Source organism: Camelus dromedarius, chromosome 18 (genome assembly GCF_036321535.1).
Source record: "Camelus dromedarius isolate mCamDro1 chromosome 18, mCamDro1.pat, whole genome shotgun sequence".
Lineage (NCBI taxonomy): Eukaryota > Metazoa > Chordata > Mammalia > Artiodactyla > Camelidae > Camelus > Camelus dromedarius.
This window is the reverse complement of record NC_087453.1, coordinates 11,162,653-11,306,306: the sequence shown is the minus strand read 5'-3', so window position 1 is coordinate 11,306,306 and position 143,654 is coordinate 11,162,653. Positions and strand designations below refer to the sequence as shown.

The window sequence follows — 143,654 nt, the reverse complement described above, 5'->3', positions numbered from 1 at the left end:
GACCGTGGTTCACTAAACATATGAGAAATTTGTTTTTCCCCTGTGAACAAGAGGTAGGTAGGGAGGTGGTGCAGAGCTGGGGGGGCTGCTCAGAAATGCTCTCCTCTCTTCTGTCCATTCTAGATTCCTCTCACCCTTGGCCTCTCTGCTGGAATTGGTGGCTTACTGGTGGCATGACCCCCAATCCTCATTCCTAAGGGACCCGAGGCCTTCCGGGTCACTATGCCATTGTCAGCGTGAGGCCATGATGGATGTTCATGTCCATTTGCCATCAAAATTGGGCAACTCCCCCATACACCAAGCTCAGGCTTCTTCCTCCTCTGTCATAAGGGACCCACCTCCCACCCCATTCAGCCATAGGTTTAAGCCAGGGGACAAGCAACAGGCAGCTGAAGTGAGGGTCAGGGTGGCTTACTCATGTAGCTTCCTTGTGCCTCGGGCCCTCCTCTGTTCAATCTTGTATGTACCACTTCCATCCCAGTGTGTTGCCGGGCCCACAGGATCTTACGACTTGGTTGATCGGACCGAATCCAAGTCATTTCGGGTGTTCTGGCTGCATGGACATTTGCTCTTCCGTGATCAGCTGCTCCATCCCTACTTGGGCCAAGCAGCATGCCAGGAGCTATTTATTGAAAGGTGTGTAATTCCTTGCTACAGACGGCATGGCCTGGCTCCAGAACCCCAGGGGCCTAGGCTGTGATTTCCCCACTGAAACTTGCCGTAAACTCCACTCACTGTCTTTTCCCACCACCGGTATCTGCAATCCCCAGGGCCTGATAGGTCCTATGGTTCAAGCTTTAGGGCCACCTACATTGCAGCTTGGAGCCCGTACAGAGCTCTTTCCGGCTCTGGGCCCCTCTCAAAGATGGCAGCCTTTCATTGCACCCAGTATTTGGATCAGTGTAGTATTCCCAGGTTTGGAATATTCTGCCTCCAAAACCCAAAGAAGGCTCCCAGCATGATGCCTACTTCTTTGTGGAGGGAAATGAAAGATGCAATAGTCTTTCTCATACTCTGGAGGGGTGTTCCAGCATGCTTCAGAACACTGGAACCCTAAAAATTTTACATATTTGGCAGGTCCTGCATCTTTTTCTTTTTTCAGAGTAACTTTAAAATTTTTTTATTTTATTGAGTTACAGTCAGTTTTCAATGTTGCGTCAAATTTCCAGCGCAGAGCACAATTTTTGTTATACATGAACGTACGTATATTCATTGTCACATTCTTTTTCACCGTGAGCTACCACAAGATCTTCTATCTATTTTCCTGTGCTATACAGTATAATCTTGTTTATCTATTCTATATATACCTGTCAGTATCTACAAATTTTGAACTCCCAGTCTGTCCCTTCCCACCCTCCTCCCCTTTGGTAACCACAAGTTTGTATTCTATGTCTATGAGTCTGTTTCTGTTTTGTATTTATGTTCATTTGTCTTTTTCTTTTCTTTATTTTTAGATTCCACATATGAGCGATCTCATATGGTATTTTTCTTTCTCTTTCTGCCTTACTTCACTTAGAATGACATTCTCCAGGGACATCCATGTTGCTGCAAATGGCGTTATGTTGTTTTTTATGGCTGAATAGTATTCCATTGTATAAATATACCACATCTTCTTTATCCAGTCATCTGTCAATGGACATTTAGGCTGTTTCTATGTCTTGGCTATTGTAAATAGTGCTACTATGAATACTGGGGTACAGGTGTCTTTTTGAAGTAGGGCTCCTTTTGGATATATGCCCAGCAGCGGGATTCCCGGGTCATATGGGAAGTCTACTCCTAGACTTTTGAGGAATCTCCATACTGTTAGGTCCTGCATATTTGAAGAGTTTATCTCACACTGTCTGGAGTGCTTGTGCGTTCCTAAGACCTCCACATTCTAGCCACTTCACCCAGTCCAATTAGCATATGGCATCAACTGAGGGACCAGTGTGATGTTCTGTGGATATGCAGCTGGTCCAGGACTCTTCAGGCTACATCACAAAAGACAGCTACTATTTACAACAGCCAAAACATGGAGACAACCTAAATGTCCATTGACAGATGACTGGATAAAGAAGCTGGGGTGTATTTATATAATGGAATACTACTTGGCCATAAAAAAGAATAAAACAATGCCATTTGCAGCAATGTGGATGGACCTAGAGATCATCATTCTAAATGAAGTGAGCCAGGAAAAGAAAAATACCATATGATATCACTAATATGTGGAATCTAAAAAGAAAGACACAAGTGAATTTACTTCCAAAATAGAAACAGACTCACAGACATAGAAAACAAACTTATGGTTACAGAGGGGGAAGGGAGTAGGAAGGGAAAAAAATGGGTGTTCGAGATTTGCAGTTACGAACTACCATATATAAAACAGATAAACAACAAGTTTAAACTGTATAGCACAGGCAACTACATTAAATGTCTTGTAGTAACCTATAATGAAAAAATATGAAAAGGAATATGTGTATATACATATGACAGACATTGTGCTGTACACCAGAAATTGACACAATATTGTAAACAGACGGTACTTCAATTTAAAAAAAAAACAAAAGAGCTGAAGAGCCAACATACCCAGCTCAAGACTACGTGCATACTGTTCCCCCTCCACCTGCATATGAACTGCCTCTGATCCTTTTTTTGATAGCGACAGAAAAGAACACATTCACCAGATCAGTGGCTGCAAGACACGTATGAGACTGTGCTCTGGGGAAAACCCACATCTGGCACAGCAGCTGCACGGAGGCTGCTGTTGGGCTGAGGTCGCGTAGTCCATTGTCATCCTCCAGGATATGCCTGGCTTTTGCAGCGGCCAGACTGATGAATTAAACATGACGTAATGGGACTACCGCCTCCGCATCACTTGGGTTTTTAAGGGTGGCACAAGTGTCTGCCATTCCTCCAGGGATGTGATATTGGTTTGATTTACTCTCTTGGCTGAGTGAAGGAGGGGGCTGTTTCAGAAGTTCCCACTGGCCCTCCTCACTACAAAAGCCCTTACCCCATAGGCCAGCGGGTCAGTGTGGGAGTTGGGCCAGTTACCTCTAAGTCTATTCCAGGTGGGGCTGGGGAATGACCACAGGGTTAGCCAGCGGGCTTAGTGGACTCACTGCCATCCAGACTTGGGCCAGGATTTTATTTATTTCCTGCCCCCTATATGCCCTCAGTTTAACAAGGAGGCCATGATGATGCTTCTGGTCTCTGGGTATCAGTGACAACTCAGACCCCATGCCAGTAGCTCTTATAATGTTTGCATGTCCACCTTTCCTTCTTGGCATATGGTTATCTGTCATGGCCTTGCAGAGTCCTTCAAGGGGTCCTGCCTCCCCTTCACTCAATGTGTTTGGAATCCTAAAACTGGCTCAGGTCTGGAAACTGAGTGAGGGAGTGTGATTTTTTGAGGACTGGCCTACCACCTGATCAGGAAAGCTAAATTATGAAAAATAAGTTTCTTAGCACAGAAGAGACATAGCGTCACAGATTCCTATGTGCAATAGGCATAGGAAAAGGACGAGGAGGAAACAGAGTAAACTTTTAGCCATACCTACCGCTCAGTGGTGGTACTGTGGATGGTTTTAATTTTCTTCTTTGTGCTTTTCTGTGTATTTCATATTTTTGTACCACAGCAGATGTACTCCGCCTTGCCAGAGATCACATGTGGGTATGTGTGTTTTCTCTGCTCTAGGGAGAGGCTGCAAAAAATCGTCTCGGTGTAGCTGTTAAGTGGTTGGCAGCTCTCTATTCTCCAAAGGCTGGGTGTGGGCATGTGGCATCACTGAAGAAGTCTCCCGAGGAAAGACTCCTTTTGAATCATTGAAGGTGGCCTCTCCCAGAGGAGGGGGGAAGGGGCCACACTGTCTGGGGAAAGGGGCTTTAACCAGCCTCTTTGTCCTAAAGGGGAACATAAACTTGCCATACAAGACAGTAATTTTACTCCTAGGTATTTACTCAACAGAAATGAACACCTATGTCTACATCAAGACTTGTACATGAAGCCTCATAGCAGCTTTGTTCAGTTTGTATAGCCTCAAACTGGACACAACCCAAATATCCATTAACAAGTGAATGAATCAACAAATTGTGGTATAACCTTACAATGGACTACTACTCAGCCATAAAAAAGAATGGACCATCAGTGCACCCAACATGGATGAACCTCAAAATAATGATGTTAAGTGAAAAAAGTCAGAAAAGAGAGTGCATAGTGTTTGATTCCATCTATATAAGACTCCCTAAAAATGCAAAGTAATCTGTAGTGACACAAAGCAGATCAGAGATTGCTTGGGGATGTAGGGGTGGGAAATGGGAGGGAGGGAGCATGAAGGTGTATGGGAAAGTTGTGGGGATGATTAGAAAAAAATTTAAGTTTCACGGGGGTAAGGGGACATTCTGAGCAATGACAAGACCTCCAGTGAGGAACTATTGAGGCTGGATGGCATCATGGAATTCCCCAAATTCCAGGAGAAGGAACTGTCCTACGTATCCCTAACTTCAGGTGTGGGGCAATGATGGCATCTTCTCTTGGTTCATCTCCTCTTTTTTCCAGTGTTTCTCAACCTTTATTTTTTAAGTTATAGCTCCTCCAAAGAGACTTTTTAGGTATTTTTTCCTAATTGTCCTCCCCATAAAAATTTAATACCGCAGATATATTGCATATCTGTTTATGTACTATGGTCCTCTGAGGGCCACAAATCATTGTAATATCTAAGATTTTTTCAGGCTCCAAGAACCAATTTCCACCCCTTTGGGGGCAATATTGCCCCTGTTGAGAATGTATGCCTATTCCTTTAAGAAAAAAATTAAAGCAGGCAGGGAAAAAGCAGTATTACAATTTAAATGATCTGATTTGTTTCTTTGACAGAAATGCAGCAACACACATAACTGTGAAAAATGTCTCCCCAGCACTATGCATTAATGTGGGTTAATGAAAACGGGCGGCTGAAATGAGGAGAGGGGGGTTTGGAAGGCAGCCTGCTTTCAGCCAGAGCAGAGACGTGGTGGAGTCTTTCATGTGCGACTAGAGCCCTCTGCTGGCCATTTCGGGAACATACCCCAGTAAATTAAGCGTAGCCCACTCATTTACCTGCTGTTTTCCCAGCATTCATAGGCGTGGGTTTGATAACCAAGGCTCAGCAAGGCTTAATAACCAAGTCAGAACGGCACTGCGGTGGCAAAACTGGCATTCCAAGTCACGTTTGTCCAAATCCAAAGCCCATAATTTCCTCCTTATTTGAGGTTGAGGTCACTTATTCACCTGTAGCTGTTCAATTGCTCCAGCATCAATTGTTGAAAAGTCTATCCTTCCTTCATTGCATTTCTCCCGCGTCTTTGTAAAAATCAGTTGGGCATGTTTATGTGTGTCTATTTCTGGGTTCTCCATTATATTCCATTGACATATATGCCTATCCATCCACTGATACCACAGTCTTGATTATTGTAACTATATTGTAAATCTTTACATCAGTAGACAGATCTTTCCATTTTATTCTTATTTTCAAAAATTGTTTTAGCTACTATAGTTCCTTTCTCTTTCCATTTAAAGTTTAGAATAATCTTGCTTATATCTACAAAAACATTCTTGCTGGGATTTTGATAGGAACTGCATTAAATCTTTATATCAATACAGGGAGAATTGGCATCTTCTTTACTGTGCTGGGTTTTCCAATCCATGAACAAGGTCTGTTTACCCACTTTTAAAGATCCTCTTCAATCAGCATTTTGTAGTTCTTGGCATGCAGGTTTGGACATATTTCGTTAGGTTTACACCTAACTATATAAGTTTTGAGCAATTAAAAATGATACTGTATTTTAAATTTTGGTGCCCATGTGTTCATTGCTGGCATATAGAAATACAATTGAATTTGGTATGTTTACCTTGTATCCTATGACCCTATTGAAGTTACTTATTAGTTCTAGGTTTTTCTGGTTTTGATTTTTTTTTGTTTTGCAGATTCCTTGGGATTTTCTACTTGGACAATCATGTCATTGTAAATAAGGATGCTTTTATTCTTTTCTGGTCTGTATGCTTTTTATTTCCTTTTCTTCCCCTATTGCAGTGGCTAGAACTTCCAGCACTGTTGAATAAGAGTGGTGAAAGCAGTTATCATTGTCTTGTTCCTGATTCCAGGGGGTGGAAGCGTCCAGTCTTTCACCATTAAGTATAATGCTAGCTATAGTTTTTTTTATAGATGCTCTTTATCAAATTCCCCTCTATTTCTATTTTCTGAGAGTTTTGTTGTAAATTTCAAATACATTTTTGTCAAATACTTTTTCTTCATTGGTTGATATAATGTGCTATTTCTTTTTTAGTTTGTTAATATGGTAGATTGCATCCCTGTAATAAACTCCATGGTATAAAATTCTTTTCATATATTCGTATGTCTTTTCATATAATTAATACATACTTCAGTTCGTTGATTTTTTTTTTTACAAGAGAACAAATTCACACTTTTATTTTCTTTTCAATAAGTTTAAATCCTTGAGGGGTACAGCATCACACGGATCCTGTGTCCAATGGCCTTAGCAGGAAGATTGCTTCGGAATTTGGCACGAACCATGCCACTGTTTCCATGAGCATGAGTTACCTTTCCCCAGATTACTCTGGTTTTGTTCGGTTTTCCACCAGGAGTTACTGTGTTGTTCTTTGCTTTGTACACATAAGCACATCTCTTGCCCAGATAGAATTCAGTTTCATCTCGAGCATAAACACCTTCAGTTTTAAGAAGAGCTGTGTGTTCCCTCTGGTTCCGTAGACCCCTCTTATAGCCAGCAAAAATGGCCTTGGACCACAGCCTTCCAGACATATTTATCGTTTTGGAAGTCCTGTTCCCAGCAGGCCTCCACAGTCTCCAAGATGGCTGAAAGAGAGCCAGTTCGTTGATATTTTGTTAAGGATTTGCACATCTAATTTTCATGAGGAATACTGGTCTGTATTTTTCCTTTTTTTTTTTTTTTTTTTTTTGTACCCTATTTAAAATTTTGAGGGGAGCCGGTATCAGTGAATACTAACTTCATAAGTTTAACAGGAAAGTGTTTTCTCCTCTTGATTTTCTAGAACAAAGTGTGTAGAACTGGTATTATTTCTGCTTTAAACATTTGGTAGAATTCTCTAGTGAGACCATCTGGGCCTGGAGATTTCCTTTTTAGGGATTTTAAAACTGTAAATTAAATTTCTTTAATTCTATTTCATATTGGATGAGTTGTAATGGTTTGTATTTTTGGAGGAATTGGTCCATTTAACCTAAGTTGTCAAATTTCTGCATATAAAGTTGTTCGCAGATCCTCCTATTATCATTTTGATGTCTTCAGGGTCTGTCGTGATATGCTCCATTTCATAACTGGTATTAGTAATTTATGTCTTATCTTTCTGTTAGTCTTTCTAGAGGCTTTTCCAACATGCCACACTGCCTAAACTCCAGAAGTACATTTTAGTAACCATCTTTGAATTCTTCAGAGCACTCAGCCTGATGACATGCCCTTAACTGACCTCAGGAAATCAATGTTGAATTAAAATTGATTCCTGCCTTATACTCCTGGATATCTTGGTGTTTCTTTGGAGTTTGAGGCCAAACTGCATTCCTGCGTCTTCAGAATGGCTCATGGTCTCTCTAGCCTTGTTGTTGTTGTTGTTGTTGTTGTTGTTGTTGTTGTTGTTGTTGTTGTTCTTAGTGGTGCTGGTTTGAGTTTGCCAGAAGCTAGGTTTGAGATTTCAGGGGCAGGTAGGTACCATCAAACAGATATTGGTTACTTGGGTGAAAGTTCCATCTAAAGTAAATTTGTGCTTAGACCCCAGATACTGATGCCACATGAATACACCAGATCTCGTGTGTTAGGAGACTCCAGAAATAAAAACCTAACAAGGGGACACACACTGAAATGAGACTTCTTACTAATATCTGGGAAGAGGCAGAAGGGCCTCAGACATGGAGCTGGGGCAGAAGCTTACACTTTAGTGGATTAAAAAATATATATATATATACTTTTGCCCAATCCTTATCTTTCAAATTTCCTTTGTCACCTGGTTGTAGATCCTTTTTTTTTTTTTTTGCAAACCACACATAGTTGGATTTAGTTTTTTAACCAACCATTAATCTACCTCTGCCTTTGATGTGTGAATTCAACCTGTTCACAATCTGCAATAATTTTGATTATTTTTTCATTTTTATTTATGTTTACTGTAGTTTGATTTTGTTTCTTTTTCACTTTCTTTACTTTTTATATCTTCATCAATGTTCCTTTTATTATTTCTTTCTTAAATTAGGAGACATTTTTACTAGGAAACAAAGGGAAAAATACAATCATGAAAATCAAGAAGGCTAGGCCCAAATGACTAGTGGTGTGAATACCTGAAAAAGTCATTACAGAGGTTTTGGATACAGAAGAACAGATGAAAGAAAAAAAAACTTAATTTTTACACCAAAACACTACTTTTGCTAACATTATAATGCAAGTATTTCAACTTGTTTCTTGAATATTTTGTAAACAAAATGTATGTGTATATATGCATATATATAATGCAAAAATAATAAGGAATACTTGTACACTCATGACCCATTTAAAAAACACAAGGCTTCCTCTCACTCTTTCCCTCTAAATGTAAGCCTCTTCTTCCTCCACAGATGGAATTACTATCTTAGAGTTTGTGTTAATCACCCACTGGCTTTGCTTCGTACTTTTACTGCCTATATATGTATCCTTAAACAATGTATGCCAAATTCTGTTTTTGAGCTTTACATACATGTGATAGCATGGTATTTGTATTTTTCCTTTTTCGCTCAACATTATTTAAGATGATAATCTTAATGTGCTTAACTGAGGTTCATTTTCACTGGTGTATATTATCCCCACTGTATAACCACACCAACATTTATTTATCTGGTCCACTGTCAATGGACATTTGTTACTTTCTTTTTTTATTCAACTGTCATTACAAAAACTTGCAATGTTGCAATGAACCTCCTTGTACATGTCTGTGGGTGCGGGTGTTTCTCGAGGGCGGTGTTCTTCTGTGATGGAGCGACTGGCATCCTGGAGGAGCCCCTTCCTCCTGTCCTCTCACTGACACAGTGCAGGGTACTGGGTCTCTCTGGCCATCTCACATGCTAAATGCCTCTAGCACCCTCAATCATAGTGACAAGCAAATCATCCCAGTATTTCCAAACCCCTTTAGAATGCCCAACTGGGAACTCTCATTTTAGGGTATGTATCTTGAAGTACAACTGTTGAGGTGCAGGTTATGTTACTGTTTAATTTTCACTTTGAATGTATACTGTTTGGTGCAACCACTATGGAAAACAGTATGGAGTTCCTTACAAAACTAAAAATAGGCTTACCATATGATCCAGCAATCCCACTCCTGGGCACATATCTGGAGGGCTCACTAATTTGAAAAGTTACATACACCCCAATGTTCACAGCAGCACTATTTACAAAAGCCAAGACATGGAAGCAACCTAAATTTCCATCGACAGATGACTGGATAAAGAAGATGTAGTATATATATATACACAATGGAATACTACTCAGCCATAAAAAGAGTGAAATAATGCCATTTGCAGCAACATGGATGGAGCTAGAGATCATCATACTAAGTGAAGTCGGAAAGAGAAAGACAAATACCGTAGATATCACTTATATGTGGCATCTAAAAAATGAAAAAAATGAACTTATTTACAAAACAGAAAGAGACTCACAGACATAGAAAACAAACTTACGGTTACCAAGAGGGAAAGTCGGGGGGAGGATAAATTGGGAGTTCTGGATTTGCAGATACTATTATACATAAAATAGATAAACAACAAGGTCCTACTGTAAAGCACAGGAAACTATTTTGTAATAACCCATAATGGAAAAGAATATTAAAGAAATATATTTATCTATACCTGAATCACTATGCTGTACACCAGAAATATGACGTTATCAGTTGCATATACTTCAATTAAAAGAATGTTTACTGTCTTGCTGAGATTTAGAGACAGAGTGGTTTCCCTGTGTAAATCTGACATACATGGAGTTCATGTTATACAGCACACTCATGTGCTACATGCCTCTCCATAGCCCAAACACCCCCACAAGGCTTCACATATATATTTAATGGTGGTGTGTCAATGATTCACCCTGTTTGACAAAAGATCCACATTTCACATTCTCTTCAGGACAGAATATTTTATTATCTTGTGATAAGTTTGGTATCACATCTGAAATACGGTTTCTCTTTCCACAAGAAGATTTTTATCTGCATCCTTAAAAGAATACCTTTCCCCTCCACATCTCTGAACACTTCTTGAAGGCTTTCACACGATCAAAGCATTTATAGAGTCTCACTCCGATGTTGCTTCTCTAATCGCAGTTAGCTACACCCTACTGATAAAGACTTCCCCACGTGTGTTGACACTTAGCGGCTCGGCCCTGCGATTTCGCTGCTGTTTACCGGGCGGGACTGGAGACGATGGCTTCTGCACGTGGAGCGTGCTGATGCGGGTTTTCTTCGCGTGCCTTTCCCTTTGATGTTTGGTGAGGGCTGAGCTCGGGCTGAAGGTTTTCCCACATTTGGGACATTGGTAGGGTTTCTCTCCTGTATGAGTTCTCTGATGGACGACAAGGTTGGATTTCACACAGAAACACCTCCAGCACTCATCACATTTATAGGGTTTGTCTCCTGTGTGGGTCCTTTGATGCTGAGTAAGGTTTGACTTCACACGGAAAGTCTTCCCACATTTGCTAAATTTATATGGTTTCTCTCCCGTGTGAGTTCTCTGATGTACTGTGAGGGCTGACTTTTGGCAGAAGGACTTGCCACACTCACTACATTCATAGGGCTTTCCTCCTGTGTGAGTTCTCTGATGTTCAGTGAGGATGGACTTCACAATGAAGGACCTTCCACATTCACTACCTTCGTAGGGCTTTTTCTGTGTGTGCACTCTGATGTCGAGTGAGGTCTTTTCTCATGGAAGCGTTCCGCACATTTATTACAGTTGTAGGTTTTCTTCCCATTGTGAACTCTCTGATACCAAGTGAGGTGTGACTTCTCAGTGAAGACCCTCCCACTCTCACAAGATTCATCATTTTGTTCCCCCGACTGCGTTCTCTGATGTTGAGTGAGTTTCAACTTCTCGTGGGAGGATTTCTCACCCTTACTACCTTTAAAGCTTTTCTTGCTCATGTTAATGCTCTGATTTAGAGTCGGGTGGGACTCCTTCTTTACGGCCCCCTCACTATCATTGCACTCCCTGGGGTCTTCCACTGTGTGAATTCCCTGATGTTGGGTCAGGCATGGGTTTTCAGGGAAGGATTTCCCACATTCGTTGCAGTCGTGAATTTTCTCTCCTGTGCGGGTCTGCCCACTTTGCCTGCGGGGTGACTTCTGCAAGGCTCCCTCACTTTGCTTATAGTCCTCTGGTTTCCCTCCTGTGTGCAGTCTCTGATGCTGACTATGGTTTGCCCTCTTGCTAAAGGATTTCCCCAATTTACAGCATTCACGGCGAGCTCTCTGATGTACGTGTTTTGAATTCATGCATGAGGATTTCCCATTTTTACTGGATTTGTGTGGCTTCCTTTCCCTAAGGACTCTTGGACAAGCACTGAGCTTTAACTTTTGGAGGAAGGCTCATCTACATTTGTTACTTTGAGAGGGTTCCTCTCCTGTGTGAGCTCTCTTACATATAACAAAGGCTGTCTTTCTGTGAAAGGCTTTCCTACCGTTATTATATTCAAGAAGTTGCTCCAAAGCTGAATTCTGATGTTGAATAAACTCCTCAATTTGTCTGTGGGATTTCTTCTTTTGATCACTTTCCCAGGGCTTGTTCCTCATATGCATTTTCTCATGCATAATATCAAGGAATCCAGATCCACTGAAATCATCAGTGTTCTTTCTCACATGGCTTCTATTATTAATAGTCAATTCAGAAACATTTTTCAAGTTTGTTACAGATGAGTCACATTTGTGGGATATTTTTCTTGAGGGCCCTGAGTTTGTGACCAAAATAAACGTTTCTCTGAAGGTCTTACTTCTCTCCTTAGTCAATGTTTTGTTGTTGATGAATAAAGTTTGCCTCAAATACTGGTCCTCATGTTATTGGCTTATCTGTTTCATGTTACTGGTTTCCTGGACTTCTAGAAATATGAAAAATTAACATACATGATAACTCTTGACACATTCATTAAGGAACAGGTTTGTATACAAGTGCCCCATGTTGAATTGACTCTTAGGTTTCAAATAGTCTTCTGGGATGAAAGAACTCCTAAGCAAACATTCATCCTCCTCTTCTGGTTTGATACATGAAAACCAGAACAAAAACACATATTGTGGTAGAAAAAGAGGCAGAAAGCTGAAGAATGGGGCAAAGATAAGGGACACTGAGTAGGGAGACAAGGAAGACTGAAGGGTGATCCAGGGAAGGGTCAGAGCAAAGTTTAGGTTTGGAGGCAGATCAGAGACTTAGAACTTTATCCTCCTCTACCCCCAGACCTTAATTACTGCAGTGAGATCCTGACCACACTCTATATGCTTCCAATCTCTTTGTCCTCTTTTCCATTCTGTATACAAACTCCCAATTACATTTATGAAATCACTAACTTCCTCTGATCTAAATGTCAGCCCCATAGTTCAGGCCCCATCTCTTCATATAGCTGTGATATGGGAAAACAATGTCCAAGAGAGTGTCAAAGTATAGGAGAGGATAAGCCACGCTTGCAGTAGGATCCAGAGTAGAATTCAGTCCCACTAGGGCTATAAGGCTTTGCCTCTAGTAAACTCTCTGGCATCATCTGCTCCTTTCTCCTCACTGAACTCCCTCTCATTCCACAGACTTCCCTGCTGCTCCCTGATTACACCAAGCACACTCCTGTCTCAGAGACTTGGCACCTGCTGTCCCCTGGATCTGGAATCGCTCAGGCATCCCATGGCTCACCCCATCCCTTCATTCAAGACTCCATCCCACTATTTCTGCTCAAAGAGCCCTTTCCCTGAGTATTCTTCCAAAAACAGACCTCCCTGGCAGTCTCTATTCCCTTCCTCCAACTTTAATTGTTCAGAAGGCTGATTACTACCAGAAATGTTACATATTTATTTGCTATTTGGATCTGTTAATAGGAGCAGAGACTTTGCTTTTGTATCTCCTGTGCTTAAAACGTGACTGGTGGATAGCAGGTGCTTAGAAAACATTTACTGTATAAAATAATGCATCAGTAATTGCATTTTTATAGAGGGTTCAGCACAGGAGGGAAGGTAAAGGACAGCCATTATTGAACAGAGAGAAAACTAGAGAAATAAAGGTCTAAGATGAGGAAAGCAGAAATTGGATTCTATAAAAACCAAGCAAATCTCTCTCTATAAAAGTCAAACAGAAAACATAGAACATTTGTATATGAGAGTGATATTTGGAGGTTTGATATCCTAAGGTGTGGTAGTCACCTGTCTTTGGTCACTTCTCAGAGTCCAGAGCCTCTAAAAGAGATTACTAAAACACATTTTAAAGATACCAACCCCCGAACCAGCCACTTTGGATCCACTTTGCACCGGCTGCCTTCTGTCTAACCTCATCAACTCACTTGGGTGGCTCGAACTTGGGAGTTTTCCTTCTAATGTCCACGGTTCCTCTCCTTGCTCCAACTTCAATATCAGTTCAGGTTTGGTAACACAGTGACCTGTTGTGAGACATGACATGGGACTTGACAAAGCTGCTTTGGGTTCAAGTCCTTTGAAGAATCAGAAGGGAGGTGCTTTAGAAGCTGCACAATGATGGGGCCCCCATCACCCTCATCAAAGAAGACCCTTTCATGAGGGAGGTGAGAATACAATATCCTTTCGGTTCCCTCAAAGGCCTTTGAATCCAAAATCTCAAGCCTAAAACTCACAACATGCTACAGTGGCTTGGTTCCTAAGATGCAAAAACGCATGCATGCCATTGGGAGTTGCATGGGAAGCGGTGCTTACGCAGGGACACCAGGTGCTGGCAGTTGTCCAGCATCACATCCCTGTACAGGAGCCTCTGCGCAGGGTCCAGCAGCTGCCAATCCTTCTGGGTGAAGTCCACAGATACATCCTAAAACAACACCCATCCTTGTAACAGCCCAAAGCTGCTCAGTCTGCAGTGCTCAAGACCAGACTGCGTGGGAAAAAAGAATGGGTACTGATGCTACGGTGTTCGCTGTAGAGAGTTTACCAGAAAATGTTATAAAGGTTGTCTACTGCGTATCTTTCTTCATGTTACACAGACATACCTTGGAGATATTGCAGGTCTGGTTCTAGACTATCGCAATTAAGCGAGTCACGTAAACTTTTTGGTTTCCTAGTGCATATAAAAGTTACATTTATGCTATATTGTAGTCTAGAGTGTACAATAGCATTAGGTCTAAAAAAACAATGTTACATGCCTTGATTTTAAAAATAGTTTATTGCTAAAAAAATGCTAAACTTCAGCAAGTTGTAATCTTTTTGCTGGTGGAGGGTCTTGCCTCAATGTTGATGGCTGCTAACTAATCATGGTGATGGTTGCTGAAAGCTGGGAGTACTGTGGAAATTTCTTAAAATAAGACAACAATAAATTTTACCACATTGATTGATTTTTCCTTTCATGAATGATGTCTCTGTTAGCGTGCAATGTTGTTTGATAGCATTTTACCCACAGTAGGACTTCTTTCAAAACTGGAGTGAGTCTTCTCAAATCCTACTGCTGCTTTAGCAACTAAGTTTGTGTAATATTCTAAATCCTTTGTTGTCATGTCAGCAATCTTTACAGCATCTTCACCAGGAGAAGAGTCCATATCAAGGAAACACTTTCTTTGCTCATCTGTGAGAAGCAGCTCCTCATCTGTGACAGTTTTCTCATGAGATTGCAGCAATTCAGTCACATCTTCAGGCTCCACTTCTAATTTTAGCTGTCTTGCTATTTCTACCACATCTGTACCTACTGCCTCTATGGAAGTCTTGAACCCCTCCAAGTCATCCATGAAGGTTGGACTCAACTTCTAAACTCTTGTGAATGTTGATATTTTGACTTCTTCCCATGAATCACAAATGGCCTTCATGGCATCTAGAATGGTGAATCCTTTCCAGAAGGTTTTCAGTTTACTTCGCCCAGATCCATCACAGGAATACCCATCTGTGGCAGCTGTAGCCTTATGAAAGGTGTTGCTTAAAAAATAAGACTTGAAAGTCAGAATTACTGCTTGATTCACAGGCTGCACGATGGATGTGTTAGAGGCATGAAAACGACTGGAATCTTGTCCATCTCCATCTGAGCTCCTGGGTGACCAGGTGCATTGTCAACGAGCAGCAATATTTTGAAAGGAATTTTTTTCTTTTTCTGAGCAGTGGGTCTCAACAGTCGGCTTAAAATGTTCAGGAAACCATGTGGTAAGCAGATGCGCTGTCATCCAGGTTTTATTGTTCCACTGACAGAGCACAGCCAGAGTAGACTTAGCATCATTCTTAAGGACCCTAGGATTTTTGAAACAGTAAATGAGCACTGGCTTCAACTTCAAGTCACCAGCTCCATTAGTTCCTATCAAGAGAGTCAGTCTGTCCTTTGAATCTTTGAAGCCAGGCACTGACTTCTTCCTTCTAGCTGTAAGAGTCCTGGAAGGCACCCTCTTCCAATACAAGGCTGCTTCATCTACACTAAAAATCTGCTTAGTGTGGTCACCTGCGTTAACTATCGTAGCTGGATAACCTGCTGCAGCTTCTACACGCCTTGCACTTTGATGGAATGGAGACAGCACCTTTCCTTAAACCTCATGAACCAACCTCTGCCAGCTTCAAACTTTTTTCCTGCAGCTTCCTCACCTCTCTCAGCCTTCAGAGAATTGAAGAGAGTTAGGGCCTTTCTCTGGATGAAGCTTTGGTTTGAGGGAGTGTGGTGGCTGGTTTGATCCTCTACCCAGACCACTAACGCCTTCTCTGTATCAGCAATATGGCTGTTTTTTTCTTTCTTATCATTTGTGTGCTCACTGGAGTAGCACTTCTAATTTCCTTCAAGAACTCTTCCTTTGCATTCACAACTTGGCTAATTATGTGGCGCAAGAGGCCCAGCTTTCAGCCTGTCCCAGCTTTTGCTAGATCTTCCTCACTGGGTTTCATCATTTCTAGCTTTTGATTTAAAATGAGAAATGTGCAACTTCTCTTCTCACTTGAACCCTTAGAAGCCACTGTAGTATTATTAAGTGGCTTAATTTCAATAGTGTTGTGTCTCAGGGAATGGGAGGGGGGTCCAAGGAGAGGGAGAGAGATGGGGGACCATCCAGTTGGTGGAGCAGTCAGATCACACATGACATTTATGGGTTAAGTTTGCCATCTTACATGGGTGCAGTTTGTGGCGCCCCAAAACAATTGTAACAGTAACATCAAAGCTCACCGATCGCCACAAAAAATACAATAATGAAAAAGCTTGAACTATCGTGAGAATTACCAAAGTCTGACACCGAGACACGAAGTGAGCAAACGCTGTTGGACAAATGGCACCTACAGACTTGCTGGATGCAGGGTAGCCACAAACCTTCGATTTGTTTAAAAAAAAAAAAAAAAAGCAGTATTTGCAAAACTCAATAGAGCAAAGCCCAATAAAATGAGTATGCTTGTACTCTGCTGGAGAAACAGAAATCATAACAGAAATACTCTGCCTCTATCTTTAGCTGTTAATTCATAAAACAATTAGAGTTCCCCTACATGCCTAGAGGGGTTCTAGGTGTAGAGGATGCTGACGTGAATAAGACACTGGTCCTGTTTTTAAGGAGTTTACAGAATGCTGAGACCTTCCACATGAACATACACATGCACTAATAAATTATGAGAACCAAGCAAAAATGTGTGTATAAGGTAGAGCGAGGTCACCCAGGGACAGGGGGCTAGACCTCTTTGTTTCCTCTAGTTACACTTCACTGAGGAGATGAAGATTTGACTGCACACCAACAGTGAGCTTCATGTGAACGTGGGGCAACAGTCTAAGCAAAGGCAGCGAAACATTAAGAACACACATTAAATTAAGGGAATTGCAAGTGAGACAGTATAAATGAATAAGGCTCGGGGCTCTGATAAGCCAGAACAGTAGAGGCGTTTAGCGGTCAGACCCAGAGAAATGTTGAGCTTTCTCCTATAGACCGGTGGCCTCCGAATATTGGGTCATCCCGTCAGTGAAAGTACCATGCTCTCTTCTAGGAGATTTATGAAAAACCCAAAACCCTTAAGAGAAGGCTTGAAAACAAAATGACCCAGATGACAAAAATGAGCAAACCTCTCAATGCACAGAATAAAAACTCAGGCAAATGGAAATGATGAAAGAAAAGTAACAGAGCACACACAGCCGATGGAGGAGGGGCATTGATGGTCTAATGGGATTTCTGGGTGGCAGGAACAAAGAGGGTGCAGGGAAGGAAACAATCACAGAAATAGCCACAAATGTCCCAGAGCAAGTCAGTCTCCATCTCAGCAGGATCCATCCAATATCCAGGCGGGCATTCTGAAAAAAGACAGGTAGCCAGACACGCCGCCTGGTGGAATACCTGAAACCCAAGGACAAAAAAACTTGCAAGAAGGAAAAAATAAAACCAGTTACTGCAAAGGAATGAGAATCAAGCTGCCACATGACTTCTCAGTCTCTCCAAATGCTAGGAGATAATTCATCATCTTTTCTGTGATCCTCGGAAGTAAAGAATTTCAAACCAAAATCTATAACCAGTCGGTTACTCACGGAACGGGGCAGAAAAAAGGCGCTTTCCAATATCCAGACTCAGAAGGCATATAACCACATGGTCACTCTGGAAAACACTCCAAGGTCTCTATCAAAACTCAGCAGGATCTGGGAAAGAACACATAACACACAGATCGTAGTGGACAGACAGGGAGAGCTATGGGGACCGGTTTTGAGTACAGCTAGAGAGGGTGGGTGACTTACAGGCTGGGCAAGGGAAGCATGCACGGAGGTAACCCAACAGGAAACATTTTTTAAAAGTTATTTATAAAGGGTATGTAAGTAAAGATAGTACGTTTTTGGACGAAGCTTCATGTTGTGTGTTCCCAGCCCGAGAATTCCTGAAATTTTGGAAGAGAAGCTGCTACAGTGATTAATGGTGATGCTGACGCAGGCCACACCCAGTTCAACAACTGGCCATCTGGAGTCAGGTAATGAAAACCAGCCGCTGAAGACAGGATGGCCGGTCCTCTGGGTGAGCTGGGACTGCCAGAGCTAATGGTCAGCAGAAGGCACCACAAACCCTCTTTCTCCCTAAGTGGGGTTCCCAGATTTAGTAAATAAAAATACAGAGCACCCAGTTAAATTTGAACTTCAGGTAAACACGTTTTTAGTATAGTATGTCACATGCAAGATAGACTTCATTCTATATGTCCTGTGTCTTGTCCGGCAACCCTAGGCCTAAGAGATCTCCCACTCCAAGTCCTTGGGCTGCTGGGAACACAAGCAGAGGATAATTTACTCCCAACAAAGGGTAGAAAGCTCGCAGTGGACTTGGACTCCAGGTCTTCATGTGGCCAAATTTCTAATGATGTGTCCTTAGAACTACTGCAGTTACCAGCTCTTCAGAAGTTACTTCAGTAAAAAGGGTATAATAAAAGTGCCTAGCTCGTAATGCTGTTGTCAGAATTAGACGAGCTAAGCCAGGTAAGGAAGTTAACAGTAACAGTAACAACAAGAAGCCCTAAATTATAGGTAATATTATAATTGTTATAATTTTGTCACTTTGTCTTCAAACTTGGGACAGCAAAAATAACCAGGAAATGTATATTAGAATTGAAATAATTATTGTTTCAAGTAGCTAGAAGATGTGGTGTCATTGTTAACAAAGAATTCCAAAAATTCATAATTATTATGTAAAGAGGAAAGAGAAAATTAAAAAAAATTATTTAGAGGATTTCCACAAAGCCTGAGGTAAGGGAGGTGTGTATCTTATGTGAATGACACTACAGATGAAAACAGTTCCTTAAGTTGGCAGAAAAATCTGTTGACATATGTGGTAAACATATCAAAGGAAACCAATCATACAATCAAGACAAAATGTAGACTTTCAAAAGTACTGGAAGAGGAAAGAAGAAAAGTAAAATAATAATACAGGAAAAGGTTGGGAAATGAAAAAAATGGAGAAAAACAATCGACAAGAAAGCATGGTTACCAAAAATGTAAAGTAATGCTTAGATTTTACTGAAAAAAAAAAAAAAAACCAAAACTGAGTAATAAGTAAACAACTTACCTGGGCTGCATTCATTTCCCCCTGCTCCTGGTGAAGTTTGGAGAACTGTGAAGGCAGGGCTGGAGGAAAGAGAAAGAACAAAGAAATCATGAGAAACATGATCTACCTGGAAGGACCTGGTAGCACCAGCCTAGAAATCCACACACATCAGCTGACACAGAGTCACACGTGGGAGAACGTCTCTGACCCTTCAGAAGGGGCGGGTACGCTGAGGGGACTCTTGCAACCCTGGTTTGTGGAGCTGAGAGAAGCAGGCTTTTCATTGGGGACAATAAATATTTTTTTTTCCTTATTGGTTTCTTTACAATTTATAGCCTTCTTTGATTTAATAGCAGACAAATATAAAATAAGACAAAGTCCAACTAAGGAAGACCTGGTTAAACACATTACAGCACAGCAAGGATGGCACACCATGCTTCAGGCCATTATTAGACTTGTCACATTCTGAAGTTTTTGATGCCTGGGGTTTACGATAAAATGATCCAGTAGAGGAAAGTGGAAGGGGGAAAGTGTATGCGTGTGTGCGCGCGCACATGCGCGCGTGTCGGTGGGGGGAGGAGGATATACGCTGGTAACTGCTGAAGCTCTGACAAGTATACGGAGTCATTATGTTACTTTCTTTACTACTGTATGTTTTGAATATTTCCATTTTAAAAAGGGTACAAAATGATGCAACAATCGAAGCCTGATATATAGAGATTATACTTACATTTTTAACTCTGTGAAGTTAAAAGAATTAAGAGAGGCTTCTGACAAAAGGGATATGTGTTCTTAACGAAGTCTATTTTTTAAAAAAAGGGATTTATTCTCCTTTGGTTTCAGTGTCTCCAAAGGATGTTTCATTAAGAAGTGTGTTTTAACTCTCTGAGACACGGTGGGCAGAACAGTGGCTGGGGAGTCAGGAGGCCTGGATGCTCCCTTTGGTTTTGCCACTAATGAATAATGCAAAGCTAGATTATAATAATGTAGGTGTCATAATATTAGTGATACCAACACTTACTGTGTAACAGGCCTTGTTCTAAGTACTTTACATCTATTATCTCCTTTATTCCTCAAATAGAACAAGATGTAGGTACTATTATTACTCCCATTTTATAGATGAGGAAGTTGAGGGGAAGAAAGTTAATGTGGTAGAGCTGGGCTTTGAACCCTGGCGGTCTGGCTCCAGAAACCTTGTATTTAACCCTGTGCTAATTACTTCCTCAGTCCCTAAATGAGGCAAGATCACATAACCCCTGAAAACTTCCTGTATCCTTACAAAGGCAGGAAGGGGGTAGGGGCGGGTAGCATATCCCTAAATCCCAGAAGTGATGATGGGCAAGGCTCGAGGGCTGTGCAAAATCCTGGAAGAGGGACTGGAGCATTCAGGACACATGGAGGGGCTTCCAGGAGGGGTGGAGGCAGCGTCTCCTCAGGCCTTCCTCCCAGACCTGTTCTCATCAACTGTCCTCAGGATTTCCTCTTCCCACGAAGCCTGCCTCCTGCCCACCATCCTCAGCCCAACTCCCTCTCTTTTAAAAACTGGCCCACACCTCTACAGACCAAAGGTTCCTGACAAGCTCTGGCATGGTGATGTTATAAACTCAGCTTAGAAGGTTCAGGAACTGCTTCCGAGCAAGCGAATATAGAGCCTGCTTGTTTCTGGGATCTCAGCCCTGCAGCTGCGGGGGGCTGTGTCTGGACTGTGTGGGGACCTTCCAGGTGAGGGTCCTGCTCCTGGCATCCCTCCTTTCTTCAGAAGAGCTGTGTGATTCAAGGAAATCTGTACCTGGCTGGAGCCGGGAAATTCAAACGACTGGAATCTTCAGCCCAGGTCCCAACTCTCTCTAGGAATTCACCATCCTCTACAACCAAAGGTCTCACAGAACGGTCCCCAGCCGGTAGCATCAGTCACTTGGGAACTTGATAGAAATACAAATTCTCAGGACTTTTCCCAGACCTCCTGAACCAGAAACTCTGGGGATGGGGCCCAGCAGAGCTACTGGGTTTTAACAAGCCCTCTAGATGTTTCTGATGAACTTCTGCCAGAAAATCTGGCTTGGGAGTCTGCAAACTGCTGAGGGCACAGGACAGAGGGACAATGAAGGAAGATTCTAGAAGCCTCAATTATGCATAACCTGAGGGCTCTGAACAGATACCAAGAAATCTCCAAGAGACTCTAGAGAAGATTCCGTCCTGGAACACTCTGGGTTCTTCCTTGTGGCTCTCAGGAACCTGCAACTTTGCTTAGTACTTTGAAGGATGCTGGGCAAAACCCAGCATGGGATTTGGAAATAAAACTGTTTGAGGTTTGCAATCTCACCTTCTTCAATTACCAGCCATGAGGTTTCACCTCCTGGTCTTGGTTTTCCTGTCAGTTAAAATGGGGTTGGTAATACTGCCTTTACAAGGGGTCTTTGAGAACAAATAATAATCTTACTAGAGATAACGGCAATTAACATTTCCTAGGTGCTTAGTGAATGCCAGGACCTCTGCTGAGTGCTTACAAGTTACCGTATTCAATCTCCAGAACGACCTTGAGACAGGTTTTTGGAATAATTTCGTTTGACGGGGAAACTGAGTCTCAGAGGCTTATCATTTTGTCAGTGGAGACAGTGGCAGAGGTAGAATCTGGTCTTGGTTCAAACTCAGGCTCTCAGGCTATACTCAGACTCACAACCTGCCGCTAGCCTGCAGGCATGTAATAAATGTTGTCAGGTGTCGTGGATTTGACTCGATAATGAATGGCTGGCCAGGGAACATGCCAACTCGAGGAGCTTCTGGAAACTGCTCTTTAACATTTGGATGCTTTTTCTCAGGACACTTTATTCTGCCCAAGTAACCCGCGCTTCTCTCTTACCCTCTTTGTGGAATCTGCAGGTCCCGCAGACAAGCTGCTGTCACTTGTCTTTCTTTAGGGGCAAATGCAGACCAGACTCGGGAACAAGTGCTACAGGGTCTCAGCTCGCGTGGGATTCGCCCAAGTTTTTGCTTCCACCAGGTGTGGGTACAAAATCTACCCTAAGCCCAATAAAGCATACCCTTCAAACTAGGTTCTCACCGGTAGCGCACATCCTCCGTGCAGGACCCAGTCACTGAGCAACGCGAAGACCCGAAGGCTCCAGGATTATCTGCCGCCCGAAACTGGAGACAAGGGAGCGGGCGAACAATGAGGAAGAGCTGCACATGCGCAGAAGGAGCTGCGGAGGACCGGGTTGTGGGGCTCTCCTGGTAATCCATCAAATTCAGTACTCCGTTTCCCATAAGCCTCCGCATTCGCTTTCTCAGGGAATGTCAGAAAGAGTTCTTGCCTTATTCGGTGAGTTGAATGATTTCTCCACCTCCACCCAAACCTGAATTTCAAAAGTAATACATCGAAACTGTAGATAGAAGGGCAAATAAACATATATCAAAGGGAGATTTGATCAAAGGAGAGCACTCAATCTCCTCTCCCAGGAATGACCATGTTAGGTGATATTTTTATTAAAATAGGACCTTAAAAGTTCAAGGTGTTCTTTTGATCTTGTCATTAAATATGTGGTTAATAATTTTCCTATCATTTTTACCTTTTTATTTTGAAATTTTTCAAACTTACAGAAAACTTGCAGGAATGATTCATTTAAAATATTTTTAAATTTAATTTTATTTTTATTGAAGTATAGTGGGTTTACAATGATCAAATTCAGGAAAGTGAACACTGATATAACATTATTATCAAATATGTAGACCATATTCAAATTTCATCTATTGTCCCAATAATGATCTTTATAACTTTTTTTTTCTGATCCAGCATCCAATTCAGAGTCATTTGTCACATCCAATTGTCGTATCATGTAGACCCCTTTTCCTCTTGTTCCTCAGCCTTTTTTGTCTTTTACGACATTGGTAATTTTGAAGAGAACACGACGTGTGAAGAGTGTTCCTTTGAGTTTGTCTGATTCCTTACAATTAAATTCAGGTTACACATTTCTCGGCACAACATAAGGGATGTTATATTCTTAGTAAATGATACCAGATTAGTTCCATACACGTGATGTCAGTTTGTCCCATTTTTGGCAATATTAACTTAGATTCCACGACAATGTGCGGGTCAATATGCTTTCACAGCATTTTTTTTTTCTTAGGCCAATACTAGTAATAGGAAATAAGTTCCATTCACAATAGCATTCAGTATCTAGGACTAGGTTAACAAGATGTGGGCAGAACTTACACACAAGAAACTATTACATTAAAGACAGGTGACATTAAAAATGTGGAGAGACATAACAGTCTTCCTAAATGGGGAGACCACATTCTTCAACAAAATTCCAATAAAAAAGTTCAGTAAATTGAGTGATGCAGTTTCTTCCTTTACTTTTGTTTGTCTTTGGGGGGGGTTAGGTCTATTTATTTATTTATTATTAGTATTTTTTAATGGAGGTACAGGTGATTGAACCCAGAACTCTGTGCATGCTAAGCATGTGCTCTACCACTTGAGCTATATCCTCCCCACTTCCTTTACTTTTAATATAATTATGTTTTACTTGATAGAGCACATCTAAATTTTATCTGGAAGGACAAACAAAACAAAACAAAACAAAAAAACTCCAACCCTAGGAAAATAGCCAGGACTTCAAAAAAAAAAAAAAAATCAGAGTACCTATATTTCCTATCAGTCATGAATATGTATATTAATATAATATTCACAAAGTTGCCTCTGGCTCATTAGATGAACAGGTACCCAAGAGTTCCTAAGAATTTAGAGTCTGATAAAGATGGGGGGAGGGAAGATAGTCAAGAAATCACGTTAAGAAACTACAGGCAGCATTCGGAAAGGGGGAGACTATGTCTCTCAACACTTATCCTTAATAACATAAATTTCCCATAGATTCTTGATTTAACATTTTAATAGTTAAAACACCAAGTACCTAGAGGAAAATAGAAAAGAATTTAATCTCTGGGTAGGGGTGGTGGGCTGTCAAACCAATAAAAGAAATGACTACTGAATTTTACTCTAGGAAAATTTAAAATCTTAATTTCAGAAGAAAAAAAAAAGAGGCAAAAATATATTGGAAAATATTTGTTAAGTATATGAAAGAATGGTTTACTGACTTTATTTAATTATCTTACACATTTGTAAGAAGATCACACTACAATAAAAATGATCTATGGATATGAAGGGAAAAGCAATAAAAAGGAAAATGCAAATGAAGGATAAATACGTGAAAGCAGCCCATGGACTACAAATTAAAAAATGCAAATGTTTAAATACATTTTTTGGCCTTTACTGTTGGCAAAGATTACAGAGAAATGATATCCAGGGAGGCATAAAGTCTGGGGAAATGTTTATTCTCATAAATTTCTATTTGGAATATAATTTATAAAACAATTTGGAGGCCACTCTATACCAAGATTTAAAAATAGCCTGCACTTTGATGGAGCAATTCTATTATTAGAAATATGACACAAGGAAATAAATGTCCAAAGATACATGTATAAGTATATTTCTTAAAGTTTATGTTAACAGCAACACGTTGTCAAAAATCTAAAGGTAAAAAAAAAAGAAATGAGATTGTAGGAACCAGAAGGTGGCATATTAGGTAACTATTAAAAAAGCTATAATGCAGAGTCGTATTAATTGACATGGGGGGGTTACAATATATTTTTAAATAAAATTCTCTTTACACAAGAATATAAGGCAAAGGCATTAATTTTTTTTTTTGGTAAGAATCATACATGTCTCCTAAGAGTATAAAAACAAATGTGGAAATCAAATACATTTGGAGCAAAATTGAACCAAAAAAAGAAAATTATTTTACTCGTGTATAGAATAGAGCAGTGTATGCAAGGACTCTGTGTCTATAGACCTGGAAAAATTCAAAACCTGCGTCATTCAATGCTAATATCCCCACAGGAACAGACAAAGAATAGGAAGAATGCATTCTCAGGGAGCATGAATTTACATCCATTGTGGAAGTATCGGCTCCAGTGCTGTGTTTTTAATAATGCCTCAGCATTAGCTCTGATGTTGTATTGAGTGTTCTCCAGTAAATTAACTGCACAGTGCATTATGGTGTTTGTTTAAGTGTCTTTGTAGTATATTACAACATCTAATTTCCACTTCAAAGTAATTGGTCTTCATGAATTTTTAAGCCCCTGAAGAGCCCTGTTTAATGAATATTTGGATGAAACTAGTGTAGTAATTAAAAGATTAAAAATTTTCATAATACTGAATGTTAAAATAACTGCCAAAGTTACAAAGCCATTCAAAATATTCTAAAGCATTAGTAACAGCATGCTCATTCAAGGACACTAGCAATCCTGGCTTGACTGTGAAATGGGTACATTTCAGTTTATCTGCTAAGGTGATACAGCCAAATCTCAACAACATAAACACAGCTCACAATTAGTGCTCTTTCCTGCTTATAAGTTACGTGGTTCCTTACAATTTGTAGAAACTTTGGAAGACTTGAATTATGTTGAAATTTGTATCTAATATGAGACATTACTACACTTAATGTAGGTTCCTTATAGATTTCCATTATCAATCATATTAGGAAATTCCTTCCATTCCTAGTTTGTTAAGGATTTTAAAAATTGTGAATTTTTAAAATGATGAGAAGATTTTGAACTTAACATATGCATTTTGTATATTTTTTGTATATATATATATATATATTTTTTTTATTGACGCATAGTCAGTTTACAATGTTGTGTCAATTTCTGGTGTACAGCACAGTGCTTCAGTCACACATGAACATATGCATATGTTCGTTTCATATTCTTTTTCACCGTAAGTTACTACAAGATATTTAATGTACTTCCCTTTGCTATACAGTATGAACTTGTTGTTTATCTATTTTATGTATATTAGTTAGTATCTGCAAATCTCCAACTCCTAATTTATCCCTTCCCACCCCCTTCCCCCATAAGCATAAGTCTGTTTTCTATGTCTGTGAGTCTGTTTCTGTTTCATAAATAAGTTGGTCTTTTTTTTCAGATTCCATATATAAGTGATATCATATGCCATCACATTTTGAATAGCAAAGTGTAAAGCTTTTCCTTCCTAATCTCATTTGATCCTCACACCACCACCTTCATTTTTCAAAAGAGGAAACAGAATCACACAAATTATCGTTCAAGGTCAGATAGCATCTCAGTGGCAGTTCTGGGATTTGAAGCCACGGGGCACATTTGGTTCCACAAACCACACAAGCTCTGCAGATCACCGCTTAACATGGGCCTCATCAGAGAAACAAACAAACAAAAAAGGTCAAGGATCTTTCCAGCTGCCTTCAAATACTTTACTATCAGGCACTCCGCATTTATGGAGTCAATCCTGGTACATTAATTATTTCTCTACTTTTAAAATTTATGAAATCTAACACCCTTATGGAGAAGTGTGTAAAACAAATGTGCAGCTGACCAAATTACTGTGACAGGAAAACAAGTATAACCACACCCACGTCAGGAAATATAGTTCTTGATCGTTTCCATGATCACAACCAATTTACAGCGTATACTTTCTGAGAGACAGAAAATCCTGAAATCAGCAGCAGAAATGTGAACTATCATGTACAAGGAAACAACAATGTAATTTGCAGCTGACTTTTAGAAAACAATGGAGGCCAGAGGCAGTGGGATGATACTTTCAAAGTGCTCAAAGAAACAAAAAAATCCTGTCCACCAAGATTCATATTATTTCTGGGAAGTATTCAGACATTCTAGATTATTGCTCTCCCCTGACTTATTTTTTTTTCTTTTACCCTGAGTCTTCTAGGTAATAAATAACAGTACTTTCCTTATTTTACATTTGTCTTAATTTTAATGTTCTTTTAAATCCAATCTGCATTTTTCTGAATTCTTCAGAGACTTCCCATTTTACTATATCTTTCCTTGTATTACTCTATTTATACCATCTATTGATTCTTCATTTTATCAGTATGTGTTCATAGCCAGCAGTTCTACTTTATTTTTTTATTTTTAATTTTTTAGCATTTTTTATTGAGTTATAGTCATTTAACAATGTTGTGTCAAATTCCAGTGTAGAGAACAATTTTTCAGTTATACATGAACATGCATATATTCATTGTCACTTTTCTTTTCGCTGTGCAGTTCTACTTTATTTTAAAAATTACTTCCTCATTCTATTTCACGTTAGCAATATCTTATCCATCAGCCTGAGACTAGAGTAGCATTATCCATAGTTAGTATGCAGGCAAGTAACAGGATACTATATACTAATCACGTACATTATATCCCCAGGACATGAGGGTTTTTCTCCACAGCCTCGCCAACGTTTACTTGTTGTCTTTTTTTATAATAACAATTCTAACAGGTGTGATGTGATAACTCATTGTGGTTTTGATTTGCATTTCCCTGATGATTAGTGATGTTGAGCATCTTTTCATGTACCTGTTGGCCATCTGTATGTCTTCTTTGGAAAAATGTCTATTCAGATCCTCTGCCAATTTTTAAATCAGGTTGCTTATTTTGGTGTTAACTATGAGTTCTTTCTATATTTTGGATATCAGCCCCCGTATTGGCTATATCGTTTGCAAGTAACGTCTCCCATTGCCGACAGTTTCTTTTGCCATGTGAATACTTTTAAGTTCAATGTAATTCCATTTGTTTGCTTTTGTTTCTCTTGCCTGAGAAGACATATCCAAAAAAATATTACTGAGACCAATGTCAAAGAGCTTACTGTCTGTTTTTCTTCTAGAAGTTTTATGGTTTCAGGTCTTACATTTAAGTCTTTATTCCATTTTGAATGTATTTGTGTGCATGGTGTGAGAGTACTCGTTTGATTCTTCTGTGTGTAGCTGTCCAATTTTCCCAGCATCACTTATTAAAGAGGTTATCTTTTCCCCATTCTATATTCTTGCCTCCTTTGTTGTAGATTAATTGCCCATGTAAGTGTTGGTTCACTTCTGGGCTCTCTATTCTGTTCCATTGTTTGTTTCTGCACCAGTACAATACTGTTTCAGTTACTGTAGCTTTGTAATATTAAACTCAGGGAGCGTGATAACTCCAGCTCTCCAGGATCAGTAAGTGGGTCTGACCCAGGCTCCCTTCAGATCCCTTCTTCTGCCCTGGGTCCTGGAGTGTGTGGAATTTTGTGCATGCCCTTTAAGAGTAGAGTCTCTGTTTCCCACAGCCCTCTGGCTCACCGGGAAGTAAGCCTCACTGGCCTTCAAAGCTAAACATTCTCGGGGTTCAGCTTCCCAGTGCAGGGCCCCTGGGCTGGGGAGCCTGATGTGGGGCTCAGACCTTTCACTCTGTAACTGTGATTGTCCTCCTGTTGTGGGCCATGCACCTCGGGGTACAGGTCTGGACTGTACCATGTCTCTGCCCCTCCACTCATCGTGGTTCCTTCTTAATATCTTTAGTCATAGAAGACTGTCTCTGCTAGTCTTTTTGTCTTTCTCTTCAATAGCTGCTGTTTAAATAGTCGTAATTTTTGGTGTGCCTGTGGGAGGAGGTGAGCTCAAGGTCTCCCTACTCCGCCATCTTGGCCATTCCTCAGTGGTGGAGAGTCTTATATATACTTTATATTTTTCTAATTTGTTTTATCTCACGAAGCAGAACCCAAACTTTTCTAACAACTGAATAAATCCAAATAAAAAGATCAATGATAAAAATTAAGTATCAGATTAGCCAAAGTATAAAATATTGGCAGAACCCAGGGCTGAAGAAACAGTGATAGCCATGATACATACATGTACTAGAGTTTAGAATTCAAAACGACAACTTACTTGAGTTTTATGCTTTAACATGTGCCAAATACATAATTGAGATTCCTCTTTGAAAGAGTAATTCTGAGACTTTAAGCATAGTATACTGGTGATTAAATTCACAGATCTATATACGAGTTAGGGGACCACTCTTAACATTAACAAATGGACGCAGTGCAAATTCCTTGTAATAAATCAATGGAAGAAGTCTCGTATGGCAATTTTAATATTCAGGAAGCATTAAAATCAGTGTATCATTTATAGTGAATCATGTATTAACTCATTAAAATCTGTGGCTACAAGAATAACTTGAGTGTAAAACTCTTTATTGAGTATAGTTTTTTAGTGTAAAACTTTTAACAGGTAATTCTTAGAGAAATTATTCAATTCAAAGAATGATGTTAGTGCCTTATTGATAATTTTTAAAAATACTCAGTTCCTTATTTAAAACAATGCTTTTAAAAGTGACAGCTTCTATATATATATCCAGAACTTACTGCCCCCATGTGTATTGATGGGAAGGAGTCAACAGCCAGAAAAACTAGATCGTGCTGGTTCAAGTCCACAGCTATAGGAGTTTAAAGTCATACGAAAGCCTACCTCTCTACAAGATGCTTGAAATCTTCTTGCTCAAATTCTCCACTTACGTCCTGGGGGTAGTGCATATCTAGACCAAAGCTTTGTTGTTAAGGCTAAGGGTAAAGTGTATAAAGAGTAAAGTGCTTAACAGAAGGTCTTCAATAAATTAGGTGGTTGTATAATGTACTGCTCTGGCCAGGATACCTTTGAGACCAAATGGGGGCCCAAATAAGAATGTCGCCAATCAGCATGAACTTTCATTGCCTTGGTTAAATCAGAATATATGGTAACCCTACCAATAAATGGTAGTTCAGGGAAAGAAGTTCATGAGAGACAGAAACTGGGAGGGACAGAGAGAGACTAAGCAGACCGTCACAATTTCTGCCTCTATAATTACAGTGATGGAGAATTTGGTGGCAACTGTCAAGATCTCCAGCCCTGGGTTCAAAGAACTTTTGAGATATAGCCCATCAGTACTCCAACTGTCTGGCCATGTGATCTAGGAAAAATAATGTTTGGATTTCTTACTCATTAAAATGAGATAACAATTGTATTTACACCAGTGGGATTTCAAGACACTAAAACAAAATAATTCATGCTAGTACAATGGATGGGTGGTAGGAGACTCTCAATAATGTGGGGTTTTGGGGGGCACATTAAAAGCTAGGCACTGGAACAAAAGGCTTTGTATAGAAGGATAAAAGGTACAGTCCCTCCTCCATGAACAGTCTTGGGAGAGAGAATAACATATTAAAAAAAAAAAAGAACTGTGCAGCATGAAGTGTGAAAAATAAGTGGGTGTAGGGAATTAGTGGTTGATGAGTCTGGCTAAGCAAAAATGTGAGGAAGGCAGAGGCTTAGAAATCTGAACTTTGCCCAGGATTATGCCCTTGAAGGGAGTGCCAAGGAGCCCTGTCTTCCAGAGTCAGACAGACTGGAGGGTGAAGCCCTGTGCTGCCCCCTCACTGCTATGCGACCTTGGGCAAATTACTTAATTCTTGAATTCCCCCTCTCCTCATCTCCCCCAAAATAATAATAATTTCCTTAGAGGGCGACTGTGTCAGGAAATGAGATCATGAGTATGGAAAGGCTTAGCACCTGCTGGGTTCTCAGCGTCCTCCCGCAGCGGTTAACATTGTGCAAAAATGCCGCCGTCTTTACTTTCTGTAAAACCCGACTCTATCGGCTCGACCACCAATGATGGTAGGAAACGTGTATTGATACCACTTTAAGGTAATTCCACATCTTTGCCTGTGAGACAGACTCTTCTGAAGTTATCAGTTGATTGAGAATGAGGTTCTGGTGTCAGATTTCACAGATGCTGTCAGGCACGTTCTCTCCCCTCCAGTCCTTTCCTCCCATTTTGCCTCAGAGTTAAGTGCTCCCTGCATGACGGCTAAGTGAGACGTGAAGGTGCAGGGGAACGGCTCAGGGCTGGTGCTGCCCGTTCGGGCTACTCTAACAAAGCGTCATAGACTCAGTGCCTTATAAACAACAAACACGTCTCCCAGTTGCAGAGGCTGGAAAGTCCAAGATCAAGGTGCTGGCAGATTCAGTGTCCAGGGTCCAGGTCTGGCTGGCCTCTGCCTGGGGCATCTCACCCAGTTTGGGCTTTGCTTTTGGCTTCTGTCCTGCTGTGGCATTTGGTCACTCCGGCTTTTGGGTACAAGTGCACATCTGGACCTGACATCCCCTTCCCGGCCTCTGGTCCGTGCATCTACCCTCTATGCTCATCTCACCCCAGCCCAGGCCATTTTCAGCCTCTGGTCCTCTGCGTGTTTCCCCTACTGCTATAACAAATCCCTACAAACATAGTGGTTTGAAACAACACAGATCTATTACCTTACAGTTTTGCAGGTCCCAAGTCTGAAATGGGTCTACAGGGTGAAAAACCAAGGTATTGACAAGACTGCATTCCTTCTGAAGGCTCCAGGGGGAACCTCTTTCCTTACCTTGTCCAGCTTCCAGAGGTTGCTTACCGTTCCTGGGCTCTTGGTTTCTTTTCATCACCTGACGCTCCTGCCTCCTTCTCATAAGGGCCTTTCGATTATATCAAGTCCACCTGGACAATTCAGAATACTCTCCCCATCTTAAGATCCCTAGCTTAATCATACCTGAAGAATCCCTTGTGCTACATAAGGTAACATACTCACAGGTTCTCGGACTTAGGATGTGGACATCTGGGCGGGCGGGGAGGGAGCAGTGGTCATTATCCTGTGTACCACACCCTCCCATCATTCCCAGCCCCTGTCTGGGGCAAGTAGCACATGCTGGATTCTTCCCTGTGACTGATGGGCCATGGGAAACTGGAGGTGCTATTTAACATCATCTCCCTCCCAAAAGCAGGTAACTGCCTCTCGTCCTCCATGTAGCTAGCTGCTCATGTCGGGGAGGGGCACCGGGTGAGAAGCCCTCCATCACAAGATTCAGGTGGGAAGTGTGCCAAGTGGCATGTGTATTATATAACACCACGATTGGGGTACAGAGTGGGCATGGGTAAGAGGGCTGGGGAATTTTCAGCCTAAGCTATGACCAGGCCATCCTGCATCCCTTTATCCTTCCTATTCCCACTATACCCGGGACCAGAAGGGCCGAGTCCTGCAGGCAGTGATTGGCCTTGATTGGGAAATGAGAAGATTCTGGGTTGTGGTCTGGGCGCTATAAAAGCAGGCTCAGGTGTATGCCCGCTTTGCTGGCCGTGCTGGGGCTGACCTCTCTGGGAGGGTGAGTTCATGCTCTGTTCCACTGGGAGGCAGAGGAAGTTTTGTTCAGGGTAAGTCTGGGAAATAGAGCTGCATGCTCTGGCACATGGGGAGCGGCCCCGTGTATCTGAAATCCCAGCTGCTGCAGCAGCAGCACATGTGGGCTCCTTGCAGGGTTCAGAAAAAGAGGAGAAACTTCAGGCGGAGGTTCGGAGGCTGTCATGTGTTCCTGATTTCCTCTATGTATTTGGTTGAGGTGGTCGTGATTTGGGGTGGGGATGGGGGGGTTTGGGTCCTTGGTCTCACACACTTCTGCCTTCAATTTTAAGGTGTGACGTCTCTGGAGTCTACTTTGCCCTGAGAACAGAAGGAGGAGGAGGAAAAACATGGCCCTTTCGTTCCTAAAGGTGATATCACAGGTAAGCTGCTAACTTCTGAGTTCCCTCCTAAAATACTAATTTACAGGCCTAATACCATTCGGCTGTTTGGGGCCGTCAGGGAGAATCTGTTCCGGGCCTCTCCCCGGCTCCTGGTGGTTGCAGGCAGTCTTAGGCGTTCCTTGGCTTGTCGGTGCATCACCCTGGCCTCTGCCCGTATCCTCACATTGTGTCCTCCCTGTGTCTCTTCACATAATTGTCCCTCGGTGCATGTCTGCCTCTGTGTCCAGATTGCCCCTTTATAAGTCATTAGGGCCCACCCTAATCTCATTTCAACCTGATTACTTCTGTATAAACCCTATTTTCAAGTAAGGTCACATTCTGAGGCCCTGGGGGTTAGGACTTCAACGCATCTTTTTCTGGGAACCATTATGAATCCACAACACACTGAAAAAAAATTATCAAACCTTACTTCTTCTAGGAGAGAAGTTTCCATTTCCATTGTGGTCATTGGTCATTTAATTTTCCAAGTCCAAACTGATAAGTTTGTATCTGCCTTCGTTTTTGAAGGAGATCTGCACTGCATATAGAAGAACTCCAGGTGTATGGCCTCAACCAAACGCCCAGTCACCCCATCCGCCACTCTGGCCGGAATCCCACTTTCTTACCAGCCCTGTGTGACCTCCATCACTTCTACTCGCCTCATATCCCAACAGCTGTTCTAACCAGTCTGGCCCTGTGCAGGCAGTCCCAGTGTCAGCCAGTGACCCCAGGGGAATTTTCATGCAGCTGTTTAGGATTTCCTCTTGAGCACCCTGCCCTCCAAATCCCAGCTATGTTGGAAGCTTCAAACTCTGATATGCAAGATCACTGCTGTCTACTTGGGTTCTTTGTCCTGGCCCTGTGGCTCTAGAAATACCATCAAAGAGAATGCCAGGATGACACGTGCTTTTCTTCTGTCAAGGAGTCCAACCCTGAACAGGTTGCTTTCCAGTGTGTATTAACAGCGGCTTGAAACATTTACCTAGTTTTTTTTTTTTTTTTTTGCCCTTCAACCACAGCAAGAGGGTAACGCAGAGCAACTACTCCATCATGGCTAGAACCAAAGGCATCTGTCCTTTCACTTAAAATACAGTTCAAATTGACTTCATTTTTGAAAGTCTTCCTTGACGCCTCAGCCCCTATAATCTCCATCTTTATCAATCCACGCTGTATGGCATTTAACAAGTGATTGTGTTAGAGTTCTCCAGAGAAACAGAACAGGATGCATTATCTATCTGTATACACAGATATGGTGACTTATAATAAGGAACTGAGTCACGTGATTATGAAGACCGAGAAGCCCCAAGGTCTGTAGTCAACAAGCTAGAGACCCAGAAGAGCCAAGTCTAAAAGGCTGAGAACCAGGAGAGCCGATGGAGTAAGTTCTAGTCTCAGGTCGGGCAGGCTTGAGACTCAAGAAGAGTGGTGTTTCAGTTCAAGTTCAAAGGCAGGAAAAGACCAATGTCCCAGCCCAACGTTCAGGTAGGAGGAGTGTCCTTATTACCCACCCTGGGTGGGATCTGAGTCGGAGGCCTCCAGGCATAAAGCCCACAGATGGTAGCTTCGCTCACTGACTCCTCAGCCAAACACATACACCAAATGTGTTTCTTTAGCTGTTACTTTTTCACGAAGAGAGGTAATTTTGCCTTCCCAACCAAACTCTCCAAGGACAAAATGTATTTCTTACAGTTTCCATTGTGTGTACCTGTGTGTATGTGTGTGTGTCTGCTGCACTATTTGGACCACTTGAAAGATACCTACCAAGGGCCACATGAAAGCATGTACACAAATTAAGTATAAATTGTTATTTCAGGAGTCAGTGAAATTTAGAGATGTGGCTGTGGTCTTTTCTCCAGACCAGTGGGTTCACCTGAGCCCTGAAGAGAGACAATTGTATATGGACGTGATGCTGGATAACTGTGATTACCTTGTGTCTTTGGGTAAGGAGATCCTTCCTTCTTGGTTTAAAACTGCCCATGGTGGAATTCTTCCTTCTGTGGGAATATCTGGAAAGCCCCTGAAAACGCTTGGCTGAATTTCAACCCCATATTCCTCAGTAACGTTCCAGTGCTGTGTGATGTTAGGAAAGGGCATTTTCACCTTGGGATGACTGAAGCTTCATTTTATTCCCCATCATCTTTCAAACCATCACACTTTCCTTGAAAACCATACCTCTCAGGCTACTGTATGTCTAAGTAAGAGGTGGGGACTGTTAAAAATGTAGATGGTCTCTCTTTTTTTTTTTAATGGAACAGCTCCTGAGATATTTTTGAGACCCCACACCAAAAGTGTGGGTCTAAATTCTGTAATAACCACAGCATGGTCAAGGTCATTTATTTTTCTTAGGACACTGGACTTATAAGGCAGAAGTAATATCCTCTTTGAAGCGAGGGAAGGAGCCCTGGATGGTGGGGAAAGAGATGACAAGTGCACCGTGCCCAGGTAACTGACAAGTAACAAGTCGATGGGAGCTGTCACACCCCAACTGGTCAGAGTAACGTGGACCCCTAAGGTGACAGGAGAGGAGCTCCCCCGTGGGCTTCCAAAGAAACCTGATTTTTACTCCACATTCATCTGTCTCCCTGTACTCTGTCTGCTGTACCTCCAGTCTTAGACTAAATGGCATGCTGGTAAGATTTTGAAATTTAAATGGGTATATGAAGGGATAGAAGTATGAATAGCTGAACTGGTCATATAATTTAGCAATGATTAGAATGAATGAATCAATGAATAGGTTAGCTCAGAAAAGGATCATGAAAAGCTCCCCTCCCACCCCCTTTTTTCCCACGAAAGTTGAGAGGGATTTTCTTCTCTCTAGATTAAGATAACAGGTTGATTAGACATAGAGTAACAAAGCAGAAAAACAATCAAATTTATCATCAAATCAGAGATGACATGCCCATCATTCACAGAGTAGAAATTGCCAGAATGCAAGAGTATCTAGGGACTTCAAAGAAACTGTTATGTTTCAGTGCACAACAGAGAAGGTAGCTCATTTACAGACTCCTGAAAGTCAAAGGACAAAAAGTCAAAAGTCGGCACAGATGATGATGATTTTGGCTTGAGACATCATTAGATCTGAAGAGTGGAATAAAATACCAAGTGCTTCTAAGCCACAGGCATTCTGGACAGTGGGCCTGGAACCCAGGAAGAAAGTTAAAAGGTTTCCTAAGAACTGTTCACAAGAATTCCAAGTAACTCTGGGCTTTCTTACTCTTTAGAAACTTCATAACCTGGCCAAACACCTCTCCCACCCCCAGGTCAGTTCATCTATACGAATGAGGCAACTTTTAAACTTTTTCTTTTATTCCATCAATGTATTTCTCTTTCTTCCTTAGGCTTTCAATCTTTGTGCACTTCTGCATATTCTTCTATCCAGTTGTACTCATATATATATATATATATATATATATATATATATATATAATTTTTTTTTTTTACTATTTCCTCCATTATCTTGTGAAGAAAACGAATCTGTTTGCTTTGTTTGGGTGTGTATGTGAGTGTTTACAATAATCCATATACATACTTATTTCAATGAAATCGGGGTACACATACACACCTATTTGAATAAAACTATTTAGACAGTGTGGCTGACAATTTGGTGGGAGGGCTGGAAGTCAGGTACAGAGACTGAGCTGATCCTAATCTTCAGTGTATAGTCTACCACTGTTGTTCTATTCGAGAATCCATCATTTTGTAACCCCTTCATGTGTAACTTATGATTTCATTAATTGTCCTGTCCCGTGACAGCCAGTTAATTATCTTTTCTATGATAAATACTCACACATCTGTTATAAGATACACAGTTGTTTTGTACATAGTATTGTCATTTAAATGGCATGCTGTAAAAACTCTTATCTTTCCATTTATCCCCATTTCTGAGATCTTTACATGTTATATATACATGTTTTACTTTTGAGTGCAATATAGTATTCTATAGGATGTGACCACCACGTTGAACTTAGGATTCCTTTTTCCTTAATAATGGCTACGTCGCTACAACTCTTTCTGAGCAAAATCTCACATATTCCCTTGACAATATGTGTAATGATTTCTCTGGGTCACAGGGCATAGTATAAACAGTTTCCCAAAATTCCTAGATTGTTTTCCAGATACCTGTTAATTTCACAGTCTACCAGCATTATTTGGTCCTCTTCCTGTGTCTTACTAATGCCTGGTATTATCTGCATTTTAACTGGTTCCATTTTGATAGTAAGATGTGACCTCTTTGTTTTAATTCTAATTTCTCTAAGTAGTAAGACGAAGCTCCTATGAGATTCTTGTTGTCCACTCAGTATTAAGCTTTTCTGAAGTGCCTCTTTGAATTCTTTCCCCATTTCTCTTTTCTTTCTTTGTGGAAATTGAAGAATTTTCTTTTACATTCTAGATAATAATTTTTTTTTTTTTTTGGTTTAAGATATATGAATACTTCTGCTAATCTGTCATTTGTCTGTTGATTCTGAAAGTTTCTTGGCCAAAAATCCTTAGTTTTGATGTAATCACACCTTTCACGTTTTGACATAGCTTTTACTTAGTATCTTTTTGTTGTTGTTTAAGAAGCCCTGCCATCCTAGGTAATACATATACTCTTCTACTAACTTTATAAGTTTAAGATTCATATTTATATCATTAATCTCTCTGGTTTCTACTTTTGTACCTAATGTAAGAGAGCAACCAGCCTCATTTTCCCTGGATACTGACACAGTTTTTACAATACTATCTACCAAATCACCCATCCTGTCCTCACTGATTTGTGATGACATCCTTACCCCATATAGGGCATCTATACCGGTAAGTCATCTTCTGAACTTTTTCTTTTATTCTATTAATGTATTTGTCTTTCTGTATTAGTACATATTCTTCCTATTAGTTTTCTAGGGAGCACACACACTTGGGAGGTACTCCCACTGGTTCTTTTGTTCAGAATCAGTTATCTGTCCACGGAATGGATACTACCATTGATGCTTTGCAGTGTGTCTTAATACTTTCACTTTATACTTAGTACTTTAAAATTGAGTGCCTTTAAACTCTCCCTGCCTTGGTTCTTTTAGTAAAACTCTATTTATTCAGAGTCTGTATTTTCTCATAAATTTGAGAATATTTGTTGGGTTTCAAAAAAGAAAAACACAGCTATTTCAGGATGCCACTGAATGCATAGATTAGTTTGGGAAGAACTGCCATCCTTCACCCCATTGATGAATGCTGCTACACTTCTAGTCAGATGTTGGTTTTGCATTCACTAATATATTTTTTGTTTTCTCTAATGTTTTGGCCATATTTTTAGATTATTTTATGTATAACACATAGATCTTGTCCATATTATGAAATTTCAAGTATATATTATTAATTATAATCACAATGCTGTGCATTAGGCCCCCAGAATTTATCCATGTTATAAACTAAAATTTGCACCCTTTCACCAACATCTCTCATTTCCTCCAGCCCCAGCCGCCCCTGGCAATCACCAGTCTTCTGTTTCCATGAGTTCAACCTTTTTTTTTTTTTTTGAAGACTCCACATGTAAGTGAGATGACACAGTATTTGCCTTTCTTTGGCTTATTTCACTTAGCATAATGTCCTCTAGGTTCACCCATGTTGTCACAAGTGGCAGGATATCAATTTTTATGGCTGGATAATATTCCATTGTGCATATGCACAACATTTTCTTTATTCACTCATCCATCGATGGACACTTGGGTTGTTTCCCTAACTTGGCTCTTGTGAATAATGCTGCAATGAACATGGGAGTGTTGCTATCCCTTCAAGATACTGATTTCATTTCTTTTGGAATGAAAAAGCCCAGAAGTAGGACTGAAGAATTATATGGTAGTTCTATTTAAAGTTTTTTTTTGAGGTTCCTCAGTCTTTGAAAAGTATTACTTTGAAATTATTACTCCATTGTCTTCTTGACAAAACACTACTGTTGAAGAGTTTAACATCAAATCTGATTCTTAACATTATTGGTAATCTGTACCCTTTCTTTAGGAGCTTTTAGAATTTTCATTTCTATTCTCATATTTTTACGTGGTTTGGGTTTTCCTTTTCTATTTTGTTTGGCAGTCAGTGGGGCTTTTCAATTTGCAGTCTTTTCACTTTAATTCTGGCATATTATTGGGTTATTTCTTGTTTTTAAAGTTTGATTAAAGTATAATTGACTTAAAACAAATTATGCATATTTAAAGTATACATTTGATAAAGTTTGACAAATACATATAAACCTGGGAAGCCATCCCAGAGTCGAGACATGATGATGATGTAGTAATCATCCCCAGAGGGTTCCTTGTGTCCCTTTTCAGTCCTTCCCTCCTGACCCTCCCATCCTGTCCCCTCATCCCCAAGCAACCACTGATCTGCTTTCTGTTACTCTAGATTGCATTTTCTGGGGTTTTATATAAATAGGATCACACAGTACATACTTTCTGTTTTTGTTTTGGTTTGTCTGGCTTCTTTAACTCAGCATAGTTAGTCTGAGATTTATCTGTGCTGTTGCATATATCAGTGGTTAATTCTTTTATACTGCTGAATAGTATTTCATGGTATGGACATACAAAATTTGCTTATCCATTCATCTTTTCACAGGCATTTGGGTTATTTCCAGTTTGTCTGTACTTGGAGAATGTCCTTCGTGTAGTTTTAATTATGTGTTTTCACCCTAGGTGAAAACACTGCATTACCTTTGGCAGCTTTGTCAAAAAATCAGTTGTCTATATGCGTGTTCATAACATTCCCTTACTGCTATTTTAATGGCTGTAGAATCTGTAGTTATGTCACTGCTTTCATTCCTGAGATTGGTGCTTGGTGTCTTCTGTTTTCCTGATCAGTCTGGCTAGGTTATCAATTTTAGTGGTCTTCTTAAAGAACTAGCTTTTTGTTTTATTGCTTTTTCTGTACTGATTTCTTGTTTTCTGTTTTGCTGATTTCTGTCTTGACTTTTATCACTTCCTTTCTTCTGCTCACTTTGGATTAATTTGCTCTCCTTTTGTATTTTCCTTAAGGTGGAAGCTGAGGTCACTGATTGGAGACCTTTCTTCTCTCTAACATAGGCACTTAGTGCTATGGATTTTATCCAAATACTGTTTCAGTGGCATCCCACAAATTCTTAAATATTATGTCTTCATCATCATTCAGTTCAAATACTCTTTAATTTCTCATTTGATCTGATTAATTAAAAGTATATTATTAAGGCACGTCTTCAGCACTTCTTTACCCCTGGATCTATCCTGTCTGACATTCGCTCGGCCATTGTAGCTTTCTTTTGACGGGTTGCATGGTTCTCTTTATGATGTGCGTTGGTGTGATTCTCTTCATGTTTCTTATGCTTGGCTTTGTTGGGCTTCTTGGATCTGTGAGTTTATAGTTTCCATGTGTTTGGAAATTTTCTGGCTATCATTTCTTTATTTTTCTTTCTGGTCCTTCCTTCTCCCTCTCGCCTCTCTTTCAGAGATTCTGGTGCCCGTATACTAAGCCATCTGGAGTTGGTAGACCATCTAACACGTTTCCCCTCATGGGACCTATTTTAAGGGGTGGTGATCCTTCTCTTCTACTCCTCTGACTGTTCTAATTTTTGAGCTATATTTTCCATTTCTTCAGACCTTTTCCTCTGGCTTCTTTAATCAGGTTTTCCATGTTACTCTACTACCTAATTATCTTATTTGTTGTGATGCCTGGATTTAATTTTAATTTTTCTCATATTGTTTTCCCAATAGCATGTCAACCAGCACTGGAGAATTATTATGCCCTTTCTGAGTCTGTGAATGCCTTTAGGCAAAGTTCTCACCATGAGAAACATCGAAAATTGTGTACTTTTGTTCAGCACCATGAATGTGATGACTGCAGCATGGCTTTTAGCTGCATCTCACAACTTACTAGACATCAGCGAATTCACAAGGTAGAGAAAGCCCAGAGATATGATGAAAATGCAAAGGGCTTTAGGCATCACTCCTCATTTACAACGCTCCCAAGAATTTATATTCCAGAGAAACACCTTGAATGTAACCAATGTGGCAAAACCTTCAACAGAGCTTCAAAGCTGATTCAACATCAGAGCACACACAGTGGACTAAAACCACACAAGTGTGATGTGTGTCAGAGGGCCTTCAGGTTTCTTTCATCCTTTATTATACATCAGAAATTTCATGCTGGCAAGAGACCAAATCTGACTCAGCATCAAAAAACTCATACGCAAAAGAAACTCTTTGCCTGTACATTCTGTGCAAGGGCCTTTCGCAGCTTCTCAGAAAAAATTCAACACCAAAAAACTCATACTAGAAAGAAGTATTACACGTGTAATTACTGCAAAAAGGACTTCAATCCATATTCACAGTTTCTCTTACATCAAAGAGTGCATACTGGAGAGAGGCCCTACAAATGTAATGACTGTGAAAAATCCTTTAAAAGCCAATCGAACCTTAATAAACATCAGAAGATTCATACTGGAGAGAAGCCCTTCTCATGCAATGAATGTGAAAAGACCTTTACTCAGCTCATAGATCTTAATCGTCACCAACAAATCCACGCTGGGGAGAAACTTTACATCTGTAATAACTGTAACAAGACCTTTGTCCGCTTCTCAGATCTAATTCGACACCGAAGGACTCACACCGGAGAGAGACCCTACAAATGTAATGCTTGTGACAAAACCTTTAAACATCAGTCAAATGTTATTAAACACCAGAAAACTCACTCTGAAGAGCGGCCCTATGCATGTGATGAATGTGAGAAGACCTTTCGCTATTGCTCAGACCTTAATCGACATAAAAAAATTCATACTAACGAGAAACCCTATAAATGTAACGAATGTCAAAAGCTTTTTAACAATAGTTCAAATCTTAATAAACACAAGAAAATCCATACTGGAGAGAAACCTTTCGTATGTAATCAATGTGGAAAAGCTTTCAGTCTAAACTCGAAACTTGCTCGACATCAGAAAACTCATGATAAAAAGAAACCCTGAAACTGAGGGAAAGCATTTAGAAATCACTTAGCTTTTCCTAGAAATTGAAAATCTAAGCCAAAGAGATCAATGTGGAAAGGTTTTTTTAGCCAAAGCCCAATTCTTCTCCATGAGTTCATCCTGTATGGAATATTTTGGAAATTTAAATGCATGCTGAAGAAACGGGGAGATGTGATCAGAGATGGACTTTCTGTATTATATTGACTCACTTCTTTGAGCAAAAACAGTTGAACATGTTCAAGCAAAACTTGGAACTGGGTAAGGTAGCTCCTAGGGTGGAAAGCGGGCTAAGAGACAGTCTGGAGGGTGCAGTAAAAAGAATATATTTATTTTGCTGTTTTCTTCATTATCTCTTTTCACTGGATGAATAAAATCATATTTTTAATAGAGGTAGCTCTCTAAAGGTGTAAACTTTCATACGGAGAGGATGCAACCCTAATCTAAGCATAAGTAAGGAAAACAAAAGCCATTTCTTTGGAATTAGAACCTTAGAGAAGAAGAAACTTCACCAGTGGATGATGAAAAACAAAAAGTGGACCATGATTTAAAACAAGCTAAAGGATAAAGAGTTAAGAGGGTAGATGTGAGAAATCCGAAGGCTGTGGATCAGTGGGCGAGAAGACAGTTTCTGCTCCTAGTCTACATGGACAGAACCTGGAGGTGCCCAGCCTCCCTGAGTAGTCAGCACAACTCTTGGATCTATCGAGAGACCCAAGAGGAGACGGAGAGACTGCAGCAGCTGTAGGACTTGGATTCAGGACTTGGAGAATCTACTATTTAAGTAAGTTGATTTCCTGTATGCCTTGGGGAATAGATGCTAAGTTTCCCAGTACATGCTAACACTGGTGTGTATTGCTGAATCCGTTCAGGCCTTGTGTCAGAAATCTATACTTTCCTGAATCAGTTCCCATAATCATTAGTGGCAGCTTAGCCCCGTTCAGCCAAGTGGGATGGGTGTAGTCTACCAAGTATCTTGAGAACTGGCCTCAATCCATAAAAAGTGATGGGTTTAGTTCCTTCTTTGAGGGTCATTCTCTCATCTGTTCTCTCTGCCTTCCCAGGTACTATAGTGGCTGCCACCGAGCTAAACTGTTATGTAATCCCCAGATGTGGCCCCTGGTCTTATGTTCATTCTTTACATGCTTTTTAATCACTAAGAAAAGGTGTGTACACAAGCTCATTTCTTGCAAATAACCTATAGAACTATAATGTGTTTGTTAAGTTACATGTAAGCTGAAAATGCAACTGAAATAAGTTTAAGAACGAGTACAAAATAAAAGTTATCAATACAGCTATGAAAATGCACACTGATCACTGGGATAAGGAGGAAAGCAAGTTGTGTCCTGGACCCCTTACTCCTAATTTTGGTCCTTAAAGTTCTGGTTTAGAGTAAAATTAAGCAGGAACTATTTTATGTTTCAAATATATTAAGAATTTCCAATATTTCTAAAGTCTGTATTATAAGGAGAAAAAAAGAAACTTAATAGAAAAGAACGGTTTGTTCTGAATAGCCTAGTATCCCAAATTTGCTGTCACCAGACTCAACAGAAACCTAGGTTCCAATAAGAAATTTCAAACATTCTTTTTATACCTGTTCCCATGTTTCCTGGGAACTGTCACTAATTATAAGCCATAAGTCTCTAATCAAATGAAAAAGAAAGGATAAAAGGACAGCCAATGTGCAGAAGTTAGGCTATGTAAGACATTCTCCTTGGAAAGTTTCAGCAGAAATTTTTGTTTTTATTTCCTATTGGATTTTAATATTAAAACCACATAAGAAGCAACATGGATAAACCTAGAGATGATCATACTAAGTGAAGTCTTGTGGAATCTAAAAAATGATACAAATGAAGTTATTTACAAACTAGAAAGACTCACAGAGAGCAAACTTATAGTTACCAAAGAGGAAAGGTGGGGAGGGATAAATTAGCAGTTTGGCATTAGCAGATGCAAATTACTATATATAAGACAGATAAACAAGGTCCTAATGAATAGTACAGGGAACTATTTTCAGTATCTATAATGGAGAAGAATCTGAAAAAGAATATATGTAACAATCATTTTGCTGTACGCCAGAAACTAATACAACATTGTAAATCAACTATAATTTAAAAAAAAAAACATATTTCCATTGTTTAAACATACAAGAGTTGTCGGTCTGAAAAATGGAGAGAGAAGCCTTATTTTGAAGCTTAAAATATCATCTAAACACTAACATAGTGTGCACAACTTTTTTTTTCTTTTGCTTTTAAGCATTCCTTATATATATTCACTGTTATGTTTGAGGATATAATCCAGTAGGATGTTTGTAGGTTAACTTGAGTCCCTCCTCAAAGATACATTAAAGACTTAACCCCCGTGTGTAGGAAAAACAGTTCTCCTGTATGTTTTTCCTTGACGCCGGCACCACTACCATAGTCACAACACTTCTGACACCAGATGTGTGGGGGTATTTCCCACACCAAGCAATTCTGTGACACCTGTTGGATGTCCAACCATTTATCTCAGTTCTGACTGTACCTGGGGATAGTGTCATATCCCACAGGTTAAGGGAACACTTCCACAAGACTGCCCCCCACCAACCCCCAACTTCAAATCCCAAGTCCAGGTTGTCATCTGTGCTTCTAACAGGATGGCTATAAATCAGAGGTTCCCAAGACCCCCTCCTAGAGTTTAACTTGCTACAGCAGCCCACAGAACTCAAGGGAACAGTTTACCTGCTGTTTACCAGTTTATTATAAAAGGATAAGATAAAGGATACAGATGAACATCCAGATAAGAGATGCAGAGGGCAAGGAACATGAGAAGGGGCCTGGAGCTTGCAGGCATGTCACTCTCCCAGCATCTCCACCTGGAAGCCCTCCAAATCCCATACTGTTGGGATTTTCATGGAGGCTTCATCACAGAGTATGATTGATCATTAACTCCATTTCCAGCCCCTTCTCCTCCTTTCTGGAGAATGGGAGGTGGGCTGAAAATTCCAAGCTCCTGATCATGGCCATTCCCTAACCCAAGAGTCCACCAAGAGTGGACCTTCATTAGAAGATAAGACACTGCTGTCACCCAGGAAATTCCAAGGGATTTAGTTCTGTGTCAGGAACTGGGGTCAAAAACCAAATATTAGAACAAGTTTGTGGTACTTTGAAGTGATAACCCTAGAAAATGAATACACCCTGTATATAATGTCTTAAATTTCTTTGGCTACTTTTAAGATATTCTCTTTATTAAATTGGTTTTAATTTTCATGTGTCTTGAAATTTGATTTTGATGTGCCCCGTGGTTTTGTTTTTATCCTGCTTGGGGTTCACTGAATTTCTCAGATTTACGGATTTACATTTTTCATCAGATTTGGAAAACACTCTTCCCAACCCACAGCTTTCCCATCTGTGTGATAACACACAAAAGCAGTAATTAAAAATGACACAGTCACGAGCAGGACTTTCTTTTTATACCATTCTTTTTATACCTGTTCCCATGTTTTGCCACACAGCCCCAAGCAAGTGGGCGAGCAGAAGCACACCCGGACAGAAAGCCAGTGCCCGACACAGCACACAAAGTACCCAAAAAATACAAAGCAGCCCACCAGCTTCCATTTATAATAAATGATGATTTTCACAAGAATAAGCAAAAAAGTACTAAAACTGAGGGATACATGTAGACAAAGAATACAGTTTTAATATGAAAGATAATAAAATACCATTCATAATAGCAACCAAACCTTTGAAGTGACTAAGTTTCATAGGAAAATAGTGGGACTGGTATACAAACACACACGTATATATACACACACATACACACTTATTCCCAAGGATATATTCCTATACACAATACATACACATGCATGTATTTACATATACACTTATACATATGTGTATTTATATACATATGACAATTTTACGTGTGAGATAAACACATTTCATCTTCCCTGGGGCAGAATGCATAATGTAGCAGAGAGAGCAGGGATGAGTTTGGGGGAAAAGCCCACTTATGGAAATCAGAATTTGATAGGAAAAAATGTCCTACTAACTTAATGGCAATCCTGCAGTGACACATTTTCTATGAAATGAGAATTCCTTACAAATGCCTTATTGTGGGGGACTGGACTTCAGGCCCAGCTTCTGAGGATTAGGGAACTTTCAAGTGCAAACATTTCCTACTGATTTAGGGGGAAACAACAACAACAACAACAACAACAACAACAACAACAAAAAGCAAGCACACCCACCGCAGCCTAAGCAACAGGATGGAAGGAAGAGGAAACTAGCCAAAAATATGAGTCCCTCTGACACGGGAAAAGTAAACCAGTCACAAGGAACAGGAAGCACGAGGGACCCTGCAAGTGTAGCGGACAGAGTTCTGAATAAGTCAGACGAGACTGAAAGAAGCCTCAGAGAGAGACAGTGAGACCAGGAGCAGGGCTGGGACGAGGGTGAGGTAGGCATGACCTCCAGGGCACCTGCATGACCCCAAGACTGGGGGTTTTCTTAAGTTTTGTGCCTGAGGCATCTTGTTTGTCTCACCCTAGTCCCCACCCAGTGAGACCGAGCATGGAGACTGAAACTGATTTCTCAATTAAAGGATGGAGAGAAAAGCAGAATGCAACTAGGCCGATCATGCAAATCAAACAAGACTTTTTCCCCCGACACTGATCTATGAATGTCTGATGATACAAGAAGTCTATGACGATGCGGGGTGGGGTCAGGGAGGCAAGAGTGCCATGGAAATAAAGTTCATGGTGCAGTGCAAGAGGGACTGTGGACCGGGAGCAGGCAACTTCGTGGCAAAAATCTTCATAAATTTTGATTAAAGAAGTATATTTATTCAGGGACAGCATATTAAGTATCTACAGCATGACAGTCACTTGTCCTCAATTACTTCCCAAAGTCTAGAGCCTACAGAAAGAGATTCCTGAGAAGCATTACAAAGATACCAGCTGTGACCATGAACCACCATGGTGGAGCTCTCCCTTCCACTGGCGTCTACCTGCTCAGTTATCACTCCCCTGGGGGGTTCTACCTTGAGAATTCCTCTACTGTCCAGGGCTCTTCTTGCTCCAATCTGAAGACCACACCTGGTTTCCTAACAGGATACCCTGTTAATGGGAAATGATACAGAACGTGGACCAAGCTCTTTGGACTTTAGGAAACTGAAAGATGAAGAAGGTACAGCTTCAGAAGCTGTGTGGTGAAGATACCATTAGAGCTGGAACACCTGGGGGGAGGGTGGGGGGCACTGAGCACACACAACACTTAGACTCCCGGAAAGGGTTTAATCATCTTTCTCCCCTGACACTCAAGGCTAAATAATTAAAGTCAACATGTTTTTGTGACCCAGAGCAAGTACATGCTCTTGGGAGTGATCCAGGGAAGTGGTGCTCACCTGCTGAGATGAGACGGCTGTAGTTGTCCAGCATCACATCCCTGCACAGGAGCCTCTAAGTGGGGTCCAGGCGCTGCCACTCCTCCTGGGTGAAGTCCACAGCCAGGTCCTCAAATGAAACCAATCTCTGAAACAATATGTTTAATCTGAGGTGAATGGAAGCCCAGGGGATCCCTGGGGTATTCCCTACCCTCCACTTTGGAGACCACTGTTGTAAATAACAGGGATCCATAAAGAGAGCTTTGTCAACAAGGACTGTAAGTTTTGTTATCAAATCTGCATTTCGGAAGCAAGGTTCTAGAGTATAGGGGTCAACATGCCACAGCCTGTGGGCCAAACCCAGTCCACCGACACCCAACTCCATCTGCTCACACGTTACCTATGCACTGCTTTCATACCACCGCAGCTGGGCCGGACAGATTTGACATAGAGCATACGGCCAGCAAGGCCAGAAGTAGTTACTAACTGGTCCTTTAAAGAAAATACTTATGGTCCCCAACTCTAGAAAACTGGGAAATGGCTTAAAGGCCAAATTGGAGGGGAAGAAAACTAGGTCACCACGGTGAGACACAACCACAGGCAGCTCCAGTGAGAGTGGACGGACGGAGCCCAGCCTACATGATAAGGCGGAAGAGCAGGGGGTCACTGATTCATTGTGCATGGGAGGCAGAAGGTCCAGATTACTTAGGGAGAATCACATGCTAAGATTAGGAAAACAAAACAAAAAGAGAATTGAGCAAGGGAAGCGAAGGAACTGCTGTTTAGGACACTGTGCTCCAGTGTGTGGGGGATACAAGCAGAGATGGCCAGCTGGTGGCTGGAGATACGGTTCTGAAGCTCAGAGGACAGAGAGGACAGAGTGGTGATCACATGGTTAAAACAGGAGTGTAAAAGTTGGGGCGTGTTTAGGAAACAATGGAAATTATCATTGCTCTGCCGTGGAAACCCGCTGCATTTCTTTTACAGCTGTTTTTGGCAAGATGGCCCCTGTGTTACTTATTTAAGATCATCTAAGAAAATGTTTACATATAAAAATGGAAATGGTAATAATAATAGACATGGGAAACCATACTAATAACCAATGTGAGGCTTATCTCATATTAACAATTCTGAATCTTAATTCTGAAACGATCACACAGAACTTTTTATACTGAGTGAATGTAAACAATGGAATTATTCTATGGAATAATTATCAACTCGTGACTTTGAAAATTTTTAAAGTAACCTCTGAGTCCAATAATAGGAGATTTGGGTCAACAAAATTTAGTATCTACAAAGTTTAGAACACTATTCCAGTGTCAAAATTGATGCTAGGATTAAAATATTTATTGGCCTGGGGAAATACTGACTTTATATCATTTACCTGTTTTCCTACTAATATTTTTTAGCCACTTGAGATCAAGGAATCTGAGAGAAGCTCAGAAAGAAGGAACACAAGTGCTTTAAGATGTTAATCTTTTTGTTTGGTCTCCTTTAGTTGAAGTTTCACAAGAGGATCTTTAGCTAAAAAATGTGTTTTTAACTTAAATGTGGTGGAGGACAGAGCCCTGACCTGGGAATTGAGAGACCTGAGTTCAATTCTTGGTTCTGTCACTAGCAAACTGCATGACTGGGTAAGGTATTTCCCTTGTAAGTAAATTCAGTAAACCCCATGCGAGGTGATGGACACGGTTTGAGCAAGTCAGAATGAAGAGAAAGACAGCGTGGAGATGGCAGGAGATGACACGTATGTGTTTAGGAAGTTATGAGAAATAACTTCCTTAGCTATGCCTGGTACCCCTTCCCTCCAACCCACGCCCTCATAAGCCCACCAGTGACGTGTCTTTTCCTGACAAGTCTGCACCCTGCCTGTTCCCTTCAATTGCAACTCACATCTTTCTTTCGAAAGGTGAACTGACGCTTTGCTGAGTCACAATAATCAGTGGTCTCTGGATATGGTGCAATCACCCAGATTTTGCTCACACCAGAGAGAGAAATTCTGGCCCAGTAACTTGAATACGCTCCTCTCAGGAATTCTTTTGTCTCAGCCCTAAAATCCTAGGGAGAAGTTTCAGTTCAGGAATATGGTCTTCCAGGTGAGATTTCTGTTCTTGGAGTCTTCCGCTTTTTACTTCACTGGGATGGTTTTGTTTCAGCCTGGGTGTAGCAGTCACATTTCCATTAGCTGGAATCTGCACTTGGGAGTTCCAAGGTTCAAGTGCCTTTTCTAAATTCCAATCAAGGCTACTGAGGAGTGAGACAATACTGCAGGAGGCAGAAAGAGCCTAGAAGCCTTGATTATGCCTTGGGACCTAAGGAAAATAAGTCCAATGGTTTGATTATCAAAATACAGAGTATAATTGCTTTCTAGGGCACACACAGGGCAAGTCATCATGCCAGAGAAAACCTAACAGGTGTAGGTAGAGGGGAATGTATATTACAAAGATCATGAGACTGGGAGTAAAACAGATCTCATTTCAAAACTCATTTCATTCACCAGAGAATAAATCACCTTACTCTCTGGTGAATGAGGTTTTAAAATGTGCTCCAGTACACCAGAAATTGACACAACATTGTAAACTGACTATACCTCAATTTAAAAAAAAAAGTGCTCCAATAGGGGTGGCATACCAACTTCACAGCCTGGCTGGGAGGGCTGAATGAGAGCTCTAAAAATTCTCTGTAACATTGAAAGCAAGGAATACACATCGAGGGTGTATTATACCATGGGTTTGCTCTTCACAAGTGCTATCTCCTTTCACATCAGAACAAGCCTGTAAGGGAAATATTATTCCTACCTTCATGTCACACATGAGGAAACAGGATTAGTCTAAATAACATGCCCTGGGATGCAGTGTTTTATGGCAAGACCTGACCTGAACCCAAAAATCATGCTCTTAAAACTTCAAACGTCCCCCCCACCCCACAGCCCCCTGAAATCGTTTCCAGTCAAATCTGCACCCTGGTCATTCCTTTCAACTGCAGCTCACCTCTTTCTTCTAATAAATGCTTAGTATAAAACAACTAATATGATTATAATGTAAGCTTCTATATTAAAATTTCGCCCACTTCCCTGCCGTCCTCCAGTACTCTTCAAACCAGCCGGGCAGTCTGCTATCCAAGTGCATCAGCGGAACTTTGGGGATCAGATTTTAGCCGTTTGGATGCACAAGCCTTTCACCTTCACAGAGCATCTTCTTCAGGCAAAGAAGGGCTGCAGGGAGCGCCCGCAATGAGGCCTGCAGGTCGGGAGCCCTGCCCTCGCTGCCTTTCTCCAGGACCATGGGAAACCCGCCTCGGGGCCTCCATGGAGAGGGCGGCGGGGAGAGCGCGCGTCAACGCTACGCGGACGAGCCCAGCTCCACCCAGCCCCTTCCCCTCCAGCCCCCGAGGGCCCGGAGCTCCCCGCCAGCGCTTTAACTTGGGAGTGCCCCCGCTTCGCTCCTAGTTCACCACCAGGCCCAGATGACGGCGGAACGACGGGCTCCGGAGGCCGCAGGACCCACCCCAGGAAGAGTCTGGAAACCAGGAAAGAGCTCCCAGGTAGAGAGCTAGGACGGCACATGCGCAGAAGAGGCATGCCCGGTTTCCCAATGCCCGGTTGACGCCTTTCCAGACTACATCCCCCATAAGGCACCGCGACCGCCTCCCAATGCTGAGACCTCTCTAGATAAACTTCTTGCTTTCATGACCCAGCTTGGTTGATTGCTAGGAGCCATTAATACGGAAAGAAACGTTGCAAGATTGACTTCACCGAACACTGTAGATGAGAAGCGAAGATTACAGACTATGAAATGTCCTCCAAAATGCTGATGATACCAAAATCCTTATCTTTCTCCCAAATTCCTCTTATGAACACCAGAGGTATAAGTCCTTTATTCTTTCTACTGTTTTCCCACTCAACATCATTGGAGAATATCACCAAAGAAAGAGCCTAGAAGCCTCGATTATGTCTGATTTTATTTTTGATGTATTTCCCTTCTTAAAAATCTCCTTAGTGTTTCAGTAACTTCTGCCTGTCCTACAATCATTCCTTCTGCCATCTTGGCATCTGTATTAGTTTGCTAGGGCTGCAGTTAACAAGGTATGACAGACTCGGTGGCTTGAACAATAGGAATTTATTGTCTCACAGTTCTGGAGGCTGTCTCTGTGTCCAAATTTAGTGCCCCTCTGCCTTATTTTTTTTTTTTTTTAAGTAAGGACACGGTCACATCAGATTACAGTCCATCCTAATGACCGCATCTTAACTTGATCATTTGAAAAGACCCTATTTCCAAATAAGGTCACATTGACAGAGCGGTTAAAACTTTATCTTTTAGGGGAACATAACGTCATCCTACAATCTTCTATTTAATAAAATTAAGTTCTATTAGAATAAAATTAATTAGGACTTCATGTTTACTTTGATATGTGCATGGACATCTCTCTTCAGAGTTATTTGGGCAATGGGACATAAGTGGGTCTTGCAAGGGTAGAAATCCCAGCACTGAATTTAAGGTGGAGATGGTGAATCTCAGGCTGATTCCAGCATTTAGGTGGTGCGCCAATAAACATTTGTTTAATGAATGGTTTTAAAAAATAGAGGGGAAAATACTGCCAGAATGAGGGCGGGAAACAGGGAAAAGTGATAGAGCGCAGAATGGGGTTTGAGTTCTGTAGCTTCCCAAGTCCCCATTTCCATGGCTCAATCCTGTCAGCACAGAGCTCAGGGACTGTGCTCAGAAGTGATGAATTAGTGAGAATAGTGTACGGGGAGGGGAGGGGAAAGGCGAGGAGGTGATGAGAGAAGAGCCAGGATGGCTGGAGGGAGGCTGGGTAAGAGGAAGAAAATTGTTACGTAAAAAAGGTAGACCGGCAGGCAGATACCGGATAATGCAATTTCCACTCTGGCTACTAGGTGACAGTATTAGCATGGACCGGCGCTCGTTGACTATCAAGATGAACTTTGTTGCTTTGGCAGAGGCTCCTGCTGCTGTTAAACCTGGGTCAACTCATGTGGAGGCTATGGATTGTTGTGGGCTTTTTTGTTTATGTTTGGTCCTCCTGACATCTATCCGCCTTTTTCTGATAAACAAGTACTTCAATTTTCCTTTGGGAAATTAGCCCACTGCTGTCACTGCTTTTACTGATTCCACTGCCACTGAATCACAGGTACCACTGTTGCTGTTGCTAATATACATAAAGCACTCTCCCCGTGCATTTAAATCAGTCACTGAAGATTCAAGTCCTGAGGCATCTGATTGGCTGAGCCCAGGTCACGTGGCCCATACCCCAGGGTCAAGGAACAGAGAAAATGAGTATCTGGCTCTTCAGCTTTCTTTAACAGGAGAAGGTGCCCTGCCTTCTAGCCGGATTCACAAAGTGGATAATTTCTCATATACAAAAGGGACGTTCAGAAGTCAGGTAACCAAAATGAATGAATGAGTGATAGATGTCTAATACAACTGAGGCTCTCTTATACACCCATGTCACTTTACAGATGATGCCCAAAGAAAAGCCTGGTGTGCAATGAGCAGCGTTGTCTCCCCAGACATTCTCATGGGGCTGCCTAAGTCATGGAGGGGGAAGAGCTTTCCTCTTAGCACCCGTGAGACCAGAGGTCCTTTCCTCAGCAGAAGGGACTGAACCTTCCCATGGTTCTCAATGACCCCGGGGCAGCTGGAGTTCCTAGTTAACTCCTGTGAAGCACAGGCAGCCCCCGTCCATTCTGCCTGGTGTCCAGGCAGTTTGTTGTGTCCCTTCACTGATGAGGATGCTTTGACTTGCTCCTGATAGGAAGGGAGAGCAGAAGGGGTGCAATCCCTCCACCAAAACAAAACTTACACTGTGAGTCCAGTAAGGTCCCCCAGGGCCCCTCAATCTTCTCCATGGGGTAATGGTAGGATGGCGGAGCCACTCATTTTCTTCCTCCCTGACCGTAAACTTGAAGCTTATTATTTACACAGTAAATCCTCTTACCCTAACCCATGCTGGAAGAGGTCTCTGAGTCTTTCCTGAGCCCTATTGGATGGCAAGTGGAGACCATAAAAGGACCCCCTTGCCGATAATACTTTGCTGAGGTCCTACAGCTGCCTAGACTACTGAAAACACACACACACACCCTCTGGCACATCTGACCCTAATTTCCCTTTCTGCCCCATCTTCCCACCTCAATGCTACCTTCTTTATCTTGGTTCCCTTGGTACCCAAATCCTTCCTTTTAGGGGAAATGAACAGTGACCCTCTAGGTTTGTGCAGTGCAAAACTTGTGCACCTTTACCAAACAGCCCTGGACACCACTCTCTCCTCCAACAGCCATGTTTCCCCAAATGCACAGAGAACCATTTACTCAGTAGAGTTAAGAGGATGGGCTTTACCCTGAGGTGCCAGGATCCTCTCCCTATCTGGACATCAGGCTCCCTGGTTCCTTCCAAGAACGCAGTCTGTGCTGGGAATAGTCTTTGATGACAGGGCAGTAAACAAGGGTGGCCTCCTGGGTTGGGAGCTTGGGCTGGGTCAGCCTGCACTGAAATAGCCCATGGAAGGCCTCCCGGAAGCGCTGGGACATGAGGGCTTAGACGATGGGGTTGATGGCGCTGTTCAGGTAGATGCAAAGGCAGCAGAAGAGAAGGAAGCCGAGGTTGAGGTAGGGGGTGCTCAGGAAGGAATTCACCACCACCAGGGTGCGGTAGGGCAGCCACAGCAGAGCAAAAAGGACCACCACAACCACCAGCATCTTGGTGACCTGCCAGGTAAGAGAGGAAGAAAGGAAGGCATGAGTGCCAAGGGAAAATCCTGGGTGCCCGCTCTCCCTGTGAGCTTGCAAGAGTGATCCAAAAGAGCATCCGGGCTTCACTGAGCTGTGCCCTCATGTGTGCCCTCCCTCCAACTCCATCCTCACCTGGTAAACCATTATGCACCCTTCCCTGCCCTGCTCAAGTCATTTTGACTGGGAAGCCCCCCAGCTTCTGTCCACCTCCAAAGCCTTTGGATGGGCCACTGTGTACTGGAAGCAAATTCATTCATCTGCTGAGCGTCAGTCTCTTGCTCTGTAAGATGGAGACACAGTACTGCCGCCATCATAGGTGGACATGAGGATGAAGGAGTCAATGCCATCAAGGAACGCAGAGCAGCGCCAGGCAGGTAATAGGTGCCATGTGGGTTATCACTGCTGCTGTCCTACCGCTGCTAACATAACCTCTGTGACTACCATTGCAACCACACGAGGTTCAGAGCTGGGTTAGAATCCTGGGTCCCCAAACCACAAACCAGCCGTCCTGCCTTCAACATGCCACTCTCTCTCCAGCCTCGTCCTCCTCTGCCCAGCCTTCCCAGCCGCGTGCTCACCTCCGGCTCTTTCACGCACCCCGCTCCCTCCCTCCTGACACTCCTTCCTGCCTTTGCCCTTGACCGCCTTTGCCCCACTCCCCCCTCTTCACTTCCTAACTCTTCAGATTTTGGCCAGCGATTCCCTGACAGTTTAGACTAAATAAAGCCTCCTAGAGGCGGTACACACTAGAAGGTGTTCCAAAAGATTCTAAATTCTGGTACAAAATTGTCACAGGGGCATCTGTCAACGGAGACAGGACATCCCTAACACCGGGGAGGACTGCAGCGCCCATGTGCCCTTAATCCTGGCGTCCTCAGTGGCCCTTCAGAGACCAAAATGTGGGTAGTAAAAGTTCACTTACTGGAGCTTAAATTGCTCAAATAGTCCTGGCACTGGTTCTGTCCAGAAAACCCTGGATATATTCAATCAGCTCTGGAGAATACAGGAGAGAGAACATTCTCAGTCAAGAAAGAAGCTAGCCTGGAATGTTCCAGCATATGATTACTTCTCAGGGTCCATGAGTTTGGTTCTTTTGAGCAACCAATCCTAAGAGGCTAGGCTCTGGCTAAGTCAATAAACTTCTGCGCTCTGATAGTCTCCAGGAACCATGAAATCTCAGAATCACCTCATAGGCCTTGGCTCCTGATTTTACCAAATTCAGATCCCATTTCATCCCTTTAGGTTAATTTGGGTGATAAATACTGGATAGCAGTGATAGAAGGTTGATCTACAGCCAGGTTGCTGAGGCTCAAACCTTGGTTCTGTAATCTTGGGCAGACTCTCTGTGACTCAGTTTCCATTGTTAGAGTTGTAAAAATTCAAAATGGAAACTTGTGTAAAGCACTGAGACCAGTGCCTGGCACACAGCAAATACTCAATAAATGTTAGTTGCTGCTGCTGTTATTATTATTAATCTCCACCTTACACTGGGCTTTCTGATTTCCTCTAATGCCTCTTCCCTGTTGGAACTGTACATTGCATTCTGCAAGGACTCTCTTAGGCATGAAAGGAACACTCGGTCCATAAACCCTCTCCCCAGCTATCAAAAAAGACATTAATGCCCCAACAAAACAATAATAATATGTTGTACCATATATCAAATACTCACTCTATGCCAAATTTATAATATTCACCACCAACCACTGAGGTGGATGGGCACTATAATTATTCTCATTTTACAGAGGAGGAAATCAAAGCTCAGTGAGGTGACGTGACTTACCCAAAGCCACACAGCAAGACATTAGCAATGTGAGGGACCAGAACCAGGTCTGGAATACTCTTTCCACCACCAGAAGTTTCACCTAAACCATAGGTTAGGCAGAAGGTTGATCCCTTCCAGGTTGAGCCAGAAGGTGGTAAACAGTAGTAAACAAGCCAGTGGAAGGAAAGGAGTTGCATTTTTGTCTGGACCCAAAAGTTAATATTTCAAACCTGCTCAGCCCATGTCCTGCCCTCTTGCCTCTAAAAACTGCTTTGAGCTAAGGTGCCTGCAAGCAGGATGAACCAAAGGGGCTGTTTGGGGCAGCTGGAAGAGCCCCCTACAGTGTGCCCAACAGAGAGGCAGGGAGATGCCGCAGAGAGCCCTTGCCTGACTCAGGAGTGACTCAGCCAGGACGAGGTGTCCTCCCTCCGCCCCCAAGAGCTGAGGGTGGGGGTGGAAGGCTGAACATAAAGATCAGTTGGGACCAGAAAACTCTCCTCCTGGAAAACCCTGGGGACGCCACTCTGCTGGGGCGGGGGTGGAGGATACAATGCTTGGGTTCCTGCACCCAGCTCCCTTGCTGTGTCACCTCTCTTGTTCCCTTGTCCCTTCCAAGCCTGTCTCTTTATCCATAAAAATAGATATTAAACCTCCCAAACAAGGATAATATCAGGAACCATCACAAATCAGGCACACAGTAAGTGCCCAGTAAATGCTGGATTTCTCCCCCATTTCCCCAGAACCCATCCTCCTCCCGGGCACTCAGACTGTCCCAGAGCACTGAGGCAGCTTTAGGGTCTGAGGGAGTAATATGGTCTTGAGAAAGTCACTCCCCCTCTCTGAGCCTGTTTCCCCATAGGTAGAAGACGGAGAGTAACAGGTATGGTGCAGGTAGTCTTTGAGGAAGTTTAATAATAAACCAACATGAATTTAGCGTCTAGCTTGTGACACTGACTCTAAATGGATTAGGCCATTTCTGTGGACACTCCAACGTGATCGGCACTGCCATTACCTCACACAACAGGAGAGGAAACTACGGCTCAGAAAGGCAGAAGTGATGTCTCTCAAAACCGGGATTTGAACTTGAGTTTGACTCCGGAAGAGCTCAAGCTTGCATCCACCAGTCTGCTGGCTCAGTACAGGCATCCAAATGAGGGAGGTCCCTACCTGCTTCCGGGAGTTGAGGGCACCTCTGCTGCCGCGGGAAGAGAAGCGCTCTTGGCCAGCGGGGCCACCCTGGTGCCCAGAGCCCCAGCGTTCCGGATCGCCCGGAGGCAGCGGCCCTGCGAAGAGGACGCGCGCTATGAGCGCGTAGAACACGGTGGCCAGGCCCAGGGGCAGCGCGTAGAAGAGCGCAAAGTCCAGGAAGTAGACGGGCAGGTAGAGAGAGCGCAACACGCGGTAGCCGCACTGCACCTGCACGCCGTCGGCGTACGAGGTCTCGCGCGTGTCCGCCAGGAAGACCCAGAGCACGCAGTAGGCGCCGGTGCCCAGCCACACCGACGCCGCGATGCGCTTGGCCCGTGGCACCGTGCACAGAGCCTGCGCGCGCAGAGGACGGCAGATGGCGAGGTAGCGCTCCACCGTGAACGCGGTGATGGAACCTGTGGACGCGTTGATGCCCACATACTGCAAATAAATGATGCCCAGGCAGCCTGCGTGGCCAAAGACCCAAACACGGGCAGATGCCGCCTCGGCCACGGTGGGCACTCCGGCTGCCAGGAGCACCAACAGGTCCGCGGTGGCCAGGCTCACCAGGTAACAGTTGGTGGGTGTGACCATGTGGCGGCTCCAGACCACCACCAGGACCACCATGGCGTTGCCTGCCATGCCCACGGCGCACACGAGGGGAACCAGGGTCAAGGTCACTGCCTGTATAGCCAACGGAGGCCGGGGCATGGGGCCCAGAACCGAGGCGTTCGCGCGTTCAGGGTGCTCTGTAGGTTTCTCCATTCCCAGTTGTCCGCGCTGCACCCCGAAGGCAGCAGCCAATTGGGGAATTACTCCCAGCTGCAAAGGTGTCCTCGGGAGATCAGGGGATGCTCTCCGTGCGGGAAGCTGCGAATCCGGCAGCTGTTTCCAGCTAAACTGGTCTCTCCAGCTCCGTGCAGGGTCTCACTGCCGCTATGAGGGTCGCTGGGGACTCCGGGAAATCTGGAAATAGGCGCGTGCTGCTAGGTTCCCAAGAGGACGTTAAGCTGGAGTTAGCGCAGTCTTTCCCGGGGCAGGGTTTACTGCAGGAGCGTGTTCTGGGTTGTAGGGCGCCTCTCTATCCGTGAACCTGGCGCCCGAACGCCGCTTCTACAAGGCAGACTGCGGGAGCCCTCTCAGCTCTCACCTCCCCTCTCCAGCTTCGAGGGGCTCAGGTCTCTAAACGGGGGTAGCCAGTCAATAAAGTGCGTAGTGACCAATTTTCGCCTCACTGGTCGTCTTCCCTCTGCTTTCCGTGAGCACCCCAGGCAGGCTCCTCGGCTGGAGTTAGCTTGTCCTCTCCAATGATGCCGCTTAGCTGATTCTGGTTGCCCCAGCCCAGCACCAGTTCTTTCCACCAGCTGCTGGTACGGTACCCTGGAAGCTCGGGGTCGGGTGGGGGATGCAGGGTGCAGTAGGGAGGGTTTGTTTAAAAGACGCAGTGGTGTCTGGCGCCCTGCTTTCGCGCCTTTGCCCTGCGCTTTCGCTTCCTCCCTTGTTTCTCTACAGGAGCAGCTCCGCTGGTTAAGCGGGGAGGAGACAGAGACCCGCTGGCTTCCCAACAGGATCCTGGGATTCTATTGCGTTTTCTCTGGCAGAAACCTCAGCCTTGCTGTTGGCAAATGGGGAACCGAGGCCCAGAGCTGCGGGGAAGGGAAGGTATTTGCCCACCTAGACTTGGATTGGTCCTGTCTCCTCTTAGACTTTCTCATCTTCTTGTCACCTCTTCACTTTCTCCTGCTTACTTTTCCCAGTTTTCTTTTCTTCCTCCTAAAGAGTACCTGAAATTCCTGGAGGGTGAGCCCCACCTTCCCACAAGGATATCTCCCATCTCCAGGACTGAGTCAGTCACAAGGCCCAGACCAGTTAGAAATTTTTAACTCTGTTCATGCTACAGAAAAGGTGCGGAATGGTAGTTGAATGAATGAAAAAACGTTTCTTCACTAGAGCAATCTTCCTAAAGGTGGCGCTACAATATATACATATATTTTCCCCCTCTCCTTATGTCTGAGTTTGGACCCCAAACTCTCTCTCTACAGATCTGATAAATGGGCAAGAAATGAATGAGAGTGAACTTGGCAGGGGAGTATTTTGGGGGCACCAGCCAGGGTCCAAGACAACCCCCACTGTCAGTCTTTATAACGAATGATGACTGATGTAGATGAAGCACCTAATACAGCCTGGTGATACTCTGTGTGCTTTACCAAGTATTATTTAATTCTATATTCACAACATCCTATAGGGAAGATATTATTAGATCCCCATTTTACAGACGAAGAAACTGAGCCCCAGAGCAGTTAAATAACATGCTCAAGGATTCATAGGGTAGTAAGAGGGGTGGGGTACTAGGATCTGAACCTAGTAATTTGTCCATGGAGTCCACATTCTTACTCACCATGTGTACTACCTCTCTGCAATGTTCTCTGGGGTCTTCATCAGTAATAATAGCAAAGCACCCTACTTGGAGCCAAACACCACAGCAGGTGCCTTACACTCATTATTTCCCACAGCCCTTGCTAGGCAAGTATTATTATTCTCATTTTATAGATGTGGGAATTAGGTCCAGAGAGAAATGATTTCCAGTGTCATGCAGATAATCAGGGGCCATGCAGAAGCAGAACCCCAACACTCCCAACTTTATGCACCCTGACCCCACCCCAACCCCAGCTGTCCCATACTCACTTTTTCTAAGGTAGCAAATGCCAGTTAAGTCCTGGATGCCTCCTCCCCATAGTAGGGTGTGGCAGTCTTCCCTGAGTGTGGTCCAGAGCAATCCTTTTAGCTATATTAATTGCAAGTGGTTCTTCGGGCTTCTCTCCTAAGCCTGCCAGCTCTGTCTCCTGTCTAATTGAGCTGTTCAGTTGCCAGCAGCAGGGGGCAGTACTTGGCAATGCACTGGATATGTATAAAGTGGAACTCTAGTTTCCCATAATCTACCGTATCCCTCTCTAGTCTTCCTCATCGCAGTAAGGGCACCAGTTGCTAAAACACCCACCCAGCTGCTAAAACCAAATATTCAGGAGTTATTATTTCTCCCTCGTCCTCACCACTGACATCCAATACCCCACATTGATGGGGATACGTCAGAGAAATACAGGAGCCAACCGAAAGAGCTCCCAATGGGCAAAGCTAGAACAATTGGCTAACAAAATTAAGTAGTATTAGATTATAGCCCAGAGTATAAAGTAGGTATCGCTGATTCCAAACGTATATAAATAAAGGACTTAATAAATAAATGGGGGGCGGGGATAGAGAAATCTCACATGCAGAATTTCGAGTAGTTGATGTAGCTCCTCCTCTCTCAAGGAAGTGGATCCCCACTCTCACCTCTTAGTGTGGTCTGTGTCTAGTGACTTCTTCCCAAAGAGGAAGAATGGAAAGGAGAGGAAAAAGTAACTTTAGAGTAGAGAAACTTCTGGCAGACACCACCTCAGCCTGGTGATGAAGATTGCATCAACAGTGGCAAGTCATGTTGATAGTAGGCACCCTTCATGTGATGTGATGAAAATGGCTGTTTACCGCTGTGACCTTCTTTGAAAAAACCCATAACCCCAGTCTAATCACAAGAAAAGCATCAGAAAAATCCCAATTGAGGGGAAGCCTGACCAGTAATGTCTCAAAACTGTCCAGATGATCAAAACCAAGGAAAATCTGAAACTGTCACTGCCAAGGGGAGCCTAAGGAGACATGACAACTGAATGTCATGTGACTTCCTGAATGGGATGCTGGAATAGAAAAAGAACATTAGGTAAAAACTGAAGGAAACTGAATATAGACTTTACTGAATAATAACATTAATACTGGTTCATTAATTATAACAAATGTACCATATTAATATAAAATATTAATAATAGGAGAAACAGTAGGCTAGGAGATGCCAGTAGCCTGGTGTTTGACAGTCAGGTCAGCCATCCACAAGACCACTGTTTTCTCAGCTCAGTGCCTAGTCCAGATGCCTCCAGTCCTGGGCATATGATTCCTAAGGTAAGAGTGGGGGTGATGCCTGTTTAGTGGGGAAGCAGAGGCTCACTTAGTCATTCAACAAACATTCACTGAGCACCTGCTCCATGCCAGATCCCAGAGATGCAGAAGTGAATAAGATAGTCCTTGACCTGTGCACACACATAGTCATTCATTTACTCACTCATGCAGTCATTCATTAAACAAATACTACTGTGGACCCAGACACAGTTCACTGATGGTCTCCTATTGTGTTAGGGACTCATCTGGGTCATTGTAATGAACAGTCAACTCTGAATTAGGCAAAGTGGGCATAATTGCTCCCATTTTACAGATGGGGAAACTGAGGTTTAGAGGGGTGAAGTGATCTACTTGGTGTTAATGGACAACAAGGGATAAAGTAAGCATTGTAACCAGATCTATCTAGTTCTAAACTCTCCACCAGGCCCTGTCCTTTTCACATCATTTCCATTAGGGGGACACTGTGAACACCAAAGACTTAATCCCTGGCCTCCCAGCACTTACGGTCAAGTAAGGGAGGAAGGCAGCAAACAAACAGATAATTACACTTGTCATAAGAGTTTTGAAGGTATTATGGCAGTGTGTACTGGAGAGCCATATTTAGTCTAGGGTGAGAGTCAGGTAGAGATTCAGGGACTGCATCCCCAAGTTTGACATTTAAGCAGAGTTGGTGGTCATTCTGTTAGTCCATTGTCAATTTCATCCCCCCAAATTCACTTAAGCTACCAGTTTTCTTTTTGCCCAGTACCCACAGAAAATAAATTTTATATAGCGTCTCATATACACACACACATACACAAGCACATGGGGCTGAAATAAGTTTTACAAAATTATGCCTATGTTTACCATAAGCAATGTATGCTAATATTTTCTGTTCTATTTCATGTTTTAGAAATACTGGTTGCGATCTGCTAATTTGGTTCCTGATCCAGAGTTGTGACCCATCCTTTGAAAAACATCTCAGCTGGTCTTGATAAACCCAATTCCCCTAACAGTGATCGGGCTGGGAATAAGCAAGAGACTAATTCTAGTAAATGAATCACAAAGGGCCAATCCTAGGGGGTTCTGGGAAGGTTATATTCTTACATAACCAGCTGCAGTGAGAGGGAAGGGGTGGGAGAGAGAGAGACAGTCAGGGAGAGAAGGGGAGGGGCAGAGCCCCTGCACACACACAACCTTGAGAGCGAGCGCCTCCTTTGATTTTGTGCTCCAAGTGTCTTACTGGCCTCATCTTACTCCCAACCTTGGCTGGAGGAGATGTTGCCACTCTCGGAGAAGGGTTCCCAGATGGAGTCTGTTCCAAACACTTCCAATGAAGCTACGCAGGAAGCCAGAAGCAGGCTGAGTAACTGCCCCTGGGTGCCTGGCCCCGGGTGCCTAGAAGCTGGTGCTGGATGCCCACCCCTGCTGCCAATTAAGATCAGGGATTCTGGGTTTAACTCCCGGCTCTGCCTGCAGCTTATTAGCTGTGTGACTTTTGGGAAAATAGTTAACTTCTCTGAATCTCAATTTGTTTCACCTCTAAAAGAAGGCTAACAATAATACAATTTCATCTACTTCTGTGAGGTTTAAATAAGGTGAGGTACATAAAGGTTTTCACAGATTGGGGCACAACCGATGACAGCCAGCCCACACCAGCTCATGGGAGCCAGTTGTGGGCATCTTTTTCGAATCCTGCTTCCAGTGATACCATGTGGGTCGCTTGAAATCACCTGGTGGGAGTGTTTATACCATGGATATCAGCAAACACTACAAATGAGCACTTTCTTTTTTCTTTTTAGTTTTTAGAACCAGTCATTAAGCATTTACTAGCCTACTCCCAGCACATCATAAGCACCCCACAAACACTAGCTATTATTATCTGTAATGCTCTGGTTTTTATAAGGACAGGGATTCATATATTACTTGGACAATTTTTAAAGTGCAGATGAGTCGCTGCCTAAGTGAACAACAAGGCAGCTTTGTGGGAAAGGGAGCTGTGATGGGGGGTGGGTGTCGTGGGAGGCTGATGGTGCCTCTTAGCAATGAGGACAAACACCTTTGGGGAGTGGGTGGAAAAGTGGCTGGACTGTGGCCAGGCTCACTGCAGTTGGTGACTCACAGCCTAAAAATACCCCAGAGCTGGGAGTGCTGGGGGGAAGGGGCAGGCGGTAGTATTTCTGTTTTCCATCCTTTTGCAAACCCAACCACTGATATGTGCCTTTGGATGTCAGTTCCATCAAAGGACAGATCCGATGCCCTGGCTGAAGCTCCACTTACGTGTCTTCCCCTGTGATGACATGTGACCTGCAGGGGGCTCGAGCCACTGAGTCCTGGTATTCAAATAAACACTTAGGCAGCAACATAGACCAAAAGGGAAGGTAATTTTATCTTTACTGGAGTTTCTGAAGGAAACCCTAAGGGAAGTAAAACACCACTCCCCTGTAAAATCCTCTTTCCCCAACCCGGTGTCTCAGTATTTCATACTCCCAGCAGTGGTCCTTCCAACAATCTCTCTTTCTCTTCTTAACTCTAAACTGCTTGATTCACATCTCAAAAGTATCCGCCTCTAAGGCAAGTGTGATACCCATTCACAGAGGTCAGATTCCTGGGAAAAGAGCAGGTGAGAGAGGGACAGAGGAAGACTTGGAGGGAAAAACAGGCAATACCAAGCCCACAGGGGAAGGAGCTGCGATTTTAATAATTTCGATGGGGTTGGAGTTGCCAGACAAAATACGGATTACTCATCAATTTGAATTTCAGATAAACAGATACAGGTTTCATATAAGTATCCTCAGTTCGTACTTATGCTTAACCTGTATTTGTTTTTTATCTGAAATTCAAATGGAACCAGGTGTCCTATATTTTTATTTGCTAAACCTGGCAACCCTAGATGGGAAACTCCTGAAAGAATCTGAAGCCAAGGAGGGATAATCTAATTTAGGATTTAATACATACATTTACTATATACATTTGCTTGATTTGGTTGATTTTATTTAATATATAAAATTACTCTAAGTAAGTTCAGAAGACTCACGGACATATAAATAAGTTCCAGAGGCATTTAGACACAGGATGCAAAGTCTCCATCCACCTGGTAAAGCAGTGGATACAGATTGGAGCCTGGGCAGACCCCCCACTGGCCCCAAAGAACTGTGGGTGTCTCCGCTCTTCCTGGTCTTCACTTTGCACCATTCTTTTCTGGTTATCAAGGCCTTTCACGTCCAATATTTCACTCCGTCATTACCCACATTCCCTTGTGGAAAGTTGGTCACATCAATTGTTATTATGCCATCGCTATGCAGATGTAGAAACTGAGGCTCAGAGAGGTGAAGTGACCTACTCAAGGTCACACAGGGAGGCAGCCGAAGGGCCAAGGTTATAACTCAGGTCTGGGCAACTCCAAAGCTCTTTCTCCTTGGCCCCACTGCTCTCTGTTCATCCAGATATCCATCCGGCAGGCCTGTCTAGCTGTGCTGGATGCTTGCTGCCTGGCCCAGCTGTCAGGAGCAGGATGGAGCGCCTGGGACCAGCTGCTGGCCTTGGAGCCTGTCGTGTCTTCGCTGGAGCCGGGCATGAAGGTGGCGGACCCTCCTTGCCTCCTGGCTTGTGAAGAAGGAGGCAGCGATGCTGTGCCGCAGGCGGCGGGCATAGGTCTCCAGGAGGACGGTGGAGCCAGCCACAAGCTGCAGGGCGCCCGCGGCCAGGGGCGCGGCTGTGTGCGGGCGCCGGGCGGGCAGCAGCGGGCAGCCAGCGGCGGTGAAGCGGAGCTCCCAGTGGAAGGAGTGGTGGGCGGAGAGGAAGGGGCTCTCCGGAGGTGGCTGGTTAAAGAGGAAGGGGATGAAGCCCAGGACTGTGTATGCAGCCTTCAAAAAGAAGGAAAAAGCAAAGTCAGTGGACACACACCCCAGCTGTTCCCTGCCCCCCAGCACAGACGGCCACTTGTAGGGCTGGCCGGGTCCAACTTTCCCTGCCCTCATCTGCAAAATGGGCCTGGACGTAACCCTGGCCTCCAGGGGTTTGAGGATGGCCAAATGACATCAGGTGTTTGAAATGGGCTTTCTGTTGAATAAAAAGCACTGTACAATTGCTACCTGTTTATTATTATTCTTTTGGCAGAGAATATTTCAGAGAAAACAAATTCATACTTTTTGCTGAGCCCTTAGTGAATCCCTCAGATGCTCTAGTCCATCAAATAAGCACAGTTTTATGAGGTCAAGCCCAGTGGGAGCCTCATTTAAAAGATGCCAACCTAAGGTCACACCGTGGATTACACGTGGCCCACCCAAGGGTTAGTCCCAGCCGGTGGTGGTCTCCCAATATCCTGCTAGTAAGTATTAGGCTCTCCAATTTCCATGGGGCATGTTGGAGCAAGAAGAGTGGTGTCTAGGGAGGCAGGGAGGTCAGAGCTTAACCATTTGAGCTTTAGGGCCAGACTTCGTGGGTTGGAACCTGGTTCTGCTACAGACAACTCCATTAGGTACAGTTGCTGGGGACCCACAGTACTTTGAGGGGCCTACGAAAATGTCTTATTTTCTTTTAAAATCAGAATTAAAATACAGACTGCTAAGGTGAAGAACTATATAATATTAATATATTTGTCCTTTTAGTATTAATATATTAGTCATTATACCAATGCAGTTATTCATATTTTTAATGGAGAACAGAGTCCATGAAAGTCAACCTGCCTAGGGCCCACCAGAGTCACAGACACAGGTTGGTTCTGCCACGTACAGGTAGGATGAATTTGGACAGATTCACTAACTTCCCTGAGTCTCGGTGTCTTCATCAATAAAATAGTGATGATTGTAATTTCTGTCTTCCTGGATCACAGTGGCGATTAAATGAGCTATCTTGTTTCATCAGTTCTGGGATTCATTTTTTTTTTCCCCACATCTTAACATCTTTGAGATCAAGCGCATCTTCAAATCAATATGACTCCAAACTGGGTTCGGCCATTGTGCTAATTCTTGCTTTCTGAGAGGATAAGAGGGTGCCAGCAGCAAAACCTGCAGAGTAGGTGTCCGCAGTTAGGAGGAAAATGCTGGAAACCACAGTGGAGGATCCCCAGTGCTCTCTCTCACTCGAAGGCACAGAGAACAGTGAAAAAGCCACAGACTCTTAAGAACTCAGCCTGAGTCATTCCAGAGTCAGGCTTGCACGGGAGGACGTTTTAGGAAAACCTTCACAAAATTACTATTTTTCTTGTTATCTTTCCATGAGAAAGATGATAAAGTAAATCTGTATTACATAATCAGTGAACTATTTTATACGAATACAATCAAAAATCTAAATGATAAAGCATTGTCATGGTTTAATTGGCAGCCTTTTCTCATCTAATGATGCATAAAATGATGGCGTGGTTTGCAATCAATGGCATCTTAGATTTGATGAAATACAGAAGATCAGGTAACAGTACATCGCCTAACATGTTTCTTTACTGTGACCGACAGCAAGAAATGCATTTTATGAAGAAAATTTTCGTAGAATAATACATCCCCATCACCTACAATATACTCTAATAAATTTCTAGTCTATTCTAATTCATTCAAAAAAAACAGCGAGAATAAGCCCCTACATTGATTAAATTGACTTCATGCAATTTGAAGAACACTTTCCTAGTATATAATAAATGCTCAATAAATATTAGCTATTAATATTATTAGCTCAGGGTCTGAGTTTTGATATGTTTTATGGACTTTTATGTGAGATCTCACCATTTAAAATTAAAAAAAAATAAAAAGATATGTGGCCAAGGGAAAAAAACCCACAAATCTTTATGAGATAGTAAATATAACCAATAGTAAATAGATAGTAAATATTTTATGTTATTATTAATATAGCAAATATTTTAGGTTTTGCAGAACCTACAATCTCTGTTGCATTGACTCAGCTTTGCCTTCGTGGAGCAGCCACAGCCAATCCATAAACAAATGGCACAGCTGTGTCCAATAAAACTCAATTTACAAAAACAGGAGGCTGGCAGGATTGGCCCCAGGGCTGCAGTTGGTAGACTCCTGATCTAGACCATTCCTCAGCCCTCCTCCAGTCCGTCGTATGCAGATGTGAGCGGGTCATAGTAGCCACTATCTATTAAACACGTACTGTGTGGCCTGTAGCCTACTAGGTACTTCTGGAGACTACCACATTTTAAGACTTACGGTAACGTTGTAGGGTAAGGAGGATCGACCGGTTTGTACAAGTCAGAAAAATGAGACTGGGACATGCTGCCCTGTGTGAAGACTGACCTTGGTGGGGGACAGGGGGAGCAAATTATTTCGATGTTCCCGGGTACCAGTATCCTCACTGGCAGTGAGAGCCCACTGCATCAGGCTGTCATGGGAATTAAATAGAGCATTTGCCAGTGCCCCTGGATCTCATAGCTCTTCCGAGGACTGTGACTTGAAGGCTAATAAAATTCCACTTTGAGTCAAGGGTTTAATGAGCCCTACCCTTTCCCTCCAGGAGATGACTATGCCCGCCTTCCTGCTGTTGCACTTACATCGTACTTGACCGTGAGCGTGATGGGCACAGCAGGCAGCTTCTGAGCCCAGTCCACGGCTGCCTGAGCCAGGAGAAAGGCCACATGGTCTGTGGCCACCGTCACAGCCGTGGACACAAGGAGCAGGGTGAGCAGACCCAGTCTTAGGAGACAGCTCAGCAGCTCCCCCTGGGACAGCCTCGGCCGGGCCGCCCAGAGCAGCCAGGCTGGCGGGGAGGACACCAGGTGTGTGGCCCCGACCTCTGCCAGCTGCTGAGCCAGCTGCCGTGTGGCGTAGATGTTATCAAACCGCAGGTCAGTCAGGTAGCGATGGAGGTACCAGGCTGAGTCCACCAGGAGGCCCAGCATAAGGAGCCCTGTGACCAGCCGCTGACTCCACAGGGCTGCCCCCCGGGCCAAGGACTCCAGGCCGGAGAAGTCCTCCAGGACCTGCTGAGTGACCCTGAGCATGTGGAGCTGGAAGGCAGAGCCATTGTCCTGGGCCTGGAGCATCAGGCCCTGGCCGCCCACTTGGCTGTCAGGACCCAGAGCCCGGGATGCCATGTGCAGCTGGTGAGTGGTGTTGAGCAGACTCTCCAGGGAGCCCTCAGTGACACACCTCAGCACCTGCCCAGCTGCGTGCATGTTGGCCAAGACGTTAGGCACCACGGCGACGGCCAGGGTGGCGGTACTCCAGGACAGGAGCAGGCGGCGGCCCTGCTCCGTGCCCAGGGTGGGCACGCTGAGCGCAAACAGGCAGCGGGCTGGAGGCACCAGACCCAGGCTCAGGAACACTAGGAGGCCACAGATGGTGGCCACCACAGCCGAGGGCTCCAGAGGATAGAGCAGCGAGGACACCAGCCAATGGTAGGTCAGACCTGCAGCAGCAACAGTCAGGGACCCGCACAGGAGGAGCTGGGTCAGCAGCTGGCCACAGCTGGCTGGAACAGGCCGGGAGAAGGCAATCCAGGCGGCCTGCAGCAGGGCAAGGGCCTTGCAAAGCCCCAGGTACCAGACTCTCCACCTGCACTCAAGGAAATTGGGAGAACTTCTATCAAGAGAGTTGGAGGGTTGTGTGTCTGCCCAATGCCCCTGCCCTACAAACTCTTCAACTGCTAATAGGCTCCACCCCTTTACCCACGGGGGTGGGCACTCTTCCCGGGTGGGCCAATCAGAGTAAGCCATCCTAAACCCACATAACCCAAGCTGAGCCAATCAGAACCTTCCACACGATTATTCTCACTGCGTTGTCAGGGAGGAACCCAGTTTCCAAGCAGTCCTTGAGGATGTGAGGATAACATCTGGGCTGCTTGTCTTGTGAGGACAGCTGGCCCAAGGGAATGATGGAGTCGCAAAGAGAGAAGCACGGATGAAAGAGAGGGAATGAAAGAGAGAAACAGGGAGAGACGCTATTTCATTTGCATTCTCAGCCCCATCAGGCCTGACCACTGACTGTTTTCTTGCCTATGGCCCCAGGGTCCAAGGTCCCCAGACCTACCCAGTCTGGATGAGGTGCTCTGCTGCTCCCTGGAGGGCCCTCATGCTCCCTGAACAGCTGCGGATCCCGGCAGGCGGGCTCAGGCAGCGACCACGGCAGATGAAGGGAGGGAAAATGTGTCCTCCAGGACTTGGGAAACTGTCACTTCTGCTTTTCTGCCCTTAAGTGCTCCTGGTGGCTTTGTCCCGCCCTGCCTGGGCCCACCTCCCAGGGGGTTGGGCAAGCTGCCTCATCCTCTCCCAGGCAAGATCCAGTGGAAGGGGTGGGAGGAGAGAACATGCCTTTTCCAAGCAACCTCTCTAATCCTGATAGTCAGGAGGTACAATTAGTCCCATTTCACAGAAGAGGAAACTGAGGCACAGAGAAGCCATACAGCTCATCAGTGGTAGTTCTGGGATTAGAACTCATCTGGGCTTCCCCTTTCCCTCCCCCTGCGCAGTTGCAGGCAGAGGCTGATCCGTAACTCTTAGAAGGTGGAAACCCACAGGAGACAACTATCTCTGCTGAGACTCTTTCCAGTCATCAGTGGCTCTGGTCTCCCTCTCAGCTCCCTTCCTGTCTCTAGCCCAATGCGGATCTAGCTCCAAATCACAGCTCTGTCCCTCTCTAGCTGGGTGATCTTGGGCGGGTGACCTCATCTCTCCGTCTTACTTTCCCCCTCTGAAGGAGGCATGATAATAACGGTTAACATTTACTGAGCACTTGCCAAGTATCAGGCACGCTTCTAAACAGTTTCTATCCGAATTCACTCAATCCATTCCTCACACAGCCCCTCGTGGTAGGGACTGATATTTTCACTCTTCAGTTCAGAAAACTAAGATCCAGAGAGTTAAGTCCCTTAACCCAGCCACTCAGCTAGTAACAAGTAGAGCCATGATTTATATCCAGCAACCCTGCTCCAGAGTCTTCCAGTCGGCTACTGTGCCCTACTGGAGGGGAGGGAAGAATTCACAAGATTCATGGTGACCTTGGGATGCAGCTGGCTCTGCAGGCACTCAGTAAACGTGAAGCCCCTGTTTGTGGGCTCTGCCGTCAGCACCGCCCTGCAGGTACACTTTTGGGCAGTTCTGAAAGCCAATCTCCACCTGGAAAGCAGACACTCCCCTCCCCCTCCACAGTGTTTCTGTGCCTCATCACTACCAGCAGGACCGCCTCCTCCAGGAGGCCTCTCCTGAGCCCCTGCCCCTCACCCTTCAGGATGGATCAGTGAGGGGGCACACTTACACAATATTCCAGAATCCTTGTCATTTTTCCCTTCTAAGGACATTGGGTCACTCGCTCAGGCCTAAAGGAGGCTGTCCCATGGCCCAGAAAAGGGAAGTGGCATTCTCATAGTCACACAATTGGATGAGAAACCTGTGGCCCTCAGAGGGCCTAAACTTCTTCCCAGGTCACAAGCCCCTCCAGGACGGCAGGCCAGCTGCCAAGTCTGCAAAGAGCTGAGCACACAGAGGAGACCAAGGGCAGGAAGCACACGTACCTGCAGGGGCAAAGCTGGCCAGGTGGAAACAGCGGGGAACTGCCGCATGCAGACCCTTTGCAAAGGGCGGCTTCTATTCCACTCCAGCTGAGGGTTGAAGCCCCTTGAAAATGAGGCCCAACGTTACCAGGGTGTCCAGTTTTTCCAAAGATGTCAGTCATCCCCATTTTTTCCCAGTTATTCCCATTTTTATGTAAAAGGCTCCAAGTTTTAAAAGCTGGCATTTTTTTTAAAAAATGAGAGACCATGGTGCAGGCTAACCTTGGTAGGTCTGTGGGCCGGAGCCGGTGAGGCTGCCAGTTAGTAACCTCTGCAGGGGGCCTCAGTGGGACCCATGCAGGGAGCTGCTGGCCGCTCCTCTGACCTGCGGGGGCCCTGAGCTGCAGGCAGCAGACCTGCACTCAAATGCCAGCTCTGCCACTTACTGTACCGTGTGACCTTCAGAACAACACTGTCCCTCTCTGAAGCTGTGTGTACTCTGCTTTAATGAGGAGACTACCATTTCCTACTTCTTAGGGTCCAGTAAACAATATACAAATGCTCCAGCCCTGCTCCCTCCGACCTGGGCTGACAGCTTGGCCTGAGTGAGCCCCAGGTTTCTCAGACCTAATTGCACGGGCCTCTGTGATGCCCACTGGACCGTATCCCTGGCCTGGGTCCCATCACACGAGAAACTTCAGGGCGCTGTGCTGGTCAGAGGGGAGAGTCCTGGAAGACACCAGCATTTGCCTAGTTTCTGCACCGGCACCAGGGCACTGATGGGACCATGCTGATCATTTCTCGAAGGCCTCTAGTGGATACGTAAGATTTGGGAGGATGGGAGCATAAGGAGGGAAGGGGCAGAAGATATTTTTGGTTTTTCTCAGCACATGTGGGTAGTCCTTTCTGCTCATTTCTGCCTGAGTCTAAGGCCCACAACATCCGGAAGGGGTTTTGAATCATCAAAGATAGAATGAGCTTTGTTGACGGGAATTTCTGGGTGGAGGATTCAGAGCCATAAGACAGAACAGGAAGAGGAAGTGGTAAATTTTCAGATCTAGAATCATGATCAGAGGCCCAAAGAATATTAGAGTCACGGACACAGCTCACAAGTGTAGAATGTTGCCATCCTCCAGCTGGTTTGAGGATGTGGAGGAGAGTGGGGGCTAGAATCTTATCAAACAGGCAGTGCTCTCTAATATATAGGAACAGAATGGGGGCCACAAATGTAAATTAAAAATTTCTAGTAGCCACATGAAAAAGTGAAATTAATAAAATATTTCAGTCAACCTAAGATATTCAAAATATTATCCTTTCAACATGTAATCAGTGTAAACAATGATTAAGAAGGACCTGGATGGGCTACATCAAAAGACTCCCTTGCATTCTGGCTTCTGTTGGTGTGATGGTTAATTTTATGTGTCAACTTGGTAGTACTATGGTGTCCGGCTATTTTGTCAAACATTATTCTGGATCTTTCTGTGAGGGTGTTTTCAAATGAGACTTACATTTAAATGGATGGAGTTTGAATAAGGCAGATCGCCCTCCATAATGTGGTGGTGGGCCTCATTTAATCAGGTGAAGGTCTGACTAGAACAAAAGGCTGACTTCTCCTGAGCAAGAGTGAATTCTGCCAGCAGGCTGCCTTTGGACTTGAACTGCAACTCTTTCCATATATGCACATCCTGTTGGTTCTGTTTCTCTGGAGAACCCTGACCAATACAGTTGGGTTTGACCACTGGGGAGCCCTAGCAGGAGAGCTGAGGGAGGGAAGACCCAGGGCAGTTGCATCCCTACGGAGTCATCAAGGACTGGATGCATCCTTGGACTAAAGTTGCCAGCTCCAGGTCGGCAGCTGTCCTCTGACCCTGGGGTGGGAGGTGTTTCTCCATGACTAGCCCTCTCACCCGACCCATCACCAGGGTCTACACTTCCCTTGTGCTTTCTGTATGTAACCATCTGCCCACACCTTGTCGCTAGACCCACTACTCAACTCACCTCACATGAGCTAGTGTATGTGCTTACTAACACCTTTTGAGATCCTGACTATGACTCTCATCTCTCAGATGGGGAAACCAAAGTCCAAACTGTAAAGGAGCTGCTTAAGATCATACAGATGTTATGGGTGGAGCCAGGAGTCCAACAGGCTTATTGAACTCGCTCAGTGACTTTTGTTCACCTTTTTTTTCCCATTTACCGTCACCACTTCCACTCCTCTGCCCGTGTGACTCTATGCACTTCTATTTGACGTACGTGCTGGAGTAGATACATGTCCACCCTATCACTTAATGTTTCATCGCTTCTACGTGCTGCCGTGTTGCCAAGTGTGCCTCCTCCATATTTTATGTAAATGCATCCCCTTCCCTGGTGATGGTCACCTAGGTGGCCTCCAGCTCCTTGGTATCTCAAACAACAGTAGCACAAATATCCTCCTCCACTGTATCCCCACGGACCCATGGGATAATTTTCCTTGGATTTCAGCCCAAGAATAAGATAACTGGACCATAGGGAATGCAGATAATGAATCCCCCCAATTACCACCAAACTGCTTGCCAGGATGATGGTAATAGTTTGTTATCTCTTCAGCAGAAAACGAGGGTTCCTGTTTCCTCCCATTTCACCATCACTTATTGTCTGCTTTTCTACTTTTTGGCCAGTCTGATTGGCATATTATTGAATCTTGGTTTCACTTGCATTTGTTTGATTACAACTGGTTTCAGCATCTCCTTGTAAACCTCCTGGCCACTTTAGAACAGCATATTCGTAAGTTTCACTCAGTTTTCTCTTGAGTGGTATGGTGGAAGACTTCCAAAGCTGGTGGCCAGTTGTCTACTCCCCTGTATGTGGATGCCAGTCCCCCCATCAAGGAGTAGAGTTATTTCCCTACCCTTGAACCAGGCTAACCCTGTGATCTGCTTTGACCAATCGAATGTGGCAGAATTGCTGTTCTTGGACTCCCAAGCTCAGGCCTTAAGGGCCATGGTAGCTTCTACTTTTGCCTTCTGAGAAGCCCACTGTCACATACAGAAGTCAAGGCTCGACTCCTGGACAAGCCACATGACCCTGGATGGTCCACAACCATCACGGACATCCCAGTTTCAGCTAAACCCCCAGCTGGGTGGCCCCAGACACACCATGCAGAACAGAGACAAAACCATGCCTGCAGAACTCTGACCCAAGGCAGACATGGGAGCCAATAAATTATTGTGTTTTAAGGCCCTGAGTTTTGGGGTGATTTGTCCATGCAGTCAAAGTAACTAAAACAGGTGTTCTGTTTTGTTTGTTTTTGTCTCTTTTGACTTCCAAGTGTTCTTGTATGTTTCAGATGAGTTCTTGGTAAATTTCCAATGACTGTGTACCACCCCTGTCATCCCCCTTCCTCCCACACCACCAAGAGCACATGGCTGACACCTTCTGGTCTCACTCCAGCGCCACCTCCTCAGAGAAGTCCGCCCTGACCACCCCGGCTAAAGTAGCCTTGTCACATTGACCGGTCTCATTTTATTCTTAGTCCACATTATGACCCAGAGTCATTTTATTTATTTGTTTACTGGCCTACTGCCTGTCTCCTTGGCTAAGTTTCAAGTGGGTAGGGACAGTGAACTAGCACATAACAGGTTCTGAATTGTTGAATGAATAAATGGAAGAACGAGTGAATAAAGAAATGAGCCAAATACACCCCAGATGGAAGAGTGAGACTGCTTCCTCAGAAATTCTGATATAGATTCATTTATCAAATGTTTACTGAGCACCTACTGTGTGCCAGAAACTGTTCTAGGTACTGAAGTCACAGCACTGAACAAAATAAAGTTTGTATCCTCATAAGTTCATATTCTAGAGAAAGAGAAAATTAAGAAACAAGAAAACAATACAGTGTCCTGACTAAATACTAAGAAGAAAAATATAACAAGAAAAGGGGATAAAGAGTAATGAGGGTGACATTTTAGACTCGATGGTCTGGGAAGCTTCTCAGGGGAGGTGACATCTGAGCAGATACCTGGATCAAATGAGGAAACAAGCATATATTTGGCAGCAAAGTGTTCTAGGCCAAGGGAACAGGCATGTGCAAAGGCCCTGAGGGAGATGAGTTTGAGTATGTTGCAGGAGTGGAGTAGAAAGGGGAGAGCAGTCAGGAAGTGAGGTCAGGGAAGTAAATTCTGTGAAACCCCAAGTTCCAGAATTTGAGGCTTTGAAGCTCTTTTGTGTCCACAAAGGCAAACAATCTCCAGGCCCAGTGTTCAATTAACATTATTTTATAGCATTTTTAATCAAAAGTATTTGAAATCATGATTCACCTGGTTACAAGCCCTTTGGGTTTCTCTGTGAATGAACTTCTCCCCTCCCCTGTCCTACAGGAGTGCACCCCTAACCCCAGCAGGCTGTAACTGTGACTAAATCTTGTAGTGCCCCCACAAGAAGGACTGGGAGCTCATTTTCCAACCACAGGGCCCCCTCCTCCCTCTCCCTGCCCCAAGGGAAACATCCACGACTCACTGTGCCATTCTAAAAACACGCCCAGCCCCTGGGTGCTTCCTCCCCAGCCCCAGCTGCTCGGGGAATCTCATCCCTCAGAGGCGTAGGAAGCAGGCGGTGAGTTTTCTGGGCCCCTCAGCCAGCGCCTTTTCTGATGCTGGGCTAATGCCTGGCCACTGATTCCAGACACTTCCCAAGCACCTGTTGGGTCCAAGCTGTGCTATTCACTGGGGGTGCCGAGTGAATTCCTGCCTGAAACAAGGAGGGATCAAATCCTCTAGGACAGGCTCCGCCAGCCACCAGCTCAGGGGCAGTCTTAAGCTGTCCTTGTCTGTAGAAGAGAATTATATTTCCCTGCCTGAGGCATTTGACCCTGGCCTTTTACAAGGCCCTGATTTACCTTGGCTTTTCTTTCACCCCTGAAAAATGTGGCCTTGACTAATCAAACATGCTTACTGCTCGGGGGGGTAGGAGTGGGCAGGCAAAGCCCGGCTCCTAGAAAAAGACGCCGGCAGCCACAAAGCCCCTGCGGGACCCACGCAGGAGGGGCCTGGCTGGGTGGGGCCGTTGGCCGGCCACCCATGAGAGGGCAGGGCCCAGACTTGGCCTGACTCCAGAACTGTGGCCACACTGAATCAGATTAAACAGGAAAATCCTAAAAAGCTTGGGTAGAAAGGTCTAGAACTTTCCTTGTGTGCTCGGGAGCCCAGAGAAGCAGCAAAGAGGCTCTGCACGGTCTCCATGTCCTCGGAAAGTCATCCGTCCCTCCCCTTATCTCCAGGAATTGAAAGCAACCCTGGCTGCTGGGTACCGGTAGGGGTGATACTCAAACAACCGGCACAGAATGGGCCTCCGCCCAGCAGGACACACACCGGCTCTGAACAGCGGGGACGACTAGGCGGGAACATGGCAGCCCCCAAAGCCTCTTGACTCAAGGTGGCCCCTCCAGGCAAGATGGTCTCTCCAGAGTGTAACCTAGTCAGCGAGGGATAGTAGCTGTGCCCCTCATCCCAGGTGTTGAAGCCATTCTAGATTCACTTATTGTCGCTGCGGTTGGGCTTTCTGGCTTCCTAACCACAGAACGGCTCAGAGTTAAAGGGGTTTGTTTTTCAAGTGGCAGATCTAGGAGGTATCTGGGCCCTGAACTGCATGATAGAGAAGGAAAAGATACCCTAGATAATGAACCTGTAGACCCAAGTGGACCGCTGGAGGTCACCCTTGCTTGCTGTGTACTGGATCTCAGAGAAGAATTGCTTGATCATCCTGTAGGGTCCTAGCAGCAGGTGATGGCAAAAACTGGGAGGGCCCAGCCCAAAGAGAGTCCCCAAGGGGGACTCAGAGGGTCCGAAATGTGTCATTGGCCAAGGTGGATGGCAGGGCGGTGACATTGGCTAAGTGGATGTTGGCCCACTCAGGGAAGGTGTCCAGCTGGAAGATGGTCTGTGCCCAGGTGTTCATGGCCAGGCTGAGCAGCAGGACACCCATCAGGTTCATCAGGAATCCCGTCCGCACCTGCAGAGTGAGGGAGGGCCCAGAGTGAGGGAGAGAGATGGGGAAACCCAGGCTCAGAGTCAGAAAGTCATTTGCCCAAGATTGCACAGCTGGCAAGTGAGGGAGCCAGGACAGGTGCCCAGGTTGGTCGGTGCCCAAGACACTTCCATCTTCACACACCACTAGGCTGGGCCTCAAAGAGCTGAGTGGTTTCTAGGCACCAGGTACCGTGCCAGGCAGATGTCACAGAGCTGTCCTTCACCCTGAAAGCAGCCCTCTGAGGGCTGTTGTTGTTAGTACTGTTATTCCCATTTTACAGAAGAGGAACATGAGGCTCAGAGAAGTTGGCTTACTCAAACTCACACAACTTGAAAATAATCTGGTTCCATAGTTAAACACCCTCCCCTGCTTTTTGTTTATGGTCCGTCTCCCTCATAGAAGGCAACCTCCTTGGAGGCAGCCCTGTGTCTCCCCTACACTGCACAACCCCCTTTCCTAGAACATGGGATGCGCTCGGCAAATACCTGTGCTGTGAATGAGCAAACAAGGAACATCTGTCTCCCAAGGCTCCTGCTCTCTCTCTGCTCTGTGATCTTTCTGTCTCTCTTGTTCTCTCTCTCCATTCATCCCGTTGAGGTCTCTGTGCCCGGAGGGCCTGTGTTGGTCCACAGCTAGTTACGCAGATCTCCCTTCTCTTGGGATTTGCGTCCCCGAGCCCCAACGTGTGAACACCCCGGGCCACCCGCAGAGGGGAACCGGCAGCTGGAGGCCAGCAGAGGGGGAGGCAGGTGCCGGTTCAGCGGGGGAACTTGGGGGAAGAGCCCTGCTGAAAGCTGGGGGCTCCCCTGGCCCCACTGCCACAACCCTTGGCTTCTGTCTCCCTCTCCAGCCTGCTGGGCACCGAGGTCCACCCCTGTGGGTCCTCTCCTGAAGATGCCAGGCTGGGCAGGGAGCCACTGGTCAAACAAGTCAGAAGAAAGGGCGGTGCCCAGAGCAAGGGAAGTCCCTCTTCTCTGAAGCAAACTCTGGGACATAACTGCTAAGGCACCGTTTCCTGAAATTGCCTAAGTGGAAGAATCACCCCAGAGTGTTTGCTAAAACGTGTATTTCTTGCCCCACTCAGGACTGATTCAGAAATAGGGGAAGTGGGGGCGGTGGGGAGCAGGAGTCCCGCGTAGATGCCTTGCCTACCCCTGGTGCCCACCCACCTCTCCAGGCCTCCGCTGGAAAATGCCCAGACTCACCATGTCTTTGACCAGCAAGTGCCCAGAGGCGAAGGCGATTGAGTTGGGGGGCGTCGAGACAGGGAGCATGAAGGCGTAGGAGCAGCCGACTGTGCCAGGGATCATCAAGTACAGGGGGTGCACCCTCAGGCGGATGGCCTGGGCCCAGGAGGGGCGAGGGACCGAGACAGAGAGACACAGAGAAACCGCTCAGGAGACGGAGACAGATGGAGAGGGATTGGCAGTGAGAGGGAGAAACAAAGGGAAGAGGGATTTGGAGACACACAGAGAGAAATGCATCCAGAAATACAGACACAGGCAGAAGTAGAGACAGGGGGACAAGAAGAGAACCGGACCAAGGGAGACACGGAGAGAATGTTCCTAGGTTAGTGACGTTCCGAGGCCACGTGCAGGTTCATCAGGGAGGAGGGGCTGGGGAGATGATTCTAGAACACGCCTCCAACTGGAGAGTGCATCAGAATCACCTGCAGGGCTTGTTAAAACAGATCGCTGGCCCCGCCTCTCCCTGAGTTGCTGATTCAGCAGGTCTGGGGCAGCCCCAAGAATCTGCATTTGTAACAAGTCCCCAGCTGGTGCTTATGCTGCTGGTCCAGGGACCCCATCTTGAGAACCAGGCTGTAAAACATTAAGTCTCCCGCCTGGTCCTTCTCTCAGTCAAACAGTCCGAACAGCTGGCCTCTGAGGACCTTTTGTCGGAGCCTCACTGGGTTTCAGAGACAAAGAGAACTCAAGATAGCACCTGTAGGCTTTTCCAAATTTCTAAGATTGTGTGGGTCAGAGGTGTCTGTGGGTTGGCCTCAGGCAGCAGGTCTCTGGTTCATCACCTCTCCCAAATGACACTTATTCCCCTTACAATTCATGTTGATCACTTCACCAGTATTTTATGTAAGATAACCCTTTTTTGGCCCCTCTAGGGAATTTTTGTAACCCAAAGCATATACATCTTCTCAAAAAGCACTAAGATCACCTCCTGGCTTATAAAATGTTTTGATTTTGATGATAAGCACCGTTCAAGAGAATGCATCGTTTGCTAGTATCTTCTCCAGCAAAAGCTGCCCCTGCAGACCTGGTTGGGTCTGCTCTCCCCCCGCCCCCAGACCACCCCATAGACCCCCGATCTCTCTCAATTGCCAGGTCCATCAGATCCTGGGGAAGGGTGTGATTAAATCCAGTCACACTTAGCAAGGCTATGGGGACCCCACCCCACACTGTTGGTGGGCGTGTAAATGGAGCGCCCACACCTGGGACGGCCATTTGCCCATATCTAACAAAACTGTAAATGCACATGTCTTTCATCCAGGGATCTCAGTTCTAGAAGTGAATCTAACAACAAAGCTGCACAGACAAAAAGGGGCACGGCAGCATCGTTGGGAGAATAGAGGCTGGAAACAACCCCTGTGTCCAGCAGTAAAAGATTGTGACAACCACTGAATCATAATGGAATATTCTCCAGTCATGGAGAAAGAATAAAGTGTATCTGTGTGTGCTGACACACTGTGATCTCCATTATAAGCTGCTGCATAAATAAACAAGCAAGAAACAAAAACAGAGTGGCTCTGGTAAGTGTGCCTGGTACCTCACTGTTTGCATAGAAAGCATATATTTGCAACACTGATCTAATTCTTATCGATTTTGGATTATAATGAAACAACCACAGGGTATGGTCTTCTTTAGTCTATTTAAATATAAAACCACATTGATAGTTTCTGTTAATCAGTTTTGGAATTTCTAGCAGAAATTCTCATGGATCTTGACATCCTGTTCCTTTTGCATGATCCTGGATCTGTTCTGTTATTTGCATCTTTGGTTCTATGTGAGTTTGAGTTATGACCTTCCTTTCCTTTGCTCTCCTTCTTTGGTGTTGGGGTCAGGGTTTTGTTAACCTTATACCTGGATTGAATGGCTTTCTCTATCTCTCTGTGTTCCGGAACATTCTGGGTAAGTGGAGACTATCTGTCCCTTGAAGGTTTGCCAGCTCTCACCTTAGCCAACCCTCTGGGGCTGGTGAATTTTACAGCAGTGATTCTTAACTGGGGATCTGTTTGTCTTCCCAGAGGACATATGGCAATGTCTGCAGACATTCTGAATTGTTACAATTTAGGGGGTGCTTTTGGCATCTAGGAGGTAGGGACCAGGGATGCTGCTAAACATCCTACAATGCACAGGACAGCCCCACATGGCAGAATTTTCTGGCCCAAAATGTCGATACTGCTGAGAAATCTGCTTTAGAGTGAGGATAGAGCTTTGCCAGCCATTGGAACTTCTCCTATGGTTATTTGTCTACTCGGATTTTCTGCTTCTTCTTAATCCGAATTTGGCAATTTATATTTTCCTAGAAGACTCTCCATGTCACCATGGGTTACTATTCCCAAAGGAAGGAATTTGGTGCACTTTGAAAATATTTACTCTGTTTAAACATTTCTTAAAGAAAAAAACATTTTTTAAAAATCATGGTTCTGACACTTCCATGCATTTTGGATGAGAGCAATGACAACTGTGGCCCCGATGGCGATCCCAGTAGCAGGGAAGAGAGCTCTGAAACCGTGTGTGGGAGGGGTGTTTCCCTCCTGCCCCAAGACCCTCTGAGGACCCTCACCAGCTCCGCCAGAACGGGCAGAAAGATGATGATAGTGGCCGTGTTGCTGGCAAACTCGGTGAAGAAGGCGATGACCACGGTGATGAGCATCACGGCCAGCACCGGCGGCACCTTCTCCAGGGGGTGCAGCTGCCCGCCGATCCACGCGGACAGCCCCGACTCCTGCGGAAGGCGGAAGCAAGGAGCATCTCTTCATAGCTGCCACCCCCGAGGGCTGGGCTCAGGGTGGAGGGTTAGGGTTGGTCACGATGACAACTACGCCCTTTCACATACAGGCTGACTGAGGTTCATAGAGGGGAAGTGACCTGCCCACGGTCAGGCATTCGAGCTTGGACTTCAATCCTGAGCTGCTCTCTACTCCATACTCTACAGGCCCAGCGCCCAAACCCCTGGATCTTCAAATAATCCATTTGGTTCTGGTGCCCCTAACTTGAGTGGGAGAGGGGAATTGGACCCTCCATGCTAAATCTTCTCACTCTGCCAATGATGGTTGTCAATTATAAAAATATTAACATATTCATACAAAATATCCATTATTGATTTTGTAATATTGTATATAAATATATATCAAATATATAATATATATATGATACTATATGTCATGTATAACATAAACCATGTATCAGATATATATAAAATATAACACAATGAATAGGATTATCAATAATAAAGATATTTATGATGAGTATTACCATGGTGATAACATAAATACTAACATTATTAACACTGAATTATTATTCATGATCATAAGAATCACCATTATTGAGGCTTTACCGAGTGTCGGGCACCTGCCTGCATTACCTCCCTGACTCTTCCCAACCATCCAGTAAGGTAAACATTCCTCCCTGTGTTACAGAGAAGGAACTCAACTTGGCAAAGTTTTGTGACTTGCCCAAGGTCCCCCAAAAGTAGTGACTAAGATGTATTATGCATTCAGGGCCAAGTACGTCAGCAAACTAACATTCTCCTGCAAAGTTCCCTGTCACTGGGCACCCTCCACTGTATACACCAGCCTGTCACTGTACCTCTTAATGAGAAGCAGTGCCCAGAGCTAACCACAGCCCCCCAGGACAGAGAAAAGACAAGGCAGATTGTCCCCTCCTTGGCTCCAGGCTCCCCCGGCCATCAATACTGGAAAATTGTTTCCGAGCCTCTCTCTGCTGACTTTTCCAGGAATTACCTCTGCCCTCCTGCCCTCCTGCCCTGGAGTCCAACACGCCTTCATGATGACCCCAAAGCGGAAAAGCTAAAGTAAAATCGTGCTCGATGCTACCCCCTGGTGGTGCCATGCAGCAATAGTGCATTAAAGCTACAAGGGCTCCTCCTTAAGTCATTTTCTTTTCTTTTCTTTCTTTCTTTTTTTAAATTGAAGTATAGTCAGCTTACAATGTTGTGCCAATTTCTGGTGTACAGCATAATTTTCAGTCATACATATACATACATATACTCCTTTTCATATTCTTTTTCATTATAGGTTACTACAAGATATTGAATGAAGTTCCCTGTGCTAGACAATAGAAAATTGTTGTTTTCTTAGCTAAGATAACAGAGCCCTAAGCTTACGAGTTGATCAAGGGCAGAGCTGGGTTAGACCCACAATGTTTAGAATCAAGTGTATGTCTACCACAGTCCTTTTATTAATCCAGTATCCTTTGGTACCAATATACTTCAGTTTGTCAAAGAAAATGTATGTGTTTCTTTTATGTTTAATAGAAAATGTACTGCTTATCTAGAACTTTAAAGTTCCATAGTGGATTCTAGAACACAGAATTCTGTTTTTACATAAAGAAAATAATACACTTGTCCCTACAGTTTGACTTAAAAGTTACCTTTGAGCAATAATAAATGGTAACAGTTTTCCCAAGGAGAGAGCTTGTAAAATTTAGGTGCCTCTTTCACATCTGCACTGTGTGTCTGACAGCCTAGAAGGTGTGGCACACGGCAGAGTCGAGGTCCCAGCCCCTCCTCTGACCCAGGGAACCCCGCAGGGAAAAATGGGGCCATTAATTTTTTCCAGAGGCCACAGCTCTGGCAAAGAGACCGCTGGCAGTGTGTGCAATTAAATGGAGAGGGGCTGGAGAGGAGGAATATTAATGACTTGCATGAATGAGGACCAAGAGCTTCCCCGTGGCCTGGCCTCTGGGTGCCAGGCTTCCAGCCACCATCCCAGCGGCTGCTCAGGGCCTTGGCAGGAGGCAGGTGGAAGGGAGGTCCTGCAGCTTCATGAAAGAGGAGACCCCCCCCCGCCCCCAGCTGCCTGGGGCTCTCAAGTGGACACTAATGGGTGTCACCTGCCCTTTCCCATTCTCCTAGGAATCAGAAACTCTGTTTCCTTGGAAACACACAGCCACATGGTGTTCACAGGGACTTCAGGACCAGTAATAGGCAAAGTCAGAGGCTGCGCGCCCAGAGGATGAGGAGAAAGGGCTCTGTAGTCAGACTAAGTTTGTCCCTCACTTAACCCAGTCTAGCTGTGTCATCCTGGGTGAGTAACTTAACCTCTCTGCGCCTCATTTCCTGATCTGTAAACTGGGGTGTAATAGTGCCTGTCCCAGAGGGTTACTGTGGGGAGGAAAGGAGCTAATCTGTGAAGCACTCAGAAAAGTGCTTGGGCATCGGGCAAGCGCCCAGCACATGCCACCTGCCATTAGTAGCATCAAGTCACGAGATGCCAGGGGTGGCGGAACACTCAGAAATCGCCCAGTGCTGTGGTTGTCAAACTTTACAGCCCGCAAAGATGCCAAGAGGTACCTGAGGACACAGCGTAGGTTGGGAGGGGGAGGCGGAGCTGGCAGGACAATGCCCCCTCTTGCTCCTCCTTTCCCACTTCAACCAGGGCCTCTCTTCTTGATCTCTTTGATACATAGTTGGGTCACATCTTAAAGGAGGGTGTTATGGTTTTAAGTGAGATGTTTAAAGTTGGAAATCTCAATAGAAAACTCTTGAAAATCTCTTAAAAAGCCTCATGAAACACAAGCAGCTCAGCTGTGTGTATACAACTCTGTATAAGAATTCTTAGGTAGCGAGAGCCAGTGAACTTGATTAAAGGAAGGAAGAGAAGACTTTATGCACACATGTGAACATTCAAACTACTGTACTGCTTACAAGCTGTGTGGCACTGGGCAAATGAATGAACATCTCTGTTCCCTGATTTCTTCAAGGGGCTGTGGTGAGGCTTAAATGAGTACAGGTAAAAGCAGTTCCTACATGGCTTATTGTTACTTATTTAATTTAACCAACACTTAATATTGCTCTTACTCTGTGCAGGGCACTCTTCTAAGTACTTTGCTAATGTTAAGTTATTTAATCTTTAAAACAACTCTATGAGGTAAGCAGCATAATTATTTACATTTTATGGCTGAAGAAATAGGCACATAGGTTGTGATTTGCCCAATTAAGTGAAATGAGTTTGGAATTTTGAGCTCAGAATCTGGCTCTTCATTAGGCTACCTCTAAAATAAAATAAAATAAAATAAAATAAAATAAAATAAAATAAAATAAAATAAAATAAAATGAAATGAAATAAAATAATTAATAAATAAAAAAAATAAAATAAAATAAAATCTCTCCAGAAGGAAAGTAAATGAAGGATTCAGGAGAACACACACACGCTTCTACTTGCCTATAAGGTCTGCTCCACTCTGATTTAATATCAAGCTTGCATCACCTAAATACATTTGTCGATAAGTTTATTGTGGTGAAGATTAAATGAGATATACAGGAAGGTGCCAAATAAGACCAATAAGACCAATGATTAAAAATCCATGAGACAGTAAAATTATAATACCAGTAGAAGCAGTGAGGTTGACAGTGGCGGCCGGTTTTAGCCCCAGGTACGCATCAGCCCTCTGTTGGGTGCTTTCCTTACACCATGTCATCCGTCCTCAAAACAGCCCATTTTGTAGGTCTTGTCCAACAAATATTTAGTGAGGGAGCATTTAGGTACCAGGACTTTTCTAGATGCTTAGAACAGTGATGGATAAGACAGATATGGTCCCTGACATCATGGAGCTTACATCCTAGTAAGAGTGACAGCAGTAAACAAATGACCAGGACAGCCTGGGGGTAGACATGGCATGAAGGAAATGAGCAGGGTGATAAGAGCGAGAGTGACTGTGTAGGGGGTACTCTTTAGATATGGTGGCCAGGGAGGGCCTCTCTGAGGACATGACCTTGGAGCTGAGACCTGAGGGTGAGGAGTCAGAGATCTCAGGAAAGAGCATTCCACAGAGAGAAAGCAGATGCAAAGGTCCTGGGGTGCAAATGGATCTAGTGTAGTTGAGGAACATTAAGGGGTAGTGGGACTGAAGAGGAACCCATGAGGGGCCAGAGGTAGGAGCCGGCATCAGGGAGGTAGGCAGGGGCTATTTTGGGCCTTGCATGTAGGCCAAGACAAGCCTTCAGACTAGTGTCTAAAAATATGGGGAGTCATGGGCAGCAGCAGCGGGAGAAAACTTTAGTGTGGACATCAAGCGGGTTTAAGCAAGTTACTCGAGCTCAGAGCAAGCACTGGGATCTCCTTCCAGCCCTTCAGAACCATCAGGTGGGAGTCCACACACCCAGGCTTACCCTGGGCCCAGTCCAAGGACCTCTAAGCCCCAGCAGGCCTGGCTGTGGCCTGGCGAGGGCACTGGGCAGGGGCTATGAGGCCGGACATGCCATTAGCACTCTGGTCCCTCCTGGGGCAGGCTGCCTGGGGAGGAGATGGTACGAGCAGGGGCGGGGGAGGGGGCAGCTATCATACAAAGTCCTTGCTGAACAGAAAGCCAGGCCAGCTGCCCAAGGCTGGGCCAGGAGCCAGACTGGCCTCCGGCATGCTCAGCGGTCCTGCAGCCCAGCCCCCACCGAGGGATGAGCTTTGCCCACCACTCTCTGAGCTCACAGAAGCCTCCAGGGTACAGCTTCGGCTCAGGGTCAGGTGAGGTTCATAGCATCTTGATAAATGGCATTATTTTCATCTGAGTTGCTCAGGGCCAGAACCTGTGTCATCCTTGATCCTAATCTCCCCTTTTCCCTGACATCTAATCATAATAACCAGCTGTGTCCAGTTATGTTCTAAGTTCTCCGTGTGTATCAACTCACTTAACAATTGTAACAACTCTGTGAGATGGGCGCCATTATTATTCCCATTTTACAGATTAGGAAACAGAGGCACACAGCTCAGAGGTGAAAGATCGACTCCAACCCTGATGGTCTGCTTCCACTGGTTCTACCACCCATGCCATTTCTACATTGTATTGCATGGCCTCCTCAAGACCTGGATAACATGTCACTTCCTCCAGGAAGCCTTCCCTGATACATCCCCAGTAGGAGGCAGTAGTGAGAAAAGCCAGACAGACACGAGTTCAATCCCAGCTCTGCTACCTGTGAGCTGTGTTCCCTAGCATCAGTCACTTAACCTCTCTGGTCCTTGGGATTCCCAAAATGGAGACAAAAACAGTATTTTTGCTCATCCATCCTTTTGTTCCTTTTACCTTTGTACATGTTATTTATTGGGAAAAAATGAATAAACTAAAAACACATTTCACAAAAAAAGAGTAGCTGTGTAGAGAAGCTGAAGTCCCCCTTCCATGCGGCCTTGGTGTGGGGTCCATAGTGTGATGGTTCAGCCCTCTGGACTCTGAAGGCCTTTTGCCCCAGCAAAAATACAAGTATTACCTAGCCCCGGGGGTCAGCGTGAAGAGTCAGTGAGACAAACCGTTATGATGTATGTTGGACCTGAGGCTGCACTTCCTCTGGGCAGGGCAGGCTGACTGCCCGCGTTCACAACCCTGAGAGCGAGGGTTTCCCGAAATTCTGCTTTCTCAGTGCCTCACTTGCCTGACTCTAGTCCCGCCTCTGCCTCTGAGCTCACAGAGCCTTCAATTAATAGTAACATCACATAATTAATGTTAATAATATCTAACACGTACAGCGGTCAAGAGCATAGACTCTAGAGCCAAACCACCTGGATTCGAATCCTGAGTACATAGCTGTGTGACCTTAGGCAAGTTACTTTACCTCCCTGAGCCTCAGTTTCCTAATCTATAGAATGGGGATAACAGTGGCATCTACCTCAGAGGCTTGCTGGGAAGTTTAAATGAGTTAATCCGTGTAAAGCACCTTGAACACTGCCTGGCACAGGGCGAGCCCAGTGTGGTGTCACTCCTCTGTGTTCACGGAGCCCTCTAGTCACGACTGTAGCAGTAGTGGTGTGCTTGCTGCTAGCAACTCCAGGGTCCACATCAGACCTTATTCCTCTCTTTCTCGGTGGCATCAGGCACTGTACGGAGCTGTGAGGGAGGAACTCTCATTCCCCCAATCTGGCCAATGGGGAATCTGGTGGCGCCTGCGGGGCCTGGGTAATCCGCTCGCTCTGACCCTGAGCCTGTGACCAGGCCTGGACTTGCATACGGCTCCTGGGGCCACAGCCCACCCGCCGCTCTTACCTCACAGCCTTTGGCCATGGCGAAGCCTCCTCCCAGGAGAAGGATGATGTTCCAGGGCACCGTGTCCTGAGCCTTCTTCCACGTCAGCAAGGGCACTGTCTCTGTGTTGGGAGCTGGGCAGAGAGAAGACACTTAGACTGGGAGGGGACACCCATCCCCGCCGGGCAGGGAGGGGGCCTGACATACATTCAGGACACCCAGCCAGACAAGGGGACACCGGCCCCTGCAGCCCCACATTGGTGGGGGCACTCAGGGTCTCCAAAAAGCCACAGTTGGGCTCCAGCGTCAGTTTTGGAGATTGAGGGGAGAAGCCCACACGCATCGTGATGGTGCATCTGCTCTATTCAGAATGAAAGTCGTTTTCATGGCTCCCGAGGTTTGAGAAGCTTCAGGAGCTGGTTACTCCATACGCGGAACAGCCTTTAAATCTCGTAACAGCCCTTCTGGGCAAGTGCTACTTTCATACTCACGTACCAGAGAAAAGGCCCTCTTTGTAACTGAACGTGTACAGAGAGGAAAAAGAGAAGAAGGAAATTCAGCAGAATGGAAACCAAGGGAATGTTTGGTTCACAGAATTACGGGATGATTTGTATTTCCTCAAAAGCAGTGGTGTCTGCAGCGGTCAGAATGGGGGTCAGCGAACGTTTTCTCTAGGGGGTTGGAGAGTGAACAGTTTAGGCTTTGCGGCCCTCTTGTGCAGTGAGGTTGCCATGGTAGCGTGAAAGCGACAACAGAGAAAACAGACACACGTGGGTGTGGCAGTGTTTCCAAGAAATTCTATTTACAAACCGGGTGGCAGCCTGATTTAGCCCACGGGCTGCAGTGTGTCATCCCTATGTGGAGAGCATGGTCCTAGTGACGGACCCTCCTGGACCTTGGCTCCCTGTGTTCCCTTGCAACGTGACCTTGCCTCTCTGACCCCCGTCTCCTCCGCTGACACATGACACAATAATAGTACCATGGGTGCTTGGTGAGGCTGTAGGTGAAGAGCAGCATTTTTGTTTAGTGGCCATACTCCTGTGTCCCTGCCTGGCACCTTGCAGTCACTCTATAAATACTTGTCAAATAATCTATACAACACACATAGACCAAAGCCTGGTGCAGGGTAAGCAGTCCTGAACTGGAACTTTTCACTGCGTGCTGCCAGCAGCCTCCCTGCAGGAGGATGGGTCTGGCCCGATCACAGAGGCTCCCCCGCTGCCAGGACAGTTCCTAGTTAGGCACCCATTGATATTCTGTTTCCCCTTTTCAGTTTTTTTTTTCAAACTTTACATCATAGTTATATAAAACAAAAGTTTATAACTGGGAAATAAAGACAAAGAGACTTAATAAAGTCCCTCCACTGGACACTTGCAGCCCGTGGGGTGTGCCCACGCCATTCTGACATCACACACCATCAGAGGACGCTTGGGCCAAACACAATGTAGGATTAAGCCCAGAACCAGAAAAGGCAGCTGGAGATGTCAGGTGGTCCAGCCCTCTGCCTTCAGGTGATAAAATGGTACTTCATTAAAGCGGCAGCAAAGGTCTGAAAAAGTAAAGTGACTTGCCCCACAAGAAGGTAAGGGTTGGACAGGGAGAGGGAGAAGGCCCTGAAGATGAGTTTAGTGTAATGCAGATTAAGTGGGTCAAATGGCGAGACTGCTTACCACATAGTAATGTCAATTAACATTAGCTGTTACTGTCTTTATTATTTTCCCATCCAACCACGCCCTTGCCACTATTTCTTATAAGTGTAGCCTCTAACTGTCTGAATTTCTCACCTCCAGCTCCATTTTAAACCAGCTGCTGTCTAGAGCAGTGGCTGAAAGCACACGCTTTGATGTTGAACTAGAATCCAATCCTGGCTCTGCTATTCAGCTGTGTGACTTGGGCTAAGTGACTCTACCTCTCTGAGCCTCAATGCCAAAAGAAGCAACAGTACTTCCTCAGAGACCAACTGGGAAGATGACATGGGCTCATGTCAAAGGGTTCAGCACAGGGCATGGCCCAGAGCAAGTCCTCGGTCATTTATTTAACAAGTATATTTTGGGGACCTACCATGTGTCAAGTAATTTTCTAGACACTGGGGCCATGGAAGTGGCCAAAACAGAGAAAATCTCCCCCATTGGAAGACTTAAATTCCAATGAGTGAGGCAGGTGATAAATCAATAAATGTATAATGGATGGGAAATCTATTTTTAAGAAAAAAATACAGTCAAGGGACAGAGAGTGAGAAAGGAAGGGTGCTTTTCTAGATGGTGTAGTCAGGGAAGACTTCTTTGGGGAGGTGACATTCGGACAGAGTCTGAATAGAGTGATGGAGTGAGCCATGCAAATATCTGGAGGAAGAGCTTGTTGGGCAGAGAGAAAATGGAGGCTTTCATCACCCACATCATCAGCATCCTCATCCACATCACCATCCACATCAGCCACAAGCACAGTGCCCGGTACAGCATCAACACTTATTGAGCAACCATAGAGGGAGCTGCAGGTGCAACTCAGATCCACAGAAGAATGGAAGACAATGGGTGTAATAAGAAAATCAAGGTTGGCTTGGATGCCTGTGTTCTTCATCCTGTCTCCTTTTAACTAGCTGTGTGACCTTGATCAAGTCACTGTCTCTCCATGGAAACTGGCTGACCACTCCCAAATGCTGCCTGGAAGACGTGAGTGTTGAGTACTAACCAGAAAGTATCATTTCAGCCAAGTCTGCATGGGTCCACTGGTGGCCAAAGGACAGGCAGTGCTCATGGAATCCCCTCTCCCCGCCCACCAGGCAACAATGAAAATTCCAATTCACAGGACCCCCAGCTGAGGCAGGATGCTACACTCCGTGAGCCAGGTCCAGCACAGAGATGTATTTTAACACTACTGTGTGGGTCCACACGGTATTTGTTTTCCAATGTGAATTAGCTGCCAATGTTTAAAATCAGAGAGATTTCATAAAATTCCAGATTCTTTGCTTCTCTTAAAAAAATCAGTAAATCTGGCAAAACTAGTCCTGCTTTCCTGTATGGTGACAGTTGGGGGAAACTGAGTAACAGCTGCACCCTTTATCAGGGCATCAGCTTGGCTGTTTTCCACAGATCCCACCAGGCCCTGACACTGAAGGTCTTGCCAATTACAATCACCCTCTGCTGCTGTTTTCCTGGTAACACAGAAACTGTTCTTTGCTTCAGAAATGTGAAAGGAGAGATGGCCAGGACAGCCATGTTTCACCACACACACTCTCCTGCATCCAATCCACTGCACACAAAAATGTTACCTATAAGGATTTGAGTTTTCAACCCCTATGTGTCCTATAGAACTACTAAAGCCAGGGGTGAAAAGTGACTAAGGGCCCTGCTCATTTCCAAAGTGGGAAAGCCAGGCCCAGAGAGTATAGGAACTTACTCAAGGTCACCCAGCGAATGAGTAACAGAGTTGGGATTCCAGACATCTGTGTCCTGAAGTCCTCCCCACAGTCCCAGACAAGAGGAAGCTCTGGGCCTTACGAGATCGCCCACAGGTGACAGAACCATGGGTGGACACTTGGACAAGAGCAGCCAGTCCGCAGGCTGGCCAGGAATCTATGAGGCTACGAGGTGACAGCTCGTGTAAGAATTCTGAGTCTCAGAAGTATCAGTGGGTGAAGAGAAGTGACAACTGAAGGTGGAAGAGTGGACAGAGAGACAGGGGAGGGGCGTGGGTGGGCCAGCGTTCTGTGAGGAAGCAGGGAGCATGAGCAAACAGACCCTGCTCACGAGGAGACGGAGGCTCTGAGGGAGAGATGGAGGAACAAACTCTGTAAGAGAGTAGTGGCTGTGAGGAAGCGATGAGGGACTCGATGCTCGAGGGACAGAAACAGGAGGCAGAAGTAGCAGGGGCGGCAGGGGTAGATTCGGGGAGGGAGTGGGCGTTACGCGGGCGGAGACGCTACCAGGGAACAGAAGTTATAATAAAGCAGGAACTGTAACCAAGCAGAAGCTACAAAGATGCAAAAGCTCAGAAGCAGCAGACACTCTGGAGAGACCAAGAATGGCACAGGGAGTGGATGGTGAGGAAGGCCAGTTGGAAGCAAGACAGAGGAGCGGAGAGGAAGGGAACAACTGAAGCCCTTTCGTTGGCACGGCCTCCAAGCCCACAGCCTCCGCCTGTTTGCACCCGTGCCAGCCTCCTCCAGGTCCAGCTCTGCCACAGGAATTGTCTGCGGGCCCCCGGGAAACCGTCTGCATACTGGTCCTTGCACCATGCTCCCCACACTCAGACCCCCACCCCTCCGGGAGCTGGAGCCCTCCTGCGTCTACTCGATTGTAGACTTGGTTTCTTTCCAACAAAAGAAGATAGTTGGATTATGACCCCCGTTTCCCGACTCCTGGTCCAGAGCTCATCCCACTGCCCCAGGTGGAGAAGGACAGTCACAGCCTCCCTCACAGGTGGCAGATGTTGGCACTTTCCTCTGCAGACACTGGCTGGAAACCCAGTGGGGTCACGAATTGGCCACCTGAAGGCCAGCCGACAGACATTTTTGGTCGGGGGGCCTCAGTGACTCCTTAAAGCTGAATTTGAATGCCTTCAGCCTGGTTTACCTCAGTCCCCACAACTTCCTATTCATTTAAATCCACCTCTGGCCTCTTAGGCAACTGACTTGCAATGCCTGTTTTGGGCCCAGAGTTTTCCTATGAAGGGTTAGAAAGTAAATATTTTGGGCTTTGTCAGCCAAGAGGCAAAACCGAGGCCGTTTTGCAGGTACTTCTATGACCAAAGAAAATTAATGTCCACCAAAAAAATTTTTTTATTTGTGGATACTGAAATTTGAATTTCATGTCATGTTCACATGTCATGATATATTTTTCTTTTGATTCTTTTCAACCATGTTAAAAAATGTGAAAGCCATTATTCTTAGCTCACAGGCTGTACAAAAACAGCCAGCCAGCTGGATTTGGCCCACAGACTGGAATTGCTAACCCCTGCCCTAGACTGTCACCTCTGGCAGCGCTAAGCACCCAAACATGGTGAGTGCTCAGGCAGGGAAAGGGAAGAAGCAGGACCACGTGGTAAGAACAATAAGGCTGTCAGTTCCAGGAGGGCCCCGCCTGCAGGCCCCTGATTACCAAGCTCCAGGCCACAGTCCTCAATGAGCCCACCGAGACCCCAGCCTTGCCCACCTTACCTTTAAAGTCAAACCACCACTTGAGAGATGGTTTTTGGGATGGAAAGAAGAACAAGATGGTGACAATGGACACGCCGGTGACAGCATCAGAAATAAACCTACAATGACAAGGCCCCAAAGCATGTGACCCCAGGCATCTCAGCAGGCCAAAGTTTGGCAGATTTGCAAATGAGGATTTGTGGAAGGGAATTAGGCCCACTGTGAAGGGGACATTGTTGGAGGTCACCGGATTCTGTCCTGCACTGCACTCAGCAGGGACGCAACCACCCATGGATGCAAAAGCTGTTTATCCACAGCTCCCTGGGGCATTTAGACCCTGCTTGAGCCAAACAAATCTTTATCCTCCCAATTCAAGGACCCTAGGAAGAGGGGCCATCAAAGAGGGAAGAATCTGAGAGCTACAGAGGACTGGGGTCCGTGGAACCCCAGTGCATCTGCATATCCGGGGCTCCTGGAACGGCTTGTATGTACCTGTTCAGCTCTGCATCCCTCCCGGGATGGGCAGCCTATTCACGCCGACAGAGCCCAGATGGAGGCCCCCTCGTAGCCCCGCGAAAACCTCACTACCACCTTTCAAGGATCCCCAACGTGTCCTGTGGGGACATTAAGCCCACAGAAGTCCCAGAAACAGCCCTGGAGGGCAGGCATCTTCCACTTCAGATGAGGAATCTGAGGCTCAAAGAGCAGTTGCAGCTTGCCCAGGGCGAGGCCGTGGTCTGTGGAGGAGACGGCCTTAAACTCAGATATTTCTGGCTCCAAGTTCAATGAAGCACAGAGCCAGCTGCCAGCAAAAGTGCTTTGAGCCCACACATTTGGGAAGAAGAGTATTCAAGTGACCGAGAAACTAGAAAAGAGGGTTAGTATCACTAGAATCGAGAAATACAAACCAAAACACAAATGGAGTACCATTCGTCTGCTAACAGACAGGCACAACTTGAAAAGGGTGATACAATCTAAAGAGGATGCTGAGAAACATATACCAGTGGTTGGAAAATAAACTTTCTGAAGGGTAGCCGGCAATGTTCGGAAACTTTACATGTGAACACCCCTTGATCCAACTGTACTTCTAGGAATTTATCCTCAGAAAATAACTGGGCTCTTGTACACAGATTCTGTACAGGGATATTCATCACTGATAAGAGTAGAGAAAATGGAGGGTTTTTAGTAGGGATATGTTTAAATAAATTGTGTATTATAATATACTTAATGAAATACCCTTAATTTGTTTAAAAAAATAAATTATCAATTGCTATGTTTGACATGGAAATACAACCAAGATACCTTGTAAATTAAGAAAAAAAAAAAACAAGTTTTTATTTGCAGTATTGGACACAGTCCAAAAAGGAATTGGTTAAATAAACTGAGATCCTCCCAGTCTACAGAATACAATGCAGTGTTTAAAAAGAATGAAGTAGGTCAGAAATAGCAAGCTGTCTATGATATTGTTATTTTCCAATTTTTCGTTCTATGTGCACATCTACGTATGTGTGTGTGTTTTGATGTGGGTTGTGTGTGTATCTGAAATATTACACACCAAACTGTTAATTGTGATAATCTCTGGGGAATGGGACAGAGGGTAGATGAAGGGCAACCAACTTTTACTTTCTCAATTTAGCATTATCTGAGTTTTCTATAATGAGTATGCACAACTTCTGTAACTAGACAACAAAGAGAAAAGCAGATGACAAATGCTGTGTTTACTGGATTCACATTTCTGTTTAAAAACTCCTTGTGTATATTAGATATGTTTCTTTTTAGCTAGTTTGTGTGTGCTTTAAAATTAGTTGAGGTACAATTAACATGCAACAAAATGCACCCATTTTAAGGATATAGTTCAATGAGTTTTGACTAAAGCATATGGTCCTGTAACCACCAATGCAATTGAGATGCAGAGCAGTTCCCAGAGAGGCATTTTTTTTAATCAGAAAAGATGTATATTAGACCTGGAGACTGAGGTTCTAGGTGATTTTCACTTTCTCTGTATTGTTGGAATGTTTGTAACATCACTTTTCATTTAAAAAAATAACAAAGTACTCACATTTTAGAAAAACAAGAGAATCCTAATAAGAGTCACTTCTCTTGGCTCCATGAAATTATATTGTTTCTTCCTCATACTGACCCTCATGAGATCAGAACTTATACCCTCCATTTTATGGGGGATGGTGCAGGAGGATGGGGGGAGGGAGTCTGAGGGTCAGAGGGTAAAGAGTACAGAGCTGCTCTATTCAATATGGTAGCCACGAGCCACGTGTGCCTGGTAGACACCTTAAATGTGGCAAGACCAAATATGACAAGTGTAAAATACACACCAGATTTCAGTGTGGAAAAAAAGAATGTAAAATATCTCAACAATAATTTATTATATGGATTACATGTTGAAACAATATAGTGTTAAATAAAATACATTATTAAAATTAATTTTACCTTTTTTTTAAACTTCTTTATGTACTACTAAAATTTTTAAAATTACGCATGTAGTTCCCATTACATCTCTACTGGATGGTGCAGATCAAAATCATCAGATCTCACCAAATCCAGGGGGTAGATCTCCCGTCTAATCATGTTCTAACTCACACCAGAATTTGACACAGTTGCCCACTCCCTCTCTTGGCCTGCGCTAGTCTGTTGCTCCAGTGTTTCCACCTACTTCGCTAACTGCTGCTCCTCTGTTTCTCTATGTGATCATTCTCTATCCAGTTCCTAAATGTTGGGATTCCTCAGGGTCTTCTCTGCTATCCTATATTCTTTCCCCAGCTCAGCCCATCAGTTCCTATGGATTTAAATTTGAAATTTATATGGTGACCCCCAGGTTTATATCTGCAATCTGACACCTCCTCTGAGCTCCAGGCTTGCATATACAACTACCCTTTGTGGTATTTGAAAGGCGTGTTAGACTTGACACATCTAAACCAAGTTCAAAATGCAATTGTCTATAAGCTATCCCGGACCCCTAAAGAGATGTTCTTCTCCCAGCCAACCACCTATGTGGTACTCCTTTCCCTCATGCCCCCAAATCCAACCCAAGTTCTATCATTTCTAACTTTGAACTATATCTTGACTACTCCGTCTCCACTGTTACCACTTTTAGTCAAGCCATCAAAGCCTCCCTCCTCGACCAGGGGTCAGTAAACAACTCCTATAAAGGGCACACGATAAATATTTTTGGTTTTGTGGGCCATATGGTCTCTGTCACAATGTGACTTTGACACTGTAGCGTGAAAACTGCCAGAGACAATATGTAAACAAATAGGTATGGCTATTATGTTCCAATAAAACTTTGTAGATATTGAAATTTGAATTTCATATAATGTTCATGTGCCACAAAATATTATCTTTTGATTTTCCCCTAGCCACTTGAAAACATTTAAAAAGATTCAAAAACAAGTGGTGGACCATATTTGGTCCACGAGCCTTGGTTTCCCGACCCCTGTTCTAGATGACAAGGGTCATCCAGGTGGTGTTACAGCTCCTAACTGTTCTCCTCACCTATATTTTGCCCCACTATCCATCTTCTAATAAATGTAGATAAGATTTTACTGAGTTCTTTCAATCACTTGACATGTATTATTTATCTTCAGAACAATGAGAAGTGTACTACTATTATGCCATTTTACAGATGAGGAAGCTGAGACACAGAGAAGTTAAGCCACTTAAAACCCTCCAATAGCTTGCCACTGCTCTCATTAAAAAAAAAAAAAAAAAGAAGAAGACTAAAATGCTTAGCATGTCCGTAAGACCCTCCATGATCCGGTCCCCACCTGCCCTTCCAGCCATGTGTCAGCCAATTTTCCACCCACCCACCAGACCTTGGTTACACTGGGCTTCTTTTAGTTCTTCGAACGTATGAAGTTGGTTTCCACCTCAGGCTTTTAGTAGATATCCCCAGTGTATCTCTTAATTTTCACTCTTCCTAAACTTAGGTTCTTCCCAGAACTATCCAAATGCCCCCCACTCCATTCTTTTATAGTATAACCCTCTTGCTCTTTGTTTCATAGCACTAACGAGCAGCTGTGCAAATTGTATTTGTTTTTATCTGTGTTCCCAGGATCTGGCATAACGTTTAGCACAAAGCATGTGCTCAATAAAAGTTGACTGATTGAATGAATGAATGAATGATGTGCTTAGGTTTGCATGGTTTGTAAGTGGCAGAGCTGGCATTCGAGCCCAGTTTTGTCTGATTCCAAAGGCAAAGATTTTAACACATGAGAACCCAAATGTTTTATCATCCAAGAGAGCAAAAGAGGGAACTGTTAACAATTATACAGGACACAAGGTGTAAATCTAAGCCAGTCCTCCTGGGCTGTATTGCCTCCTCAGGTCCAGGTGGCCCATCCCACAGGTCCCCAGAGTCTCACCCGGGGGTGAAGAGGCTGGCCCAGCCAGGGATGAACTTCGGGTCCCGGGAGAAGAGGAGGATGGCGAACATGCAGAAAAGGATGAACACGGCCTGTTCAGCAAACCTGTGGCACAGAGATGCAGGCACCATGGTGACTGTGGGCTTTGGGGGGACCTCAGCACAGGAAGGCCTCAGGCAGGGGACACTGGGTGTGACTGGGCTCAGGGCCTGCCTCTGAGAGCTGAAAGAAGTAATTCACTCCCCAGGAGGTACCGAGAATGATGAGAGTGGTGTCCCTGGTATAAGTGATTCCTTTCCTGGGGTTTCCACACTCCCCCAGGATCCTTCCTAAGCATCAAGCACTCCTCCTGCAAATTACTCACATAATCCCCACTGGGAATTTCCTAGAGTCCTATGGACAATCCAGAGAGAGAAAGAAAGCAAAACAGAGTCAGAATCAGAAAAGAAGAGTGAAAGGAAACTGACAGAAACATAGACAGGTAGGCAAACAGAGAGGAACAGCACACATACAGAGGGGGACAGACACAGAGATGGACAGACATGGAGAGAAGGGTAGACAAAGGCAGAAAGAATTCCAACTATTGGAGCAAATATCTACCCCATGTGCCCATTTCACAGATTGGGGAGCAGGACCCAGAGAGGGTGAGTGCTTTGCCCAAGGTCACACAGGAAGTTAGTGGCAGAGTCAGACATTTGTGGGCAGGCCTGCTAATTCTTAGTTAATTTTACCACATGAGAAGCATGCACTAAACAAGGTTCTGGGTATGCCGTGAACCAGGAGGGAAATTAAGCTCTATGCAGGAAGGTGGCAGGTCCCCACCCCAAGTACAACCTGAAGGGCTTTCTGGTTCTCAGGGTATCTGCCTGAGTGCCAGGGCAAGAGGCTGACTCTGTAAGGCATCTCCTAACCTGCCATCTCTAGGCTCCCAGGCCATTGGTCCTGAAATTTCCTTGAGAATCAGTCTCCAAGGGGGTCAGGGGTTAAGACAAGAGGTAGCTCTCCTGAAAGTCTAGTGCCCAGCTTTCTCCCCACCCCGAGGACCCCTGTGCCACGCACTTGGTGGGCCCCAGGTTCTGGAATTCCTCCCGAATCACAGCTCGAGCCCTGTTTTCTGCATCAGTTCTGATCTCAGATTTCTTCTTCCTCCAGCTCCTGAAACAGAAAGTGGGGAGGAAAGGAGTGGCCACTGCAGATGTAACTAACATCTCACATACCCCGGCACCTTCTGGTAAGGCCTCATTCTCTCTGTTCTGGAGACACTGCAACAGCCTGATGAGTGGACTCCCTCCCTCCACGTTCCCCTTCTAAAATCTGTTCTCCCCACCTGTAGCCTGGATGGTCTTTTAAACATGTGAATCTGATCATATGATTCCCAGGCTTAAAATCCTTTAGGGGGTTAAACAGACTCATGAATAAACAGACAAACCAAGGAAACAAAATAGGAAGTCCAGAAATAAAACCAACCATAAAAATGGGGGTTTAGTCTTTGATAAAGTTAGTATCTCAGATTGGTGTGAAAAAGATGACCTATTCAGTCAATGGTGTTGGACACATAGACCAATGGAATAGAATTGAGAGTTCAGAAAAAGACCCATAAGTCTATGGTCAGTTGATTTTTGGTAAGAGTGCCAATACCATTCAATGGGGAAAGAATAGTCTTTCAACAAATGGTGCTAGGACCACTGGATAGCCAAGTGCAAAAGGATGAATGTGGGCCCCTACCTCATACCACGTACAAAATTCAATTCAAAATGGATCAAAGACATAAATATAAGAGCGAAATCTATAAAATCTTTAGAAGAAAACATAAGGGTAAAATTTCATAACCTTGGATTAGGTAAATATTTCTTAGATACAACACCAAAAGCACAAGCAACAGAAAATATATAAATTGGACTTCGTTAAAATTAAAAACTTTTGTGTGTCAGTAAATGGTGTTGTGACAACTGGGTGGCCATCTGGAACAAAACAAAGTTGGATCCAAATCTGCACCCTAAAGTTGGATCCTCACGTTAAACCTCAAGAATAAACTCCAAATAGGTAAAAAAAAAATTTAATGTAAAAACATAAAAATGCTAGAAGGAAACATGGGATTATTCTAACTTCTATAATGGGAAGACTTTTCTAACTGTAGTTGAAAATTCAGAAGCCACATGAGAAAAGATTGATAAATTCATCTACATAAAAAGATTTTTAAAAATTCTGCATGGAAGAAAGTACTATATGCAAAGTAAAAAATCAGGAAAAAATATTTGCAACTCATACTGCAAAATAAGCACTAATCTTTCAATATACAAAAAGCACTAGAAATCAATAAGAGCTATACCAGTAACCCATTTTAAAAATGCACAAAGGATATAAACGCACAGTTTTACAATTCACAGGAAAGGAAATACCAGAGACCTTTGTGAATAAACAAAAAAAGTTTTCACACTGTCCCCCAATATGAAAGGTTCCTCAAAATTACTCCTAAAACAAATGCAAATTATTTTTCTCTTATCAGACTGGCAAAAATCCACCTTGCTGCATGGAAACAGACACTCTTATACATCGTAAATGGGGGAACAAATTAGTGCAATTCCTTTTGGAGAACAACTCGACAAAATCTATTAAAATAAGTGTTTACTCTCTGACCCAGATATCCCACCTATGGAAATTTTTCTCAAAAAATACTTGTTACTATACAAAATGGTATCTGTTAGGTACACCAGTCACAAGGAAATATACTGTATCTGCTTGTATTTGCTTACAGAAACTGCAGATTACCCAAGAAACGTAAAAGTGGATACCTGTTTGGGGGGATGTATCAGGTGAATTAAGGTAATCGAAGGCATGGTTGGGAAGAAGAATCGTCACTGCGTACCTCTCGGCATTGTTTTTGATCTTTGAACCATGTGTATGGGCTGTTTATCCAAATGAAATGAACAAATGAATATTTTTTTTAAATTCACAATGGTTCTTCTGTATGAAGGTCAATCTCCCACAAGGCCCTCAATGATCTAACCCAGAGTTTCTCAGTCTTGGAGCTATTGACATATTAGGGCAGAATCATTTGCTGTGGGGTGGGATAATTCTTTGGTGTAGGGGATTGACTTGTATATTGTGGAATGTTCAGCAGCATCTCTGGCCTCTACCCCCTAGGCCCCAGTAGTACTTCCTCAGTTGTGACAACCAAAATGTCTCCAGACATTACCAAAAATCCCCTGGTCAGGGGTGGGTGTGTGGGGGAAAAATCATGCACAGTTGATAACTTCTGCCTCATTCCCTAGCCTCACCTCCCACAAATCTCCCTCACAGCCTGAACTCAGTCAACTCGCCCCTCTCTCAGTTCCAGAATGTCCCTTGCTATTTCTGGCCTTGGGGCCTTTGCACTCACTGTTCTGTCTGCCTGGAATACTCTTCATCATCCCCATCTCCTCTCCCTTTACTGAGTTAATCATATCACTGATAATGGAAAAGAATCTGAAAAAGAATATATACGTATATATCTAAATCACTTTGCTGTACACCTGAAACTAACTCAACATTGTAAATCAACTATACTTCAATTTAAAAAATCATATCTCTGCTCAAAACTCACTTTCCCAAGGAAGCTCTCCGGACCTCCCAGTTAGGTGAGGGCCCTCCAGTGCACACCCTCATATCTCACTATTCTTTTCTCTCACAGCAATTATCACGACTGGTATTTCTGTTTGTTTAGCTGAGCATCGTCTGTCTCCCCCACCTGGGGTGCAAGCTCTCCAAGGGCAGGAACGCTCTCAGCCTTGCCCAGCTGCTGCACCCTTAGCACCTGCGACAGGGTCAGGCACGCAGCAGATGCTCAGAGGACACTTGCTGAGTGAGGATGTTGTCATAGGATTGGCTTGAAACTTTTCTGTTACCTACCCAGAAACACCTCTCTCACTGGGCTTCCCTCCACTAGTATTTCCCCCATCACAGCCTCCTTTGAGATCAAGTACTACAAGTGTCTGCTAAACAGGCAGACGAGAGAAAAGGGCTCTGTTTCAGGCCCAGTACCAGGCAGTTTTCACACTCTCCCTCATTCAGATCTTACTTTAGCTATAGCTCATTTTTATCCCCAATCTACAAGTGAAGAAATTAAAGAAGGCAAGACTCAGGGAGGTTACAGAATTGCTCAAGATCATGCAGAACCATGATGCGAACTCTGGTTTATCTGAGCCCAGTGTCTGCGCTTGCCTCTCTGTGCTAAGCCAGGCTTGGAACCCTGAGTTTCTGCTTTGAGAGGTCACCACAGTCAGAGCCTTTCTGTTCTCAAGGTGTTTCACATCTCTTTGATCCAGAGTAGCTTCTACTTGTTTCCAGCACTTGTTTTCCCACTCTATAGATGAGAAAAATCAAAGCCCAGAGAGGTGAGGGGACTGGGTCAGAGAGCACGACTTTATAGCATGGCTGCCACCCCTAGCCCGGAGCTGCAGATCTAATTTTAATATTCCCCAAACTCCAGGCATTCACAAGATACCTCCACAAATGTTCCTATATGCACATACCGTATGGCTCGTATTTCCTTAATATTTCCCTGCAACTAGATTCAGCGTTTTAATTAAAGAAATGTATTTCAATAGAAAACTTATCTATTACTCCCATGCGTGGCAAAAAGAATCCCTCGTTATACACAGAAAGTACCCATAACATTAAATTCATGAAGGCAAAGCAACATTACTGCATCTGGCGAGACACTACTGCTGGCTTCCGTCTCTTGGCCTGAGGCTTGTGCTTTATATTTTAAAAGGTTGATCTGGAAATGTTGGCGAGGTGTCCAAGTTTTTCCTCCCCCTCTTAAGACTTTCTCCCCAACATAAGCAGATTGATTCTACAAGAGTTGATAAAGGAATATTCTTCCCACTGTATGAGTCAGTGTTATTTCATACCTTGTCCTCATGCCACCTCAAATTATCTCCTGCACTGCGGCCCCGCAAGACAGGAAACACTGCCCTTCTCCTCTGGTTTGAGTGTGTAGCTGACTTAAAGAGCAATACTGTCGGTAATTACTGATGATGAGTGGCATCCACAGAGGGCCTGGGTGTAGCACCACCTGTAATCCTCACATCCCTGGGAGGTGAGCACTACTAGTCACCACATCCGACGTGAAATTATAACGACTTAGGGAGGCCAGCCACTTGTGAGTGAGAAGGGAGCTGGGACTCCAGCACAGCTCACCCTGCCTCAAAGCTCAAGTTAAACGCCAGGGTACCTCAAGGTTATCCCTCCGTACAGGAAGGAGATCCAGAGCCAGCCCACCAGCAGGAACAGCAGCATGAGAGGGAAGGCGAAGATGAACCAGGAGCCGAAATTTACTACGTCGCACTGTGGGAAGAAACTGGAGAAAAGAGAGGGGTGAGAGCCCGTCGAGGGCAGCCATGCGGATGGATGCATCTAAGACGTACACAGGAAAACTAAAAGAAGCATGCTAAACACGAACAGTGGGGTTGAAGGTCTTTCAAGTTTTTCTTTTTTTCCCCCCTATATTTTCTGAGTGTCCTATAATGTGCCTATATCATGCATAATAAGAATAAACTAATAAAATGTATTTGGGGGGGCAAAGGCCAAGGAGAACACTTGGGGCAGCTATTTCCCTGTCTCCCCAGGTTCCCGGCTGGAGAATCAGAATCCCACATTAACCCCCATATTCCTTTCAAATACCCTCCTCCCTGACCAGAAGGTCCAAGTTTGTGCAATTAAATGTTGTATATGATTTGCATGTGATTTGCATGTAATTTACCCCAAATCTTTCACGTTTGGTATTTTTACTTACAGCTCCAGCATTTCCCACCTCATTTCTTTTCAAGTTGGAACAAAGGCTCACATCAGAGTGGGCAGGCAGCCTGAAAACTCTCTGATAGCAACTGCCGCCCCGCCCCCCCAATTCTCCCCACCTTCCAACTCAGGAGCAGCCCCTGAGGCCCCCTGGAACCCGTGTCCATCCTGCCAGCCCTGGGCATGTGCTCCAGCGAGTCCTAATACCAAACACCCTGCTGTGTCCCCCCAGTCGACTGCACCTGTGCTGGCACTTTCTGCCAATTGAGGAGACTAAAGGGTCAGCCCACATCGTCCCCACATCTAAAGCAGGACCAACTTGGCTTCTGGCTTTTCAGTCGCTAACCAAAACAAAAAAACCCACAAGGCATAGCCAGGTCTTGCTCAAAAAATGGAGATGAAAAGACATCAAATGTTTGCAGTGGGCTTAAATCAACTGGGAAAATACCAACGCCCAGCTCCCATCCCACACCTCCCAAATCAGGATCTCTGCACCCGAGACCCAGGCATACTGTTTTCACCTTCCCCAGGGTCTCAAAATGCACTCACGGCTAAGAATCACTGTTTTTTTTTTAAATCATAATCTTAAAAATCAAAGCATTTGAGAACCTGAGAATATTGTGGAGGGTTAAGGTTTTAAAACTGGCTCATGAGATTAAAACATAAGTGTACTTAAAATTTCTTGTGAAAAGAACTTTGGCTACCCACAAATATAGCACTGATTTATGTACACCAAACCCAGTCTCAAGAAGACCAACCTGGCCAGCTCTCCCTCCATCATCTTAGTAAGTCCTTGACTCTTTGGTTGAATACCGGATAAAGAGGTTGGCCAGCAGCTGGGGCCATGCTGAATGCCAGATAATTCTGTCACTGTTTGTTTGTCAAAATGCTTGCATTTGGATTCACATAGATTAAATGAGTACAGGATGCATCTCCACTGCAACGGAGTCTTAGAAACCCTACTTCTCAGAATCCTGGAATCTAAAAATCTTAAAATCTTGAAATACAAGAATTTTAAAAAGTCTTCAAATGAAGAGGTTTGGAATTATGGAATCGGTGTCATGTCGTCTGAAAATCCTTGTCTTTGACTTTCTTGCCCTGACAGTTGGCCACCCCACCTCTGTTTGAACAGTTTCAGTGCTGGGGAGATTTTACCTCTTGGCAGACTCAGCTCCATTCTGGCCCATGTACCTGGTTGCAAAGTGTCTCCTGGGACATCACAGCCACAGACCAACACCTCCCATTGGGGTCAGTTTTCGAAGCAGACGTCATATCATGCCACCCCCTGCTCTCAGCTCTCCACTGACTCCCCATCTCACTTAAGGAAAAGTTACATCCTTACAACAGTTGCCTTAGTCTGGCTTCTTCTGACCTTACCCTCTTCTGCACCCCAGCCTCCCCGATTTTTGTGCTGTTCCCCGAGACCGTTCCCACCTTTGTACAGGCTGTCCCCTCTTTCTGGGATGCTCTTTCCTCCTTCATTGGCCTAGCTCACTCCCTCACTTCTAGGGCTCTGCTCAAGTGTCACCGTATTAGAGAAATCGCACACGCCTCACCAACCTACATAAAACAGCACCCACTCCTGTCACCTCTACCCCTTTACTGCCTTATTTTATTTCATAACTTATCACACCAACATATTATATGTTCATTTGTCTTTTCCTGTATTGCCTGTCTCTCCTATCAGAATGGAAGAATCAGCGCAGGGACTTTGCTGGGGTTTGTGCATCACTGGGTCCCCCGAGTCTGGCCACAAGACACTTGGTACACATTCCTGAATGTTGGATGACAGAGGGGAAGGGGCATAGGAGCAGAAACTTCAGTGCCCGGGCAGGGGTTGGGGAGGAACACTTGTTTTTACCTCTTGAGCTGCCCAAGCAGGATGAGGTTGGGGGCTGTGCCCGTGAGGGTGGCAGTGCCCCCGATGCTGGCAGAGTAAGGGATGGAGATGAGGAAGCCCTTCCAGATGTTTCTGCGATATTCCTCCTCCTTCTTGGAGTTAGCCTGGAGATCCATTGGAGTCTCTGCCTCCTCAGGGCAGTCTTTGCTTTAAACAAACCCACAGAGAAGCCATTCAGAATACATTCAGAATTCCTGGCCTTGTGGGGGAAACACACTACTTAGGGCAGGAAGGCTGAGTGAGCTTTCTAGAAGGTAACAGACACAAGCATCAAAAACCTCTAAAAATATGCAAACCTTCTGCTTAAGCACTCTACTCTAAGAATTTGTCCTAAAGAAATAATTGGGCAAGGGCCTCAGCTGTGGGTACAAGAGCGTTCACCATGGTATTAAACACAATTTAAATTGAAAACAACTACATATCCATCAAAAAGGGATTGGCTGAAGAAAAATGATTCTCTTTCTGCATGGAACACCAATGTAGCTATTAATTTAGGTGGGTGTTTATTAAGACATAAAGATGTCCAGTATATAAAGTGAAAAGGTAGGTAACAGTACTACTTAGCTTTTTTCAATTTAAAAAATAGTCACATGTTTCATGAATATATGAGTATTAAGAAAAGTCTAGAATGGCATACACAAAGTCATTTTGGTGCCCCCTTGGTAGGGGGATTATGGCTTTTTTTTTCTCTTCGACTTTTATTTATATTTTCTGGGTTATTTTTCCTGGTACAGTTCAAGAGTTTTAGGAAACAATAAAAACTAAGAATTGTTAATCATACAGTAAAAGATAATGATGTTGACGCAAATTTATTGAGGTGCAAAGATGTCCACTGCACTCCATTAAATGAGAGGACAGGGTACCAAATGCCATATATAGCATGATCAATTTTTTACACTAAAAATACATTTATATATACAAAGAGATATCAAGGAACAGTCTAGAATGGTATTCACTTAACTGTTTTAAACTCTTTTAGGGAGTAAGATGCTGAGTACATTTTTCCTTTTGTTTAAGAGGTTTTTTTTTAACCTGTGCATTTATAAAATGTTTATAAGTGAATGAAATTAAGAACTGTCCCTGTGTAGCAAATTAAAATTTTTTTTAAGGAATGAAAGATACTTCAAATATCTTCAGGCCTTAATTACTACATGAGGGGCCCCTTCTCCAGAGGACGGCAGGGATGTGATCTGGGGTCTAAAAGGAAGACAAGGACTGGAGGCAGCTGGAGACGGATGTCATGGCCTGACTTTTCAGGGTGAGAGGCCTGGTCAGGAACCTAGGGCCTCCGTCAGAGCCAAGGCCCCAACCAGACTCAGCCTCCCAGGAGAAAAAGAGCAGAAAGGGCCCTAGGGCTCATCTCCTGCCGCCCTTTTCTTGTTTGGATGGGAAACTGAGGCCCAGAGTGGAGATGGGATTTGCATCCAATGGACATGTTGTTCTAAAGAGTAGGGTCAGTCTTTTCCAGTAGACTCAGCACCAGCTCCTCACGGGCAGATGGTTAAAACAGATTCCCAGTGTACATGGCAGTGAGTGGCTGGGCCACTCACAGAACCTATATCTCAAGGCTGGACTCAAAGCCCCCATATATGGTGCCAAGAAGGAGTACGGTCCATGGAATAAGACAAACTAATGTAAGACCGCTTTCCTCCTCTGCTAGAACCCTCCATCAGCTTCCATCTCACTCAAAGTCAGAGCTACATCAATGGCCTACGAGGGCCTACATGCTGAGTCCCTCTACCACTGCCCCCTTGCCACACAAGCAATCTCTCTGACCCCACCTCTTGTACCTTCTACTCACCCAACTCCAGCCACACCGGCTTCCTGGCTGCTATGTACTCCCTCTGCTGAGAACACCTTCCCACAGATCCCCCATGGCCTTTCACCTCTTCTAGGTGTTTACCCAAGAATGACGTTCTTAGTAAGGCCTCCCCTGACCACCCACTTTAAACCTGCCCTCTCGCCTACCCCAACCCCTCCCTAGCCTTCTTTCCCACTTTGTTCTCCTGCCTAGCACTCACCAACCTTCTGACCCACTATGGATTTTACTTGCATATTTGTTTCTTATCACTGGGATGTACGCTGATGAGGGCAAAGTTTTTGTCTGTTGGTTGCTGTAACTCTGAGAGTACCTGGCTCATCGTAAGCTCTCTAAAAATATTTGTTGAATGAATGAAACAGACCTGATTGATGTCCAGCAACACCTTGAGCAAGTCACTTTACTTCCTGCTGTTTGTTTCATCACCATTAAGCTGAGATAACAGTGCTATTAATAACAAGCGTTACCATCCATGCATGGAAGGCCCAGCAACCTGCTCTATCTACATGATCTCATTTACTCTCAAAATTACCCTGTAAGATGGGTTCTGATATCATGCCCAGTTGGTAGGTGAAACTAACTTGAGGCTCAGAGAGGTTAAGTGACTTGTCCAAATCACAGAGCCAGTAAGCTGCAAAACCAGGGTTCAAAGCCAGGTCTGCGTGGTCCCAAACCCCAAGATCTTATCCACTCTGCCATATACAAAAGACACCAAAGACTGAACGTGCTGTCAGTGTTGAGACACTTCCTAAGTCACAGAAATGTGAAGGGTTGTTATTGTCTAGGGATATTTTTGTGTTGACAGCCAACTAACATGATACACCCTTCCCTCTTTGACTGTCATGTGGTTTATGCCTCCTGCTCTTCTGGCCCCTTCTTCCAGACCCTCCACCTTACCAGACCTCTAGGGATTTAATGTGCTCCTCTGCCCTTCCCACATTTGCTTTTGTCAAGGAGGCTGGTGCCAAAGGGACAAGTGGTGGAAACTTGAGCATTAGGTCATTTGGAGAAAAATTGGGGGATGCGTGGGGGGTTGCTTGCAGCACTGAATTCTTGTTCATCATCTCCTTGGGTCAAGCACCGGCTCCTCTATGAATTTCTCCAGGAACTCACTCTTCTGTGCCGGCAATAAATTGCATCTCCGTGGGCACAGTGTGCAGGCCGTTTTTCCGCACAGCAGCTAGGAGGAAAGAGCATGATGTCTTTAGTGTGATGTAGTAAGTGGGACAGGAGTGTCCCATTCTTGGGCAGCCAATCAAGAGTGCTTCTTCAGGTCCCAGCCTACGCTATTCATTGGATCAAAGAAAAAAAAATTGGCACTCAAAATTCCAACCTCCTGTCTCAGCCATCCTTGTTTGGAGATGGCTTCAGGCCTGTGGGCAGGGAGTTAGCTGCAAGGCTGCTTGACAACCCATAATTGAAGCCTAGGCTAATCTGAACTGCCATTGTCAAAGGGATGTTTGGGAAAGACTGGCTGTGAATGATAATGGATCAGCAATGGGATTGGTGACTCCAATATCCCATTCATTCATTCATTCAAAAAGCATTTATTGAGTACCTACTATGTGCTATGAACTATGAGCTTGGGGTACACAATGAATAATATAGGACAATATCCTTGCTCCCATGAAATTATATTCTAGAAAAGGTGACAGTCAGTTATCAAATAAAGGAAATTTCAGGTTGTGATGAAAGTGATGGAGGAAATAAAACTGGGCAATGGGATGGAAAGTGATTGTAGGTGGACTACTATGATCGGGTCAACAGAGAGGACATAGGAGCTGATGGTGTTTGAGCTGAGACCTCAAGGATAAAAAGGAGCCAATCATAAGAAGAGCTGGGGGAAGAGGAGTTGGGGCAACAGGAACAGAAGTGCAAAGGCCCTGAGGTGAGAGTGTGTCTGGTGTGTTGGGAAGCAGAAGGGAGACCAGTGGAGCTGGAGGGCAATGAGAGAAAGGGACACCAGGAGAAGGGGAGGTGGGAGAAGAGGCAGAGGGTGGGGTGGCAGGAAGTGGCCTGGATCATGCAGAGGTCCTGGAGCTCACAGTAAAGACTTCAGCTTCTCCTCTGAGTCAGATGGGAGTGGAGCCAGGAGAGTGTTTGAGAAGAGTCAGGGCAGGCTCTGACTTTGTTTGAAAAGTATCCCTTCAGAAGACCTAAATAGACATTTCTTCAAAGAAGACATACAGATGGCCAACAGGCATATGAAAAGATGCTCAACATCACTAATTGTTAGCGAAATGCAAATCAAAACTACAGGGAGGTATCACCTCACACCGGTCAGAATGGCCATCATCAAAAAGTCTACAAATAATAAATGCTACAGATGGTGAGGAGAAAAGGGAACTTTACTGTACAGTTGGTGGGAATGTAAATTGGTGCAGTCACTATGGAGAACAGTATGGAGGTTCCTTAAAATGAGAAAAATAGTTACCATACGATCCAGCAATCCCATCTTGGGCATATATCCAGAGAAAACTCTAATTGACAAGATACATGCACCCCAAAGATCATAACAGCACTATTTACAATAGCCAAGACATGAAAGCAACCTAAGTGTCCATCAATAGATGAATGGATACAGAAGATGTAATACACACACACATACACACAATGGACTATTACCCAGCCATGAAAAAGAATAAAATAATGCCATTTGCAGCAACATAGATGGACCTAGAGATTATCATACTAAGTGAAGTCAGATAGAGAAAGACAAATATATGATATCACTTTTATGTGGAATTGAAAAGTGATACAAATGAAATTATTTACAAATCAGAAACAGACTCACAGACATGGAAAACAAACTTGTAGGTTACCAAAGGGGAAAGGGAGGGAGGGATAAATTAGGAGGTTGGGATTAACAGATACACATTACTATATATAAAATAGATACACAACAAGGACCTACTGTATAGCACAGGGAACTATATCTAATATCTTGTAGTAATCTAAAGTGGCAAAGAATATGAAAAAGAACATATATATATTCATATCTAAATCACTTTGCTATATACCTGAAACTAACACAATGTTGTAAATCAACTATATTTCAATAAAAACAAAATTAAATGAAAATAAAAAAAATCCCTTGTTTGATAGCATCCTGGAGACAAGAAAAACTGAAGGGATTAAAAGCTCCTGCAGCTGAAACCATCACCAAAGGTAAAAGAATCCATCCCTTGGCATTGGGAGTGTGACCAGTGCTGAACACACAGGTTCTGGGTTCAAATCCTAGCTCCATCACTTGCTTTTTGACCTTAGATCAATGTGGTTCCCAAATGGGGACTGATTCTGCCTCCAAGGGACATTGGACAATGTCTGGAGACAGTATTGGTTGTCACAACTGGGATAGAGGTGGTTGGGTGCTACTGGTATCTACTGGTCAGAGGTCAGAGATGCTACTTAACATCTTACAATACGTAAGTCAGCCCCCACAACAAAGAATTACCCCACCCAAAATGTCAATAGTGCTGAAGTTGGGAAGCTTTGGCTTAGATGAATGTCTTGATCTCCTTGTACCAGTTAAATTCATAAAGTGGAAGTAATAATTCTCCTAGAGTTATCAACAGGATTAAAGAATTGATTCATTTGTTATAGACAATGTTTTCATCCCCCCAAAACTCATATGTTGAAACCTAATCCCCAGTGTGATGGTATTAAGAGGTGGAGTTTTAGGGAGGTGATTGAGTCATAAGAGAGGAGCCCTCATGAATGGGATTAGTGCCCTTAGAAAAGACACCCCACGGAGCTTCCTTGCCCCTTCCACCTTGTGAAGACACAGCAAGAAGGCGACTGTCTATGAACCAGGAAACAGGCCCTCAACAGACACCAAATCTGCTGGCACCTTGATCCTGGACTTCGCAGCCTCCAGAACTGGGAGAAATAAATACCCAGTCTATGGTATTTTTGTCACAGCAGCCTGCATGATAAAACATTGTTTAAAGCAGGGACCAGCAAACTTCTTCGGTAAAAGGCCAGACAGTAAATATTTTAGTCTTTGGAGGCCATATGATCTCTGTTGTAATCACTCAAATCAGCCACGATATCATGAAAGCAGCCGTAGACAATACAGAAATGAGTAAGTGTGGCTAAATCTTTATTTTTGGACACTGAAACAGAATTTCACATAATCTTCACATGTCACAAAATAGTCCTCTTCTTTTGATTTATCCAAGAGTTTAGAAATATAAAAATTATGCTCAGCTCACAGGCTGCACAAAAAAGCAGGCGGCAGGCTAGATTTAGTGGGCCCAAGTTTGCCAGCTCCTGATTTTAAAAATGTAACAGGAATTTGAGCACTAGTGAGGATTTAGTAAATGTGGGTCACTATTAAGAAAGAACAAAAAAGTGGCCCGACGCCTGGAACTAGTCTGACCCAGATATGACACATCGTTCTCTTGTTGGGCCTAAATAATCTTACACATCACCGACTTGAGACAAAGTCACTCTGAGACTGATAAAATGATAAAATGAGCTAGAGCAAGGACTTCCGAATCTTGTTTAAACTCAAAGCCACTTGCCACCCACAAAATACTGAGCATCCCCTTCTCTTGCTAAATAAATGGCTACTTCTTTATCCAACCATAGAATTGTCCCTGATTTCTGACAGCACCCAATATAGAGCAAATCCTGCTTCCTTAGACCCCACCCCCCACCCCAAGTGCCCCAACCAAAGCCCGAATTCTATGAGAGGTGCTTTCTAACACCCTCTTACTGAGTTGATCGTGGTTGCCCATGGTATGCACGCTCCCTTACTGTGGCAACGATAACAAACTCAACCTGTTTAACTATAGATGTGTTCCTGGGGACTTTTGGCCATGTGGACCAGGAGGAAGGGTCTAGACTCCAGCCTCATCTCTTCCCCTGTCTCACCCAGGGGTTTGGGGAAGTCCCTTCCTTTCTCCACTTTTGGCTGTTCTTTCCCTGCTGGGACCATGAGGAAGCAGGATTCCATGGTGACTAATTGGGTCATTTTTACTGTGCCCAAGGCTGGCCCTGCTGACAACCAGCAGGGGATCTGAAAGCTAAATTCAGATCAACTCACCCTGGGCCATGTGGATGTGGGCCTCATGGCTCCCGTGATGGGAACACAACCACATGCAAAGCATGAGGCCGGAGGCCAGGGCACTGAAGCAGGAAGTGAAGAGTTGTTAATAGGACATTGATGCTGGAGGGCAAAGTCACTCCCCAGGGGATGGCCAGACAGGAAGAACTCTGACCCAGTGACTCCCTAGCCCCCACCCGTCTTCAGCTCACTCTGTATGCATCCCACCCAGGTCAGGACCACAGCTGTCATGCAGCATCAGATGTCCGCAGAGCTCACCAGCATCTCAGGTATAACAATAGGCTGCCCTCCTCCACCCTGGATGTACATTAGCGTTTCCTAGGAATACCCAGAACCCATCCTGGAGGTTCTGCTTTAGTGGCTCTGGAGTAGGGCTGAGGCCTCAGTATTTTTTAAAAGCTCTTCAGGTGATTATTTTGTGTAGCCAGGGTCAAGAAGACTCCCCTGAAGTTACAGATGGGGAACTGAAGCCTCCAGTGGTTGCCCATGACCTTAGAGGGGGTGTGTGCCCACCAGTTTGCCACAGAGCCCACCTGGACCCTTTTCTTATCCATGGAACTCAGCTGCTGCCAGCATCTGAGCTGGAGAGCCTCGACATATAGCTGTATGTGCTACAGACAAGACAGAGGAGGTGATTCACACACACACAACTGTAAACAGTACGTATCTGTAGCATAGGTCCTGGATTCAATCCCCATTAAAAAAAAAAGATTAATAAAGAGGGAGTTTCACTTTTCCTTATGCAAATTAGTAATATAAAAAATTTTATATCATGCATTATTTTTTCTAATGGTGATGATAATAAAACCAATGAAGATGAAGTTGAATACAAACAGGAAAACCAAGGTGCACTCAGCTTGTAGCAACTCACCTACTCTTAATCATGCCTCCAGGTTTCATCTCTATGCTTCCTGTGGCCACTGTGACCCATGTGACCACACAAAAACAGGCCAAAGTCTCCAAAGGTTCTGACTTTCTTGGGTCCAGAAATCGCTGGCTGGTTAGGAGACTGGTGCTTATGTAAGGTCTTATTCAAATAATAACAATCCCAGAGTTTGTATTGGGCGGGGGAACTGAGGACTTTCACATTTGGAATCTTACAGCAGCCTCAGAACAGCTTGGGGGAGCTAGGCGGGGCTATTACCTTCCTCTTTCCACCTAGGGAACCTGAGGCCCAGGGAGGTAAGTTAAGGTTGGGATCCAGAGGGCCCAGCGGGTTAGTGGCAGAGTCAGGACTATTGATTCCCTACCCCTTGAATCTCCCTCCATCTCCGAAGGCACCACCTGGCTCTCAGAAGGTGTGACCTGGAACTGCTAACTCTAGTCTAACCTCCCTGGTGTGAGTGAAATGTTCTTGAAGTCTGGCACATGGAAGGCCCTCAGGAAAAGAGTTCTGGTATCAAATTAGGTAAAGAGCACCCCAGGGAAAGTCAAAGATCCCAGGCAGGCTTACATCCATTAATTCATTTAGCATTCACAACAACCTAGGTAGTAAGTATTAATACCCCACTTTATGTATGAGGAAACTGAGGCTTGGAACAGTTCAGTAACTGGGTTCATTCATTTATTCATTTATTAATTCCACACATTTATTGAACACCTACGGCCTGCCAGTGTTCTTGGTGAACAATACTATAGTTCACAGCAATGAAAAAGATGACACAAGTTCCCATGGAACCTGGAGTCCATGGCGGAGACAGACAATAAACAAATTAAGTCCCTCTCAGCTAGGAGTCATATAAAACTTCAACCTGAATCAAGGTGTAGGGTCTTATTACCCATTCCTCCCAATTCCTGGATCTCTCTCTCTCTTTTTTTTAAGAGGCTGCACCATTTGACTTTCTACATTTCACTTTCCACTTTTACTTTTTACAGTCAGCAATTGGAACTCTTTTAATGGCTTTTATATATGGGTTTTTATATAAAAGCAGTTGCACAACTGACACACATTAACCCCTTTCATGCGCCAGGCTGTCATTCCTCATGGAAGCTTCACCATGCTATATACGAAATGGGAGGTTTTGTCCTCATTTTATAGAGGAGGAGGCCCCTCCCCTGGCCTCATGAATGAAGAAGGAAGAAGGAGGGCAGTGCTCGACTCAGCCTAAAATACTGCTTTTGTAAAGACAGCATCTTGGGCACTCCTAAAGGAAAGACATGGGTGGCAAGCCAGCCTTCTCTGGGCAGAGAAAAGGAGGGGAAAGGTGACAGAGTTTAGATTCAAAAGCCATGGGGATCCCTTACTGGCTGAGGGACTTTGGGCAAATATTTCACCACTCTGCCCATCAGTTTCCTCCTCTGTAAAATGGGCCACCCCTGCAGGGCTGAAGTGGAGGATCTAATGAGAACATACATGTAGAAGGACACAGGAGAAGCCACCACCCACATGGCCCTGGTCCCCCAGGCAGTGCAAGCAGCAGAACTGGGTAAAAGAACTGGAGAGAAGCAGCAAGGCTGCCCTCCAAGGCTGAGGACCTTGAGGAGTCTGATCCAGTGAGCCCCGCCCTGCCCCAGGCTCTATCTCCCTCTGGCATGGTGCTTCTAAGTACTGATTCCAGATTCAGACAAAGCTCAGCAACTAATTCACCATGTTACTTTGGGAAAATCATTTTGCCCCTCTGACCCTTAGTCTCTTCATCTGTAAAATGGGGATAATCTACTTTGTAGTACTGTCATGAAGATTAAATGAGCTAATGGATATGAAAAATTTAGCAGTGTCTGGCATAGGGTGGGTCTACAGAATATGATAGCTCACATCACCCTTACTGTTTTTGCTCTCGGTGTCCCTCATGACGCCTCCTCACCCCAGTCCTGGCCCAGGAAGAGAGTCTCTACTCCTTCCACCCTTGTCCTCACCTTCTGCCACAAGAACAGAGCACAGAAACTGGATGAAAGGGAACATCTCTCTTTGCACTGGAACTACCCCAGCTTTAGGTCTTAGGGCTGATCATTAACCAATCCCTTCTCTCTGATCTCACCACCTACAAAAGTAGGTGTCTGCCCCAGCCTCCCAGGGTCTGCTGCCTTCTGACATCCTGCAGCGTAAGGGAAAAGACTCTGAATTTCACCTATGCACCCAGTATGTGTGACCTTGGGCAAGTCCCTTCACTTTCCTAAGTCTCAGATTTTTCATCTTCTTTCATTTCTTTCATATAATAAGGGAATTGGCTTCCAAACTTTTTTTTTTTTGCCACTAAACTCTTAGGAAAAAAATCTTCTGTGAGAGGCAGAACAAAAGAGGTTAAGAGTACAGGCTCTAAAGTTAACCAGCCTGGATTCAAAATACCAGCACCACTGTTTTGAAACAATGTGACCTTGGGGGCTAATTTATCCTCTACTTCTTCCTTCATTTCCGTTCCTCTAAGTGTGGTCATCGCTAACTCAACATCACTCAGACGTAAGGCCCTAAGACGAGATCTTGCATAAAGTAAGTGCTCAATAAACATTGGTGACTGTTACTCAGAAGCTCAGTGTATAAAGTAGATAAAGTGGGGGCAGCTGGGGTTGAAACGGGAGGAGCAGAGTCTTAACTGCTTGCTGCCACCCCAACGTGACTATGAGGCTGAACCATTCTCCTGGAGCCCCAAGACTCAGGGGAAACAGAAAACCAATGAAACCAACACTGCAGAGTAGGAATCTACGGACTATGGCCTGTGGGCTGAATCCAGCCCATTGCCTGCCAGCTATGGTTTTAACATTTTTAAGTGGGTGAGAAAAATCAGTAGAAGAATATTTCATGATGTAAAAATCATACAAAATTTTAACTTTAGCACCCGTAAGTAAAATTTCATTGGAATACAGCCACGCCTACTCATTTACATACTGTCTACGGATGCTTTCTCCCTGCAAGGGCAGAGCGTCAGCAGATGTGACAGAGCGGCAAGCAAAGCCTAAAATATTTACTGTCTTGTTATTTACAGAAAAAGTTTGCCGATCCCTGCTATAGAGCAACTCTTCCCTTCCATGCAGAAGACTTTGACCTTGCATAGATCCTGGCTCTGCTACTTTACCAACAATGTGATTGATTCTGAACATATCACTTCACCTCTCTGAACCTCCCTTGTAAAGTACTTATAATCATTTCTAGCTTTCAAGGCTGTCATGAAATAACATAAGCAAGACCCCTTACTGCATGATGGAGAAATACCCATATCACGGTAAATGAGATTAACTGAGATGGCACATGGATCAATATTATGATTTTTAACAGATATAATATTTATTTTTAATAAACATTTGAAAAAATATAACTAGCACACAAGCCCATGGTCTCCATAGATAATGTCTGCTGTGATAGTTGGGGTAAATGATCCAAAGCTTCTTGGGCAGATCTACCATCCGTCTCTCAACATGCACCTTCTAGCTTTGGGTCCTCGGTACCATCTCTTGCCCCCACCATCATATTCACATTCCAGACAGCAGGAGTTGGAAGCAGGAAGGGCAGGACCGGGAAATTGCACACACCGTTCCCATTCATACCCCATTGGCTATCCTTGGTCACATGACCACATCTGATTGCAAGGGAAGCTGGGGCATGCAGCCTTTTCTCCACACAGCCATGTACCCATGTAGGGGTTATATTACTAAAAGGACAAAGGAAGAAACAATACTGCAATCTCTGCCCACACATGTACCAATTTAAAGCTACCTTTTAAAATACTTTAATGTAAATAAAAAGAAAGACATTTAAAGCAGGCAGGATGTGGCAGCCGTTCTGCCTTCCCTAACACCCTTTGGATCTCCCCACTCCCACTCCTCCACCTTGGTGGAGTTGCTCCCAGTCCCCTTCCACAGCCTTACCTGCGTTTGCTTCACTCTCCCAGCTGAGGTCTTTACGAACTTCCTTCTGGCCAAAAAGACTCTTCAGGATGGCGCTGGCAATGGGCAGCATCATGGCGGTGGAGGCTGTGTTGCTCAGCCACATGGACAGAAAGGAGGTGGTCACCATCATCCCCAGGATGAGCCTGGGCACAGAGGGAGTTAGAGGCAGATCCAGAATTCAGGTTTCCAGTCCCAGTCTGCCACCCCACGTGTTTACAGATGGAAAGTTAAGGTCCAAAAAGGATGAGCTAGTGATCAAGTGGAAGCTGAATCCACTCACCATGTTTACGGTAGATCTAAGGAAACTGACTCAATGTATGTAAGTGAACTGATCTCAGGTACCCAAGATAAAATAGCAAAGACACATCGTCCCTGAAATTTTCCCTCCTTTGGCTCCAAATCCTTGATGGCTCCCATTGCAGAATAAAGTTGCCTTGATTTGGCACCAAGACTCTCCACTATTTCACCCTATACGGCCTTCCCAGCCTCCTTTCCCACTTCCCCTCCCAGTCCTATCAAGCACCCCTGCTCAGGCTCTGCTGAATTTCTCACCAGCTCTCATACACACCTTGATGTCCTGCCTGCCTGCCTGCCATTGCTTGGTCCTTCCCACCCACAGGAATCTAAGTTTAGTGATTTTTTTTCTTTACATTGAACTTTTAATCCACCTGGAATTTATTTAGATGTACAGAATAAAGTCAGATCTTGGTAGATTTTGTTTCAAAGAATAAACCAATTATTCCAAAACCCACCATTTATTGAATCCTTCCCCTGCCCATGGATTTAGATTTCTTCTGGATTATTTATTTTGTGTTTTAAAAATCTATTTCTGAACGAGTACCATACTGTTTTCATCATTGTAACTTTAAAATACATTTGATAGCAGACCCACCTATTCTTCAAGGTCAAATATAATCCCCCCCAGGAAGAAGTCACCCCCTACCTCTCAAGTGGGCTCATAAAGCACAGCGTGTCCCTTGGGTATCAAATTCTGCTTTGTCTTGGGATCAGTTCTACAGATGGTATCTCTCCCACAGGACTGAGAGTTCCTCCATGAGAAAACACCTAGGAGCCTAACTGCTTGGCCCAGAGCAGATGCTAGAAAACTACAAGTTATCCAGAACCTTCTTCTCCTTAACCATCACCCCAATTCCCATCACCAAAAGGGCCCTCAAATCTATCCATTCTGTCCATCTCCACTGCCACCACCCTAGGCCATGCTGTCACCCTCTCTCATCTGGACACCCAGAATAGTGTCCTGCCTGGGCTACATCCAGCTTCTCCCCCCTCATCTGCTTCCCCCATTGCAGCCAAGAAAAAATTTTTTAATGCAAATCTTGTCATGTCATTCCCCAACTTAGAATTTTTTAAAGTAGAGATAAAAAAAAAAAGGCAGAGATTCGTAACAGGGGTGGAGGTGGGGAATGGATATAATTTAGGGTGGAAATGAGGGGTGAAAGCTGCACCCTTTATTTTACTAACACCTAGTAGAAATTAAATATTTCCTTCAGTGATAAACATAGGCAACCATGTTCAGCAGTATTAGGAGGGGACTTAGTCATCAATTAAGGTGACAGATATTTTCATAGCGTATTATAATAGTTACAGGGACACTCAAAACTGCCTCAGAACTAGTTATTAGCCTCCTTGCGAGAGCTCATAATTCATTGTATTAATAGAGGAGTACGTATAGTATTATATCACAAGTTTGTGTGTTTAAAAAATTTATTTGGATAAGTGCGTTTTGCTGTGATTGTTGTGGTTGTTTTAAATTCTATGTGTTGTGCTTTATGCATTTAAAGACATTATTCTGGGAAGGAATCCTTAAGATTCAACACATTGTAAAAAATAAATTAAAAGAATAACAATAACCCTATTTTAAAGGCCATTCAATCCTCTTAAAATAGAAGTTCAAATCCTAGCTGGGGGACCAGAGGCCCTGCAGGAATGGATCCTACCTGCTCTGTCTCTCCAAGGCCATCTTTCCATCCACTCCCCCACCTACTCTGTCATCTTGGCTGGTAAACAGCAAACGAGGATGACAATGGCCAGCACTTACTGTGCAGGTCCAAGCTATTGTATTGTCATTTTATAGGCAGAAAGAGGTAAGTCACTTCCCAGAGCAGGAAAAGTGGGATTCAGCCCTGAGCAGTCTGAGTCACATTGCTAATATGGCCCCCTCTAAAACCACTGGACATGAATCCTTGAGGGTGAGGTCTGGGAACCAGCATTTCAGCTGGCTTCCCATATGATTCTTATGCACTTTTGAGAACTGCTCAAGAGCCTAGCATTGTGTCTGGCACACAGAGGGGACTCACTAAATATTTGAGAAACGAATACATAACTCATGACGGGATATTATGAGTTTGGTGCCCTGGATGATCAGACCAGGAAGAGTGGGTTTGGGCTCCAGGAGATGTGGTCCCTCCACCTTCCCACCTCTAGGCTGAGCCTATTACCTGGTCTTACCTGGCCGGCTGGACCCCAACTAGCATCAGGATCTTGAGGGCAATTCTCCGGTGCAGGTTCCACTCCTCGATGGCGCTGGCCATGATCAGACCACTGAGGAAGAGGAAGTTGGTGTCCAGGAAGTACTGGGAGCAGACCTTGTTGGAGGGCAGGATGCCCAAGAAGGGGAAGAGGATGATGGGCAGCAGGGCTGTCACAGAGAGAGGCAGGGCCTCCGTGCACCAGTACACCGCCATGAGCAGGATAATAAACAGGCAGCGACCTTCCTGCAGAGGGGAGATGCAAGCTCAGGAGAGTCAGCACAACTTGGGGTGGCAGAGGGGAAAAAGGTCAAGGAACAGGGCCCATCAAGGCACGTTCCTTGGGGAGGCAAAGGGCCCAAGGCTCGGACCCTGAGCAGCTGTTGTCACCTATCTGAGCCTCGTTTTACTCAACTATAAAAGGAGGAAGCTATATGCGTCCATCTTATAGGACTGTTTGAGGGTCAAATGAAATACCCCGTTGTCTTAGAAGTAGACCCTAAAATGAGCATGAGTGTGAAAGTAGTTCACCTGATAGGGAATCCCAGAAAGTTCTGGAAGAGCAGTGAGGAAGTGAAACAGAAAAGGAAGCCAAGACAGAGTGTGTTAATGAGAAGGTCACCACTGTGGGCAGCTGGGGCTCAATCCCAGTGGGGACCCTGGAAGACAGGGTAGGTCACGCCTCAGAAGGCAAGGAAGGGTAGTCCCCCTGGAAGGCAAGGAAGCTGGCTACTTATCTGTCAACTCTCAGTCATCACTGGCTGAGGGCTGCTCCTGGGAGCATTAACTCCCCAGCACTTCCAGCCCGCCCCATGCAGCAGCCAGAGCACACACTGGTGCAGAGCATCCCGGGTTCAGTAAGAAGCAATAGGCATGTGCAGAGTGGCGAGTGCCAATGGGCAAGTGAGCAGAGCACCAGTAGCAACTGCCACATCCATACACGGCATTTAGCACAATGCCCAACACCTAGTTCACACTCTGTAAATAGTAATAATAATAAGTGATATTTATTGGGCTATTAAGCATCAGGTACCATTTGTTCACCACAAGATCGCAGTGAAGTAGGTACAACTACTATGACCATTTGAAGGATTGGAAGCTGGAATGCAAGGAAGTCACTAGGAAGGCAGTGGTGGTGCAGGACAAGGCAATCTGCTCCAGAGCCAGCTCTCTTCACCAAGGACCCCACAGCTGTTATCAGCTAAATACTAAAGCTTATGACAGGTTGACAGTGCAATTTCAGAGATTCAAAACAAAATGGATCAGTGGTTGCCGAGGCCGGGTTTGGACATTTGTGTGTTGGAAAAGGGGTGGGAGGAGCCGCAAAGGAGCACAAGGGGAACCTTTGGGGTGATGGAAATGCTCTGGGCCTTGACTGAGGAGGCAATTACATGGGTTTGTACATTTGTCAAAACCTATGAAATTATTCACCTGCTGGTGAAACAAAAGGGTAATAATGATAATGTCTTCTGACACGTCAGTGTCCCACAGGATCCATAATAAATAATGTCTTGTTATTCACTCAGTCACTGTTTGAACAGAACTGCTGACTGCCCTCCTTTGCTTTCTTATGTTCTTTGAAGGCAATGATCTTCTGTGTTCCAGTGAACACAGACTGTTTCTTGGATTTGGTGCCGTCTAGTGCCATGTTATTCTTCTTATTTCCTACTCATAATAAGTTTTGTTAACTTTATTCAGTTTCCAGAGGACACTGAACTGAATTCCATCCTAACAAGCATCAATCTAACAGAACATATCCTCAGTTACACAGGACACGCATCAAGCTACGTGCAGACACAATGATTAATTCATCGAAAGGGGCAAGGTCCAATGGTCCAGGGAGACCAATGAGATGGCTTTGACAATAATCAAGCAAGATATACTGGTGGTTAGGGTCTGATGGGAGCAGTGTAGGTAATTAGAAGTGGTCAAATTCTGGATCTATCTCCAAGGTATTACCCAATAGCTTTGCCATGGATCAGTTATGATGTGTAAGGCAAAAAGAGAAGCCAAGGGAAATTCCAGTTGGCCTCAGCAGGAGGAAGAAGGAGGTTGTCATTTCCTGATGGAAGATTGTGAGACACACCCACACCCATTTCCATACCTTGAAAACACATCCTGAGACTCTGCTTAACAGGCCCTACGTTGGAGAATTTCCATTTCCGAAGTACCTTAGTTTTTGTATCAGTGCTCACATTTTCTCATGCAATTTACAGACCTACAAAGAGTCTCTTGCAGAGCGAATTTTTCTACAACAAATCCTATTTTCCCACTTGTCTATTTTTTCTTTTGTTTCCTGTGCCTTTGCTGTCATATCCAAGAAATCATTATCAAATCCAATGTCCTAAAGTTTTGGTCCTATGTTTTTTTCTTAGATTTTTATAGTTTTAGGTCTTAAGTTTAGATCATGAATACACTTGAGTTAATTTTTGTATGTGATGTTAGATAGGGTCTAACTTCATTCTTTTGTATATGACTATCCAGTTTTCCTAGCAAAAATTGGTGAAAGATTGTTTTTTCCCCATTGAATGGTCTTGGGATTCTTGTCAAAAATCATTTGACCATACACATGAGTGTTTATTTCTGGGCTTTCTATTCTGTTCCATTGGTCTATGTCTGTCTTTTTGCCAGTACCACACTGTTTTGATTACTATAGCTTTGTGGTAAGTTTTGAAATCAGGAAGTGTGAGTCCTCCAGCTTTGTTCTTTTTCAAGGTCGTATTGGTTAATTGGTCTCCCTTGAGGTTTCATATGAATTTTAGGGTAGGTTTTTCACTTTCTGCAAAAAAAAAAAAAAAAATCATTGGGATTTTGATAGAGACTGCACTGACTCTTTGGATCACTTTGGGTAGTAATGATATCTTAACAATATTGTTTCCAAACTATGATCATAAGATATGTTTCAATTTACAGCCAGTCCCTCACTTACGGCAGTTCAACTTATGGATTTTTTTAACTATAGCATGGTGCAAAAGTGATAGATGTTTAGTAGAATTTTGAATTTTGACCTTTTTCCAGGCTAGTAATAGGCAGTCCTATCCTCTCTCCCGATGCTCGGCAGCGGCAGGGAGCACAGCTCCCGGTCAGCCTCACCATCTTGAGAGTAGACAGCCAATTCACTTACAACCATCCTGTACTCAGACAACCGTTCTGTTCTTCACTTTCAGTACAGTATTCAATAAATTACATGATATAGTCAACACTTTATTATAAAGTAGGCTTTGTGTTAGATGATTTGGCCCAACTGTAGGCTAATGTAAGTGAGTACGTTTAAGCTACCTTAAATGTAGGCTTAGCTAGGCTAAGCTATGATTTCTGAGTAGGTTGGATGTATGAAATGCATTTTCAACTTATGATATTTTCAATTTACAATGGGTTTATTGGGATGTAACCCCATCACAAGTCAAGGAAGATTTGTATTTATGTCTTCTTTCACTTCTTTCAGCAATATTTTGCAGTTTTCACTGCACGTCTTTCACATCCTTGGTTAATTCCTAAGGATCTTATCCTTCCTGATGTTACTGTATTCCTTTTTAGATTGTTCGTTATTAGTGTATAGAAATGCAACTGATTTTTGTGTGTTGACTTTGCATCCTGCTACTTTGCTGAATTCACTTATTAGTTCTAACAGTTTTGACTTCTTGGGGTCAGGGAGGAATAACTGAAAAACAAATGACCACCACTTGAAATGACTATTTCCATGAAGTCAGGTCATTGGACATACACTTTAAAGATCAAAAACAAAAGCAAATAACACGGAATCAAATCTCACAACTAAAAACATGCCTAAGTTTTGATTTCTCAACATCCTTTTGGTTCCTACACCAGGCAGACCCTTACATGTCAGGGGTTAGATTATCTTAGATAATCACAGATCTATAAGTATCTCTAACTTCTAGCCCTTTGTCCAGGCAAAATTGTATATTGAATCACAATATAAAACAGACAAATTATGAAAGATTAGTTAAAAAGGAGTTCTTCTGGGAGAAGGGGGATGAGGAGCTCTCCACTGGGCCCCTCTACGTCCTCCCTCCCTTCACCCACCATGACAAACCCTAATCCCTCCCTGATACAAGAGTTCAATGGAGGACAATAAGACCATCACCAACCCCCTAGCATTTCCCCAGATTTACAGATGTGAACCCTGAGACCAGAGAGGGTAAAGGTCAGATAACAGATATGTGACAGAAATGTTTCTAGAACCCCAAACTGGGGCCCCCCAGGCGGTGGAGACCCTGCATTGGGTCCATTATGGAAAAGGCCTTCTTTGCCTCAGTAGGTGCTTAGATCCAAAGGGCATCATTCCAGGGTTCTCCAGAGGCAAACAGAGGAGCAGGCCCATCCCACATACTCCCAGTACAGCAAACAAAGATGCAGGAAAGTGGCAGTACAACAAACAGCACCCTGTTTACAGAAGCTCCTGGAATCTCCACGTTCTGCCAGTGGCATTTCAGGGACCACCCAGAAAGCTGATGTATCCAAAGGTTCAAACCACAAAAAAGCAAATTTGGCCAATTTAGTCTTCTTAGGGCTGGGAACCTGTGAATCTACAAAAGGACCCGAATATCAATCAGCTAGAGAGTCAGTTTCCATAGCTCAGAGAGGTCAAGTGGCTTCCCTAAGGACACACAGCTTCTGAGAGATGGAGCCAGGTTTTAAGCAGAAGAAGATGGGATCTTGGCTCCTTGTATGGCAGAGGCATGATACCCCTTGTCTCCATCCCCTTATCCTATTTCATTTTAATCCGTACAACTGGTTGCTGCCACCTGTCTTAGTCTTCTGAGCAGAAGGAGAACCAACAGAATATATCTAACTACATATAGGAGGAGATTTATGATAGGATTTGGCCCAAGCAGTTATGAAGGCCAAGAAGTCTCACAATCTGCCATTTGCGAACAGGAGAACTAGGAAAGCTGGTAGGTCCGTCCAAGTCCCAACGCCTGAGAATCAGGGAGCTGATGGTGTAAGTCTTAATCTGAGTCTGAAAGCCTGAGAGCCAGGAGTGCCAATGTCTGAGTGCAGGGGAAAACGGATGGCTCAGACCAAGCAGACAGAGAGGAATCTACCCTTGCACCACGTTTTCGTCTTGTTGAAGCCCTCAACTAATTGGATGATACCCACCCACCTTGGTGAGGGCAGATCTTAGTCAATTCATTCAAATGTCCTCACTTGGTCCTTCGCTGGTGCTGGCATGCAGAGAGGGCAGATCTTAGTCAATTCATTCAAATGTCCTCACTTGGTCCTTCGCTGGTGCTGGCATGCAGAGAGGGCAGATCTTAGTCAATTCATTCAAATGTCCTCACTTGGTCCTTCCCTGGTGCTGGCATGCAGAGAGAAGCTCTCTTCTTATAAGGGCTATAATCCTATCATAGGAGCCCCCACCCTCATGAACTAATCTAATCTTAACAGCTTCAAAAGGATACTAAAGGAATAACACGAAACACTTTATACCAACACATTTGATAACTTAGAGGAAACAGGAAAACTTCCTGAAAAACATATTCAACCATCAGAAACAGAAAAGCTGAATATTTCATTGTCTATTCAAGAAGCTAGATCAATCATTAAAAACCTTCCTGCAGAAACCAAAACCAGAAAAACTCTCTAAGCCCAGCTGGCTGCAATGGTAATTCTGCCAAACATTTAAGGACTAAAGAATACCAGTTTTACACAGACCTTTCCAGAGACTAAAGAAAAAGGGAGCACTTCCCAATTCATTTTGTGAGGCCAGGGTAACGCTGTTCCCCGGGTTATCCTGACAAAGGCATGAAAAGAAAAGAGAATATTATAATGGTTGAGGTCAGGGGCATGAAAAATCACCTGGAAAATCTGAACTGAGAAGCTCTGTTCAGAGTTGCCTTTTCAATCCTGCCTCATGTCACTATGCAGGAGAATAATTATGGTAATAACGAAAACCAGAACCACCAACATGTTTTGAGTATTAAGTTCTAGGCATTTTACATCTATTAATTCATTTAATGAGAGGTCCTATTATTTTTCAGAGGGGATTATAAAAGACATTGATTTAGTCATGCATGTAAAGCTGTGACCCAGGTAATTCAGTCTCAGGGTAGTGTTGCAGTTCATGAACTGCATATCTAAACAGAAATTCTAATTTTTAAGCTCTTTGCCCTTAAACATTTAAAGGACTCTGAGTATAATGAGAGCTAACAATGAACAAGTGCTTACAACTGCCCAGGTACTTTTCCTACTAATTTACATGCATTAACTCATTCCCTTCCTCAGCCACACTTGGAGGCAAGTGTTATTATCTCCATTTTACTGATGCAACAACTGAAGCAAAGAGGGTAAGTCAGGTAGGTTGCTGAGGCAGAACCAGGATGTGAACCCAGGCGGTCTGACCCAGAGTTTGCACTCTGCACCACTCCTCAACTCTACATGATCCATGATCCACGACTGCCCTTGTCAAATTCCTGCATCCTCTTATTCTCCAGCATCCCTGCAATTGCTCCCATTCTTTGAGTCTCAAGCCTATATGCTTCCTCTCCCTCTACTCCTCTTTCCTCTCTCTCTGTTTCCCTTGCTCCGTCCTGCTCTCTCCTCCCTCTCTGGGTGCTCTTGTCAGGACGTCAACATCAATCCTTGGTGGAAAAATGACTCCGGATACAGCCCGTGTTGGCCGGGGAAACGGCAGAAGTTGAGAAGTCAATCCTTGGCCCGCGCACGGCTTGGCAGTGAATGGGTCAAGAGTCTTTCATTACCTTGCTGGTTAGGGATTGGAGTAGGGCCAAGGTGACCCCAAATATCTTCCCTGCCCCAGCGGAGCTTCCTGTGGGCAAATAGATTCAGAACTGCCAGCTGAATGCCAGACATCTGGTGAGGAATTAGTAAGTACTGCTGCCCCTCACCCCAACCCCTCCACCCCTGCTGGGCCTTAAGGACAGAACTGGCTTCCAGAGCAAAAGTCTGCGAGGAGGCGTGGAGGCAGGGGCTAGAGAGCTGGCCTATGGACACTAAGCCATGAGCTCTCAGAGACCAAGCAGACCCAGCCCGTTCCCACCTCCAGGTCTTTGCACCTGCTTTGTCCTCCGCCTGGCCCGCAACCTTGATCTCTGCCCAGCTCTCTCCTTCTGGTTGTGCAGCCTCATCTCAAAGGTTGCCTCTTCACAGACCACGCTATTCTCTGTGGTCTGATCTCCACCGTCCAGCCTCATTCTTGTCACGCACTTACCAATAGCTGAAGTATTTCTCATTTTTTCACTTATCCTTAGCTCTCTCCCCACCAGACCGTAAGCTCGATGCAAACAGAGCCCTTGTCTGTGTTGGTTCACCTCTATCCTCAGGGCCTCGTGGACATTTGTTAAATGAATGATTAAATGATCTAAATCAGGCATTACAAACTCAAATACAAGGGATAACTTAATGAGCCAAAGCTGGCATAAGAAAAATTACATTGTTTTCTCATGTCTGATTTGCACTTCTGACAGTGCTGTGGGTACAGAAAACCATTCTTTTACCAGATGAAATGCCCAAGTTTGATGATAAATTACAGCTGGCATTGGACTACAGTGTCATGGGTGCAATAGGGAGAAGTGGGGACTGTGGAAAAGTAGGGAATATAGGCCCCTTAAAAATAGCAACTGCTGCTTAGTTTCTGACTCTTGCCACGGGGAAACAAGTGACCCATGATGCCAGATCTCCTGATTTTTCAAGAGAAGCTTGAAATTGTGCTTTTTTTTTTTTTTATGAAATTACACAGTTTTGAATGATTTTCTCATTAAAAGGAAATTGTGGGCCAAAAAACACATCAGCAAAAGGCATCAAACCCACCATCACCAATTTATGACCTCTTGTCTAAATGGTTTTAATTGGTGGAAAATCCCAGAACAGTATTCACACATAGACAGCTCTGAATCTAATGTCAAGCTGTTCACAGATTACTAGGGATCACAGGATGCTCTATGAAAAATTCCTTCTCCATTTTAAAATCCCCATTTTACAGGAACAGGATCTGAGGTCTGCAGAGGAGGCATGATCTCTTTCTGATCACACCGAGCATGAGAGCAGATCTTATGGCTCCTGGTCCTGGTTATCATTTAAACAGTGGATCAGGGAGTGGAATTCAGATGAATCCATGATTTTACTCCAGCACACAGCACATCTGACCCACCTCTACTCCTGGGCCCCCTGTTGGGTGGACTCAGACCAGCCACCTGGCCACATGAAGATTCAGTCTGCGTGTCTACAGAATGGAATCTTCCCTTGGTCCCTCAAGGGCAGATTAGGGTAGAAGGCTAGAGTCACATGATCCCAAGGCCCTGTTCTTTTGAATTTTAACTTCTGGAGTTCAGAGGTAGGAGGAGGTATCTGCTCTTGCCAGCTCACTTTCTGGGTCATCTCAAGAGTCAGCAGTTTGCCCCTTTGTCACTTTGTTCTGTCCAGAGGCTCTGCTGTGGGAAGGGCAATCTTGCTGAGGTGGCCCAGGAGTTAGATGGAGTCGTGGCTCTAGGTGAAACATCTCTCAAATCCCCAGGCTGTTCCCTCTGCCAGTAGAAGCTGGCGTGACTCAGCTAAAACCTCCAGGGGCCTAAAGGAGAGAAGACAGGTGCCAGGAGCCAGAAGGCTGGTACTAATTATGAAGGCTGACTCCAGAGGCCAAGTTTTGGAAGAACTTAATGTGGATGTGAAATGGGAAGTGGTCAGCTTTTTTTTCCAGAAGGCAAAAGAATGCCAAGGAACTCTCTAGAGGTGGGCTGTCCAAGTACAGTAGCTTCAAGCCACTTATGCACTAAGTAAGTTTGAATTCATTAAAATTGAATACAATTTAGAATTCCAGTTTCTCAGTCACATAAGCCACATTTCGAGTGCTCAGTGGCTCCGCGAGACTGGTGTCTACCACTCTGGATGGAGCAGACAGAACGTTCCCATCATCGCAGGAAGTTCTGTTGGACAGAGCTACTACAGAGAATTCTAGCCTGAGGGCCAGGAAGCCTGGATGTAGTGGTTTTGGCACTGAATTCCTGTAGCAAGTCACCGAACCGTCTGAGCCTGAGTTCATTCATCTGCAAATTGGGAGTAATAACTCTGCAATGTCTACATCACAGAGAATCCCACTGCAATGAATGTACACAAAAGCATTTTGAAATATGTACTTGACAGGCAGACTATTTTGGGAGTGAGATTATGAATGAATATCTTCATTATATGTTCTGTTTTTCCAAATTTCAACAATATGTTTTTTTTTAAAGAAGACATTCCTTGAATACACACATAATGTACCTGTAAAATTCTGGGGTTACACTTTCTTTTTCTGAGAATTAGTAGATATGTCATTGTGCAGAAATTTGAGTCCAGCTTGATTTCTTCCACCTTATAGCTCATTGAATTTTTTGCCTGGACAACCATAAGATTTTCTTTACCCTTCAAGTTCATTCATGTTTCCATGATATATTTCAGTGTTGATGAGTCTCCATTTTTTTAGGAGACGAAAAATTTGCATGTTAATTTAGTTTGGTTTCAGAGATGTTTTCTCCTAGTAAAGATTCCAATATTGTTTTTTCATTTTATTTGATTTCTACTTTCTTCTTCAGCAACACCAATTTTGCATGAGCTAGATTTCCTTATCTTCCATAATGATCATTTTTCTTTCATCCTTTCTCTTTCTTGCCCACTTCATTGTGTCCAATCTTCTTTAGCCTGTGTAACATGTTCCTGATTATGTTTTTAATATTTCTCCATTTTTGTTTCTAATAGAACTTTTATAATAAAGTGGCTTTATTTTTCTCTTCCATCCACTTTCAGAACACTGCTTTTTTCATCTCCGTCTACATTTTATCTCTCCTTTCACCCTTTTATTTATCTTGAGGTTTATTTTAGGAAGGCCATCATTTCTTTAATTTTTTTCCATATTGCACAGAGAAACGTCTATTCAGTAGTTTCTCCTACTCATGACACTGCTCTTCCAGTATTTATTCTTTGTTTACTTTTTAGTTGACGTTCTCTTCCTTCTTATTTCTCATATTATCTTTCTGTAGGTCCCATGCTGGCTACTTATCACAGAAGGGGGGCCACTTTTTTCAAACCACTTCTTTGTTAAAGGAAAGTATGGGGAGGGCAGCTGGGAGGAAGCTGAGTGGTAGGGATCTATGCATTTGGCCTGTGGATTATCTCAGAACCCTTTCTCACCAGCACTGCCCTGAAACGCCTCTCTACTCTAAGCCATAGACTTAGTGTGGAGATTAAGTGTGAAGCCTCAAGAAGGTCACAGTTCTTCAGTATCTCCTTGAGCTCTGAAATCTCTTTGATTTACTGAGAGAGAAAACTAGAACCTTTCCAACTACATAGCTGGTCATTATTCATCCTTTCCCTTCCACCTGCCACTTTAACATTCTGCTTCTTGCCAAGGGTCTTTGAGCCTCCTCATCCAGTTTATCTGAGCTCTGAACTGTCACACATCTCAGCGACTCTTCCTTCCCCTGTGCATGTTTCAGGCTTTGCCGGGATTAGGAAGTGTTCATAGAGTTGGAGAAGTCTGCCTCCCTCCAGGAGCTGCAGAAGCATGTGCACTCTTGGTTCCCTTCTACAGTTTGGTCCAAACCCCATCACTGCTGTCAGGTCATCTTCACAAACCGGGGGTGGGGTTGTGGTCTGCCCTTCTTTCATCAGTGATGGCATTTTCTTCCCCTTTTGTTGATTTTTGTTGCTGTTTCCAGACCACTTCAAGAAGGTGAATGGAATAGAAAAGTCTGGAGTCCACCAACTTAAACCACAAGTGTCTTTCACTTAGTAATTTTGTCATCAGAAAGTACTATATTTCCTTTGGCTTACCTGTATTTTCTATTCTTCTTACAACAAACATGCACAGTAGAGATACTATGAGCTTTGGAATCAGACAAGCCCGAATTCTAAACGCAATCCTTCCACACTCTACCTGTGTGATCCAGTTATTTAACTGCCCTCACCCTCAGTTTCCTTGAATGGTGTAGGCACATAATAATAGTACCTACCTCGGAGAGTGATTTATCTAATGTAAAGTCACTACTGACCCAGCGATGGACACATGGGAATGCTCAATAAATATGAACTACTGTTATGTTGTATTAATGATTAATAATCATATATTAATGTTACTTCATTCTTAATAATACAAGTTTAATTTCTTAAAGCTGAGCTTCAAATACAGTGTTCTTAAATCTTTAAATGAATCTTAAAATATCAGAGCTAGAATGAACCTGAGATTACTTAATCCAGTAGTTCTCAACAGGGGATGATTTTGACCTCCAGGGATCAATGGGGACATTTTGGGTGATTGGAGGGGATGGAGCTACTAGCATTTGGTGGGTAGAGGCAAGGGATGCTGCTCAACTTCTTGCAGTGCCCAGGACAGCCCCCCAACAACAGAAAATTATTTGTTCCCAGTAGAGTCAATGTTACCATTGCTGAGGTTGAAAAACCCTGGTTTAATTGAACCCCTAGTACAATGATTGCCCAGAGAAGGAAAGTGGCTTGCCTGAGGTCACACAGCCTCTTTCTTCATAGAAAGACCATTGTGCCCTGAGGTTTATCAGGAGTTGGGAGTTGGGAGCTGGGAGCTGAGCTAGGAACAGCCTGAGGCAGATGCACCACCCTGGCAGTGAGTCCCTCCTTAAACTCTGCCCCTTGAGTGCCTCACCTGGCTTACCCTAGTCCTGGCCCTGGTTGGGAGCAAGAACCGGGTGAGGGTTCCCCACACTCCCTGACCAGCTTGATTCATGCCAACCCAACCCAGACTTTTCTTACAGAAGCCTTATAATCCCCTCGCCAAAGAAATCCCAGCTTCTTGGGTTCAGCCAATCCATAACCACAGGGATTAAAGTCTGCAGGCAAAACACACAGAGGTAACAGGGGAGAAAGAAGAAAATGCCATGTCAGACAGTTAATTTTTGAGCTGGGGAATGATTTCCAGGCAGACACTCGTCAACTCTTCCCCCATTTCCCCCAGGGCTGCCCTCCTCACTCAGGAGAAGAAAGAGAAATGGTGCATTCTCTCCCAGCCCAGGGCGGAACTGTCCAGAAACTGCATCCCCTCCATCCCCGCCCTCCTGCATCCCATCTCCTCGCTGGGCTGCAGTAAGCATTTCTGTCAGGGTACTGGGCTGTGACCAGGCTCTCAGTGGGCACCAGCAGCTCCATGTCAGGCCCTTTGGGGAGCAGGACCAGGGCCAGCTGCCCACAGTGGTGCCCTCCTGCTGCCACTAGAGGCCCACTCCCCAGCAGTGTCCAGGGCCAGGGCTGTGGGAAGCCCTGAACGCTGAATTCTAGGAAGGCCAAAGCCACGCCTTAAACCTCTCAGTATCCCTTCATCACCCCCAGCCCCGGGCTGGGCCTACATAGTGGTCAAAATCCCTGGGGCCACTGAGCACTTGAAACATCAAGGCTCAGGCACCTATTACTGGAGTGAGTAAACGTGGGCAGGCTTGGACCTCAGTTTGCTGAGAGATAACCTAGGAACGATGGCATCGCAGAGTCACCACAGCAGAGTGACACAACAGCTGGAAAATGGCCAGCCCTCGAGAAGCAGGAGCTGTTGGGATCAGCGGAAAGAGCAATGGACAGGGAGCTAGGAGATGGGGGCTAAGATCAGGACCCAATGCCAAGAAGCAGAGGAGCCTGTGAGTCACGAGCTTGGCATCCAGTGCCAGAGTGGCTGGGTTTGAATCCTGCCTCTACCGTTTCTTAGAACAAGTGACTTAAATCTGTGCCTCAGTTTCCTCATCTATAAAATGGCGATGATGAAAATGATGGTAAGAATTTCAACCTCACAGAGTCATTGTTATGAGGATTAAATAAGTTAAAGTAGGTTGAGTGTGGGGAGCAATGCCTGGCAGGGTAAGCTGTATATATATATATATATATATATATATAAAATGTTACCTCCTACTGGTGGACTCTGTTACTTTGGCATATTTCTTGCCCTCTTTATATGAGAAGGTTCACCTCAATGATCCCTAAGGCACTTCCCGTCTGCCATGTAGGGATGATGGCAATGATGCTAGGTAGCACACAGATGCTGACCCCAAAAGGAAAGGAGTTTGGAGCACACACAGCAGGCCCAGGCTAAAGACCCAGCAAGACAAAAGTCCTGGGCTCAGCGAGGAGAATAACCATGATGGAAACAGCCAGCATTTACTGAGACTTACTATGTGCAGGTTCTGGGCTAAGCCCCTTAAGCTTAATGTGACTTCTGCTCCTCCCACACGCTGGTAGGTGCTATTAAAGGAAATGGAAGGCCCAATATTCAACAGAAAAGCACTTTACAGGCCCTTACACATCCTCTCTTGGTCTTGAGTCTTAAGGTTAAGCCCAGCTGATCTTAGAGTGCCCACTTTCTGGAGGAGGAGACTGAGGCATGGAGGGTGAAGCCTAAAACTAGCTCAGGGTGACCCAGAGGGACACAGTGGACAGCCCACAAGTCTGGTCTCTGATTTCCAGCCAGGGCTCCCTCCTACCCTCTCTTAAGCCCAAAAACAGTCTGAGAAAGCAATTAGGAGACACCTGTGTCTATTTGGGCCCAAGACTCAATGGGGGAAAGAGGAGAAAGCGGAGAGGATGACTTGCCCCAGGAGATTCCGGGGCCAGCCGCCCTATCCTCTACCCCTTCCTCTGGAATGACTGTGTTAGACTCCTGGACTTATTAGCAGGTTGTTGTCACAAGTTCAAGTTCTTTGAGCCATTCATTAAAAGTGTTCCTGGGGCAGCTCACACCTCACTGCTGCCCAGGCCTCACTAATCATTCATGAGTCAGACAAGGAGAGAGGGGTGGGGTGGCAGGTACACGGGATCCCAGAGACCCCAGCGGCCTGGCTCAGCCAGAAGAGAACAGAACAAGTTCTTCCGAAAAAGAGGCCAACTCACTGTGTGACCTTGGGCAGCTCCTTCCCCTCTCTGGGCTTCAGTCGTCCCATCTGTTCAAAGGGCCCTTCAACACAAGGGGGGGGTTTGTGTCTAAAGCCCCCTCAGGGCTTCTCTATATCCCCCTGCTCCTGACAGCCTGTCCCACACCTAGAGGCCTGTACTAACAGGTCTTTCTTTGGTTGAAGTGAAATCCTGCCAAAGGCATTGGGGTGGGTTCTGCCTTTAAGTTCCATCAAAGCTTTTTAACTTAGTCTCTCTGTGATCTGGGGGCCAGGGGTTAGTCTCTTGTAAGGGCTGTTGTGTGACCCAGGGAGATCATTTGATAGTCTTGAACACTCATTATGCTCCCACCTCAGGACCTTTGCACTTGCTATTCCCTCACCTGGAACGCTCTTCCTTTATATGTGCTCAGGGCTCATTCCTTCACCTCCTTCAAGCCTTGGCTCCAATGTCAGATATTTGTTCAAATGTTCCCTTCTCAAAATCTTCCTGACTCTAAAATTGCACTTACCCCCATTCCTGGCTCCCTGCCTTCTCTGATTTTATTCTCCACAGCACTTATCATCATCTGACATACTATAAATCTTACTTATTTATCTACTTGCCTTTTTTTCTTTTTAAAGGTCTCCCCCTCTAGAACGTCACCTCTGTACATATGAGGGTTTGTGACTATTTGGTTCATTGCCACGTCCCCCTAGAATAGTAGCTGGCATGTAGGAGGTGCTCAGTACTTTTAAACTAAATGTAATCATCACTTGTGGATAGTGCCTGGCACACAGGAAACACTAAGGAAACCATTTTCATTCTGGACATATTTATTAAGCACCCTTTGTGTCAGGTTCTGGAGGCACATTGGCAGACAAGATGGGTAGAATCCCAATTTCTGCTTTACTTACATTGGAGTGCAGGGCACTCCAATGTTTACAAACTGCTTAGTTTCCCTGGCTCTTCCCCACAGCCCCAGGAGGTAAGTGGGCGCATGAGACAGATGGGGAAACCGAGGCTGGCAAGGGAAGTGCCTTGCTCTCACCCACAGAGCAAGTTCTTGGCTGGGATCCGCCCTGATCATCTGAGGCCACATCCTGTGTGCCCACTACTTTGCCTAACTTCTCTAGGGCTCTGAGGTCTGCCCTGCCCTTGTCATTTTCAATTCTCTACTGTTTACCATCATCCCACCTCTGCTCTGGCCCTGCCCCAGGCATCCTGGGAGCCGATGCAGCGGGTGATGGGAAAGCTGACCCCTGATGCTGAGGCCCGACCTGTGGAGTTTCCAATCCCCTCTTGACAATGGCCCTCCACTGCCCACAGTCCCTCATTTCTTAGGTCTCTGGGGCTCTGGGCTTCAGGCCAAGAACAAGAATGGCAAGGGAACTTTCACTGAAGGTTTTCTCTGAATAAGCATGATCTCATTTAATCTTTCCAGCAGCCCCTAGGAGATGAGCTTTAAACCATTTTATAGGGGGTGGGGAAGTGGAGGCTCAAAGAACTCAACTACCTACACAGAGAGCAAAGGGAAGAAGCCAAAAGGATGCAGAAGAAAGCCCCATTCCCTATAAAGCACTTCCAGACCCCTGGATCCACGGGCTCATCTGTAAAACAAACAACAATACTGCTACTACTGACCGTAGTAACAGCAGACATTTACCGAGTACCTCTTAGGACCAGGCGCAGTCCAGAGTATTTTGTATATCTGAACCAATCTTCACAACACCCCTCTGAGGTAGGTCCTTTCAGTGTTCTCATTTCAGAGAGGAGGAAGCTGAGGGACAGTGGGAGAGCCCATCTGGAGTTCAGGAAATCTGGTGCTTGAGTTCATACTCTCATAATCACTCCCAGAAAGTGATTCTGGGGAACACACCAGCCCAGTGATCCTGGGCAGACCTCTTTTCCAGAGGAGAGACAAGGTCTGGAGGAGGTCCAGATTCCACAGAAGAAAAAGATCAGGAGCAGGAAACAGGGCCAGGTCTCTCGAGTTGATGGCTGGTTTAGGACTCATATCTGAGGAAACTGCCTACACTTCTGTGTTTTGGACTCTGCTGTAAAATGCCCTGCTCGGGCACCATGAGAAGTCTGGCTGAGTTCCAGCCCTTTCCAGAGAAATCCAAGGGGGCTCCAGACAGAGGCAGAAAATGGCTAAAAAGAGCAGAAAGACTTTTCCTTCCTTCTCCCCCTCTTCTCCAGGCCTCCCAAGCCTGCCAGCAAAGTGGCTTGTCATGAGAGAAAGGTGCGAGCGGCATGTGAAATCAGGGGACAATAGGAGCTGTGGGTGGCAGCAAACAAGGGCATCTCTTGTTATTTCTCCCAACCACGGGAAAGGAGGCTCTTCCTGCCCACTGAGAGCCGAGGGCAGAGCGGACCAGTCAGCTCCACACAGCAGAGCCGGGAGCAGGGCTAGGGGGCCAGGGTTTTTTTTGTCTTGCCTAGAATGCCCTCAGTTTCCAAATCCTCTCCAGCCTGGGAGGCCTTCTGTGGCCAGGCTGTGTGCCCACAGGCAAGCTCTTCCCCTCTCTGGGCCTCAGTTTCCCTGACAGAAAATGGGACTTGGCCGCACCTGCCTCACAGGCCTGCTAGGGGATCAGACAAACTAATGCATTTAGGCTGGGGGCTTCAGCCTCAGCACCACTGACATTTGGGGCCTGCGAATTTTTTGTTGTGGAGCCATCCTCTGTATTGTAGGATATTTAGTAGCATCCTGAAATGCCAGTAGCACCTCCATCAACTTGTGACAATCAAAAGTATCTCTAGACATTGCCAAATGTCTCCTGGGGAGCAAAATGCTTGAGAACCAGATTTAGAGCATGTCCCAGAGCCCAGAACACAGGGTGTGATTTGTCCATGGAAAGCAGCCAACATTTGTTTAGCCCTTTACAAGCATCATCAATTATCATCATACCCATTCACAGATGAGAAAACTGAGGCACAGAGAAGTTAAGTAACTGGTCTAAGGTCACCCAGCATATTAAAAAGTTAGGATTTGAACCCAACACCCAAATCAAAGCTCCTAACTATCATATTTGACCAGTCTTGATAGTTTCTATCTTCAGAGCTCCCCGAGACCTCTAAACTCCTACTCCAGTGTCAGAATGACAGGTCTATCCTCTGAGAAGCCTTTCTTAATGTCTCCCACTCCATCCAGTACAATGACTCCCTTCCTCCTTGCTTCCACTGAACCGTGAAGGAGTGTGGACTTTCAACAAGGCATACCTAAACTCAAATGCCAGCCTCACTACTTATTCAATGGCTGTGAGATGCTGGGCAAGTGTCTTCACCTTTCTGAGCCTTGGTCTTCTCATCTATAAAATGGGTCTACCACCCTGCATTACACAGTGGCTAAAAGCACAGACTCTGGAGTTAGAATGCCAGAGTTTGAACCCCAGCTCTGCTGCTTCCAAGCCTTGGGAGCTTGGGCAAGCAACTAAACCATTGTCACAGTTTCCTCATCTGTGAATGTGGATAATAACAGCACCTGCCCCACAGAGCCGGGGTGAGCACAGACGAGCTGGCAAGCAAATCTGGGTACTTAGAATCATGCCTGGTACTTCATAAATGCTAGAGGTGCTGGCTATGGCCTCTTGGGGAACAGAGGAGAGGGCATGAATAAGGCATGTGGCTCAGGACATCAACAAACTTGAATTCACTTTCTGCAGCCTCCCAGGGACCAGAGCCTGTAGGAGAGCTCAATATGGTTGAAATCAAATCTCAGGCCGGGCTGAGAGAGGACCTACCCCAACGCCCCAGGAGAGCAGAGCAAAAGGGACTGGGCAGGGGCATCACTGGGCCTGCCGACAGGGGCGTGCTGGCCTCCCCAGCCCTCTTCTGATGTCTCTATCTGACTGAGGATCACTGTTCTGTCCTGTGTATCAGTCCCCTTGCCCCACTCCAAGCAAGGCTCCTTCCCATTGGCTGCCCCTCCCCTGCGAATTTCAGGGACAAGCAGGCAGAACTGAGGGCCAGGTACCCCTATTTTGCAGATAACAGCAACAGCTGCAATTCTTTATCAAGGACCTACTATGCACGAGGCACTTTCACGTCTTCCCAGCAGGTGGGTTGCATTATGCCCACTTTTCGGATGAGGAAATCGAGGCTCGGGGGAGGGAAAAGATTTGCCAGAGATGGTGTGGCCTCGTGTATCTCGCTCTTCCCTGATGCATCTCAGCTGGAGAGAGCAGTTTGGGCACACCTGTGTCACTTGTTCCAGGCCCTGGCCAGGTCCAGCCTAGCTAGGGTGCTGACTTTGTGTCTTCAAGGTCTGAGGGTGTCTGAAAATCCTGCTCATCAGTTTGGAGGGTATTGTCCTGCCGAGTCGGGTCAGGAAACATGATCTTGCACCCCGCCGCATCACCAGGAATCACATCAGCCTGTTTACACACCTGGCAGCAACTCCAGGAAAGTGGAAAGTTGGCTGGGCCTCAGAGGACCGGTTCCGAGGCCAAGGGGTCTGTGTGAGCAACGGGTCAAACCAGATAGGAGAGCACGGAGGGGACAAAGATGAGGGTTCTGGGACCACCTGGCAGGGAGGGGCTTGGAAAGTCCCTCCATGCCCCTCTGGGCCTCAGTCTTCTCAGCTGAAAAACGGAAGAGCTGGAAACACTGATTCTAGTTCAGATCTTCCACAAATTAGTAGCAGTGTGGGGGTTTTAGAAAATGCACATCTCCTGAAACGAGAAATGCCTGAGTTCAATGGCAAATTCATTCATCCACTTGTTTACTAAGTACCTACCATGTGTCAGACACTGTCCTAGGCATGGGAGATGCTGCAGGGAACAAGACAGACATTGGCCTTGCTCTTACATCACTCATAGCTCAGTAGGGGCAGGTGGGGGGCAGAGAGTGAACAAACACTGATCATTTCAGATTGGGATGAATGCCATGAAGGAAATAGAACAGGAGGCTGTTTTAGAGAGTGTTTTGTGGGATGAGGAGGGCAAGTGTTCTTGAGAAGGGGTAATCAATGAGGACTCCTCGGAGGAGGTGCCTATGGAGCTAAGACCTGAATGACCAGAAGGATCCAGCTGTGGAAGATCAGGGGCAGGAGTGTCCCAAGCAGAGAGAGCAGCAAGAGCAAAGGCCCTGAGGTAGGAATAATCTTGGTAAGTTTAAAGAACCAAAAGAAGGCCTATGAGGCTGGACCACAGTGAGAGAAGAGTATGGGAGAGTGTAACAACCATGTTTTCTAGTTTCTGAAATTGCTGCTCTGACATCTCAGGACCTTGTTAACCCTGTAGAGTCCGTACCTCCCAGGGCTAGCTAATTCCTAGATATAGTAAACAACTCACCTGTGCATCGGCCTTTTGAATGTAAACCAGCCAATCCAGAGCCCACCCCACCAAAACCACCTTATTTTACTGGGCTCTCTCACTCCAGGCCACTATCTACCTGACCTAATCACCCTAGAGCAGGGTGCCAGACAACTAGGGACAGCCTCTATGTCTCAGAGCCTACTGAAATTATTTGAACTAGCCAATGCTAAGCCTGCTTATTCTGACTTGCCCATTCCTTAAACACATACTATATGGCCAGACAATGATAAAGCAAGATAAGGCAGGGAATCCTTTAGGATTTGTTTTCTATGTGAGTCAGGGAAGGCCTTTGAGGAGGTTCATCTTTGAACTAACATGAATGAAGTGAGGGAGTAAAGCCTGCAGATATTTGGGGGAAGAGCAGTTCAGAGAGTGGGAACAACAAGTACAAAGGCCCTGCAGTGAGAACAATCTTGGGAAATTTAAGGAACAGAAAGAAGGCCAGTGTGGCCAGTACAGAGAGAGAGGGGGGCCAGAACTTCTAGTAAGTAATCAATAAATATTAGCTGTTATTATCTTGTCTTGGCAGGTTACTATAATTGAACAGAAATAAGGAAGCTAGACCTCTGATTCCTCTCACTCCTTATCTAGAAGTTAGGCTTCAGAGATGATATGAAATGTTAATAGAATAAAACACTCATGCCTGGGAGCCTGAGATGGGGGATCACTGGACAAGAAGGAGATGGAGGTGCTCACTCCCACCCTGTCACTCACAGCTCACTGTGAGACCTCAGGCAACCTACTTCCTTCTCTGGGCCTTACTCTCCTCATCTATAAAATTGAGGATAATCATTATTCCTACTTCTTAAGGCTGATGTGAAGAGTAAATGAACTAAAATATGAAAGACATGTTGAACATGGTGGGGCAAATGGGAAATTATTTTAGCAATTATTATTATTATAAACTCCTACCCTGTTTTGACACCGCACTGGACAATTTCTGTCTCTTCTCTTAATTAGGTCTCATAGTAGCCCTCTGGGGAAGTGTGAGTCCTCCCCACTTCACAAATGAGGAAACTGAGGCAGTCTCCCACCCAGGCTCCCTGTCTCACAGTTTCAGAGCCAAGACCCAAACTCAGGTCTTCCCAAGTCTATGGCCCTGACTTTTGCCATCCTCTAACTTCTGAGTCTCAGTTTCCTCACCTACAAAATAGGAGAGTTAAAACAGACCTTGAGTATTGAATCAAAAAGTAAGACGTTACGGTGCAAGCACAATATATGATTTCATTGGGCCCAAATAATAACCAGAGAGGAAAGTGATATTATGGGCATGTTATAAATGAAGACACTCGGGCCCAGAGAAGTCAAATGACTTGCCCAAGATCACAGACAAGTACGTGGAATGAGAATCCAGTTCTGATTCCGAAGACTCAAAACTGGGAATGAAGTGACCATTTTCCTGGTTACCCACCTACATTTCCCCCACCCAAGAATTAGGCAAACGCAAAAAAAGTGGGCCTCTGACCTTATGGATGTACTGCCACCCAGGACAAGTCTGCTAGCCAGACTTGACGCCTTTGTGCAAACTGGGAAAAGGGGCTCTTCCTCAGGTGGATCCAGCACTGCACCAGGGTGCATGGGTCGGACTGTGGAGTGCAAGCTGGTTCAGTCTCCTTTTGCCTTCTGAAGTCAGCCTGCACAACACTCTGCAGCAGTCCTGCCCAGAGCCCTCCCCTCCCACCCTTCTCTAAACTCTTCCTCAAAGCATCCTTAGAAAGAGTTACCTGTGAGTAACTACTGGAACTCATCTTGGCCAGATGATCAGTCCAGCTAAATTTGTTTTCAGCAGGTGTAACGTGGGAAAGGAGGCAAGACATCTCGGCAAACACATGTGGCTAGTGCTTATTTGCAAGCCTGATTTAACAGTTTCATCTGTCCCCACTAGCCGCCCAAGGCAGCTGAGGTGGTCCCTCCGGCAGCATCCTGACTTCCTAAATCTCTGGCACTCTTTGTGGCAAGAGCCACAGTTCCTAGTGGCGCTGGAAATTGCAGCCACTGCATTCCAGAAATGCATCCCACTATTTTTCACCCCTGCTGACAGCCTTCCAAGCCAGGACGACATAATGTAAGAATTGTTCCCATCCCCCGCTGCCCCCACCCCAACTTTAACCTTCAGATTAACCCCAGCCTCCCTGCAGAACAGCTCACCAGTTGCCAGGGGATAGGTACATGAGAACCAACCGTTTCAATCACACAGACTTCTAGAACATCAGAGCAGCAATGGCTGGAAAATCAGGAAACAAAGAGGGGCAAATGGCAAATGCCAAGAATCTCAAACTTCTTTCATGATCTGATATCGGCAGTTTTGCAAAAGTTTTGGGAACCCATATGTGCTCTATGACAGGCATTGGTGGTTCCAGAATGTCTAGGTAAGAGAGGCTTAAAAGCGGCAATCTGCTGCTGGGAGAGGGGATGGACACTGAGGACACCTGCCTTGAAGCTACATTTGCACCATGTTTTTTTAGACTACTAGCCTTTGTTTGGGGAGGTTATCACAGGATTAAAACTGGTTAAGATTACAGGAATTGTCTTGAAACTATGTTTGCATAGCACACTCACTCTGCTTTAAATGTATGTCACAGATCAATAAAAACAGCAAATTTTCTCTGCTCAATATTCTCTAAGGATGCTTTCATTCACATTGTACATAAGATTAGGAAACATGTCAGTTATTAATATCCAAAAATATAATAATATAATAAATATATACATATTATATGGGGGAGGGGGATTTGAGTGTGCTAATAGACTTTGAGGGAGGCTAAGATCTCCCAAGAAGCCAGACCTACCTCCCAGGAAAAGGCCCTGGTTTATCAGTCACTTTAAGAGGCAGTGACATCTAGGGCCAAACCGAGTCCCCACTGGGGATCTGTACGGAACCAGGAGAGGTTCTTATCCAATTATAATTAAGGACAGACTATAAAGTGCAGCAGTTAGAAGTACAGATGCTACATTCTGGCTTTGTACAGGCTGTGTGACCTTGGGCAAGTCACCCAACCTTGCTGAGCTTCCATTTCCTCACCTGTTCTATAGGGATGCTAATAGCTGCTGCCTCCCTGGTTACGTGGACATTATATAGGATAATGCCTGAGAAATTCTTAGCATGGCACCCGGCACAGAGTAAGAGTTCAGCATTCAATAAAACATCTTACTTATCAGGCTTACTACCATCGCAGTGGGTCATAGACATTCACTGTTACCTGTGCCCATCGGGGTTCATGTGGAAGTGGAGTCATTGTGAAGGGAATGAAGTTTAAGCTTCAGAGTCACTCCCTAGCCCTGTACTGAATTTTGTATTTGTAAATCTGTATGCTTTTTCTTAAAGAGAACCCCTCACATAGTATATGCTTTAGGCCCCATAACACTTGAACCTGTTCCTGGGGTCACAGATCTTGCTATAGAGGTCAGAGCAGAGAGCAGCTTTCAGAACTCCCTGCTGAGGAGAGAGCCCCTGTGTGTGTTTCATTACTTCTTCCCCAGAGCTCACAGACCCATCCATCCTTTCACGAGTGATGCTTCACAAAGCGAGGCAGCTTCCTCACTTAACCTCTCACATCAAGTCTCAGAAGCTAGCATGGTGATCGCCCCTTACAGACAAGGACGGTGAGACCCAAAGAAGCAAGGAGATTGGTCCAAGCCCATGGTGGGCTGGTTTCTAAGTAAGCAACCTAGTCCTCAGGCTAGCATTTATTGTTTTTCTCTTCCATGTCAAGAAAGCCTAATCGCTTGGATAATTCCACACGAAAGAACTTGCCCTGGATCTCCCTGACATCATCTTCTTAGTATCACTTCCTCACTCCCTCAGCCCAAGGAGGGCCCCTTCCCCCAGGCAGCCCTCTCTGAACACCTCTCCCAGCTCACTTGGTCTCTGCTGGTGGTGTTAGGTAATTTGTCACTAAATTACACTCTCTCTTTACTTTCATTTTTATGAATATTTACTATCTCACTGAGGGATAATGAAGCAACTTCCTGGAGGTAGAAGCCTTGTCTAATGAGCTTCGTAACCTCCCATGATGCCCGGGATGGGCTGGGCACAGGTAAGGAACTCAATAGGGACCTGCAGTACCAACTCCTTTTAGCCCCGGTTGGTGATTTTTGTTGTGACATTCCTGACCTCAATCTGCAGCCTTTGATCTTCTAGAGATTACATTTTTTGAGAGTCTAGGAACAGCTCAAGTTCTCGATTCTGATAAGCCAGGGATTGAATCCCCACTCAGCTACTTGCTGAAGGATACTGAGCAAGTCACTTCACCTCTCTGAGTCTGGCTTTCCCCTCTGGAAAATAGGGTAAATAATCCTCCCCCTCTGAGGGGCACTTTCAGTCTGGATTAAATAATATGATGCACATAAAGCAAAGTTTAGTCCTGCACCTTGCTCCCAGTTAGCGTTTATTAAATCCTGGCTGTGCCCATCGTATAAGGCACCTGGAATAAGACAAGCTAGTGCATTCTTAGGCACTTACTATGTACCAGGCTCAGTTCTAAGAGATTTACATATATTGCCTCATCTAATATTCACCACAACCCAGTGAATTGGCACTACCATTTTCCCATGTTTACAAATGAGTAAACTGAAGTTCAGAGAGGTTAAGTGACTTGCCCGAGGTCACACAGCCTGGCATTCATCAGGTGTTCCTTGCGATATCCAGTGTAATGTGCAACACAGCACCAGGTACAAAGTTAGAGCTCAGTAAAGAGAAATCATTCCTGTAGACGTGAGAAGATCCAGAAGTCTAGGTGGGACCCAGGATCCAAGGAGCAGCTGAGAAGGGGGAAGAGGGCTTAGGGGTGCTCACCGCAGTTCAAGGCAGGGTAAAGGGGAGAGTGTTGGAGGGCGGAGTGGGTCTGTTGAAAGCTGTCTAGACTGAACCTCTGCAGTGTCCTGCCTCAGCCGCTCGGGAGAAGAGGGTCCTGCCTGTGGTGTAGTCCGCCCAGGGGCGGAATTGGCGGCGCACAGGCAGAGGAGGCGTTACCTTGGGCGGGAGGGCGAAGACCACCGGCAGCAGCACTAGCGGCGTGAACAGCAGCACCAGCAGCCGCCGCGCGCTCCACACTTTCTTGGCCACTGTCGCCAGCGCCGCCATCTGCGCGATCTCCCCGCTGAGCGGGCCAGCCGGGGACTGCCGGCGCCTGGTCCCCGGCTCAGGCTTATAGTCCGGGGGAGGGTCTGGGGAGGGGACTGCGCTCGAGGACCCGCCCTCTCCCTAAGCCTCCGGGAGGAAAAGGGTGGTGCCTGCTCCCCTGGGACTGGGTGTAAGAGGCCGGGGGAAAGTTAGGAAACTTTAGACACAAGAACTAAGGTACCAGACTCCAACCCTGTAGGCGGAGTGGCCTCGGGCTGAAACCTCCTGACTCTCCAGCTTAACCTTTAAGGTGGCTTACTTAAAACCATTCCTTACTCGCCTATGAAAGGGGCAATCCTGACAACCTAAGATTAAATTACTTAACTAGTATTAACTGGGTTCAGAGACTGGCTCTGCCACATACTAGCTGCGTGGCCTTGACAAAGGTCTCTGAGCCTCAACTTTCTCATCCACAAAGTGGGGGTGCTGATAATAATGGTCTCCACTAGACAAGAGTTATTACTTGGGAGTTATTGCTGTTGATACTATTTTTCTTATTTCTTCCCACGGTGGATGAGTCACCTGTAGGTTGGAGCCTGGAGTCTTACTGTTCCTCTTGGATAAATGCACAGGAGTACAATCATGCCTTGTATGGTAGTTGCATGCCTGTTTTTTCCCCCACAGCTTTATTGTGGTATAATTTCTGTACAGTAAACTACACATAAGAAACTACCCAGAGATTTCCCAGAGTGTCTGCACTATTTTACATTTCTGTTAGTAATGGATGGGTGATCCAGTTTCTCCACATTGTCACTATTTTTTATTTTAGCCATTCTGGTAGGGGTGTAGAGATTCTCACTCTGTGTGTGTGTGTGTGTGTGTGTGTGTGTGTGTGTGTGTGTTTTATTATTTTTTTAAAATTGAAGTATAGTTGATTTACAATGTTGTGTTAGTTTCAGGTGTAAAGCAAAGTGACTCAGTTGTACATATACATAGCTATTCTTTTTCAGATTCTTTTCTATTATAGGTTATTGCGAGATATTGAATATAGCTCCCTGCACTATACAGCAAGACCTGGTTGTTTACCTATTTTATATATAGTAGTGTGTATCTATTAATCCCAAACTCCTAAATTATCCCCTCTTCTTACCCTCTGGTAGCCAAAAAATTGCTTTCTATGCCTGTGAGTCTGTTTCTGTCCTGTAAATAAGTTCATTTGTGTCATTTTCTTTTTAGAGTCCACATATGATATCATATATTTGTCTTCTCTGCCTGACTTACTTCACTTAGTATCATAATCTCTAGGTCCATCCATATTGCTGCATATGGCATTATTTCATTCTTTTTATGGCTGAGTTATATTCCATTATATACATATACATCTTTTTTATCCATTCAGCTGTGGATAGACACTAGGTTGCTTCTATGTCTTGGTTATTATAAATAGTGCTGCTATGAACACTGGGTTGCATGTATCTGAATTAGAGTTTTTGAATTAGAGTTTGTATCTTTTCCAGATGTATGCCCAGGAGTGTGATTGCTGGATCATATGGTAACTCTTATTTTTAGCTTTTTAAGGAACCTCCATACTATTCTCCATAGTGGCTGCACCAATCTACATTCCCACCTACAGTGTAGGAGGGCTCCCTTTTCTCCACACCCTCTCCAGCATTTCTCGTTTGTAGACTTTTTGATGATGGCCATTCTGACTGGTGTGAAGTGATACCTCATTGTAGTTTTGACTTGCATTCCTTTGATGATTAGTCATATTGAGTATCTTATCACGTGCCTATTTGCCATCTGTATGTCTTCTTTGGAGAAATGTCTATTTAAGTCTTCTACCCAT

General features: G+C 44.7%; 4 protein-coding genes and 2 long non-coding RNA genes across 11 annotated transcripts; all 6 read right to left on the bottom strand.

Annotated features, from left to right (window-relative positions):
* Positions 1-6,427: 6,427 nt before the first annotated feature.
* On the bottom strand, positions 6,428-6,871 carry LOC116147371 (large ribosomal subunit protein eL33). The gene has a single exon (XM_031433696.2). It carries the CDS (start codon positions 6,792-6,794, stop codon positions 6,462-6,464), a length of 333 nt encoding a protein of 110 aa, XP_031289556.1. The 5' UTR covers positions 6,795-6,871; the 3' UTR covers positions 6,428-6,461.
* Positions 6,872-10,858: 3,987 nt separating this feature from the next.
* On the bottom strand, positions 10,859-19,229 carry LOC135323418 (uncharacterized). Its single transcript, XR_010385030.1, has 4 exons — positions 19,189-19,229; positions 17,676-17,783; positions 13,540-13,635; positions 10,859-12,102 (listed from the first exon to the last, which is right to left on the bottom strand). It is a non-coding gene; the product is annotated as an uncharacterized LOC135323418 (long non-coding RNA).
* A 25,956-nt stretch (positions 19,230-45,185) lies between these two features.
* On the bottom strand, positions 45,186-50,457 carry LOC105087852 (uncharacterized). Of its 3 annotated transcripts, none has more exons than XR_010385029.1 (4): positions 50,401-50,457; positions 48,788-49,206; positions 46,916-47,042; positions 45,186-46,628 (listed from the first exon to the last, which is right to left on the bottom strand). It is a non-coding gene; the product is annotated as an uncharacterized LOC105087852 (long non-coding RNA). The 3 variants fall into 3 exon arrangements; XR_004130890.2 differs by having other exon boundaries at positions 49,885-50,444; XR_837043.3 differs by having other exon boundaries at positions 48,788-50,442.
* Positions 50,458-53,447: 2,990 nt separating this feature from the next.
* Positions 53,448-57,303, bottom strand: LOC105087896 (thyrotropin-releasing hormone receptor). The gene is made up of 2 exons (XM_010978679.3): positions 56,572-57,303; positions 53,448-53,618 (listed from the first exon to the last, which is right to left on the bottom strand). The coding sequence occupies exons 1-2, from the start codon at positions 57,301-57,303 to the stop codon at positions 53,448-53,450; spliced, it is 903 nt and encodes a 300-aa protein (XP_010976981.3).
* A 6,755-nt stretch (positions 57,304-64,058) lies between these two features.
* On the bottom strand, positions 64,059-68,653 carry OCSTAMP (osteoclast stimulatory transmembrane protein). Its single transcript, XM_031433695.2, has 3 exons — positions 68,535-68,653; positions 67,058-68,060; positions 64,059-64,421 (listed from the first exon to the last, which is right to left on the bottom strand). The coding sequence occupies exons 1-3, from the start codon at positions 68,576-68,578 to the stop codon at positions 64,059-64,061; spliced, it is 1,410 nt and encodes a 469-aa protein (XP_031289555.2). The 5' UTR covers positions 68,579-68,653.
* A 5,577-nt stretch (positions 68,654-74,230) lies between these two features.
* On the bottom strand, positions 74,231-141,868 carry SLC13A3 (solute carrier family 13 member 3). 4 transcript variants are annotated; one of them, XM_064497027.1, is made up of 14 exons: positions 141,719-141,783; positions 122,718-122,845; positions 117,573-117,838; positions 115,083-115,246; positions 106,325-106,391; positions 103,354-103,539; positions 100,930-101,055; positions 96,774-96,869; positions 95,715-95,819; positions 91,360-91,457; positions 86,226-86,338; positions 79,798-79,959; positions 77,202-77,339; positions 74,231-75,978 (listed from the first exon to the last, which is right to left on the bottom strand). In XM_064497027.1, exons 3-14 carry the CDS (start codon positions 117,806-117,808, stop codon positions 75,802-75,804), a joined length of 1,668 nt encoding a protein of 555 aa, XP_064353097.1. In that variant the 5' UTR covers positions 117,809-117,838; positions 122,718-122,845; positions 141,719-141,783; the 3' UTR covers positions 74,231-75,801. The 4 variants fall into 4 exon arrangements, with proteins under 4 accessions (XP_064353097.1, XP_064353096.1, XP_010976933.1 ...); XM_064497026.1 differs by lacking the exon at positions 141,719-141,783 and adding an exon at positions 119,697-120,371 and having other exon boundaries at positions 122,718-123,078; XM_010978631.3 differs by lacking the exon at positions 122,718-122,845 and having other exon boundaries at positions 141,719-141,868.
* Positions 141,869-143,654: the final 1,786 nt, after the last annotated feature.

What these genes read in the sequence shown, in the direction of transcription:
- LOC116147371 (XM_031433696.2), bottom strand. Translation starts at nt 6,794, where the DNA reads ATGTCTGGAAGGCTGTGGTCCAAGGCCATTTTTGCTGGCTATAAGAGG.
- LOC105087896 (XM_010978679.3), bottom strand. Translation starts at nt 57,303, where the DNA reads ATGCCCCGGCCTCCGTTGGCTATACAGGCAGTGACCTTGACCCTGGTT. An exon ending in CCCTCAACTCCCGGAAGCAG is followed by an intron (nt 53,619 to 56,571) that starts GTAGGGACCTCC and finishes CTTACCTGGCAG; the next exon opens with GTCACCAAGATGCTGGTGGT.
- OCSTAMP (XM_031433695.2), bottom strand. Translation starts at nt 68,578, where the DNA reads ATGAGGGCCCTCCAGGGAGCAGCAGAGCACCTCATCCAGACTGG. An exon ending in GAGCACCTCATCCAGACTGG is followed by an intron (nt 68,061 to 68,534) that starts GTAGGTCTGGGG and finishes CCTTGAGTGCAG; the next exon opens with GTGGAGAGTCTGGTACCTGG. An exon ending in CGCTCACGGTCAAGTACGAT is followed by an intron (nt 64,422 to 67,057) that starts GTAAGTGCAACA and finishes TTCTTTTTGAAG; the next exon opens with GCTGCATACACAGTCCTGGG.
- SLC13A3 (XM_010978631.3), bottom strand. Translation starts at nt 141,829, where the DNA reads ATGGCGGCGCTGGCGACAGTGGCCAAGAAAGTGTGGAGCGCGCGGCGG. An exon ending in GTTGGGGTCCAGCCGGCCAG is followed by an intron (nt 115,247 to 117,572) that starts GTAAGACCAGGT and finishes CTCTGTGCCCAG; the next exon opens with GCTCATCCTGGGGATGATGG. An exon ending in ACTTGCTGGTCAAAGACATG is followed by an intron (nt 75,979 to 77,201) that starts GTGAGTCTGGGC and finishes CTCACTCTGCAG; the next exon opens with GTGCGGACGGGATTCCTGAT.